This window comes from Diadema antillarum, unplaced genomic scaffold (genome assembly GCF_040938485.1).
Source record: "Diadema antillarum isolate AM-2024a unplaced genomic scaffold, OU_Dant_1.0 scf00000111, whole genome shotgun sequence".
NCBI classification, from domain to species: Eukaryota; Metazoa; Echinodermata; class Echinoidea; order Diadematoida; family Diadematidae; genus Diadema; species Diadema antillarum.
Genome location: NW_027271000.1, coordinates 271,951 through 416,129, shown reverse-complemented (window position 1 = coordinate 416,129; position 144,179 = coordinate 271,951). Strand labels below are relative to the sequence as shown.

General features: G+C 39.4%; 4 protein-coding genes and 1 pseudogene across 4 annotated transcripts in view; 2 read left to right on the top strand and 3 right to left on the bottom strand.

Moving 5' to 3' along the window:
- LOC139719527 (uncharacterized) overlaps positions 1–14,380 on the top strand; it is a 329,065-nt pseudogene extending 314,685 nt beyond the window's left edge.
- Positions 14,381–28,487: 14,107 nt separating this feature from the next.
- Positions 28,488–41,014, bottom strand: LOC139719464 (mitochondrial fission regulator 1-like). Its single transcript, XM_071630877.1, has 9 exons — positions 40,924–41,014; positions 39,018–39,135; positions 38,518–38,610; positions 37,522–37,664; positions 36,868–37,175; positions 35,313–35,557; positions 33,435–33,544; positions 32,679–32,871; positions 28,488–28,571 (listed from the first exon to the last, which is right to left on the bottom strand). Exons 2-9 carry the CDS (start codon positions 39,105–39,107, stop codon positions 28,488–28,490), a joined length of 1,266 nt encoding a protein of 421 aa, XP_071486978.1. The 5' UTR covers positions 39,108–39,135; positions 40,924–41,014.
- A 441-nt stretch (positions 41,015–41,455) lies between these two features.
- On the top strand, positions 41,456–47,570 carry LOC139719463 (armadillo repeat-containing protein 1-like). Its single transcript, XM_071630876.1, has 7 exons — positions 41,456–41,541; positions 42,697–42,771; positions 43,916–44,007; positions 44,800–45,013; positions 45,298–45,414; positions 46,537–46,611; positions 47,382–47,570. Exons 1-7 carry the CDS (start codon positions 41,467–41,469, stop codon positions 47,568–47,570), a joined length of 837 nt encoding a protein of 278 aa, XP_071486977.1. The 5' UTR covers positions 41,456–41,466.
- Positions 47,571–61,210: 13,640 nt separating this feature from the next.
- Positions 61,211–118,285, bottom strand: LOC139719462 (vesicular inhibitory amino acid transporter-like). The gene is made up of 2 exons (XM_071630875.1): positions 118,206–118,285; positions 61,211–62,386 (listed from the first exon to the last, which is right to left on the bottom strand). The coding sequence occupies exons 1-2, from the start codon at positions 118,251–118,253 to the stop codon at positions 61,211–61,213; spliced, it is 1,224 nt and encodes a 407-aa protein (XP_071486976.1). The 5' UTR covers positions 118,254–118,285.
- Positions 118,286–130,657: 12,372 nt separating this feature from the next.
- LOC139719460 (CDK5 and ABL1 enzyme substrate 2-like) overlaps positions 130,658–144,179 on the bottom strand; it is a 13,745-nt gene continuing 223 nt past the window's right edge. The window contains exons 1-10 of the mRNA XM_071630874.1: positions 143,993–144,179; positions 142,458–142,682; positions 141,234–141,320; positions 138,366–138,489; positions 137,391–137,553; positions 136,512–136,633; positions 134,637–134,743; positions 132,709–132,845; positions 132,056–132,123; positions 130,658–130,815 (exon numbers count right to left, since the gene is read on the bottom strand). The exon at positions 143,993–144,179 is cut by the window's right edge and continues 223 nt beyond it. Of these exons, the coding sequence (XP_071486975.1) occupies positions 130,675–130,815; positions 132,056–132,123; positions 132,709–132,845; positions 134,637–134,743; positions 136,512–136,633; positions 137,391–137,553; positions 138,366–138,489; positions 141,234–141,320; positions 142,458–142,682; positions 143,993–144,179 (1,361 nt within the window). The 3' untranslated portion in view covers positions 130,658–130,674. The remainder of the gene's footprint in view (positions 130,816–132,055; positions 132,124–132,708; positions 132,846–134,636; positions 134,744–136,511; positions 136,634–137,390; positions 137,554–138,365; positions 138,490–141,233; positions 141,321–142,457; positions 142,683–143,992) is intronic.

Here is a 144,179-nt window from a genome sequence, read left to right as displayed (position 1 = left end):
TTGGGGGCTATATGCAGAAATATCAACTCTGCTCTCGCCATGAATGCGATGTGCAGGTTTACATTTCTCCCTTCACTTACTCTACTCAGAGATGACAAATTCAAGAAAATAGTTCTTATCAACCACTTACAAAATTGTAGGGGAGTCCTGATTCGCCAATAATTACCGTCCCTATTCAAAATATATGTCTTACACATGGCCAAAATCTGACAACTCAGAATTTCATTTGTTTCCTTTTTTTTAAAAGTCAAGAAAGTCTGTGTTTCTTCTTCGTACGTTCTTCATGATCCTACCTTTTGACGAAATGATGACAATCATTCAAGTGCTTATAAGATTGAGTGTCTTAACCTGTTGAGGACGGACTGATTTTGCTACAACACACATTGCCCATAGATGCTCGCCCGAGTATACTCTGGACTCGTCCTCAACGGGTTAAACCAGAAGAATGTTTCAGGCAGTGGCAGCTATGTGTCTTTGCAGTAATTGGGTACGCGCAGGCATCATGTACGCAGACCAATGTTTTCGCATCAGTCATTGAGATAGTTGCCGAAAGACATCTTGACACCTTGAAAGAGACACCCGGACAAGGTGATGATGGAGGAAAGCTAAGGTCGTGACCTCGTGAATGATTTCGCTCATCTTCATCCTCCGAGGCAGATTGTACGTGGGAGTGAGTAGCATCGAGGTAGACGTGCTGTATACCTTTCCGGTGTGATGATCTCATTATGTGGCATCAAATCTAGACCAACCAATTTCCAAATGTGCCTTGGGGTATTATTGTCCTTCTGCTTAGTGCTTGCAACTTCATCTTCTTTTCCTTGATGTTTCCCGTACCCACCCCCCCCCCCCCCTTGTGGTTCTCATCTGTATGTCTCTGTTGCTTTCATCTTTTGCGGCTTTTCGTGTCTGTTTTTCCTGCCGAACGTTACCGTGACAGCACGGTTGTGAATCAGAGGGGGGGGTGATGGTCGTGCACGTGGTGTGGAGCGTCCTGAGTCACATCCACGATTTTGTTTTATCTTCGAAACCGGGCTGTCATCGTGGCTCTCGCCTTGCAGCCCCCCAAAAAGAAGCAGACCCTCGAACCGACAGGCAGCATCATGATTGCGATAACCCCATCCCCCCCCCCCCCCCCAAGGGATATGTCAGCTCCAAGTTGATGTTTAGGCCATGAATGACTGTCACTGATTTGTTGCCACATTGTGTAGAAAAGATACAGATCATACACTGGTCACATATTAACCCGTTGAGGATGAGTCCCGAGTATACTCAAGGAAGCATCTGTGGGAAATAGGTGTTGTAGCAAAATTAAACCGTCCTCAACGGGTTAAACAGATGTCGTCAAATGGCTGGAGCATGAAGAACAGTGGTGATGACGATACAGCTACGGAATTCTTAGAACTTCTATTCTGAGGAATTTCATGAATTGACCTTTCCTGAAACCTCTTATACCACGCTTCTGACACAGTCAAGAAAAGATCTTGTTCACAAGATGTTGAGAAATGTGCTTGCAATTAACTTTATTTTGAATTTCCCATCAAAACCTTCTTTGATCAGGCCAGTAATTGTCACAAAACAGTATGTGGTAGCAGCTATTGTTTGCTTGTCTGTGACACATTGAGAAAGTTCATTGTTTATTGCAAATCGAGGAAAGTAATATTGTGGTTGTTATATCAGCAAAGCAAGTGAAGCATTCTATGCATGTGATGACATGGTTGCTTTATGAAGACTCCATATATCAAGTTTCATATGTCGGGTCGTGTCAAATGTCTTCGCATAGTTCAGAGTGTGACAATGTCTCTCAAACTTCATGCAATTTTAATCAGACTTTGTCTGATTTGCTGCTTTGATTTTGCTAGCTTTGTTCGAGACGACTTTTGTGTTTGAAGAAAATTAGATAATATGTTCTCTCTGCAAAATGCCACATGTGCTGCTGCGTATTTCTGATTTGGAGATGACTGATTTCACCTTTTGAAAAGGGTGACCATTGATGGCAACTATGTGGTTTTGAACTGCTTGACCTTCTCACCTGAAAGTGGGACAAATTTGAGGATGAGAAGGTGACTCAACTCCCTCCCTTATCTGATGAATTTGAGGAGAGCCTGCTCCTCTAACTCTTCCGGTACCGAGCACATATCATGAGTGCCGATGGCTAAAGGGCACATCACTACAGTAAACTAACCATCCAACCAAAGACTGGTACTGGCTGTTGAGTTTGACTGTGAGAATTCCACCTTACCCATCATTATTCCTGGATGTTCCTTATTACATTGATAGCTAGATCAGTAGAGTATATCTCAACTGGAAAAACAAATCAGTTGTTTTATTATCTCTGACTGTGACAATATAACAGCTGGAACTCTCACATGTGTCATATAATTCCCCATAGCTAACCAAGAATAATTGTATAAAGTATCATGTGCTTTGGCAAAAAAAAAAAAAAAAAATCAGTAAAATGCTATGTTCTTGTAGTCACTCACTAAAAAGTGGTAACTTGATCCACTTATGGTTCATATGTTTTTGTTATCAATTCCACTATGACAGTGACTTCACATTTCACGAAACAATGCCCCCCCTCCCCCCCCCCCAAAAAAAAATGAGTAAAGAAAGGGCAGATTAGTACCGAGGGTATAGTTTTTATAGGTAATACCCTTGAGATTAACCTAAGCATATCCTACTGCAGCTGCTTGTACTGCCATCAAAACCTCGCAACTTCCATGTGGTCAAAAGTGTAGACTGACCATGACGAAAGGGGGGGGGGGGGGAAGTTCCGGTGAGGCATTGCAATAATGCTTCCCAACCTCCTGATCAATTACCAGATGCTTTTCAACTCCCCCCCCCCCCCCCCCCCACACACACACTTTCTCCCTACCCCTCCACTTTGACAGACTTTTCATCTTAATCCTCCTTGATCAAATTTCTTTACCGTTGCCAGGTCATTTCCTGGGGCCCCGTGGTATGCACCTCCAGAGGGCTACGGAGAGTATCCTTCTACATCCTTTGCACCCCCTCTGCACACCCCCCTGTTTGGCCAACCACCCTCTTACCACTTAACTCTTACCCTGTGCTTCAGTAGCATCCCCAGTGACCCTTCTCTCTAGCCCCATACATCGCTAAATCTCTCCCCCCCCCCCCCCCCATACCCTCACTATCACTAACTCCAACAATTCTGCCTTCTCCCCCCCTATATCATCAACCCTTCCCCTTTCCATATATCCAGACTTCATAGCCCCCCCCCCCCCCCCCCAATGTTCCCCTGAATTAGCCATGTATTTCGTTGTGGTCCCTCCCTTGCAAACCCCATCACCTTGTTATTTCTTTCCCCTATTTTTTCAAATCCTTCAAACTCCCCTACCCTCCCTCATATTCCCCAACAACGCTAACTTAAACTAAGTGCCCCTACCCCACATATCATGAACCCCCATTACCCCTATCCCCGTACCCCTATTCCTTACTTTCCCCCCTCCCCTAGCCCAGCTCTTCAAAGATACACTCACCTCAAATCTGACAGGTTTTTCCTCTCCCCTCATCCCTCACCTCTCAACCTGCCTCTTCTAGATATGATGCTCTTATTGATGCCAGCAAGAAGGGCCTTGTTGTAGCTCATCTACATGTAGGGTTGCAGCTCCTCTAGCATTGTGCCCCTCTGCTTCTCAACTATCATGCTGTCTGCCAGGACTTCGTAGTTTCTCAAAAGGGACTTAATCCCTTCTGGCAGGTTCATAGTTTTTCACATGATGTTGTTACATTGTCCGCATACAGTTATGCAGTGGCGTTCATTTTAGCCTGTTTCAAGGGTGACTTTTCTGGAGAACAAATAGCTTCTGTCATCTTCAATGTTATGTGGCAAAATACCATCTGAAGACATTATGAGTAAAGTGAAATTTTGTCTTGTATTGTGTTGTCAGTGTTGACGCCAGTTAACCCATTGAGGATGTGCTACAACACGCATTTCCCATCGACCCCTGCCCAAGAATGCTCGGGACTCGTCCTCAACAGGTTAATATTTTGTCAAAATAATATTCTCCCAAATATTCTTTTCCTATCGTATTTGATACCCTCTTTTGTTTTGTTTTAATCTCCCTCTGTATGCAGCTTCGGCAAGCACTGACGCCCCTGGAGGTCATGGGGGCGCTGTTGGGGTCAGCCATGCATGACCTGGATCATCCAGGGGTCAACCAGAAGTACATGGTCAACTCAAAACACCACTTAGCACAACTCTATCAGGTACAGCTTGTTTCCTATTGCGACTCTATCTCTCTTTCTGTATCAATCTTCCTTGCTCAATGTACATTTAATAGACTGTTGTTGTTTTCCACTGAATAGATAAGCATTATTTAGTATCCATGTACCAGTCCATAATTAAACTGTAAATGTTAACACCAACATGCCATTGTTGGATTGAGGTTAGAAAATATTACCTCAGAAGAAAACAAGAAGACAAATACAAAAGGACCTGGCCTCCCAATTCTAGTTGTATTACAATCACACTGCTGCGAGAATATTCCAAGATGTGGGCATAGTGAAGCATACTTAGCAAGATGTTTGATAGTCTTGCAATGGTTACATAACTTTTGACACCATCTTTTTACTAGGATGAAGATCATGCATTTTGTATCTAATCTTATCAGTGAATGTTATGATTGGATTTTAAAACAAAAACAAAACAAAAATCTGCATTCACTCTCAAAATTGACATGGAACCGGAACTATTTGTCAAAATAAGAAATTGTTTGAAGATTCACCTCATTGTTTGAATACATGACAGTATTAATGATGTCCTCCTCTTTCTTTTTTCCTGATTTGGTAGAATTCGTCGGTCCTAGAAAACCACCACTGGAGAGTTGGTATCTCGATACTCCACGAGACCGGGCTGCTGGACCACCTTCCTCCCAGTCAATGGTATGCCTCCTTTTATATTTTAAGTTAAAACTTTCTGTAGGCGTGGCTAGTTGCCGTGAAGCTCGCTGCAGTGGTGTTGAAAGTCTTTAAGTAGAGATGTTTTAAAAAGTTGGAGGGTGTTTTGGGGTTAATTCTGCTCCGAGAAAAGTAGAATGTAAGAGTGGAAGTAGCTTGAAGGGGAAGGAAGAAGAGGAAAGAGGAGAAGGAAAAGGAGAAGGGCAAAGAACATGAAAGAAGAAATAAGATGATTAGGATTCTTGATATATTCAGTTTGTCAAAAGTATTGTGATTCTCATCAACTGTGAATCAGCGGTTAAAGGGAGATGAAAGAACAGGATGAAAAGAAATACAAATACAGTGTATCCGGGGTCTTCTTGCTTTTAATGAACTGTTACGGTCAGATATTGTGTAGGAATCCCACGAAAGTGTGTTTGATCACAATGTGCTGTTGAACCAAGAACATACCCATCTCAAGCATTATAAAGAATACTTTTTGTATTGTCTTTTTGTTATTGTTGTTGTTCTATCTGTCATTGCTGTCATGTTCTTCACACAATTCGTCATATCCATGGTGATGTCGTTTTTCCTCACAGGAAAAAGTTTGTGGACCATATACGATCGCTCATCCTGGCGACAGACATTGCTAGGCAACAGGAATTTCTTTCAGAGTTTCAGGTGAGTTTCTTGGGACAGAGCCTCCAAAGTGGCAATAGAAACTCTGTTGTCTGTCAGACCAGTGTGGGGGTGTGGGGGGGGGGGGGTGTTCAGGGGAGGGGCCAGGATTGCCTTCATTTGTAGTGAAAGGATGCAGGCTAAATGCCCAGAGATACTACCAAGTCCTGACCAAACAATCATGTTGCATTGTGTAACTGAAATAAAGTATTTGTAATACAAGGAGCAAACACTAACTTATGATGAGGAGTTCCATGGAATCACAACAGGGATGGACATTTGAAGACATGTATGATTTTTGTCCTGTGCAATTTATTTCAAAATATGTTTGATCTTCCCTTACTTTAATCCTTCATACTACAACTGCCAAACAGATGGGATAACACAGTCCCCTCAATCATTAAATCCTTTGCTTTCTTTTAGTTGCTGAATGGCACACTAAACCACAAAACGTTGTTCACGTTGTCCAAATCCTGACACGGAGAAGGCTCAATTGCTATCAAGATGTGTAGTAATAGTTACGTCTGGCTGCTGCCATAAGAGAGGTGGTTATTTCTCAACGGTTACTGGTTCCTGAAAGTGACTCACGTGTTGTTAAAGATGTCTCTCACAAGTCGCTGCTGTTTTTTGGTCTTTTTTTTTTCCCCCTCGTTGTGTATCCACAGAAGAAAGATGTCAGTCTAGACAAGGCTTTAGTGTGCTGTCAGTAAAACCTCATTGGAGGGGTGAAAACTGTGAAGTGCTAAGCCCTGGGTGCAATTGCAAACATCCTGGCCCTGTCTTTGGGTCGGCTGGGGTGGGATGGGGTCTGCTACATCTCAAATGACTCTTGCTTCATTTTTTTTTCTAAATCATGGGGGGGGGGGGGGCTTGGAGGAGGGGAGGTTAGGGGAGGGAGGGAGTGAGGATAACAGGTAACAGGTTAGAGGAACAACAGGCCTAAAGTGGAGGTAATAATACATTTCCTCAATGGGCGGTTCTACTTTCTTGCACAGTTACAGATGCATGCAGTTATACTTCCAAGTGGAAAAAAAAAAAGTTTCAAATGAAACAAGCTGATCATGCGCTGCTTGCTTTCCTGACAAATTATCCTCATTTTGTTAATGGAAGCAGAGTTTAACAATAGACATGTGTCAATGTTGTAGAAATAACAAGTCATGATACTTTTTTTTTTCAGAACATCTCCCAAAACATATTTGTTTGTCAGAATTTATCAGTTCATGAGGCTACTGAATATTTCCAGGAGAGCGCAGTCTTCCTTTTTCATTCAGGTGTCGATGAATGCAGCAGCCAGCTCTGTTTTTTAGAACTTATTGTTTGGGTCGGGAGATTAAGAAGCAAAGGTTGGTGAGGAGGTTTCGGATGGGAGAGAAGTTAAATGTATTTATTTCACCTCTTTTTTTCCACAACGAGCCTGAGAGATTAATGTTCTCAGCAGTGAAGACTTCTTCAAGCATCAGACAATGTTGTAAAAATCCCTTGTGGTGCTGTGTCCATGATTCATCAGGCCTGTTGAAGGAAAGCCGTTCTCAGAATCTGATGTGCCATTTTTCAAAGTTTTTCTTGTTCCGTCTTCTTTCCTTGACCCTTTTCCCGCTTTCGTCGCTCTTTCCGCAGAGGCAACTCGACAAGAAGGACTTCTCTCTCAAGCGTCACGAAACTAGGAAATTCATTATGCAAGTAAGTTTCTCCCCTCAAAATCCCTTGAGATGAGGGTTGACGGTCGTTGTCATGGCGACCCCTCCAGATGACATCACCAAGGATTACGCTAATGGAAGAGGAATAGCGCTCTGTCAATCTCATATTTGTGATGATGTCGATACTTTAATCAAACATCCCGACAGTCGCAACAAGTGTCATTCTAGCACCTTTTGACTATGAAATAAAAGTACAAAAAAAAACCCCCAAAAGATGGCTAACTTTGGTTGAAGGCAATGTCAGTTGACATGACAGTATTAGTGACGTCGTGGGAATTTATCTCCAAACTCATATCAAAATGATGACCATTATTATTTTTTTCCTGCCATTGTAAGTTTAGTGGTTGATACAGTGTACACATTGTAGGTCTCATGTTGCAATTTGGGGTTTTCAGTCTATCGCTTTTACATAATGTAACTGATGATGATATACATTAAAATGACTTTTTATGCCCCAAATTGTAATTCCTTGATGACAGTAACAATGAAAGCAAAAGGAGCAGGGAGATTTCGTATGTGTCTAGGAAAAGAGTTGATGTATGGAAAATGGGTAAAAGACTGTATAATCCATATACAGTGATATGAGTCATGGTTTTGATACTATCAAAGAAGAAATAGTGCATGCAATTATTTTTGCATTCATTTTTAGTGAGATGAATTTTGCATCTTAATTTCATGGTTGATGACTTATTATGTCTGAGAGTTTGAATTTTCCTCCGACAAATACAGTACACAGAATATATGAGAATTTGTGTGTCTGTGTACATTGTACGTGTGTGTTAGCACGCATCATTTTTTTCTTTGTGTGTGTGAAATGCTCATAGAATTTCAACATTAAAGACTGTTGCACTTTTACAATATGCAACAAAGAAGGACATGAGAGGTTTTGATAATTGATTGGATATCGAAAATTGCAGTATCCTAATGTTGTTCGTCTTACCTCCAACCAGATTGCGCTGAAGTGCGCCGATATCTGCAACCCGTGTCGACAGTGGCAGATCACGGAGCAGTGGGGGAACATGGTGTCCGAGGAATTCTTCAGGCAAGGTGAGAGCTCGGATGTAGGGTTGTCATGGCAACGATGCAGATGCACAAACAAGCGTTGGATAAATATGTTGAACTTTTCCTAATATTACTGGAATACGTAAAGTGTGCTTCTCATAACTCTACGTCTTGGGAAAACTAGTAATACTTAGACAACAGTTTTTGTCACTGTTATCAATTTGAAGAGGAACTACCCAATGTGTTAAGAAGCAAAGGTAGGTTGAAGTGCAGTTCTAAAAGATGTTTATGATGTCATGAGATTGGTATGAATGCAGACAGGTGCATAAGCCATGCTGTAGCCAGATACATTGTATATTGTCATTTACTCAGTTCCTATAGGAACTTATTGTGCCCTGTTTAACCCTAACTAGGCCGGGCTATTTAGGTAGATGATAGAGCCGCACATGATAGATTGGCACACACATTGCCTATGACGTAATCTAAAGTACTATGAAGTTAAAGGACAAGTTCACCTTCATAAACATAAGGATTGAGAGAATGTAGCAATATTAGTAGAACACATCATTGAAAGTTTGAGGAAAATCAGACAATCCGTTCAAAAGTTATGAATTTTTGAAGTTTTTGTGCAGTACCCGCTGGATGAGAAGACTACTGCAGTGTATGAATAACTTAGATGTCACATGCGTACAACAATATAAGGAAAATATAAAGAGAATTTCACAAAATTCTATCTTTTGAAAAAAGTACACATTCCCGTGACTCGTTACCGATAAATGTTATGGGTTATATTACTCCCCCTGCCTTTTGAAAGAGGCAAGTCAATTGCTCTTTTATTATGCGAAAAAAGTGAAAATATGTTGAATTTTCTTTTACATTTTCTTCATACTGTTGTACGCATATGACTCACAACCTGTAGTAGTCTCCTCATCCAGCGGTTCCAACACAAAAATTTAAAAAATTAATAACTTTTGCATCGATTGTCCAATTTTCCTCAAACTTTCACTGATGCGTTCTACTAATATTGTTGCATTTTCTCAATCCTTATGTTTATGAAGGTGAACTTGTCCTTTAATTTTTTCTAAAATTGTCATTTGTGCTAAACTATGCTAATTTATGCATAATGATGCATGAAATCAGACAATTTGGTGTAAATCACTAAACAAAGCTCAAAACAGGCACATTTTTGTGTAAATATTCTTTTTAGTGTCCTTAGCAAATGTAAGAGAAAAAAATTGTGCCATCAGAAAAAATTTCTTAAGTATTTTATTGTTTTTTGAATTTCTTATGTATTTCCTTGTTTTTTTGACTTTATGTTTTTCATTGTTTTTTTGATGAAATTTGTCCGCGACATTGTTCCGAACAAGAAAATATGTTATTAATTGATTTTAATCCATAAAACACCCAAATAATCATGCTTTTATGAAATTTGCCTGTAAGCACAGTTTGCATTGAAATTGTACACGAATTCACGTTTTTGAGCAATTTTTGGTCTGACATGCACGTACATATTTATGCGCAACTTCGGAACCGCGCGCCCGGGCATCACAAATTTGGTGTCAAAAGATGCGGGAGACTCGAAAGAAGAAACGTCGCGCCGATAGCTTTTCGCGATAGCAATACATCGCGCGGAACGTCGGGGGGGGGGGGGGGGGGGCCTCGGAGGCCCCCCCCCCCCAGCCTAGTTAGGGTTAAACTATGGAAACTTATCAAATCTTAGGTGTAGGGGGGTTAAAGGGTGTGTAGAACAGTTCTGGTTGAGGTGAGGATTTAGCTGTTGACGTTTTACAAGATACTCAAAAACCACTCTATGAGATGTCAAAGAGCATGCAATTCTAAGGGGTTTCAAAAGTTTATTTGATGAAAATTGTTTTGAAATGGCTGAGATATCCAAAAACAAGGTGAAACAAAGAGATCCTAATAAAAGGCGTGGCCTGTCGCCTTTCATTATTATCACATTTTTGGATATCTCAGCCATTTGAAAACCAATTTTCATCAAATAAATGTTGAATCCTTCTTAAAATTTCATGCTCTTTCATATTTCATAAGAGGTTTCTCATTGTCTCACTTAAGAATGTTCAAAACATGAATCCCCACCTCAACCAGTACTGTACAGTCCCTTTAAGCCAAACTTAAATGATTCTCCTTTGTAATAGCCTTTTTTTTTGTGCTTTGAGTGCTGATTGACACTAAAATCCCCATAGCATTGTACACACTGTCCAAACTCCGTGGCACAGAAAGGGCTGAGTGTGAGATACATCATTAAACCAGTGGGAAGAGAACATGTCTTCACATTTGTTTTAAAAGCTTAGTCCACAGAAAATCTGATGCAGCGTGATAACATTCCATGCACCTTCAAGGATGGGCTTCAGTATGGAGCATGCTATAATACTGTAAAACACGATATTTTCGCAAATTGAAGCCGATGGCCTTTTCCATGGCATGAAATTTTCGTGAGTTGCCTCTAGCATTCAATGCATATAGCGTAGACAAGAACTGTTGCGTGCATTTTAATATCGCGAATCTTGGCTCTCGCGAAATTCGCAAAATTAAAATGCATGCAAACATTCCTCGTTCTACAGTATGTGATTGGTTGCAAAATCAAAATCAGCTCTGTGATTGACTAACTCAAAATCAAATACCTGGAGATGTAATGTCTCTTTTTCACTGCAGTTCCATGCACTTTCACTATTTTATTCAAAGAAATACATAGCTATGCTACAGAGGTGCATTGATTAATTTGTGTGTGTATTTTGTTTGTTATCTGTTGTTGCAGGTGATCAAGAAAAGTTGAAGAGACTTCCCGTTTCTATGAACTGTGACAGGGTGACAACGACGATTCCTCAGATACAATGCGGTAGGTGACCAATCTTTAATAGACTTGTCCGAAATAAATTTAGAGACTTTGAAGCCATGGAGAATTGCAACTGATTGACAAATTGCCCTTCATCAACATAAAAAAGGACCGATTATTCAGTGCTATAGTACTGTAGTTGCCATGATAAAAAAACAACAACAAACAAACAAAAACAAAAATCGTGAGCTTACATTTGTACCTTGTACTCAGGCTGGATTTGAACCAAGAATCTCCTAATTACCAGACAGGTGTCACATCCACTAGACTACTGTACTTTTGCCTGACAACCAGTGCTGCTTCTCATTCTTTTCTTCTTCTTTTTTGATACTCATTAACATTTTTTTATCATTGCTACTAACTAAAATATACTATGAAAGCATGTAATAGTCTATGTTTATACGTCTATGCAGGGTAATTTGTCAATCAGTTGCGATAAAAACAGCTTGATGCAAGAATATATTAATTTGAAAACTTTTCTTTTCACTTTCCCTCCCCCTATTTGCTTCCAACTTTGGTTTGTCTTAATCTTGTGATTGGTTCAGTAATGATTCAGGGATATGATCTGAAGCATTACATTTTTCCCCATCAAGGCAGGGGTCAGGGCATTATGCTTCTTGTTCATATGTAAGGAGATTTCTTGCTGCTTTTTTTTTGCCCAGGGTTCATCGGGTTTGTTGTGGAACCACTTTTCTCGAACTGGGCGCGATTCCTCGCTACCGACCTCTCTCAGGAAATGCTGCACAACATGCACGAGAACAAGAAGGTGTGGACGGAGAGAAGGAATAAGGAGAAACAGAAGGAGGAGGAGGAGGAGAAGGAGGCTGCACAGAAGGAGGCAGCCGTCAGTCAAACCAGTGCAATTCACAGTCCCACCAGCAAAACGGACTCACCGAGTCAGCCCGAGGAAAGCCTCGAGCCCTCTCCAAAGCCGGCCGAAGAGAGCGCCGCAAAGAGCGCGGAGTTTGTTGAGCCGGAGAGCAAATTGTTGAAGCTTAGTTCGAAGGATGACGCATCGGTCAAGGCAAAGGAGAGCCACGTCCTACCAAGGGCTGATAGACACAAACCTCGTGCAATCAGGGAGACCGGCCATGCCAGGCCTCACCAAGCGCATACCGAAAAAGAGCGCCCTCTGTCGGCGGTGCTCTCCCCCAAGGTACAGCGCGCTCTACATAGGACTATTGATGTAACATTGTCAGATTCCACCGCGATGAGCGCCCACTCTCAAAGTGCCGACAATCTGCGCAGTGCCAGCTCCGTGAGTGCCGTGTCCATGCGGTCTGCTCTCGGGGCGAAAGAGCAGGATATGAGATCGCCAAAGGTCAACAAGCGCGTCAAGAGCGCAACGGAAAATATGCTGCAAGGGAGCTACGTGGGCAAACAGGCAATTGGACTTTAGTCTACGACTGCACCGCTCTCCCAACACATTGAGAAAGAACATCAGGTTTGATGACCCGTGGGAGAAGATTGAGAAATCTCCAAGGAGTCCGACTGTGGATGCCCGGAGTCCCCTGGGTAGTCCCCGCGAGGTCATCGAGTCACCACTACTGCAACGTGCCAACCAGTCTCTAAGGGGCATCCACCCCACTGCGGGTCTCCATGACGGCAGTCTGCGCCAAACGGAACCGCCTAGCGCCGCCATCCCCAAACTCGGCCACGGCATCAACAACAACCTGGACTTTGCCGTGCCGGTGGAGCTAAAGTCCACCTCCCATCTACATCACAACATGTCGCACAACAAGCAACATGATCGGTCAGAAATCCCGCACTGGCCGGAGCGTGGTCTCCACATGTACTCTGAGCACAATAGCATCCTCCAGCGCAACTCGAAGCACTTCATGAAGACGGCTTTGTCGCCGAGCAGCGGGCACCGCGACTTGGCCGGTGTCCTGGAGCAGCGGACCAAGGCCACGCCTACCAGTCTCCTCGTGAGGCCCCAGGAGGGGTGCAGCTCCACCAGGAGATTGGTGTCAGGGCCTACCAGTCCTCCAGCGTCACTCCACGCTAGGAGGGAAGGGTACTCCATCTCGCTCCTGACACCGGGGGAGGGCAAGGACGGAGTGAGGGAGAAGGGATCCCCCTTCATCCAGAAGAAGATGGTGGAGAGAGGGCGAAGAAAGGATCTAGATGTCCCAGGTAAGATAAGAACCCCTCACAGCTGTTTCTTTGTCTCAATAATCATCTGAAAAACTCTTGCGTTTCGTCTGCAAAATAACAAATCATCACTTGATCAAAAGGTTACCACAAGAAAAGGCTCTTCATTCCTGCTTGAAGGTTCATTTCAATCTGCAAAATAGACAAATTTTCGGATAACGAACCCTTCACATGTAGGTATAGGGAATTTACCTGAATTAACGACCCTTGATCAAAATTGCAAAAGATCAAAATTGGGAGTTTCTTATCTTTCATTGTGAGTGACTGGAAGAAATGCTTTGTTGTGTTGATGTGATACAATGTTGAAAGTCAACATGAGGCCAGTGTGTTGTGGAAGAATATGAAATTGAGGCATCCTTTCTTGAGAATTTATCATCAATGACAGAGCATCATAGAAGACTACTCTGTGCCTATGTTTGTAAACATTATCTGCCTTTCATAGTACAATATCAGTTTTATAGTAGAGATATCCATGATTCCTTGATCATGTGGTCGCTGTTCTAGTTTCTTTTCATTAAGGCAAAAATGAATTGAAAGATCACTATTTCTATTTGAGAAGTTTTCGTTTTCTGACCATAGATGTTGTATGTGATATGAGATCAATGTTATCTAGAGAAAAGACAAACACTAAGCCTGATTCACTCCTTTTAAAGTTAAACATCTCATGTTGTTCGTTGTCTGCTTGTCTCCATAGTGATTAGCTCAGGGAGCCTCTCGCCACGTGTTCCACCCAGGGGAGATAGGAGTGTGTACTTCCCCACATCCCCTCCATCAGGCCAGACACCCACCTCGCCCCCCTACTCCGTTCCAGCGGCACTAGGTCCACTCCTCCAGGACTTTACCAGTTCCCAACTGGCTTCCATCGCCCGCAGGCGCCAGCACATGCAAGAGGGGGACAACCCCGCCCCTGCTGGCGGCCCCACGGGGGACAGGAGCCCACGGGTGACCCACCGTGGGGTTAGGGGCGGAGCCTCCACCTCGCACGACGGTAGCGATCTCTCGTGATACATGAGTGGAAAGTGGGGAGGGGGGATGTGATGCGCACACACCCCTGCCGGAGTTTCTCGTAAAGGCGTCTTTGAGTGGAGGAGGAGGAGGAGGAGTGGGTGAATCCCCTCGGTTGCAGCCCCAAAAAACAGATTGTGGAAAATTGTCGCTCTGTCTGAAATATGGATATTTTGTATGTTTGTGAAGAAAAGGGGAGCCTTTCAGTCCTGGGCCATGGAGCCACTTGATGCGAAGTCGACGACGGGTGAAATTCCTCGTCAGTGGACAAAGCTGCCATCAAATCTAGATGCTGGCCTTGGCTGTTTTTATTTTTTCCCTTTTCGTACGGAATGCGAACTCTGTAAGCGTAGGCCACAGTACCTGCAGCATGAACTGGCCATTCATAAAGTGCGATTAGTTGGATGTTTCCAAAAAAAAAGGGTCCTCTTTAAAGCCATTCATGTGCCCTTGTTAGATATGCAATCAACTCCCAAGAGACAAAGAGCCTTGTGAGACCAAATTTTAGCGATGACTTTTGTGTCACATTATCTGTCGAGTTAAGCATTGTATCAGAATTCATTGCACAGAGAGTTTGTGTCTCCCGATTTGCGATGAATTTCTGGGGTGTGTAACATGCCAGACGTATTGTGATACAGACCCTTTCGCATGTTTGATAATTATTACATCATCATTTATGTTACTATGATCATCGGTGTTATTTGTTGTTTTTGTTCCATCATTATGACTGTTATTGTATTTTTTTTTTCGGTATCCTTACAATCTTTTTCTACCGGTTTCTGTTGCAATATGGACACAAGAGCTAATCTCTACAATACGTGGTATATTGGAATGTCAATCTGTTAATTTCTTCTTTGAATTTGTTCCCTTTTAGGGAAACAAACTATGAAAGTGAGATTTTTGTCTCACACTGTATGTCTACTCCCAAGTGGATGTTTTATTGATGTGTAACCTTACCCCGTATTTGTCTGATTTTGAGAGTGTGTGTGCGTAATTGTGTATTTGATTGCGTGTAAATGGGTAATTGTCATCTTTAGCTGAAAGCAGTAGAACCTAAAGGTCAGAAAGGTCTGAAATGTACAAAGCCGCTTCGAAAGAAATTTAGATTGAGAATTGTGTAAGAAGATTAAGAATTGGCAGGTTGTAAAAGGGGGAAGGAGAAGAGAGTGGTCAAACATGTTTTATTGTTGAATAGGGTGAATGATGTAATGGCTTGTGATAGGGATAGAAACGTTAAACAGATTGAAATAACTTTTTTGTTGGTCGAGAAAGTTTGTGCATTTAATTCTCATGTCTCTATGAAGTGGACAAAACAAATTGAGGAGCAGGTCGGAAGTTACAACCTTCAGAATGCAATAATTGACACACTGGATTTGTTCGTGTACCTAGAAAGGACTTGATTTATTTATGATGTATGCTGGCGGTAAGCCATATTCTGTGTGTCTCACTGTTATTCATGTACGACCAAGTCTTACGCAATTTGTATGTTTCATTCTCGTGTGTTTGTCAGGGATTATCAGTTACGCATTTAAAGATGCGTCCTTGAGAGGTAAAGCGAGGAATGCATTTTGGGAGGGAATAAGCGGAGCTTGTGCCATGCCTTTTTACCAAAGTTTGCTGGAAATGTGCTGTGGTATGCCAATAGTTTTCAGAAGTCTGTACGCATGTAGCTACATACTTGTTATTCTCGCTCAAAATTGTTTAAAAGTGTCCGTGTAATCGTGCTGGTCGGGAAAAAAAAAAAGAGTTTAGAGCCTAGTCGTGCCAAAGTATGCCGTGGAATACTCGCATGGGCAGTAAAGAGTTTCCAGTTTGTTAATGCATTGCACGAGAGGCTTTCGGGGGAAAACAATTCTCAGTCAGGACGTTGCAAGGCAGTGAGAATGAGTTGCCATAGCGTTGTTCGTCTTCATGCTCGCAGTTTGCCATAGACTAGCTAGAAGGTTAGCGCTGTAATTCACTGAATGCCGTTACAAATGCTGCTTCTTCCACCTGTACTGTCAAGTTTGTCTCAGTCCTGTCGAGTCTTTTTGCTCTTTTTAAAAAAAATTTATCTCCTTTGCTGACTTATGCCTCAAAACCCATTGAAATATTTCAATTTGGAAGCTCAGTTCATGGACAATATGAAAATATTTTGTATCACATATTTTCTGCTGAAACTTGAGTGTAGAGGCACAACATTAGCTGTCTAGTGACCTGTGCTCTGATTGAATAGTCAAATCAAAAGAAGAAAACAAGATATGAGGAAAAGAAGCCATAAGGAGTACTCTGAAATCATGTCAGGATTTATCATCACCTAAAGAGGCCAGACTTGTCACATCCTAGAGGACTTTGCTTGTGAAAAATAGGACATGTAAAAGGCCACTTTTCATATTCCATCAATGTTATGTTATGGTTCCTTTTTATTCAAAGGCACTAGAGTTTGCTTTTCATGCAAGTGATAAGGGTTATCTGCAAATTTAACTAGAATGAGGACATTCTTGTCTAGTTGATGCTTGTGCAGAATTGTTTTGTTTTTTTTCAAATTTCTGAACACAGCAGTAAATTTAATGGACTTTCTTCAAGGGTTACGGAAACTGTTTCAAAGCTGTTGAGCACAAACATCTTTTTTTCGATTAAAATCAATAGAATTCTCAACAAGTTTGTGGCTGATTGAAGGTGATAGTAATAGCCCATCAGGTCATGATGTAATTTTGGTACAGAAGTCGTCATCTCACCTGGTTGTGAAAATAACGACATCAATTCTTCATGTAGAGCCTCCGTGCCTCACCCCACAGTGTTTAACTCTTTACGTGCCACGGTGTAAACCCCCTGTGTGCCACATTATTCTGAGACTGCGATGTAGTCATGATTGAAATAATATTCTGTTTTTCAAATCTATTTCACTTTTATTGATTTTTGTTACCCTTGACATGAATTTGAGCAAAGTTGTAGAGAAATTACCAAGCTTTGCTTCGATGTAAATTGAATGACAAAACTATGGTTGTTTTTCTTTGAAATGACTAGTAGCTTCATTATTGTGGAGGTATGACTCTCGCACACAAAACGGTGACAGAAACTTAGAATTTACTCGCACATGCAGTACGGAACACCGCTTGATTGTCAATCACCATATAAAATGCAAGCTACATGTGACCAGGATGGAATCGCGAGATAGCTCTCGCCCATCGTACTTTGACATTTAGCGATTTATCGGTCAGTTTGGGTGGGTTTGTGCATTTGAGCAGAATATGCGAACTTGGCACACCGTCGACCGAGTAGGGCTTGCAAACATGGCACATAAAGAGTTAAAGCACATTTTATGATAATTTCACCACACACCATTATCACTCTGTTTATGGGAATCAAACCTGTTTGTATAGGGAGCTTAGTTACTGCCCATCTTAGGGAGTTTCCCAGCACACCTGCCACTAAACAGCACATATCCCATAACAACATCAATTTAGCCTCTTACATATCTTTCCACCAGGTACCAATCTGTACACATGGGTCAAGGGGAGCATTACAGATCACGTCTTTTGCTCAGGGGCAAAAGTGCCACAAAGGGGCTTGAACCTTGGGCCCATGTTTATGAAATACCATGCGCAGTCCACTAGACCTCAATACATCTTCCGTATCATACATTTATCAAACCACAGATGAACTTTCACTTTTTCATCTTACGGCAGCCAACAGACAGCCAAGAGTCCTCCTTGGAAAACTAAGCCAAAAATTTTCCGGGTAAAGAGCATAAATGCCAGAGCTTGCTGGTGCATCCGCTTTGGTTGGTCGTTAGATTCCATAGATAGATTTTGGTTACAAAAATGCCATCTTAAAGTTTGGTAGACATGGAGGCTACCACACTTAACCACAATACTTTAGCAATAGCTCTTTATCATTTGTCTCTCTGCCATGTCTGTGTCATCTTTTTCCTCTTAAGATATGCGATAACATCATATTTTTCATCCTGTTTTCGATATTCTTTTGCTTGCCGTATAAAAGTAAACTACGCCATTGCTGTTCTTCCACTTTGCCTGTGCTCTGCTTCCATAATCTCAGCTTCATCTCAACATTCCTCATTCTCTTCCTCCCTTTCTCTCTCTCTCTCTCTCTGTCTGTACATCTTTCTGTCAGTCTGTCTATCTATCTATCTATCTATCTACCTATCTATCTATCTATCTATCTATCTATCTATCTATCTATCTATCTATCTATCTATCTATTTAATACCTATCTGAGGTTCAGTTACACTCCTGTATTTGTAAAGTGTGTAGGTTTTCTTGTAGTAAGTCTTCTCAAAGTAGTGTAAAGATATATCCTCATTGCATTTCTAGCCATTCATAGCATGTTATAGTACTTTCTTGCTTAATACGATGTGCAGGTTGCCATATTTCATATTGCCATGGCAACCATGAGCTATGTAAGATTAGTGTCGTCTGATGTCGCTTCATTCAGATCCTTTGATGTTATTGTTGTTTTTGTTCAATTTCAGCAGGGCCATATGTCAGATTTTCGAAAGGCACCACATGCAGTGTATAATTGTTTTCGCTGCTCCCAAAAGTCGTAGACTATCAGTATTATGTCAGGGAGAGATGTCTGTTATAACAGCTGTAGTGTTCCAATCTATGTGTGTCTGTAGTAAAAAGAATTATAGTACCGTACGATGGTTGTATTGACTGATGTTTTCTTCTATGCTGTAACCTATAAGGGTACTCCAGATGTTATATTAATCTGACTTGAAATTATCATTATTATTTTTTTAACTATTAACACTTGCTGCAGGCCGGTCTGGTTTAATCAGTGCTATATGGTCACACAAATGCTGAGGTCAGAAATGGCCAGGGAAAAACTGTGACTTGCTCTTAGGATACCATGTGGTGGTCAAAAGTGGTCATTTTTTTTTTTCGTCATCATATTTTCTTTTTTTGGCATGTGTAGTGGTGCAGTATGTGTCACAAAAACTTTCCAGAGGATTTTGAAATGCAGCAGCATCACTGTTCACGTAAGTGAAAGCAGAAGAAATTTGAAAAAAAAAAACACGCAAAAAGTGATTTATAGAGACTGACACACATCCTAAGAAAACGCCCTGAAGTGAACATAAATTTCCTTTGTGCGTGCTATTTGAGGTTTACCTATAAACAATTCTGTAGTCCCACATTATGAAACTGGTGTTTGTAGAGCAAGTCACATTTTGTTTTGATCATTTTCCTGCATTGGGTATGGTATTTTCTTGCCTCAGAACTCTTTGCTTGTAACAACCAGTACATATCTTTTGCCATGTGGTAAGGATTCCCTCTAGCAGTAGGTAATTAGAGTATCAAAATGTGCCGTAATCATAATTTTGTGAGATTTTTGTGCTTCATTCAAGCCTTTTTTTGTCACAGCATTGGTTATCCATTCCAGTCGGCATTTTCACAGGCATTGCAATCTGACGTGTGTCACGATGGTTGATAGTATACAGCTTTACATGCTTGGCACTGTGTGCCAAAGGAGGGTTGTATTATAGTGTTAAGATTGATGGATTTAAGAAGAAAAAAATGCTGTCTCTGCTGTTTAATGGTGGAGAGAGTTTAACTCTCCTTTGCTGTTGTCTGTGCATTGGAATGTATGAGAAAAATGCAAGGCTTGTACAAAATATTGCTCCAAGACAGGGTAAAAATCAAGGTGTTCATAGTTACATTGGTATCATGATTTAAAACCAATGCTGTAACCTTACCTCAGTGAATGATATTGTTAAAGTCTCATTTGCTTCTTGTCTTTTTATATATTATTAAAGCATCTGCTGCAATGCCTTTGTCTGTATGTAATTCAGCACGAATGCTATGTACCGTTATTATTGTGGCAGGGACGTATCTTATGTGTAGCTACATTCTTGAACACTGTGCTTCAGTAACTTTCTTTTATGTCTTATAACGACTTTGTGTATTTTGTCTCTTTTTTTTTTTGTTGGAGAGGGGGGGGGGGGGAAGCAGAAGAATGTAGTCTTGTATCTAAACCCCTATAGTTTCTTCCGTGTGTGTGTTATTCCATGTGGAGGATTTTGTGGTTCTGTATCGTACTAGACTGTATTTCTTTGGGGGCTGCATTGAAACATGTGGTCTGTGTTTCTTGCTGTGCTTTATTTATTTATCTATTTTTTTTTCCATATGGTGATTAATCTCATGATATGAAGTGCTGCATTGTGCCTAGAGACCGTTGCTTGCATAACTTATATTATCTGATCTTCTGGAATAACGTGAAATGCTGGACATACGATTGTAGGATGTTAGTTTGTACAACAGTTCTAGCCGGAGGAAGGAGTTTGCATTCGCACAATTCTGTCTTGTTTTTCTTCTTCTTTTTTTTATTGGGGGGGGGGGGGGGCTTGTCTGTGCTATAGTAGTTATGAAGTGTGTGCAAGTCGTTTCTTTGTCACCATACGTGAAAGCTCGTGCTTTTGGTTAGTATGATCGGAAGACGCGAGAAGGTCTCTATGAATGTCTCGACAAGCAAAAATACCAATAACTTCTCACAAGCATGTTGTGTACACTGAGGATTGGGTTAAGGTGGGATTTGTTCGTTCCTGTTATAAATTTGGAGGTCATGATGTGTGGTTATTGCTTTTTCTGACGAATCTTCTACAACCATATGAAAAGCATCATTAGAAGGATGTACTCTACTTTGCCAAATAAAACATAAAGAGTCTTCTGTGTTGTTGTTGTTGTTGTTGTTTATTTCTTGTTCGCGTTCAAGCAATGTAAACATGCAGCTATCACAAAAAAAAAACAGAAATAATGAGTAGGAATGCTTACCTGGTACCAGTTGTCTTGCATTTTTATTCACATGTATTATTGCTCAAAAATGAATGCCACCCCCCTCCCCCCAGTCAGGTGCGGATGTGTAATGTTTGTATGTGACCCTATGACCTATGACCCAGCAGCAGATAAGTTCAATGATATTCATGTTGATTTTGAAGAAAATTGCTGAGAAGTTCATGCAACCAAAGTCCCAGTCATTCTCGTGCAAACTTTCAGTACCATATGGACATGGAATATTTTGTCAAGTGATTTGCGGAATTGTTTGTAATATTTTTCCAAAACTTTATTTCAATTTAAAACAAAATGGCTGTATCTTACTCTTTCAATGTCTGACCCACAAAACAAAACCCAGGGCCTTTGTGAATGGAAAATAATCATTTAAAAAAGTTATGATAACTATATGTCTCAATTGTATTGATTGCTTGTAATTCTATCAAGAAAAATGAAAGAAAAGCTATTTTTGACAGTGTGTTACATATAAGAGAGAATATTCCACTGAAATCTGAACTTGTTAATTTGTGTATGGTATCGCTCAAGTTAGATGTTGAAGTGGTATTGTTTTGTCTGATTGTTTCCTTGTTTTTTGCCATCATTTTATATATCATTCTTTAATCATGGACATATTGTATTGGGGCATTTCTGGTGTTGATGTAATGTTGTTTGGCAGTAAAAGGTCAATTGAGTATTTTTCTTTTTTAATCCTTGATATGTCCTTTTCAATCTGTCAAACTTTTCAGTGTGCATTTCGGTTTTCCATGACAGTTTGACAGATTTCACGGTCATCCTGTTCACACGTAGCAAAACTATCTCGAGTGTGTTCGTGGTTTGTAGTTCTCTCTGTTGATTCCTAGAGAGAATAGATACACAAAATATCTTCATATATTGAAGGCATTTGTTTATTATTGCGAGAGACCTATGCAGTTTGCCATGGATTTGATATAATGCACCTGTCTTTAAAATGACATTACTTTATACGACTAAAAAATGCAGATCAGCATATCTTATGGGGATCACTTTTTTTTTTCCCCTCACAGATATATATAACAAATATCCCATACAGTAAATGTACCTTACTTTGAGCATGTTTTGATTTTGAAACTCATGTATGTTTCATATAGTGGTGAATTTTGATCATTGTCTCAGAAATAAGGATTTATATATTGATATTGAAGTATAATAAAACCTAAATACATTCCAATTCTAAAAGAAGAATCTTTTTTGCTCATGTACATATATACTGTACATATTGTGGAATGATTGTTTTACTGTTTGTAAGATACTTAGGTAAGAGAATGAGACATATTGTACATACTTATTTAAGATTTTTCACTCTCTCTGCGAGAGTATGCAATTTCTTTCGTGTTTTTTTTTTCTTTTGTTCTGTTTTCTGTCAACCATTTTGAAAGCTATGTTGTTTTGTTCGTCTGTTTATAATAGCAGTCTGACTCATTAAGATGGCGGGTGGTTGAATACTGTCGTAGCATTGAACCTTTTAAAGGAACTAATAAAATACTGTAAAACAAGAGGAAAAGTCTCCGAGTGTCTTCTCTGCGGATGATTATACATCACATCAAATTTATCTGTCATGTGCACCTGAGTGTGATTGCAAAACAGACTAAAGGGATGGTACAGTATTGGTGGAGATGAGAATTGGGCTTTTAACTTTTTGCGAGACACCAAGAAAACTCTTATGAAATAGTACAGAGCATACCAATTTACGAGGAATTCAAAGTTTATTTGATGGAAATCTGGTTTGGAATGACTGAAACATCCCTAAACAAAGTAAAATGAAGCAATCGTAATAAAAGGTGGGTCCCACACTTTATTAGAATTGCTCTGTTTTGGATATCTCCGCCATTTCAAAACCAATTTTCATCAAACAAACGTTGAATTCCTCATGGAATTACATGCTCTTTCATATTTCATGAGAGGTTTCTCATTATCTCACCAAAAAATGTTAGAAACCTGAAATTAGGTGTCAACCAAAACTATACAATCCCTTTTAATCAATTTTTAAGTTCATCATCTGATAAATAAAACATTTCCAGTGATACCTTTCTTGTTACGTAACAAGTACAGTGCACTCCCGTTATAAAAAACATGGTTATAACGCAATTTTGGTTACAGCGAAATAATAATTCAAGCCGCAGTATTATCGGCTCTGTTTTTTATTGTTTATTTGTTCGGTTATAGCGAAATTTTGATATAACGAAAGAATATTGCCGGTCCCGAGGACTTCGTTACAACGGGAGTCCACTGTAGTATGATTATAAATATTCCAGTTTTTAATCTTTTTTTTCAGCAGCTCCAATCTCAAGTTATCAAATTAACGAAAATGGAGTAATCTCATTTTGCGTTCAAACTCTGCACTGGCACATATTCAAGAACTTGCTCTTGAATATGTACAAGTACAGTGGAGAATCAAGTACAGTGGAGAATCAACTACACTCTAGGTTAATTTTGATCGAGAGATAAATCCGACAGCAGGGTAGATGTTTCATCACAATCACACATGAAACGAGACTATCATGGAAGTGAAAAGTTTTGTACAGTTCTATATTTTCTTGAAGTGCTGGTACTGGGCACAATCACATGACGCAAATTTGAAGAGGTGATATCATCATCATTCCTCAAATTGCTCCTTGAGATGAATGTGAATCTTCCCCTAATTTTACCAAAAATGGTGTCCTTGGCATCAAGTGTTTGAGTTGTAAATCTTGGCAATAACTTTTGTGATAGGAGGGATGTATAGATACAAATGTACCTACTGATAATTGAACAAAACATATGATTTTTTGTTTGTTTCTTAACAACATACTTGGGAATTGCAACTGATTGACAAATTGCCCTACATCGACATAAATAAGCACTGAATTGATCAGTGTTTTAGTAGTAGCCATGATGATAAAAGAAATCATGGGCGTATGTACTCGAGCAGGATTCGAAGCTCGGTGGTCTAGTGGAGATGACACCTGTCCGGAGATCAGGTCGTAGATTCGAATTCCTGCTTGAGCACATACTCGTCATGACGTGATCATCACTTAGCATCAGGATTCGGATCATATTGAAAAACTACTCGTGTATTAAAGGGACAGTACAATACTGGTTGAGATGAGGATTCAGGTGTATAAAATATTTTGGTGAGATGAGAAACCTCTCACCAAAAATGAGAGAGCATGTAATTTCAAGATGGATTCAACATTTATTTCATGAAAATTGGCCTTGAAATGGCTCAGATATCTCAAAAAGTGATCCTAATAAAATTGACAGGCCACGACTTTTATCAGAATCTATTTGTTTTTCATTGTTTTATGATATCTGTTATTTCAAAACCGATTTTCATCAAATAAACTTTTGATTCCCTTTAGAATTGTATGCTCTTTAACATTTCATAGAGTGGTTTCTAAATATCTCGCAAAACGTTACAAGCTGAATCCTCACCTCAACCAGTACTGTACAGTCTCTTTAATAAAGTCAGAAAAGGTCACCTTCATTCCTCACTACACAATGCCTCCTGCATAAAGATACATCCACATAGACAAACTAACGAGAGGGTAGACTCAAGTGCCTTATGTACAATAAAATGTGCAATTTTGATCTTTATTTCCTCTGAATATATATACAACGGTAATTTAAAAGAGACACAAACATTGACAACTTTGAAAGCAGCAGCATCCTCCTCATCACCACAAATATTCAACCATATCCCACAAGACCACCTCAAAGTTGTAGAAATCCCTGGGGGGTGTTTCATAAAGCTGTTCGTAAAGTTACGAACAACTTACGAGCGACTGGTGATCAGTTGTGATGTGCTATACTTACCAGAATTTCAATAATTCAGCACAAGAACTGATCACCAGTCACTCACAAGTCGTTCGTATAACTTTACAAACAGCTTTATGAAACAGGGCTCTGGTCTTATTTTGTCTTATCTACTATATATAGAGCAGACTGTGCATTCATGCTGAAGTCCAGTTTCATTTTGGATTCAAAATATCGAAGGGAAATTATATAGAAAACACTACATTATTATCCCTTTTTTTTGGAGTACAATGAACATCATTGATCAATATTTCACTTTATCCCCCCCCCCCCCCCCCCCCCCCCTTGAACCCAAAACAGTCTCTTGAAGTTCTTGGTGGTTTTGTGGCAGCAGCAACATCTTGTAAAGACAAACACCAATCATTTGAATGTTCGTGCAGGCAATACAGCCTTAGCACTGCACTGGGGAAATCAGTTTACAGATACATTGTAGTGGGACATTCAGAAGACAAATACCCGGCAATCTTTCTTTTTCTTTTTCATGACTAAAATCAGAGGTTGGCAAGTCAGTTTACTGAATAAAAAAAGGAAAGTAAAAACTGAGAATCTGGCCTACACTTGTACCTAGAAGAAACTTGATTGCATAAATTTGACAACAGAATACTATACTGCATCTGTTCTGCTAAATGAAATACTATCAGCATGTTTCACAATTACACACTTGATAAACACAATTCTACGATTTGGTCATACCATTGTGTTGCTTGCCCTGGAAGTACACGATGTAGGCCTACGTCATTAGTTCGTACACAGACTATATTGCATTATCATTCTTGTTCACACACTGCGGAAATTTTGCATGATTTTTTTTCTTTTTTAATAAAACACACATAAGGCTAAATTAGATTACCCATGTATAGTGACTCAAATGTATGTAAACTCATCTATGGAAAGCCAATGTTTCATCTAAAGCTCCATGATATAATCTTATCCATATTCAAGTATGAATTTAAAAAGTGTGTACATTGTACTTTAAAAAAAAAAGTATGTATAAACAGATTCTAAAGTGGATAAAAGAGAAAAAATTCAGCTTCTTCAAAAGAGTAGATACTGTATTGTTAAAAAAAGCAAAAAAACAACTATTTCATTGAAAATATAATGGGATGAAATTGATGAGTTTTTATTGTTTAAACATTGTTTTTTTTTTAAGACTTCTTAATGAGTCTCTTTAACAAAACATTTGTTCCAAACAACACTTAGAGACAATGGAAATACATGTAGTGCTTTTCAATTTTCTTTACCAAGAAATGTTGTGCCTTGATCAAAGAATACTTAGAATAATGTTAGATTCAAAGTTCACATGGTATTGTCTCCCATTTAAAAGTTTTATTTTCCCTCTTGCAATAAAAATAATCACATGTAGGCAGACTCTATTAAAAGATAATGTCAATGGCTGGTCCACACTCTGCTTCATTCATGATGAGTATTCATGAATTGTAAAATTGGCTTGCATCCAATAGCACCATAGCTAGTTGACCCAAAGATTGGACTGTATTTGGTCGTCGGGGATTTGTTCCGCAGAGACTGCGTCTGGCTTCACGGATCCCCTCGCCTCACAACACAGGCATTGACAGGAGAGCGATAACGTAAAAAAACATAAAAGACTCCTCCGGACAGATGAATCTTTCTGTCTGCAAAGCTAGAAAAGATAAGATGCTTTTGCCTGAACTCTATTGTTATATTTTCCTCTATATTTCCCCGAGTGCATATTAATTTTGAACTGGCTATGATTAATCTGCCTCATATACCATCTCCCGCAATTCAATACAAAAACACATGAAATATATATATGAACATATTTTTTGAAAAACTAACATATTGCAACATGACTAGGGAACAACGTGTCACCATCTGATATAAAACACACTGCACCATCATGAACCACTTTATTTCACCACAGAACACCTCATCCAAAATAATGGAGATATTTGTCCGGGACTTTCAATACAACAGTGAACAAGACAATACGCCAAACACACTTCCATAATGCATTCGCGCACACACACACACACACACACACACACACACACACACACACAAAATACTCAGTGAGGACCAACATGTTGATGCAAGATAAATCATGATGGGGGAGGTCATGGATGAAGGATGTCATTTGGAGTGATTGTGTTTCACCCCTAGAAACAATTCACTGGAATCTATGCCTTTCCTGGTTCAGTGCTGCTGATGATATGGCTTGAAGCCAAGCAGAGAAAAAAAAATTAATATAACTTGGTCATGAGATTGCCAAATTTGTAAAGCTTACATAATTTTTTTTTTGTCTTTGATAAATACAAATAGCTATAAATTAAGAAAAAAGGTAAATAAAGGAATTAGTTCTATAGATTGAATTAGAACCGCATAAGAGTGTAGTGGTACAATGTACAGTACAACATGTAAGTAACTCCATTATATGCCATCTTACATCAAGTTTTCCTGTATGCTTCAAGTGTACAAAATTTCTGATTACTTTTGGAAGATAAAACTGAGTTGTGTTGAGGACGGGTTGGTCACTTCGTCATTATAGGAAAGGAAGTGTTGAACCATGCAAAAATACATCCAATGGTCATATCTAGTGATTAGCCACCCATGCATACTTAGGGATGTGCTCTGTTCTGTGCACAGGTTAATAAAAGCCTTGTAAGAAAAAGAAAATCAAGTATAACTAGGATGAGCTATAACATGGACTTGTGTAAATATGATCACATATTTTCTGCAACCTTAAATGAAGTGAGGTGGAAGATATCACAATGTGTTTATCACACAACTGGACTTAAAGCCTCGGCACACAGAGCAAGGTAACGACAATGGTCTGTTTTTTTTTGCTATGGTGCACCAAAAGGAACCATGTCTGGTTCTGTTACAATATCACTTCCCTGCTAAATAAATTTGTTACAAAATCAACTGGTGATTTTGTTGCTGTTGATTTTGATGTAATGAAGTTGGGGTGATTTTGTACTGAACTGTTGATTTTTTTCTATAACACAGAACCAAACATAGCAAAAAAAAAGGGGGGGGGGGCTGTTGCCATTACCATGCTCGGTGTTTCTAGGCCTTGAGCAGATGAAATTCTAAAAACTAATTTGTATGATAGGTTTTTTGTCATCTTGCTATTGACAAGGCAGTGAGGTACTTCCACCTTCTTTTATCTTTAAATGATTTCCATGACAACCATCCCTAGACAATCAACCCTGTAGGACAATTATAGCCAGGGAATATTGATGGGGCAAGTTGTCCTAGTGGCAAAGCTTGTCCCATGGGGTAATTACTTATAGTGTGGCCACAGTCTGAGAGTTAGTTGCCCTAAAGTCAGCCCCTGAGGATTGATGATATGTACTGAAGTGACCCAAGGGTTGCTGTCCGTCTCACTGTCTGATGCATATCTTATCCACTCCTCTCAGAAATAACTGGAGTCCGATCTCCAAAGCGATTCCCCTCTCACGCTTTTGATTCGCATCATTTCTTAAGTCTGATGCATCGCAATTTCTCCATCAACCTGCACCATTACTGGTTGACGGCCAAAGCAGGAGTCCCTGTCTCACATAAACATAGGATCAATGAAGTTTGTGGCGCCACTTTGCCATTGGTTCATTCGGCGGCCAATCATCACGCATTGATGTCAGCCAGGGGGCGGGGCTGCCTGATGTTCGGCTTGGCTCTGTTGGTGGGCTTCAGGAGGTGGGGTCCAAACTAACAACAGGAAAACCATTGAAAGACAAAGGAGGATAAGACTAACAAGATATCGTTGGCTGCCTAGCAGAAGGGCGCTAAAGCTTGCGGGTTCAAAAAATGACACAAAAATGATGATCACATCAATACAGTCAAACTCGGATACCTCGAATTCGTCGGGACTGAAGAAAATGGTTCGACGTACGCGAATTTCGAGGTACGCGTACGTCGAATTTTCTTCGACTTGTCCGATGTTTATCGATGTTCAACGTTTATCGATGTTCAACATGGTGTCTGTTATAGTGCCTATAGTGATTGTTTGCATGCTTGTCAATTTGAATTGAATCAACTTTTATATGAATGAATCGAGTGAAAATAGGAAATGAAATCAAAATTTCAGAAATAAAGATTTTGGTGGCCCGATCGCGCCACCAAAAAAAAAAAAGTCGGATGTTTGCCTTCACTTTTCAAAATGAACAGCGGTAACAATCGGTTACGTAAGATGCTAAAATAAATGTCAGAGTTTTGCGTTTAATTGTGGAAATGAATGACGGTAATATTCGACTCGGTATGATACTAAAATAAATGTCGGATGTTTGCTCATACTTTTGGAAATGAATAACGATAAGACTCAGCTCCGTATGGTGCTAGAACTAATGTTAGATATTTGATTTTGCGTTCGGAAATGAATAAGGATAACATTCGGCTCCGGAAGACGCTGAAATAAATGTCGAATTTTTGCTATGACGTTCGGAAATGAAAAACAATAACATTCAACTCCGTACGATGGTTAAATAAATGTCGGATGTTTCCTTATACTTTTGAAAGTAAATAGCAATAGCATTCGGCTCCGGAAGATGCTAAAATAGATGTCAGATGATCGTTTTTATGTTCGGAAGAAAATATCAGTAATATCCTGCTCCATCATGTCCATATGATGCTAAAATAACTGTCTGATGTTTGCTTTTAAATTTCGAAATGAATAACAGTAACATTCAGCTGCGTTTAATGGTAAAGTCAATGTTTGATGTTTGCTTTGACGTTCGGAAAAGAGTAACAATAATATTCAACTCCTGACAATGATGAAATAAATGCTGGATGTTTGCTTCTATGTAAGAAAGTAAATTGCAATAACATTTAGCTCCGAAAGATGCTAAAATAAATGTCGAATGTTTGCTTTGATGTTCTGAAGTGAATAACAATAACATTCAACTCCGTACGCTGATAAAATAAATGCCGGATACGTCCGAAAGTAAATGTCAATAGCATTCAGCTCCGGAAGATGCTAAAATACATGTCGAATGATTGCTTTTACGTTTGGCATGTTTGGAAGTGAACAGCAGTAACATTCTGCCCCATACGATAATAAAAAAAATATATATATATTGGATATTTGCTACGGTACATTTCAAAATAAATATCAGTAACATTCAGCTATACGTTTCATAGTCCAAAAATGAAAAACAGTAACATTCGGCTCCGTGCGATGATAAAATAATTGTCAGATGATTCATTTCACTTTCGGAAGTGGACAGCAGTAACATTCGGCTCCGTTCGATAATGAAATAAATGTCGGATGTTTGAAATGAATAACGGTAATATTCTGCTCCGTACGATGCAAAAATAAATAACAGATTGTTGCTTTAAATTTTGGAAATGATTAATGGTATTAATCCGCTCAGTTAGATGCTAAAACAAATAGCGGATGTTTGCTTTCACGTTTGGAAATGGATTACGATAGTATTCAGCTCCGTAAGATTCTAAAATGAATGTCGGTTGTTTGCTTTTACATTTAGAAATGAATAACGGTAACTTTCGGTTTTTTTACAATGCTAAAACAAATGTCGGATGCTAACAAATGTCAGCAAATGCTCCCATTTTCTCATTTCAAACGTAAGTTTTGACCTCCTCAATATATTGGCATCAACTTTTATAATAATATCTACGCCTATTAACTTGTCAAATCTTTAAACACTAAGTAAGATGATTGAATTTTCTATTCATTTGTTTTAGACATGGACATCTGTATCACTTCAATAATGCTTAATATTAATTTGTCTATGTTTAGTAGGACCGATTTAGTTTTTCTAATGTTTTTCCTGATTTTTTTTTGTCACCAGATTTTACTTTCGACCACCAGAAAATAAAAATCAATGATATTGGTGGCCCGATAAAACTTAGTGCGGAGCCCTGTGTATTCTATTCTTCATTGTGATCGGCCTATACTTCCAGATTTTCATAATCGCATTGCTGGAAAAAAAAAGTTTCAGTGCTTGCGTTCTCGGGGAAGTAAACTTCGTGAAAGGCAAAAAAAAATAGTTTAAAAAAAGGCACTACGAGGTAGATTGATGTTTTGACAGTGGAGCGTGATTAATGGCAAAGATATAACTGTCAACGTAAGCAGGTGCGCCCCGACGGTTGAGAAATCTATGCGCACGGTAGGACTGTCTCGATCAAAAATCAAAACACAGTGGTTAAAGAAGAGCAAATGATGGGGCAGCGCGTAGTGCTCTATCGTAAAGCACTCCATTGGCACGGGTGCTATGTGCATACCATGTACGTGTGGTGTTGGGGATTTTCCTTGTCAGCTGTGTATCGGGTATTTCTTCTTGGGCGCGCGATTGTTCTGGTCTCAGAATATTTACAATCGAGTGTGAAAACATGTGACACGTCTTCGCTGTCCACGCGCGCTTAATCGGAGATGCTGAGTGATGTTTACAATTTCGATTCGAGCAACATGCTGGGAAAAACAATAAGATAATTAAGATCGGGACATTAGATTTCCCTTCGAGGTAACCGAACTTCGAGTTATCTTTTTCGAGCTACGCGAATTTTAATACACGGAAACTCCATAGGAACAATCGGGACTTTCATTTTGCCCCCGAGGTAAGTGATATTCGGCTTATCCGATGTCGAGGTATCTGAGTTTGACTGTATTATGAAAAAGCTTTCAAAACTTTGACAAATTATGGCACAAACAAAAAAGCGATTTTGGGGTGAAATTTCATACCAGGGCCACTTCTGCTGGGCAAGTGATGAAATGTGCCTAAACTTTTTGTCATGCAATAGGGAGACAAATTCATAGTGGATGCTTTTTATAAAATGGGCTCAAGAATGTAGCCAATAGGAAGCGCTGAAATGAGTCACGTGTGCGTTGGTTATTTTAGTCCCATTGCACTGCGTGTTAAATCCTATTGCCGATCGTCTGTGCGCGCGGCGGCTCCCTTGAATTGCATGCATACGCTCTGTCAATCCTGTAATCAACTTCTAGTTCGGGCTGCCGGCCGGCCGGCCTTTCTTGTGCATAACATGTGTGGCGTACGTATACTCTTATACCTACAGTACTTATATGTGCGGGATTTCCGAGTGCGACGTGCGTAAATGTTTGGGACGAACATCTTCGGGCATCTTGACCCACAAAGGTACGTGAAAAATGCTGTTAGTTTTCGACCCATTTTATAAAACAAATGATGCACAGGATTATTTTGTGGCGTTAGTGGAGATGCAGCGCACTCGAGGGTATTAACAATTGTGCAACATGCACTCGGCGAAGCCTCGTGCATGTTTCACTACATTGTAAATACCCTCGAGTGCGCTACATCTCCACTAACGCACTCTATCCTGTGCATCATTTGTATAATATCAACCCATTGAAGATGAGTCCCGAGTATACTCGGGCAGGTGTCTATGGGAAATGTGTGTTGTAGCAAAATCAGTCCATCCTCAACGGGTTAATGAGTTTAAGTACAACAAAGAGGTCGCTGGATAGAGTTTTCCATGAATAGAATGGTTTGCAGTCACATTCAAATTTCAGAATAAATATCACTGGGTGAGCCACAAAAAGTATGGGGGGATTCTATGGTTAAATTTGCTGATCTACAATTACATGTGTAGTACAACTACTGCATGCAAACTAGATTTTCTGTACATAGATGTGTAAGATGAGAACAGGGGACTTAAAAAGTTTGTTCCTAGGAGCTAAGTATCTTTTTAAAGTGGAAGTCGCTTTATAGTCATGTGGTAGAAGCAACCTAGAGGTGTTGCGAGACCCTGGGGTTGATATCAATTCTTAGCTACATGTACATCAATAGCCCTACTTCCATGATCCCAGATTTTAGTAAAATGTACCTTTATAGGGCTGTTGTGCTTTGCAGGACTGGATTTACTGCTAGGCGAGCCCATGTTCTCCTTGTTGGCTGTGGGACTGCAGCTGAGTCGGGCCTGGGCAAACTTCTTCTTGAGGGCCCGAGCGATGATGGACGCCGGGTCCGTGTGGTCAGTCTGCCTGGGTGGCTGGCGGATTGGTGTGCCTCCGGGCGACCTGTGACATGGAAGAGGTCAAAGGTCAAGTCATGCCCAATCAGAGAAATTTAAGGATGGAATGGGGCTGTTCAAGTAATTAATGCCAACAAGATGAAAGAAAAAAGAGCCCCATGAAACTGATTTTTTTTCCCATGTGTCTCCTAGGCTAATTCAAAAAGTACACCATCTCAGAAAGTGTGCACAAAGCAACATTAGAGTATGATACGTTACAATGAACTAAATTTGATCAGAAGATTATACTTAATAATCCTGACCAAGACAAGAGTTAGTCCAGGTAAAGTGAAACTAGTCTTGTTGTTATAGGAAGGAATTGCACTGTACTTTCATTTACAAATACAACACACAAAACAAAGACATTGCATCAGATACAATCGTAAGGAAACTAAGAATCTGATTTGTTGTTGTTGTTTTTTTTTGAAAATCAAACTTGCTGTTTCATTTTCAAGCTCTGAAACTTATAAATTTTGTTACTATGCGTGTGATTCTAATTCGGTACCATACTACAAGGGAGAGAGCCTTCAACGAACACAAGAAAAACCCACAGGTTAGAGGTCAGCTTACCTCGCAACAGATTTCAGTTTGACGGTCCCAAGTCCCTTGAGAACGTCGGCCATGTTGGGCATCCCACTCCCGGCCTGGGCCTTGGGTTTGTTCTTGTTCTTATCGCGGTTCTGTGATCATGGAAAGGAAAGCGAGCCAAAAGACTGCGTGTAAATACAGTAGCTAGTGCAGCATGAGCCACTTTTATTTCACAGATAGCCAATGCTATATATTTAGGAAATGTGCAACTCTTGCTGAAACACTCGTCATGATTCGACCACACAGTCACAGGAATCACGAACTCCGCAGGGTCTATACCCATTCCACGCTAACGTTAGATCGAGTTAGGCCTGACTGTTAGGTCGATCTGAGATGTCGGTAGATCTAGTAGTAGGTCTAGACTTTGTCTATTTCCGAAAATGATTTTGTATAAAAACACAGAAAAATAATCAAATTACGGTTTCTCAATTTGAAATGAAGTCTTGATGTTGGGATCACTGTGGTCCACGTAGCAGATCAGAGTCAAAAGTTACCGCTAGGTGTTACAGATACATGCAACTAGCTAGGTAAAGTAACTGCGCGTACACGTTAACGTTGCAGTACTCCGCCGCGCCTGGTCTGTGAGACTTACCGGCAGCGCAGCGCAGCCGGCCAGCACGTACACTGTACAATGTAGTTTGCTGGCGCTTTGCTACGGGTGTGAGCCACAGAACTCTGTGAGCGGCCATGCATTAGTAGCTGCTATAGTACCTTCGAGCCGTGCTATAGGCCCATGCCAGGGGCCTATTGTATGGCTGTCACTCTCAATGAGTTTGATAGGTATTTTCTAAATGTCATGTGACATGTTCTTGGCCAATCACAATGAAGTTGGGGCAGTGTCCATGTAGCATCGTGATATTCAAAAAATACATTTCAGCATAACTCAAGATTAATTATGCTATACATTTATTGTTTGTAGGCTTTACATTTGCATTGAGGCCACACATTTTCCTGGAAATTTTGTGCCATTCAGACTCAATTTTGATGAAGTTATTAAACAATATGTAACAGTGTCCTGTAGCATTGTGATGTGTCCATGTAGCATCGTGATATTTTAAAATTTGGTCCTTGAAGAGAAATTATGGCAATTAGCTTGACCAAAATTTGATGCAATATGCATATTTACAAGATATGAATGAGATAGCTAAATATCTCAAATTTCCTGTACACAGTTTTAATTTTAAAAGAAAATTACAAAATGTATCACGATGCAATGCGCCGTCCTTTTTTGTGACATTTGGTGGACACCGCGTAGCATAGTGACACATTGTGTAATTTTCTTGTAAAAGTAAAACTGTGGAAAGGAGAGTTTGAATAAGATATTTAGCTATCTGACTAATCTAGTAATTATGCATATCATATCAAATTTTGGTCAAGCTAATTGCATTAATTTGTCTTTTAGGACCAGATTTTAACTATTACGATGCTACATGGACACGTCACGATGCTACAGGACACCGTTACATATCGTTTTAATAACTTCATCAAAATTGAGTCTGAATGGCACAAAATTTCCAGGAAAATGTATGGTCTCAATACAAATGTAAACAATATATGTATAGCATAATTAGTATTGAGTTATGCTAAAATGTCACACTTTGTGCCCCAACGGAATTACCCACATAGTTGAAATATGTGTGGTAATATCAGACACACAGATTCATAAACATTAAGGTATATATGACAAGGTAATGGGCTTGAAATGAACTCCACCTACATGTACATGTTTTTGTTCAGCTGTTTTAGAAATGGGAAACAATGGTTGTAATGTGGACTGTATTTGGAAGATTTTGCAAAAACAATTGATCATAGCAAGACTTATTCATGATTGTATTATCAGCCTCCCTTCCCTTTGCTCACCTGCTTGATGAGCTCGATGGCATTCAGCTTTGGAGTTGAAACAGGTGGTGGTGGGGGTGGGGGAGGGGGAGGTGCCCCACAAGGGGGTGGGGGTGGAGGGGGTGCCCCAGAGGGGAAAGGAGGTGGGGGAGGAGGGGGAGGTGTGGCCATGACAGGGGCTAGGCTCATGCGGCTGGCTGGTGTTGAGAAACCCGACTCTGCGACATAAAGAAGAAAACAGTCTATGCAAGTATGTCCTTTCATTTCTACCAACATCTGGAAGTAAAATTCTACTTACAGATGAAACCTGGGATAATTTTAATTGAATTACCATCTTATTCCCATGGCAGCTACTTCATGATTGCTGCTACAAAATAGTTATTCCCTCATAATTGGCATTAGGTCTCACTTTTTCTACTCCATTCAACGAACAGAGATATTGATAAACTTGCTTGTGAATTGGTCATTTGTTTTGTGATGTTTGCTTCTTTTATCTTTGCTCCAACCCAATAAGAATTTTCTTATCAATGAAAAAAAAAATCAACTGATACAACACATGGTAGCCAAAATTCTACAGAGCTTTGATGCACAAGGCTCTGTTGCATATCTTTAATTTCTTGTTAAACAACAAATAAACTGAGCACTAGAGATCGTCATGTCCAAAAACGATACACTGACATCCTCCTAACAGAAATACTTTGCACTTTAGAGCTTTGTTATAGTATTGGGTGAGCTGGGGCTTCAGGTTTTGAAAATTTTTTGGATAATATTTTGAGATAATGAGAAACCTCTTATGAAATATGAAAGAACATATAATTCTAAGAGGAATTCAAAATTTATTTGATGAACATTGGTTTTGAAATGGCTGAGATATATCCAAAACAAAGCTTTCCTAATAAAAGGCAGGACCAATCTTTTATAAAAGGATTGCTTTGAGTTACTTTGTTTTTGAACATCTCAGCCATTTCAACACCCGTTTTCATCAAATGAGATTTGAATTCCTCTTTGGATCATTTGCTCTTTAACATGTCATATCACTAAAAATTGGTTCCTAAGTTACAAATTACCAAGTCATCATAGGGCCATCACATGTACTCACACTTTCCTCAAGTCCTTAAAAACATATTTGTTCCGTTATTAAATGATTATGATATGTTGTATTTTGTATGTTTAATTATATTGTTTTGTTAAAATTATGTAAGTTGTAGTTTATGGTATTCTACTCAATTATGTAAAGTGCATAGAGATTCCAGGAATATTATGCGCTATACAAGCAGCTATTATTATTATTATTATTATTATTATTACTAAGTATCTCATAAAAAGTTAAAAGCTGAATCCTCATCTCAACCAATACTATACCATCCCTTTAAGTTACAACACACAATGATCAAGCTACGAAAATATTGTGGAAGAGCTCACCATGGTTACGAACATCTCATTGGCTAGTCAACATGTAATGGTTGATGGTATTTCAGCAAACCAAGTGCCATTGTGCAATAAAGTGGCATATTTCATACATTAGTAGGACAACAAGTCTATTTTTATTTAAGAAACTATAGTACAAGAAAGTCACCTGCTGATGTCGATTGTAATGTGACAATCATGGCAATCTGCGCTCTTAGCTTCTCCAGTTCATCCTCCAACGCACTGATCTTCTTCATAGCAACGGGGTCATCCACCTTGGTGGGACTACTCTCTGAGAGGTCCACGCCCCTCAACGTGGGCGTGGCAGCAAAGCTGGAGTTGGAGCTGCTAGGGAGGGAGTTGTGCCGAGACACCGGTGTCTGGGGGCTGGAGGAGTGTCGGGGTGGGGTGTGGTTCAGGGGGCGCACCGCGATGGTCTTCCGCCTCTTCTTTCTGCCAATGGTTCTGCATTCTGACCTACGTTTCATATACATGTGTATGCAGGACAAGTACAAATATTGTGAGTGAGAATACATGTACATGGCTGCCAACCTGTGAAAATTACAAGAAAAAAAAAAACCAACAACATACAGTAAATGACCCTCCCCCCCCCCCTCAAAAAAAAAAAATCATATTTTGGTTTAAAAATGTGAAACTTGCACATACATGTACTAGTATACAGCATACTACATCAAGTTTACGCAGTATAATCATTGCAAAGAATGATTTCACTTTTGTTCACTGACAGACTAATCTCCACACGATTAAAATTGCAAAAAAATTCCTTCTAATACTGTGGATCTCCCGTTGGTCTTGCGCTCACCTTGATCGGATTTCCTTGTCTGGCGTGGCCATGAGCAGCCAGGGGAGATCTGAGAGGGATGGGATCCGGACTGGGGCGCAGTCCTCCTCGTAGAACTGGGGCTGGCGGTGCAGCCAGGGCGGCGGCTCAGATCGGCGCACAATCTGCAGAGACATATTCCACACATATAGATTGATTCAACCATGCATGATAGAAATAGAGGACAGTCCTCCTCTTTCTGTCCATTGAGGGCTTATTTTGCTACAACATGCATTTCCCATAGACACTTGCCCGAGTATACTTGGGACTCACCCTTAACGGCTTAAAGCTTGAACAGGACTTCTAATTTCAAAATTGCATGCATTTTTTTTTTTAAATATAACTGCAAGAATGTCTGAAGGATCAAAGCTATCAGGTACCTGTAACATTTCTGGAATTTCATACCACAAAGATGCATTTTCAATGTTAAGCTCTGCTGGCCAGAGCTGCTTTACATTATAAAATTCAGCTGAATGAAAAATGAAGAAAATTTTGTGAACACCAGGATTCAGTGTTACACTGAAAAGGGTTGACACAAGAAATTACTTCAAACAAACCGCTTTACTCAATAACCCAACCCCCCCCCCCAAAAAAAAAAAGAAAGAAAAAAAAAAGAAAGAAAGCCCAGCCGCACCCTTCGGCATAAAAGCTGAGATCGAACATAAGTTAGGATATCTAACATAAGTCACTGAATACTCAATTCTGATTGGATGATCCCTGACTTACATTTGATTGTTTGACTTATCTTTGACTGTATATATATTTTTTGCAACAGGGTCCACGTCTAGTGCAATATTGAGTGCTAGGTGTATTTACATTGAATTTTAATGTAGAGTTTTGCAATTCCTATCTAGAAGTTGGCTCACAAGATCAGAATATAATACAATGTACATAAAAATCTGATGCTCAGATTTGTGCAATTTGATTCTGTTTCACAGGCACAGATCTTAGCCCCTTGAATGCCATCATTCAACCTACCTGAAAGTGGACACGGTGGATGGGGGCAAGGGGCAGCCTTGATCCTATGGCTCGCACCAGGCTGCGACGTCGCCTCCTCTGCCGTTTCTGACACTGAGAAGAACCCATAGTGATCTACATGCAGTTTAATAGGGAAGAGGGAAAAGAAAGAAAGAAAAAAAAGGAGCAAAGCTATCATCATCAGACATATACTTTGTTTATAGGAGTTATCTAAAATCTAAAAATAAACATGTATTAAGTGAACTTTAACACATTGCTTAATCACCTCCAGGATGGAGGTTATGTTTTTGCCTGTGTTGGCTAGTTAGCCTAAAATCTGTTTATGATTAAATTATGAATACAAAATTATGATTATCATTTTGTCTTTGTTTTGAGGAACAACATATTTACAAACATAAGTAATAAAGAGTTGGGAGCCATTGTTGTCAAGCCATCCTTAATTGCCACACTACTGTCAAGTCTCATGGTCATTACAAGTTGTGTTTGATCCAGATGAAGACGTTGTGTCTAATTACCTCCTGGGGCTCATCAGCCAACCGCAGCAGCTGAAGAACCATTCTGATGACGTGGACGAGGGCCGCATCCAACATTGGCCCACACTTGGTGTCAGCAATTTACCTGCGTGGTTGTAATAAACAAGATGAGAAACTAAATGGTTGTAGACAATCTCTCATAAGTATGTAACACACCAAATCTACAGTATGATTTACAATGTCAATAGACAGAAAGATTTATTTATTTATTTATTTATATGTTTTATTTTCACAGGGTGGCTCCATCAGTGGGTTAAACACTGTTGTTCTTGGAGGCCCTGCATGAACACATACATACAAATAAACACATGATAATGACAGATCCGTCTGTCTGGAGGAGTCTTTTATTATTATTATTCTTTTCTACTTTATCGCTCTCTTCTGTATAGGAGGGGATCTGAGCCCGATCTGTGAAGCTAGACGCAGTCTGAACGTATCCCTGACGACCAGATACAGCAGACCGATCTTTGGGTCAAGATTTTACAAACAAAACAAGCCCCCAAAATTACAAAAATAATAAAATAATGTGATTAATCAATAATGAATTTCACAATTCTCAAAAGAACTTCTTCAATCCCCCAACTAGCCCTATCAAATTGAAATCAGATTATCAGAATCAAATCAGATGAGAATAATGAAGAAATGATGGACGGATAAAGACTAGCACAGTGTCAGTGCCACTGCCACTCACTGCCAGTCAGTCCTACTAAATCAGTCCGGGAAACCCGCTCATGAGGACCGCTCCCGCGTACGAGGACTGCCCCACCTCATGAGGACCGCCCCCACGCCTCATGAGGCCTGGGGGGGGGGGAACGCCTCATGAGGCCCCCTATTCACTTCTATTCATCTCACATCTGACGTATAAATTGTCACAACTTTGCACGGTGATTTTTTGTTACATACACATGTCCACTATCCATGATGAAAAGAAGAAAAAATCCTATCTGTTTTTTCTTCTTCAAAAATCGAGTTTTAATCAACCGATGCAGAGCGCCCATTAAAACACAGGTATTGTGATGGGCGCTCTGCATCGGTTGATTAAAACTCGATTTTTGAAAAAAAACAAACAGATAGGATTTTTTCTTCTTTTCATCATGGATAGTGGACATGTGTGTGTAACAAAAAATCACCGTGCAAAGTTGCGACAATTTATACTTCAGATGTGAGATGAATAGAAGTGAATAGGGGGCCTCATGAGGCGTTCCCCCTCCCCCCCCCCCCCCACCCCCCCCCCCCCCCCCCGGGCCTCATGAGGCGTGGGGGCGGTCCTCATGAGCGGGTTTCCCGGACTGAAATAGAATCCAGACTAGCTAGAGAGATTCCTATCACGATCTTTTGACTTTTGTCATGATCCGATGTTCGATGTGGTAGTACTGGTAGAGATGACTCATGTCATGTCTCAGTCATGCCTTATTATTTCTAAAATTATTTACAATTGCCATTGTTATCGCGAAATAGGTCCCCACTCGACACTCCATCCATTCACCAGTGCACCGCCATTTATTTCGTCATAGCCGCTAGCCAGGGCAGAGACTTCTTTCAACCTCCATAGACCTTGCATAATTATGCAGAACGAGAGGGGACCGATATCACGATTTGGTCAAATTATTTTCCCGAAGTCTTGGAATTGATAGAACCTTTCACAAATAGACCTAGAGGTTCTCTAATATGTTCAAACTTCAAACAAGATTGTCTGTAATCTTTACCTCACGAATGTAAGTGTATGGGACCATACAAGTGGGCGCCGCACACACATCCTCTGTGCGTCTATGCAGTGACAGTGTCATGTATGCTACGAGATTGCAGTGTTTCCAAAGTCCTCATCAAATAGACTAATTTACATGTAAAATGATGAATTTTCACTTAAACTTACCAAATTACCCTTCAGATTTCGATGGATATTCGATTCAGAGTTTTCCTTCGGTACGCAGAAGAAATCTTGCCACGATTTTGATACGCCAATGCAAGGCAGCTAGCTGTAGCATTTCACCGCGGTATTGTTAGATTTAAAGAGCCGCGTCGAGGTAAACCAATGAGGACGTACCTCTCGAACGCTTTATCCAATCAGCGTAGAGAATAACAATACTCCGCCATTTTTAAATGGCTGCACGGTATATGGCCGGCTTCTCGTGATCTCGATCTCGCACACATTATACACATTTGTACGTATTTTGCATACAGTAGCAGTGAATCACACGACTGTAGACTGTCGTTACATCTGAATCGGGCTTCACCATCGCACAATTTTGAAGTATTTTGCCATATCTAGGAACTCCTTTTTGACTGGTTTGAAACTGCAGATCCAGCAGAACACGCGTCGTAGGGACCTTGAGCAGAGAAACAGAGAGATCCCTGCCTTACCGCCGCTTTTTCTTTCAAATCTCAAGCCCAACCTGACTGATTCTCTGTTCCAAGCATGGCCGTTCAGGATGTGGTGAAACAGCTGCGGGATTTAGCAAGAGACCCGATAAACAGGGAGAAAATTGTCAAGGTACAGTATGCATGGTCATTCAAATCCTTGCACTGTCAGCTGATAAAAATAATAGGTGTCTATGTATACAGTTATCAAGGGGAATTACAATTGTATAGACGGTCTACCCCTCTTTCCCAGAGATAACAGCAATGTGATTTCAACAATTTAACTTAAATTCATTTTGATTGGATTGGGGATTTTAACCATCTCTCCAAATTTCTAAAGTGGGAGTGATACCTGCTTTAAAGGCGAATAATACTTACGACTACAATAAACGCCAGTGGCCCGATGTGCTTGATATCCATGGATTTTCAGGAGTTTGAGAAAGTGTACCGTAGTTATGGGTAAACTCGGCCTAGCGGGTAAAGTCGGCCGCCAGCGCGCACAGTACATAAAAATTAAAATTGTACTGTGCGCGCTGGCGGCCGACTTTACCCGCTAGGCCGAGTTTACCCATAACTACGGTACGTCTGTGGAAACCATCAGTCAAGTCATCAAGCGTCAAGTCAAGTGTGACCAAGCGTTGTGTGTCCGGACAGGTTGTGGGACCGGACGCGTATTGTAAGTGCGTGTAAGTGCGTCTGGAATGAAAATGACGCAGTGAAAGTCTCACAAGATGTTACGAGTTATTAATACACTATTTATACACACATGATGTTCGATCGAATGTTCGTTTGCGTTGATCATACGGCGAGAATGTAAACACCGTGCACGCTCGCTCCCCATATGTATTTCCCGTACAAAATCAACGTGTGCATAAACAATTCTTACATGGGGTCACTTTGAAGGGGAAAATCCAACGATTTAGCAGGTTAATTCTCACGCTGTTTTCAGAGTATGTTGTCTAGTATATGAGGAGTCTATATCAAGTCTTTGAGGTAAAGAAAGTTGCATATTCTATGTAAAATAGGTAAGTTTTCACGCGCGAACTTAAAGTTAAGTGTCCGGAAACCTAACCCCCCATCATACAAGGTCATGGGGGTCAATTGTCAACTGACAGGGTCGAATGTGTCGGTCATATGACCCCCCCCCCCCCCCCCCCCCCCCCCCCAGTCCAGTTAAAGTTGCAGTCCGGGTCTGGTACGGTTGGTCGGTGAGAGAAGGGGAGAGTCGAAGCCGACTCCCAAAACCCAATCCCACTACATTTCTTTTATTTTTCCTTCTCCCTCTTAGGACCAGGGGTGCCTGCCTGGGTTGGTGCTATTTTTAGACAATGATGACCCAACGGTTGTATCCACTGCCCTGGAGGTGAGTACCTTTAATATAACAAAATATACAGTAAGAAAAAAAAATTCTTTGCAAAAAGATAGATAGGCGATAGGCCTAACGTTAAATGAATATTGATCGAGATGGAGAGAGAAAGAGAGACTTTAGAGAGATGAGCTTAACCCATTGAGGACGAGTCCCGAGTATACTCGGGCAGGTGTCTATGGGAAATGCGTCCTGTACAATAGCAAAATCAAACCGTCCTCAACGGGTTAAGTTGTACTCTTCTTGTCTCCATAGCTGACAAAATGTGTCACTGTATACATGATTGAAACATTTGGAACCAAGAAACTATGCTCGGACCAAATTTGTCACAAATTGGTCTAATTTTATTATTTAATTCAGCGGCTAAATCAAAATCATGTAGAGCTCTATACAGGTGTACTAACGTGTAACATTACATCCATGCAGAAATGCTGAGTCTCCCTGATACTGTTTGAAACTATCAAAAAAATAAAATTCATTTTCAATATCCTAAAAATACAAACATCTCTCTGATTAATTAAGTATTCAGATTTGGCCTGTTGAGTTGCATGTGCACAAGTATAAAGCCTACATGTATAGGCCCTTCATATTTCTGATTAGGCCCTTCTTTCATTTTTGGAATCTCCCTGACATTTGGTGAGAATGTTGGCAGCTCTGTTAAAGTGAAAAATACAGAAATAATAAATGTAACATTAAAAAAAAAAAATAATGTCACAAAACTCACCAACGGGCCAGTATCAATGAATAGCCACTAGCCTGGTCAAAAGATGGACCCCTTGCCCAAACATCCATTCGGGCAAATGGAAGAAATATTTTCTGTAATGCCCTTATTGTCTTTACATAGGATCAGTAATAATGTGTGTGCCACTAAACCAGCAGTTACAAGGATTTTGAACCTTGTTGTAATGAGATGCTTGGGACCACTAAAAATTTCCTCATCATATTGGGCATCTTAGTTATTATATATAGGGGATAGAAATAAAGGAGTATAAAATTTTAGAGACCAGCAGAAGTGTCTCACATAGTGAGGTATCTGACTATAACTCCTGACCTTCTTAAAATGAGGTTTGAGGTGATTAAACTTCACCTCACTCATCCTTCTAATTTGCATAATATGGAAATCACTGAAATGTCCACTCAGGCCCTCCACTACTTGGCAGAGAGCTCCATCAACCGGCCCATCATGAAGAGAGAGCTGGGTATGCTGGTCAGTCTGGAAGCAGTAGCCAACAGGTGAGTGGACAGAAGTAGCAAGTATGAAAGTCTTCTACCCTTGAAGGATTGAGTAACTTTACAGTTGTTGGGCTAAATATGAAACTACAAAATGTGAGCAAAAATTTCTCAATTAAAAAGCTAAGGAATAAGTATGCATCAGGTATGAGACAGTTCTGTCCTAATTCTTTTCAGAAGTCAATGCAACATGTGACTGTAATGGCTGTGCTCTGTTGGCGTGTAGTCGCCCTCATTGCTTTCTTCAATGATTTTCCCTTGAGCTTGAATCAGGGAATCCACGTCTCGTGGCAAATGTCCAAAAATGGAATATCTGTGATGAATTTGAAGGACTGTCATGCTGAAGTAAATTTGTCTTTTGGGGAGAGTCAACTTTGCAATGGATGCATATAGGATTGTTACAGAAAACCTTGTGTTCCTTGATCCTTTTTGTATTTCTTTCCTTTTGTTTTGTCTTTTATTTTGGGGGATTGTGTTATCATTTGTTTGACTGTCTTGTTTGTGAATATTTTCATATCATGCCACATTTTGAAGAATGCTCCCCTAACGGGTACTAACTAGTTAAATGTATAGAGGCTGATTCTTCTCCAGTGCACTCCTGTTATAACAAACTCGGTTACAATGAAATTCCGGTCACAATGAAGTGAAAATTCAGACCGCAACATTATCTGCTCTATAGATGCTTTTTATTGTTGATTTGTTTGGTTATAATGACATTTTGATATAACAAAAGAAAACTGCTGGTCCCGAGGACTTCATTATAATGGAAGTCCATTGTATTATCCCATTATGAAGCCCTCACAGTGATACTAAGAGCAGGAATCTAGCGAAGAGCATTCACAAGCGTCTCCTGGCCCCACCATCCCCAAGCCCCCTGAAGGAGAGTCAGAACACGGCCCGAGCAGCTGGCGGCCGACTCAACCCAAAACACCCCAACAAGTTCTTTGTGGGCACCCACAACAAGAAATGGAAGACCATGACGTTTCAGATCGACGGCCTCAATGACATTGTGAGTGTAGATCTTTTTCTCTCTTTATTTATTCTTCGCTCTTCTCATTGTGCAGTTTGTAGGCTGTATCTTCCTCCTCCTCTTCTGCTTTTTCTTCCTTCTTTCTCTAGATCCTCATTGTCTCCAATCTTGAGAAAGTGATACATGAGAAGTATTTAATTTATTCAAGTCAGAAGTATGATTATGATGTTTTTAGTTTCACACTGTCCCATTTTCCAAGCAACTACATGGATTCAGAGTGATAGCACCAGTGACCTAATATACATTTTCTTGTATTCTTCCAGGAATGTCGGAGGACCTGTGAGGAGGCTTTACTACAGGTCAAAGGTATTGTCAGCTTCACCTTTGACCTCATCAAGAAGCGATGCATGGTGAGGACCAGGACGGACCTGAAGCCAGAGGTCAGTTTATTTAAAGGGACCATATAGGTTTGGTTGAGACCTAATTTCAGGTTTCTAACATTTTTTGGTGAGATAATGAGAAACCTCTTATCAAATATGAAAGAGCATATGATTCCATGAGGAATTCAACGTTTATGTGATGAAAATTGGTTTTGAAATGGCTGAGATATCCAAAACAGAGCAATTTAATAAAATAACGTGTGGGACCCACACTTTCTTACGATCGCTTTGTTTTACTTTGTTTTTGGATGTTTCAGTCATTCCAAACCCGATTTTCATCAAATAAACTTTGAATTCCTCTTAAAATGCTATGCCCTGTACTATTTCATAAGTGTTTTCTTGGTATCTTGCAAAAATTTAAAAGCCCAATTCTCATCTCCACCAATACTGTACCATCCCTTTAAATACCAATTCTATTCTCACTTCTGTGATTGTATAAAACTTGACATTGCTTTTGTATTGCACCCGCTGCTGTGTTTAAATAATTGATTTACAGAAGGAACGACAATGATGTAATAACTAATACAATGTCACCTCAATAGACGAGTTGCCCAGAGGATGCAGAGTTCAATAATTTTCTGGCACTTATAATTCTTTTGTCTTCTTTTGTACTTATCCATTAACACCTTCACTTTGTTGTTGCATTGTATTGTTCTTAATTGCAGTTATATTCAGTAACTTTGTTTTCATTTCTGTGCATCAAATGAAATCTCAAGTGTAACACTGAATAAAAAAAAAAGAAGAATAAGTTCTAGTAAGCAAAAAAAAAGAAATGAGGATATATCTCATATTTATGGGTAACAGTAATGTACAAATTATGCTTGTTACTGTATATGCCAAATATTTCACGAGGTTTTTATTTTCACAAATTTTGCGAGTCAGTGGCTCTTCGCGAAACTAAAGACACGCAAAAATAATGACTCTGATCCTGATATGAATGTGACAGCACTCCATGATCGTCGCGAATTTAACCACTCGCGAAATCGTTGGGAAGTCCCGATTCGCGAAAAATCCAGACTCGCTAAATATATGGCGTATACAGTATTGGCACACACATTGAGAATACAAAGGATGAGGCTGTCAAACTAATTCACAAATTCCTATTTTCTTGACTGTCTACAGGTGCTAGTCGTTGCAATTGCCAAAACAGAGACGATGTCGGCTGAACAGGTCATCAAAAATGAACATGGAGAAGAGGTAAGAATGTCAAAGTTGAGTGTAGAAGTTATTCATAACCAACCCCCTGCCCCGTCCATGGCAATATTTCATAGTATGCCACAGTTACATTTTTAGATCAAGTGGAAAGTGGCACCATGACGAAAATTACAACAAGCGCATCAGAATCTGATGATGCTATTAGAATTCAAAGAAAAATTTCTGGCCTTGGCACTGAAACAAAGTTTGTAAGAATATAATTTCCTGTTGCCAATCGTGGAGGCAGTTTAAGGCAAATCTGTAAATTGCAATTCAGCTTCCCGTTTCTCGAATGACAGCAATAGAGAACATGCATGATGGAGAGATGACTATTAGCAGCAGTTGCCAAAAGTTGTCAGACTTGAACCTTTACTGATAAATAGCTCAATAGATGTGTTTCATAGTGCAGTAATGATTTAATGCTTGAATTCCAATGTGAATAATGCAGCACTCTATTAGTAACCTAACTGCTCTTTTCCAAAAGTTGAAGAAAATTACCTTTGTAATTCAAGGGAAGCAGTTTCTAATTTCAACATCATTGAGACTAATACTCAGATCAACTTGCAAAGCACATCAACATTGCACACCATACCATCCCTACCCCCGCCCCCCCCCCCCCCCCCACCACAAAAAGAGAGGAGTTTTCAGACCAAATAGAAGCTTTCCACTGTGATGGAAGAAAGCTTCCTGTCAACCAGCCAGTGTTTGCATGAAGGAAAAAAAAATTCAAAGCCTGCATTACATGGTATTCCTCCGTCCCTTCTTTTTGGCAGGTGATTCTGTCTTTCGGTGCCAACCCCGCCCTTGCCAACAAGGAGAACGACGTCCTCCCTGACTACCTCCCGGAAGAGGACAGCCCCATCAAGGACAAGGCGGTCAAGCGCATCGGTCAGCCGGACAAGAACTCCGGAGGATGGCTCAGCGCGGCTGCTTCTTTCATCTCCACAAACTTCTACTGGTGATGGGAGATGAGGATTGACCGTTCTCACCTTTTTTCTTAAGATTGACTCAGCAAAGTTATGTGTCTATGGAGACACCTACTGAAGAGCCTGATGATAGAAAGGAGGCGGGGGGGGGGGGGCTGGGAGGGGGGAAGCATGGGAATTGAGGGGCACTTGGTGATGGGATATTTGTATTGCATTACTATCATGTGAATTGTACTGCCAAAATCATGATGACGGGTGTGGAGAAAGCACATTTGGAGCTCGTCCAGCATTGTTTCCTTCTTTCAGGTAAAGATTTTTTTGATACCCATTTATAAGTGAGATTGAATGAAAATAGCCGCGGTTACACCAGCAAAACTTTGGAAAGGTTAACTTTGAGAACACTTCGCGAAGTTTGTTCATCCATTCACACTGACGGCCAAGATTTTCGAAGTTTCAGTTCTCAATAAGTTTTCAGAGTTTTGGTCACTGGTGCACATGTGTTATACCAAAGAAAGTGCATGCCATCTTACAGCTCTGGAGGCACAACAAACAGGTTCCGGTTGACTTGTCACGTGATGTACACTATGGTTTGCAAAGTTTAAGCTGTATGTGTTCAGACTGCACAAACTTTGTGAAGATTTTAGGGGGTTCAGGAAATATCCCTGGTTTTCACAAGAAGTTTTGAAAGAGGTTTTCAGGAAGTTGCGTTCAGACTTGCTAAACTTTTAGAACTTAAACTTGAAGAACTTGAACATACACTAAGTTCTGCCAGTGTAACCACGACTTATTTGTGGCAAGATGCTCATTTGGTAATCCCAAATTTCTATGAGGAACTTTGAAGAAAAGGATGGAGCCTGTATTCAATAGATGCTATTCAGTTTTGCTGGCTAAGCCGTCATCTTTTTTTGGCTTTTCAAAATCCGCTTCAGGAACATTGTGTCAAACAGCAGTGGAACTCTAGTGCTAATCTTGAGTCCTTTACACTTGTGCCACGAGAAATTCATAGCAGGTTTATTCATTACCCAAACTAGATCTTGAGTCGTATTAACTAGAGATGATTCTGCAATTAATGGCAAGATTACAATAACATATTGACTGCTCAAATCACCAGGGGTGGTATTCTGAAAATCTTCCTAAGTTTCTTCCTGAGTTTCTTCCTTAGTCAGAAACTTAGGAAGTGCCTAGGAAAGACAAAATTGGTATTCTGAAATTTCTTCCTAGGCACTTCTTAATGCAAATTAGACCATCCTTATCCCCGCCCACGTCCTTTCCTAAGCCAATACAAAATGCCGTATCATAAGGGACCAACCAATGACAATCGCATATTACTATGACGTAGGGTCAAATACACGAGTGCGCGGCATGTCCCCTTTCTCACGCTCATTTCGCGCATCAAAGTACATGTGCGCGCAATGACTGACAAGCGCGCCTATCATGATGCTTGCAGTTTGCTATTCTTAACAACGTGCTTAGGACAGGGGTGGAGCTTTCCTAAATATTTTCCTAAAATTCTTTCCTAAGTGCATTCTAGAATACCAACTTCTTCCTAAGTCAGAAATTTGCATATTCCCGCCCCCTTCCTAAGTTTCTTCCTTAGTCTACTTAGGAAGAAACTTAGGAAGATTTTCAGAATACCACTTAGGAAAAAATCCTGACTTGGGAAGAAATTTCTTCCTAGGAAGGATTTCAGAATACCACCCCAGAGGTCTAGTATGGTAAGCCATTTACATAAATTCATGATCTTTAATGTAGCGAAATCAATCTTCATACTGACATGCTTCAGGCTAATTACCTGGCGTTGAAGTTGATTGCAAATCACCTTTAACCCGTTGAGGATGGGCTGATTTTGCTACAACAAGCATTTCCCATAGACACTTGCCTGAGTATACCCAGGACTAGTCGTCAATGGGTTAAAGACCCGAACCTGGGGAGCAGGCCTCGAATTTCGCCAGTTTTAGGGACAGGCAATTTTTGGTTTTAGGGGCACTCTCTCTCAAAATTTTTTAAGGGCAGCGAGGAAAAGTTGCAGTAAGCATGGTAATTTTGAGAGAGGCATTGCGGCAAGTAGATAGGGCATTGCGGCAAATTGCCTTTTGCCTCCCGGGTAATTCGAGGCCTGCTGGGGAGACATGGGTGGCCCAATTGAATCGATTTTCATCCCCTGCCCACCAGGGTTCATTCAAGAATCACAGCTATAGCGCACCTCAGCGAATATGTGTGTCAAAGCATAGTATATGCTTATGGGCAACGGTCAATTCCAGTGGAGTTCCTTCGGGTATATGTGTACTTCCATAGAGATCAGTGATTTAAAGCTGCACACACATCCGAGCAAACCATCTTTCCAACTCCGGAGTGGTATTCCTACGCTGCCCAGGTCTTCACCATTACTTGTAATATACACACAGCTAGACTTGCCATAGTGGTCACCTGTCTTTAGCAGCCCCCTCCTAATGGTACCCTGTCCAGTGCGACCAGCAGTTCCACTTTCAATATCTCAAAAAGGGGGCACTCATTTGATCTGAAGATACAATATGTCCCCCACCCCACCAACCTTTAAAATGATATAAAAAAGAAAAAAACATTTAGTCTCTCCTGCATAGCACATGAACTCAATATATTGGAATGACTGTTATTATAATCCCATTTCCAAATTGTAGACAGATTTTTAATCTCCATCTAGAAGTCATTATTTATCCCCCCCCCCTTGTTTTTTTTTCACCCGAAATCATTTGACCTTCCTATGGAGTGCTACTTCTGAACAAAAACATTTAATTTATCACTTTGAGTAACTGCCTCCCTCTTCCTCAGTGGAACCTTGTTCAAATTAGGTCAAATATAGCGAGATATATGTACCTGATTTTATGGAATAGGGCCTAATTTTGTAGGTCCCATTCCTGTTTTATCATTTTGTTGTTTTTTCAGCTCTTATTTTACATGTAACAAGCTACGAGCTATGAGGCCTTTCAATGGTCCCAAGGAGCTCATTAAAATGAGGTTCATCTGTGAAAATATTGTCATGTACCTGGTATTTGGGAGGGGTGGGGGAGAGATTGTATACTGTATGTCCCAAAAAAATTACAACAGGACCCTCTGCAATGATAACTTTAAAAGTAGTGAATCAATCCAAATGCAATGTCAGGGTATGAAACTATAACTTATTACTCACGTCTTCCAGAAAACCCCTTTCGATTTGCGTCAGTGGTCAAAGAGAAATGAGAATTTTGTAGAGCATGTCAGGAATCCTTTCCCTCCAAGTTCTGTCCATTGTGTTCATTCAAGTGCTAAACGTGCAGAATCAGACCCATGACATGCTTTACATTTCCCTATGACCACTTAACCAAATTGAATGGGGTTTTCTGCAAATTATAGCAAAGATGTTATATTTCAAAACCCTAAAATTGCATTCAGACAGTTTAATCATATTGGAAGTTATCAATGCAAAAGTCTGGTTGTAATTTTTTTAAGGAACATACTGTACTTTACAAATTCTTAAAAGGACAGGTTCACCTTCATATACATGTGGATTGAGTGAAGGCAACGATGTTAGTAAAACACATCAGTGAAAGTTTGGGGAAAATCCGACAATCCGTTCAAAAGTTATGAATTTTTAAAATATCTGTGCAATCACTGCTGGAGGAGAAGACTACTTCAGTGTATGATGTCACATGCGTATAACGATATAAGGAAAATAAAAAGAGAATTTCACAAAACTTGACTTTTTGAATAAAGTGCACATTTCCTCGACTTGTAATAGGGGTAATATTATTCCCCCTGACTTCTGAAAGAGAGAAGTTGAGTGTTCTTTTATTATGTGAGAAAAGTGAGAATATCTTGAATTATCTTTATACTTTCTTTATATAGTTGTACTCATATGACATCACAAGCTATAGTAGTCTTCTCATTCAGCCGTGACTGAGCAGAAACTTCAAAAATTCATAACTTTTGAACGGATTGTCAGATTTTCCTCAAACTCTCATTGATGTGTTCTACTAATATTGCTGCATTCACTCAACCCACATGTCTATGAAGGTGAACTTGTCCTTTAAAGGTATGGCCAGACAGAAAGCAATTGAAATGAGATTTAATTTGAAATAATTTAACAATAGTATTACATACATGGTCATCAGGTAGTATAGCGACCTGAAGATAGATATGTCAAAATTATGGACAAATGATAAATGATGTAATGTAAGATGGTGCTTGTGTACATGTATATACAAAATCAATGATAGTGTTGGCCCTTGTATGTGCATAAGTTGTGTTCATTGATGATAGTGTATATTTTGTAAATATGATGATTCCTTTTTCAATTACGTTGTAAATAAAATCCATGTAACAAAGGAAAACAAATGTCTCATGTTGGCTTGTTCTTTGAGTTCTCTCCCCTTAAAGGTATTGTTTACCATTGGGAGCAGTAATTTAAAAAATGTTCGAGTTATCACATTTTATGCATATGAAGAGTTTGTTCGCAAAAACCGATAAGTCCATTTTTGAAGATTTTGAAGTACGGTCTCTGTCATGAAGTAAAAAATAATACCTTTTAAATGATATATTGGTCACTACTTATAAAGGTACATTTTTGAAGTAATTGTCAAAAGAAACAAACATTTTCTTATTATTCTCTTTATTTTTCTTGACCTTAAATCGCAAATACATGTATCTCCATTTGGCAAATAGGACTTAGCGGTTTTTGCGAACAAACTCTTCATATATTATGTGTAGGTCAGTTGTATCACAAAACATCCTACCGCATAAAAACTTTGCAATAATGCCACAAATATAAGGAGATATTACTAATTTTCTCAATAAACCATAATTATATCTTTGTAGATGGTTTAGTCTAGAAACAATTCTGTTATAACTATATTGTTCACATTTTGTATATTAACAATATTGGACTTACCATTGATTATACTGACTCACATTTTTACACTGTTTTTATTCTATACATGTACACTGTACTTGCATTTTTGAAGCACTAAAGCTAAGTTTTGTTTCATCTGCAAATGGTAAATAATTTAGGACTACAATACATGAACTCATGTTGTTGTGCATCCTGCATTGCACTTGCATAGGAAAAACCCTAATACTGTTCAATGTATCACCATTTGATTTACAAGTATGATTCTTTCATTCTTCACAAAAATACAATGAACTGCTGTTAGCAATCATGACTTTCATTGTAAAAGCCTATGCAAAGATCCCCCACCTATATCTTCAGCCACACAACATGGAGCATACAAACGCATATGAGCATGTGGGGGGGGGGGGGGAGGTCCTGATTTCTTCATGTGCAGTCGGGGGCATTCAAAGAGGTTATAATATTGACCTATTCGGTTTTCAACCATTGTAAGTTATTTCGGTCAAGGGGGGGGGGGCTTCCATAAGAAGACAATAAGAATCAATTATAAGGGTTATGCAATGATGTCGGGTGCATTGCTGTCAACTGTGTCAGAGCATAAATGTACAATATTATTGTTAGGCATGCTGAAGCCCCACAGTGGTGGCTGAATGTTTAAAAAAAATGAAAATAAGAATAAACAGCATCTAAACCTACTCGCGACCTCTTTTGGCGCCGCGCATGACACCCACAACCCACATGACTACCCACAAAAGATACAGAAGGAGAAGAAGAAGAAGAAGAAGAAGAAGAAGAAGAAGAAGAAGAAGAAGAAGAAGAAGAAGAAGAAGAAGAAGAAGAAGAAGATGAGAGCAAACTACAATGTATGAATAATCCATATCATGCATTTGACAATAGATGGCGCTCTAAGGTGATCTCTGGTTTATGTCTGGTTTATGTATCGCTCGCTTTGTCAAGTCTCTGCAGCTCTGCAGCTGTCGGGCTCACACGGCCCTGACACGGGGAATTATTTACCCGTAGAGACGTGTGTTAAAATTCGAAATTCAAAAAGTTCGGTAAAATAGCTGGGAGAAATTAGATTTTTATCTTCACTAACCTGGATAAGTGAGATATACCCTTTCATTCCTCAATTTATTTCCAAGGTGGGTTCTTCAGCTCAAACTCTGTCCAAGGGTCCGCAAAGCCAGACTACTAGTTCTTTTCACTCAAAAAAAAATCACCTATTTTCTGTACATGCACCCAATGAAATTATAGTCTCTTCAAATTCCATGAGAAAAGCTTTCCTCTTCCAACCAAAATACAGTTTGTAGAGGAATTCATACTCAATATCTGCCAAACTTTTTTTTTTTTTTTTGCCAAACTGCATTATTAATTTATTCATTTATTTTGGTATCTTTGGGACGATTTTGTGAAGGGGTCAGGGACATTCCATTTTATTTACAGGTGTGAGCCCTGTATGTTGTTTCATTTCCTATTGTGTCGGAAAAAACGAAAACACTAAGTTGTTTAAGCACTTTGAGAGAGGGAGAGAGGGAGAGAGAGGGAGAGAATCTATGGGCATGCATGCATGTGTGTGTGTGTCTGTCTGTCTGTCTATGTCTGTAGCTGTAAGCGGGGCCATGTGTCTGTGTGTACACTTTCAGGTTTCTCTTCTTAGGATGCCGAGATGAAATACATACTAGTAGTAAAATGAAACGAATGAGACTCTAAAAGTGACAAGAGTGTTCAAACAAAACTGCCTGAGATAGGGATTTAATGATGCCCTTTTATCTTAATTTCATCGCGGAAGAGAAATGAAAATTGACGAATGTCATTATTCATACGTAGAGGTGAACAGGTTCAAGACAAAAACCCTAACTTCAGACATTAAACCCGAATGCTGCATATACTGGATACTGAAATGCCCATAGACTTAATACACAGGCCACCAGGTCTCGTGGGGAACGGGTTAATTTTGCAATGTTATTGCAAAATTCAGGAAACAAGAATAACTATTACATGTAGTTGTTTGTGTTTTATTTATTTGTTCTATAAACATTCATTATTGCAACATGCTGCAATTGCACACATCCTTATGATGGGCTCCCAAGAAGGATTTTTTTTTTTTTTTTAAAGCAGTCATTGCCTATCAACCGGTATTGTGAGGTATTCTATATGGACGGTATATAGTCAAGCGACAAGCGACAGTGTCGCCCTTTTATTACTGCTTCCATTGCATAAAATCTATATATCTCTCTCCCCATCTCTCCCTCTCTTCCCCCCTCTCTCTCTCGTGCTTTGTTCTACGTAATCATATACATAATTATTATAGATAATATATACATAATTATGTATGACGGGTCTCTCTCCCTTTCTTCTCTTCTTTCTTCTCTAGATTTAAGTCTCCTGTCCAATTTGAGTCGCCATGGCAGCCAGCGGCGTCTCGTTTCCATGGTTTCGATAAATTTAGAGGACAATATACTCGCTGATCACTGCGATCATTCGAAATCCCCCTGACCGTCAATACTAATTATTGGTCAACTGGTGATTTAATTTCATCGTTTCTGCGAGTGATCAATCCGAAAGACATTGTTGATTGATTGGAATGAAAATCGCGGTTTTTATAACTTGTTGATTTTCACAGAACAAGAAGGAAACCATCAAATTAATAGATGGGAAATTTCACTATCGCTAAAGATTATCTTATCCTCGGTTGTACTCAATCTCTTTAAAAAAAAAAAAGAATGGTTATTACAGGTGGCTAAAATGATGAGTGAAGTATTGTTCGAGCCTCATCCTTTCATATCACATTCTATTACACATTATTCAGCTGAAGTATAGCCTACTTACCCACAAATCTTCAAATATTATCTTATTGAATCATAAAGAGAAGAATTAATATTTATAGCCTGATATCATTTTTGAGTAATGTTAAAATTATGATTACTGATGTGTAGTGTGTGACAGTTTGTGATAACATGTATATCTTACTGCGTTTACCATACGAATCAATGAAGGAGCTGTCAGACATAGATACCTCGGCTAATTTGTATCAATTTTTGTAATAATCTCATTCCATTTAACTATTATTGACTTTTATGTGATAGACGTTCCTTGATGTTTTAAGATAGTTGATATCAATTGAATGCAGTTTTAATCTAAGATTATCAGAAAGCAAACAATGATTAGAAAACCATGCAACTGATAAACTCCACTGGTAATTCTTGTTCTAACACACTCTCTACCGGGAAGAGCGTCCCATGCACAGCCATGACGGCTGCGGTGTCAAACGCTGAAGATGTTCAGAGAGAACTATGATCGATATATACGTGATGTGATGTGATGTGATGTGGTGTGGTGTGGTGTGGTGTGGTGTGGTGTGGTGTGGTGTGGTGTGGTGTGGTGTGGTGTGGTGTGATGTGATGTGATGTGGTGTGATGTGAGGTGGTGTGGTGTGGTGTGGTGTGGTGTGGTGTGATGTGATGTGATGTGATGTGATGTGACGTGACGTGACGTGACGTGGTGTGATGTGATGTGATGTGATGTGATGTGATGTGATGTGATGTGATGTGATGTGATGTGATGTGATGTGATGTGATGTGATGTGATGTGATGTGATGTGATGTGATGTGTTGTGATGTGATGTGATGTGATGTGATGTGATGTGATGTGATGTGATGTGATGTGATGTGATGTGATGTGATGTGATGTGATGTGATGTGATGTGATGTGATGTGATGTGATGTGATGGGATGTGATGTGATGTGATGTGATGTGATGTGAGGTGGTGTGATATGATATGTTATAATGATGATAATAATTATGATATTTTTCTCTGTTATTACATTCGGTTATATTGTAATGCGACATATTATATCATATGTTATTATTTATTATCATTAATTATCATCTATTAGGTTACATTCACTTCAACATTGGAAATTATCATGTATATACATGTATTATATATATACATATATATATATATATATATATATATATATATATATATACATACATGTGTGTGTGTGTGTGTGTGTACATGCATAGATAATATTTAAGTTGTGTTGTGTTGTGTTGTGTTGTGTGTGTATGTAGAAAAAGAGCTAATTAAAAAGGAAAGTAAAGCGAAAGAAGAAAAAAGTGTATGAAGATTATCCATGATATTTTCCATTAGCCTACACTCAGTCCAGCTCAATATTTTGAATCAAAACAAAGTAGATGAAGTCTATAATAAACTAATGACCACATAACGTTTCTTTGTTTACCACACAGAAGTTTAATTTCTGTACATTGCTTAATGACACAAGCTTATCATTAAGAAAGGAAATGGTACAGAAGAAATAACATTCCACTGAATCAACAGATTCCGCTATTCATTGCACCACAGGCAAATATATTACTATGACAAATATATAAATAACCATATCTACTTTGCTTTGATTATCATTCCAATAAACACATTTATTCCGCATGCCTCATCTTCGAGGTCATTGCAGAGAATGGTAAGAACAACACCTGTTCTTCATAAAATTAAAGTGCAACATTAGATCAATAAGGTGGAGGGATTATGAAATAGTTATATGTATGACCAAAGAAAAGAAAATCCTTTTCTAACCCCATGCAGAAGCTGTCATACGGAATAATATCGTGATGTCTCCTTGTTGGTGTAGTCGGAAAGTGACACAATAGTCCAACCAACCAATTCAAAATCCTTTAACAGGTAAGAATTAAAAAAAAACACAATAAAAACACCGTGTCATGGTAGCATCCATTTCAAACTTAACAAAAGTGTCGAGAACACGGAAGTTACTATCTAAGACGTATAATAATCTCATAAGGTTTCATGTAATCGTCTTAAGATTAAGTGCAAAATAAACTTGCACGCAATTTTTTAAGGGGTGGTACAGTTTCGGTTGAGATGGCGCTTCAGGCTTCCAACGTTTTTTGATGATGACTTTTTTAAAAGTAATGAGAAAGCGCTTATGAAATATGAAAGAGCATATAATTCTAAATATAATTCAAAGTTTATTTGATGAAAAGTGGTTTAATGATGACTGAGATATCCAAACCAAAGCCATCGTGATAAAAGATGGGACCCTTTGCACCTTTTATTAGGATTACTTTGTTTTACTTTGTTTTTTAGTATCTAAGCCAGTCCAAAACAGATTTTGATCAAATAAACTTTGAATTCCTCCTAAAATTGTATGCTGTTTAACATTTTTCATAAAGTGGTTTCTATGTATATCTTGCAGAAAGTTAAAAGCTGAATCCTCACCTCAACCAATACATCCCTTTAACTAGATAGCAACAAAATATGATATGTGGCAAAACATTTAACGTTTGACCCTAAGACAGACATCGCAAAGTTATCACATTGATAATTAGTCGACAACAATGGCAGAACGTGGCTGATGAGATATCACAAAGATGCACATTTCGTTTTAAGACTACAATCTTAAATTTGAATTCTAGCTGATTTGACCTACATTATGTATATCCAGCATGCTTTTACAGCTTCTGAAACTCTCGGAATAATAATCATTACATCATGGTGAGTGACGTCATCGTTTCCTTGACCACGCATCGCACAAAAGCGTAGTGATACAGTTGTGACGTCATGCTCTGCTCCAACCAATGCTAATGAAGAACATGACTCAAGCAACTATTCATCCAGTTCAGTTTTAAGATCGAACTTATCCCCATGCAGTATCCACAAACAAGGCGACTGACTAGTCATGAATAATTGCCAATTGTAATAATATCCCTTTATCTGGAAAATAGTCGCATACTGAACAAGTCGTAAACATGCAGATATCTGCAATGTGTTATGGCTAATTCGAATGACACGAACTGACGAAGCTCCTCGGCTCCTACGTTATAAACACGATCTAGTCCCACTGGTTAGTTCGGCTAGTTTGCAGTAGGCCTATACACGTTTACGTTTCGTGACATCATTTTCCTGTCAAAAGAATTCGTTATTGCCTAGAATACACGTTGCATTCTTAGTCTGGCTGAAATCACCAGCTAAGCCAAAAATATTGATAGAGTAATATAAACAGCAACACTGAGACTACAACAATGATATCAACAATGATTCAACAACTACAAAGCTTCGGACTAAAGAAGAAACTTAAACAAAGGCGAAAGCGTTCCTGAATACACTTGCTAGCCCGGGTGAAATGTGAAAAGTAATTGTGGGTGTAACATTTTATTCCGTCTGCCTTCAAATGACAAGGTTTTTTAAAAAAAAATATAATAGTCAATGATTTACGTCAAATCTTTGACACTAACTTTTTTCTATATCATGTTATCTAAAAATTGAGTGAGGACTGTAATCTGTTTTTCTTCTGTTAATATTAATTATTACTTATTAATAAGACTGTTTTGGTACTGGATTGTGGTGATACAGCAAATTCTTCAGATGCATATAATTTTTACTAAGTATAGGATGCGTTTGTGTCTTCTACTTTTTCTTTGCCGCCAACAATCATGGTAAACAATTCAAAAAAGGAGGCAGTAATGGAGCTAAAATCAGTACACGAAAAACAATCAAACAAACAGAATTTGTCATTGAACAGAAAATCTGAAGTAAGTAATGCCAAAGCACATTTGGCATGAACTCTGGTTACACGACTTTCTTCCAATTATAAATTTCAGTCGTACGCCGGAAGGCGGGGATGAGGATGGGTGGGTGGTATGTCTTCTAACCCATTATTACCTTTCTGACATTATTTGCGGCATCTTTGATTTCAAATCGAAAGATGCATTATTCTGTAATTTCATGTAACTCCTTCCAGCTATAATTACATTGTACTAACAAACCTGTTTCAAATCCCTCTTGCACATCGCTTTACACTGGCAATCTTTTCTGAGTAAATTTGTTAATAACATTTCTCTTCCCAACCCCACCCCACAGCGCCATGTTTGGAAGAATTTGTGCGAATGTTTCATATACCATGGGGCGTGTGTTTTACACCTACCTCCATTTTGCAGTTGGTTTGTCTGTTTGGGAGTTCCTTCTTGCAAATGTTAATTGAGTAACAGCTCAAGATGACAGTATGCCAAATTTCCAATATACGCAAGTCATCATCATACAGTATGTCAATAATGAATCAATAATACTCTGTAACATACTCAATAAATGAAATCAAACCCACAAATGAAAATTAATCGTTCCCCATTCCTAAAAAAACGAGCAAGCGCATTTCAGAACAGAAAGCTGTGCAAGGCAGGGACTTATCAAGGGTCAGTTTCATAAGGTTACATTAATAAAAATAAAAGATAACGAACACAACGACAGTGATGATGAAACAATCAGAATAAACTGATGATAGCATTACCAATATTGTTATTGTTATTATTATCATTATCATAATGATCACACTTTTCTTAAACTCAACCTTGATAATAAATCAATAAAGATGATAACTAAGTTGATATTATGATAACAATGATTATGTCAAAACAAAGGGATGATATCTGTAACGCCTGAATGAAGTAGAACCAAATTCAATAAAAAACGAAAACTAAATAAACTGCTATTTCTTACGACCAAAATGAGAGCTATATAGGCATACACTTTTATCTAAAATCTAGCACGTGAAGATGCATAGGGCCTACCGAATGCGGGAGAAAATTTTTGGGAAAAAACCTAACAACTTGATGAGAAAGAGGATATTGGAGGGCAAGAGAGAGATTAAAAAAAACAAAAGAAAGAGTAAGAAACAAAAAGATGGAAAAGGAGGGCTGCTAATTGCTGCTTTCAGATGACTTCATGAAGGACGAACAATGCGTTAATATAACACTGACATCTGTTTTTGAAATCTCAGCGACAGAAGTCTATAACAAAATTACTCAGATCAAGGGAGCTAAGGTATATAAAGTTCCATGTTAAGACCAAGCTATTGGCCTAAAGTTTACATTACAGAGCATGAATTATAAAGATAAGATAAGAATTTCATTAATTGATCAGTATCTATGTAATTGCACTCCATTCTTAAGATAAACCTATCGTTCGAAACTTAGTACTTTTTGGATTTTTTTTTTCTCTGCTGACGTCTATTTTTTTTTTTGATGTGTTATGTTGGTTTGTTTTGTTTCGTTATTAATTCTCGTGTCAATTTCTAAAGACCTCTTCATTCTGTTTCCGAACCTGCTTCAGTAATCAAATAACGGTCGCATGGAGTGAATTTTCAAAAAGCCTGCAAGGATGTGTGTGTGTGTGTGTGTGTGTGTGTGTGTGTGTGTTTGTCGAGTCATTTGATTTGGAAGTATTGTGTACTCTGACAGAGTAACCTATCTCTATCTAAATTTAAAGGCATGAATAGATTGAAAGAAAAAAATGTGTCTTTAACAGTTTTTCTTACTGCTTCGATTTCCCGTCTCAAGTTAGAGTGTAAGGTTATCTGAATGGTTCGGGAACATCCAATTTTGATGAATAATACCTAATTTGAAAGCAAAGAATCCCTTCTTTTAAAAGGTAATCTTATCTCAAAGTCCTAGCTGACGGTTGCTATATCAATTGTGATGAAGGGTCAAAGCTGAGGAATGAGGTGACTGCAAAAAAAAAATGTAGTCTTAAGAATCAATTTGATCCATCGATAAATTCAGAGCATTTTACACATCAGCATTGTCAAAGATATTTGCTTAAACATTATCCCACAACGCTTTGGTCAGTCTTTGCCACTTTGTTCCGTCTCACAATATAAGAGTTAGAAATCAAGCAATGTGAAGTTTACACATAACAAATGTAGACTCATATGATATTTTTTTTCCTCAAAAGAACACATTCGACAGTTTTTTAATGAAATTTTTGTCATTCTAGCAGACGCAATTATGAATCAAGGTATGTTTTTACGAGTGCCTCGAATGAATAAATAATTCCTATACATCCACAGCCACAGCCGGACATCATTATGACAATATCCAAAGCTTTTCTCCACCATTTTAGTTCATGCCACTTTAGCTTTAGATGGAACCAACAGGGCCAAACAAACGACAGCATCGTCCCCGTGAAACTTCCTATAAGCCCCATCAGAATGGCAAAATGCGGGATAAAAACGGCTAAGAGGAGACTAGCGCAGATGACGAGAATACGCAGAGGGATGGCCCAAATATTGAGCATTCCATCCTGCGCGTAGCAGGACGGTAGGACGGTCGCAGGACGGCCTTGGAAAAACGCCCTCTCAAGAAGTTCCACGGCTGCGAAATATGGAAGAGGGAAAGAGAGAAGGGCCTTCGCTACTAGGACGATGTTCACAACCATACGAAACGACTGGGTCGGGAGGTTATCCGTGATGACCTCCTCCGTGCTGTGTCCAAAGGTCAGGTAGCACACGTAGGCAAAGAAGGCCTTGAAGAAGCCAGCAAGCCCGTGAGTCCAGTACATCATGATTTTGAACCTCGAGCGATCAACCATGCTTCCCTCCAGACTGGGCAGGAAGATGTGAGACGTGTAGCTGAAGACAACGATGCCGAGAGACACGGGGAAGTAATGGATGTGGATCCGGACGCTGGTGTCACTCCAGTGCCAGTGCTTGACCTGGACGAAACAAAAGCCGATGATGATGACGTTGATGATGATGTGGGCGATGGTGTTGCCGAAGCTGGAGCGGGAGACGGCCTTAAGGTTGCGCAGGAAAGCGCAGGGCAGGGCAAAGAAGCACGCCAGGATGGTCCAGGCGCTCTCCCGGAAGGGCGTGTGCCGGAAGGTATTGGAGAGAAGATCACCGCAGAGCACCAGGTACAGGATACACGTCATAATGAGTTCAATGAACTGAGCCGTGTGCACGATCCTGGAGGCGAAACGTTTCCCCCACACCTCCTCCGCGATGGACACGTACGTCGCTCGCACCCGAACCTTCTCCCCAGTGATGGCGTTGGTGTCGTAGAGACACTGGACCAGGATTAAACCTGTGTAGCAGGTGATGACGGCAGTGAGGATCAGGGACAGGATACTCCAGTAACCACCGTGGAGGACTGCGTACGGGAGTGCGACGAGGAACATTCCCTGTAGGAAGATAAGAAGAAGAAAGTATAGTACCCTCTAGTATTCAGACATAATCACTGTTCATCCCTCCCCATTTAAACACGAAACGGAAGCCCCCACAAACATACATGCACCAGGCAAGGCTTAACACAACATCGTAGGGTACATGAAACAATTCAATGAAATGGATGGTCCCCATGATCTCTGCAACTTTAAGGAAACATGAACCAACTTTTGGTTTACACACGACGCCTCGAGCATGTAAAGTTCTACCCATCACGCGGGTCGAAAAACCAGTAGAAACCAGTAGAAACCAGCTGACATTTTTAACTGGTCTTTAGTGGTTCTACCTGGTTTTAACTGGTTTCAACTAGTACCAGTTGAAGTTATACTGGTACCAGTTGCACAGATCTTTGTGTCAAAGCAGGGAGGTGAGAGCTCACATCCCTGGTCAAAGTTGCATAGGCACACACACACACACACACACACACACACACACACACACACACACACACACACACACAATTACACCCACACACTTTGTAACAAAGAAACACTTACCCCTCCCAGGTCCTCCCCTCACCCCATCCCCCTTCCTACTCACACACAGACACATAGACCAAGAAATCCCACAATTCCTCCACTCTCGGTAACTTAAAGGAAACCAAAACCCAAAGAGAAATGTGAATTGAGTGAGAGCAGCAACATTAGTAGAACATATCAGTGAAAGTTTGAGGAAAATCGGACAATCGATGCAAAAGTTATGAATTTTTAAAGTTTTGGTGTTGGAACAGCTGGATGAGGAGACTACTAGAGGTTATGGCGTCATGTGTGGACAACTATATAAAGAAAATATAAAAGGAATTCCAAAAAAATTCACTTTTCTAGCATAATGAAAGAGCGGGTCTAGGACATTTTACTACCCCCTGTATAGAAAACCACCCTCCGGATAACTGCAACCCGGAAAATTACCCCCAGGACAATTCCCCCTTAGGGCAACTACCCCCCCCCCCCCCCCGACAACTACCCTCCTAGGGCAATTACCCTCCATGGCAATTTGAGGGGGTTTCTCCAACCAACAGTGGGACAACCAAAGGTCCATCAATGTTAACCCTTTATGTGAAAGAGACTTTACACATCAGTGTGCACAACGCCAAGGGATTCTTGTACCAAGCGGTACTCGAAGCACGCATAAAATTCAACATTTTTCTTGAGAAGGATCCCTAGATTTCACTTATTTTTCCACGATAACATCCTATTGCAATTAAAAAGAAAAAAAAATCAACAGCAACTACTACCTTTTGTGAGAAGAAAGCCTGAGTTTTTACATTCCCAATGAGGCTATCAGCCCAGTCAAGCCATGCTAAATCAATAATGTACTGCCTTTTAAAAAAAAATGATTATGATAAATGTTTTATAATGATTATGTTAACATGCAGGCCTAGACAGAACTTTTGTATTGCTCCTTTATTATTTGGTTGTGTTTTGTTTAAAAATTTCAAAACCATGTAATTTATTTTGATTTGATTTGAGAAGCAGAATAAATGCGAACAAATGAACGAAATAGTGTCAGGTTACTCTGTGGCTTTGTCTGCCCATCATCCACCTGTCTCTTCCGTTTGATTGGATGTCCCTCTGTCTATTAGATGGCATCATACTCTTTCTGGTATAAGGTGTGGCTGGTTTCACCAGGTGACCTTCTTGCGGCATGGAGTTATCATCAGTATAATGTGAATGAATTAGAGTGATGGCAGAATAATAATGTTCCCACATTACGGTAGATCGACGTTTTTGGAAGAGTCTTTACTTTCAGCAATTTTCCATGTTCGTTAAATCATTAAAATCATTAAAAAGAAAAGATACTGGCTAATATCTATAGATGTGACATACAACTTTGTCTATATAACCATGAATATATTTATAATAATGTATAATTGTATATCTGTGGGTGTGCGTGTGGGTGTGTATGTTTGTGTTCGTGTGTGTTTGCATAGTCAGTAGAAGCAGGAACCCCTTTGAAAATAACAGTCTTTACCAGATTATTTTACTAACGCAAAATAGGATGATTAAGGCACTGAATGTGTAAAGAGCCTGTGCTTGTCTATAACTTTTTAAGACTGGTGAACATTCGATTTTACTGTGTACGAGCAATGTTGACCGTGTCTTGCAGCACTCGAGAACTCGATACCATGTCGGTCGGTGGAAACAGGAATGTTTTTGCGTGACGTCACGCGGTCAAAGCTGAGAAAACAACAATCCACTGCGGGCAATGATTGGACCAACTCTTCGTAACCCAACTTCGACTATCAGCTTTGCTTGTTAAGGAGAATTTGACATGGCTCGAACGACAGAGCTTTGTGCGCGAGGCATATTCTCCTTTTACATCCTGTCTGCAATGCCTATGAGGACAAAAACACTTTCAATTTAAACGACCTAATGATGCACTGTTGCCCCCCCCCCCCCAACCATCTAAAGAACATTTCGAGTTATTGATGAGTCTCGCTGCTCAGTTTGCTATTATTCTTTCAATAAGAACTACAGTGAAAACAAAAAATCCCTTAAGTCATTTATATGTTTTACTCCTTTAACTCTGTGGAAACTAATCATTAAAAAGTGCTTAGCCTTGAGTAAGGTGGATTCAAACTATAGCTGTAATTCTTACAGAGGTAATAGGTCTCCAATTTAATTGAGTTTAAACGCACGATGTAAAAACGTTCAAAGAACAAGATCATGGCGCAAATATACAAGAGAAGGCACAAAATGGAGTTCATTTTGAAGCCTACGCTCTGATCATCAATAAACGGGTTATGATTACATTGTACTAGAAAGGAACATTGTACAAGTAAGGTACATTGTAAACGTAAGGTACAATATTGTACATGCAAAACAGAATCCGCAGCCTTTCAGAAGGTTCTCCCACGACAATGTGCCAAGGAACTTACAAATGCATGGATATATTGATTTCTGTTACCCTACTTGACTTTTATGTTTGCCCTCTTCTACTGTTCCTTGAAAACCGTAAATGCCACTCTGCATGTAAAGTTATTTTAAACTGCAGTTGTACCCATGCTGTTGGAATCACTATAAGTTTGTTTCATATAGCCCTTATTCAATTTCAATCTCTTCTCATATTTCTCAAGAATAGTCATTGAGAAATACAGAAATACACAATCACCGAAAGTGAGAAAATTAAATGAGAGGATGGAGGATAACAGATGGACACCATGGTTATTCCCGACAAAGAAAGTCCCGACGAGAAGATTCCCGAAAAGAAGTGCAAGCAGCTTGGCGGGAACGCGGGCAGTGGACTCACGCACTTTTTTGCTGCCTGTATGAATTGATCGATTGGCGGGAAAGGTCTGCGTAGCGTGGTGATCGAGCGACAAACAGGCAGACTAAACGACTGTGATTGGACGCCAAGGTAAGAGTAAGAGAGGCCGAAATATCGCGTTCCGTGACTCCACGACATGATAGATATGGTGCAGGTCACCCTATGCATTTCCCGGCTCAATGTTCTTCTGACAAGGGGACTCGACTTCTCATTCCAAATGCAGTCAGTATCATATTGAACTGCATTTGATATAACTAAATCCCACTGGGATGAACTGCGTGGGATTGATTTGATTGTTACGAATTGACATCGTCGTCAATTAGAGAACTTCCAATTGCTATAAAGCATTTGAAGGTAACAGTATTTCAGTCCTTTCTTGTGTTTGTTAAACTGCTCATTTGTGTTCATTGTTATCTCTTCGAACGATGTCAGTTGTATTACCTTTATACTAGCGATCTATTCATTTTTTGTTGTTATTGATGAATCTGTGATACATAATAATACAGTTTCAATGTTTGTGATATCTATTTAGTATATTCATATTGTATCTGAGTCTCCAGTTTCCATAAAGCTTATACGCAATTTTGGTCTAAAGTGTACAATATATGTTGAACGTATGCACATCTTGACACAGTGACCCCCCCCCCCCCAAAAAAAAAAAGAAAAGAAAAGAGAAGTAGAAATTAACAAAACTTCAAAAAACTGCACACTTCTTTCTTTCTTTCTTTCTTTCTTTCTTTCTTTCTTTCTTTCTTTCTTTCTTTCTTTCTTTCATTCATTCATTGTTTCCTTTTTTTTTTGGTCGTTCCGATAACCACGAGTCGTTTCCACCATTTGTTGAAAGGGTAAATTATATTGGGTAGAGTTATGGGTATCACCTGTGGTCTTCAAACTTTATTGTCTCAGGGAAAGTCGGTCACATTTCTACAAGTTAAGACAACTTCTATACCAAACTATATCACACCTCAAGATGACCAGATCTGCACTTCGAGGAAGGCTGATAATATAGGAAGTCAGTAGATAAGGTGCGAAGCGGTATCTTAAAAAAAATCAAGCAAATTGGTTACAAAAAACTACCCATACGTCATTTTCAGGCTGAGGTGTCCATGGCGTATACAAGAAAACAACTTATTCCTTACTGACTAACGTGCATTCTGTCATTGATGCTTGCAATGATCGACTATCATTGATATCCGACAGTTCATAATGCAATAGTCTTCTTTTTCCAGGATAGCCTCGTCAGTGTTGCCACTGCTCTACCAGAGGGCCCTGTCATTATCATTACCCTAGTGTTGCCAGGTACACATATATACACTCTGGTCGAGAGGGACATGTTGGGTAAAAACATCTTGTCTAAGGACAAAAGCACTGGACGGGATTCGAACTCATGTCCTCCGATTTGAATTTGGAGATCCACTATGCCACAGTGCCCCCAAAACATAGGCACCTACTATACACAGAGGTCATGTGCTATACACGCAAAATTATTGTCATATATTTCGGTCACCATTGGTTGATTAACCTCTGTTGCTAGGTTGCTGGGAGAATGAATTATATTATCAGGATGCATAAGTAGGCTAACATGATGGCATGAGTCAGATTCTTCGCATCCTCTGACATAATGCGTATATATATCATCGGTCTGGCTCTGCTCCAACAAACGAGCAACGCCGGCAGGGAAATTACAATACAGTGTATGACAATTTTTCAACGCTTCTAAAGTTAACGGAAACGCTTCTAAGTTAACAGCAACGCATAAATCAACTTCTTTGCATGAATTAACTCTGGATTATATGACTGGTCTGTACCCACTGATACAGCTCACCACATGAGCTCCTTCACCGTATAACCGTTACTGTAAAGTTGGGCAAGCCGGGGCAGTGGGCGTCACGGTGCAGCTGACAGAACAGGGTTTTTAGAACCGGAATTAGGTTGCGATCAGTTGGATAATCGTTCGACATACTGCCGTTATCCGACAGGCAAAGAAACAGAATTGAAAGATAAAGAACGAAACGGAGACATTGTAGATAGAATGCTGTGTCGGGCGCACACGAGAACATACAAAGGGAGAGAGAAAAGAGAAAGAGAAAAAAAGTATATATACAGGGAGGGAGAGATCGAGAGAAAGAAAAATAGAGAGATAAGGGGGGAGGAGAGAGAGAGAGAGAGGGAGAGAGAGAGAGAGAGAGAGATAGAGAGGGGGGGGGGGGGGGAGAGAGAGAAAGGAGTGGGAAGATAACAAGGACAAGCAAAAAAAGCCGGAAGAAATTTTGTTTCACTTACAGTGCGAGGGTAGGAGCAGGAGCTCCAGCATTCAGGAAGGGCGCGAAAATTAAGAGATCGAGACAGAAAGATAGATAAATAGACAGATAGATTGATAGATAGATAGATAGATAGATAGATAGATAGATAAATAGAAAGGGAGGGGGCGGAGAAGACTAGAGAGATTACAATAAAGATAACAAAAGACCTTAAGCAGTATTATTTCGTTTATAGGCCTACATATGCGACTTTGAATGCTTTTTTTTCTCTTCATGACGATTCCAACCTTATACTCACATGTTCGGTGGGATTGATACTAAGACTTATAACCTTGGGCGATAAAGTTGCACTGAACTGCATGTGTGTGTGTGTGTGCTTGTTCATATGTAGGAAGGGGTGGCGAGGGAGAGAGAGAGAGAGAGAGGGTGTATGTGTGTGCTGTACTATTTTCATTTCATTTGTTTCAATGAAAAGTGACATGTGTGTTTCAGTTATTACGCTATTAAAGGGATGGTAAAGATTTGGTTGAGACTGGAAATCAGGTTTTACCTTTTTGTAAGAAAATTAGAAACCACCTATATGAAATATAAAAGAGCATATCATTCTAAGAGGACTAAAAGTTTATTTGATAAAAATCGGGTTTGAATTGGCTGAGATATCCGAGAAACAAAGAGATTCAAATAAAAGGTGGAACCAACCTTTTATTAGAACCACTTTGTTTTGCTTTGTTCTTGGATGTCTCAGCCATTTTAAAACCGATTTTCATCAAATAAACTTTAATTCCTCTTCGAATTGTATGCCCTTTATATTTCTTATGGTGTTTTTCATTTATCTTACAAAAAGTTAAAACCTGAATTCCCAACTCAACCAAAACTATACTATCACTTTTTATTTCCAAGTACATATAAAAGGAACTTGGTTTTGTTGCGATGTACAGTAATACCAAATTGAATGCTACTTTTATATTATTGGAATGTAATGAGTAAATAATGTTTTAAAAAAGCAAAAACATTATATTGTAATGTGCAAAGTATGGTGAAACGAAGCTCAAGCGAAAAAAGAATAAATTGATTTTTGTTGTTTTTCCTTTCAGAAAAAAAAAATCAAAACATGGAAATAAAAGTATTATGGACGTGAAAATTCTAAGATTCGAGTATTTCAACTCTTCTCACACGAACCGAGTTTGGGGGAGGGGTCGCAAGAGAGGATGAGTGGAGATAAGATTCTTCAGGGTTTCTGTAAATTTGTTACGTGTTCTGTTACTGTCGTCGTACTTACACAACCCCTGGGAAAGAAAACAAGAGAGAGAGAAAGAGAGTGAAAGAGACAATAAGAGAGGATGAGGGGGGGGGGGGTTGGAGGGAGAAAATGGGGGCTTCGAGAGGGAGAGAGGGAAGAATAAGAAGAGACAATAAAAGGGAAGAGAGAAAGATGGACAGTAGAGAGTGATCCGAGTGACTGGGGGAGAGATTTGAAACATATAAAGAAAGAGATAGGGAGAGACAGAGAGAGATGAAGAGACAAGGAAAGAGAGAGTAGGAGAGAAGGGGTGGGGGAGGGAGAGAGAAAGAAAAAAATGGAGAAAAAAAAGTAGGGGAAGAGCCAGGCAAGAAACAGATTAAGGGTAGACGCTGGCCCTTGCGATGATTTCCAGAATCTGTTGTTTTCCCTCGCTGTCGCCGTGATTACACAACTGCGCAAAGTACATAGTGCGGCTTTCATCGCTTCGCGCTCGCGCGTTTTTCCCCGCCTGACAACACCATCTATCACGACCGAGATCAGATATGGCTGCTTGGGTTGCCAGCTGCCTCGTCGGGGCTACACTAGTAACAAGCTTTGGCGTCGGATGAATCAAAGTGTGGTATGAATGAGGAAAAGTTTGTTACAAAATGTTTATGCGTTGGTATGTGTGCGTATATACACATATCAGTATTAGGGCTTCTACTGATGATTATGAATAGTGTGTAGATCTTAATCTTAACACGTGCACTAATACATAGTATGTCTTACATACACGGGTTATATCTTTGTATGCATATTGAAATATTTGTGTTTGTGCGTGTGCGAGCATGATGATACTCAATCCTATCAAGTAGGCGTCATATGCATTTTCTTTTTTAATAAGAGAACACGTCGGAACATTGCGCAAGAGAATAATTTTCAAAATTTCTAAAAACTTATTGTATGAGATTTTGATGTCGTTTTCAGGGGGGGGGGGATTTTTTGCACAAAACATAGGAATACATAGGGTGCAACCACGTTGGGGCAACCACTTTGGCCACCCCTTTTTTACCCCGGAAGTGGCATCAGAAGATGCGCTGAAGGCTTTTTTTTTTTTCTTGTTAGCTGATGAAACCCAGAAGTGGCCTCCAGAAATATAAACTGGGCCTCCCACTTTTAAAACATGGCGCCAACCGTAGTCTTAGCTAAAGAGGGAAAGATGCAACTAATCCGGAGAAAATTTAAAAGGAAATATAATGTGGATCCCTCACGATTGCCAGGGGTAATGTACAAAGAGGAGCTTCGCAATAATGGGGCAAAGAAGTCTACGTGGGGTATGTCTTGGTAGTAGATCTTGAAAGCAGGTGGGCGTGGTGACAGGGAGCTGGAAGACAAGAAACAGGGTCTCGAAGTGGATGTAAAGATGTAGATATGGATTTAGAGATGGCTTATAGCTATAGTTGCAAGCAAAGTGCATGATTGACGGAAGATGTGTGCGGTGACCGTCACAGATCTAACGTCAGCGTTCTTGAGGCGCATAATAGTGAGCTTTAGAACTTCGACGGTAACCTACTACGCACTGTAATTTGGATAAGTGTGTGTGTGTGTGTGTGTGTGTGTGTGCTTTAACTGGACAGTGCATGTTCAACGGAAGTAGCTGATCCTCAAAGATTCACTAGTGGTTGATTACCCCTACCTAACCTCACACACACACACACACACACACACACACGGAACCCTAATCACAATCAACAATAATAACAACAACGCACAGATAAACTCGGCAAGAGGGACGATTTCTGATGTCTAAATGCACGTGCTGCACAACTGTCCAAATCCACGTCCGCTAAGTCTACAAAGCAGTTGTTCCTCATCATCATTTGCTTTCAACCAGGTTCCTGTCTTTCCATTCGATTCCGAAAATCATCTACAAGTCAGAAAATGTAAGATCGGGAGACCACCTGCCAGCCCCAACTGCAATGCTTCTTGGAAGATTACATCAGAGATCGAAAAATCAGACATTTCATGGTCCATATCAGGTGGTATCAGTGTGTAAGACCAGCTGTCCCGTGGTCTTTATTCCTCTCGCACCCCATCGATCAGTCCGTCTTGAGGTTGTGCCATCTTTACCTCGTGTATTCCAGAAATTGTGCTACTTCTTGAGCATTGCTCGCTGTTTGAGGATATGATATGAAATAATGAATAGAAGAAGATGTGATGGGTGCTTCCCAGTGTTCCATGCTTGTACTGATTTCCCTTTTCCACTCGTGTACAAAACAAAAGACAAAAATGTTGAAACAGTTACTTTTTGGGAGCATCTTCATATCTTCAGTAGATAACTGAGGAGTTTAGCATTTCGGATCATCTCCTCTGTAAAATTCTGAACATTAATAAACTTAAAATTTGGTATTCCCTTAAATCGTTTAATGAGCACATATTTCTGAATGCATGTGTATGTGCTTTTCCGTGTGTGTGTGTGTGTGTGTGTGTGTGTGTGTGTGTTAGTGTGTCCTCCAAAAGCAGAAAAGGAATTAAAATAAATGAGATTTGATCCAGAAAAATGCAGGTTTTCTGCGTTAGTGTAAGTAGCATGACACTCACCAACGGCAACAATATGAGTTCAACGGTAAAAATGAGAGGTTAATCATTCACGCATAGTCTTACACACACACACAAACACACACACACAAACACACACACACACACACACACATATATATATATATTTTTTTTTATATAGATGTAAATATATACATACATATAATTAATTGATATATATGTATCTATACATTTATGATTTGCTTGATTACTGTATAAGTTTGTTGCTTGTAATAAATATCATTTCATCGAGATACAATAATCTTAAACAATAGTGTATGAAAAGATATAGTACGGCTCTATGACGCAAACTCTACATAGAAAAGTTAAATGTAAACATTAATGTGTGCATATATTCTATGTACAACTTGTATGTGCGCATCACGATCCACGTATCCTGGTATTTTAGAGAAGAAAGATAATGTTTCGAGCTGAAAAGAAAGTTAGATGATATGTGAATCTTGGCGTGTAGGGCTCTCCAAATTGGGCGCAAACAACCCCTTGCACATAATTGATCACTTTCCCCCCATGATCGGATTGAGAAGACCCCTCTTGTCCTCCCTCGGAATGTCTAGGTGTATGTTCCCCCGTGCGATTTGCATATTGACATATGCTCAAGAGCTAGAAGAGGTTAACCTCACTGGTTTATGCACCTGTCGTTAATCCAATCAGGAGAGCCGAACAGCATACAGCACGACAGTAAGAGAGAGGAGAGGGGTGGGGTGGGGGATAGGCTTAAGAGAGGAGGCTGGTTGAGTGGTGTATGTGTCTGGCATGTCTTTGCGGTGCAATGGTTTTCAAGAATACCCCACTCGGAGAATGCAATTTGTAACAAACAGGCGAACCTTATAAAAGAACATTGCAGAGGTTTTCAGCACTTCCATACAAGGATGCGCGTATTGATAGGTGTGAAACCGCCATTACCACATGGTGTATTCTGGGGTGCTTAAAGAGTTAATTTTAGATTCCCTATACTGAATATTACTTGCTATTCACATCACCACAGTGATAAATAGTAACGAAATGACAGCAATCGTGTATTCAATAATTTATGCACGGTTCATTTTTTCAATCTGCCCCTTTAGATTTAGAAGTCTGGACATAATTATTGGTGTCCAATTTCTTATCTGTTTCTATTGGAATGTATTTTGTGTTTCTATTTCCAACAAGAATTGCTTTTCTTCGAGGTTACCATGGGTAAACTTTCTCACGAGATATTCCTGTACTGAATCAACGCGTGAATGGTTGCAAATTATAATTCATTGTACCCTTTTCGCGAAGAGCGTTTGGACCTACCATTTGTATCCTGGGTTGTTGTTTTTGTTTCATTTGATTTGATTTATTTCTTCAATCAATCAGATACAATTTGAATAAAATTTCAAAAGTACAAAGACAAAGGATAGCAAGTGCAGTGAGATAAATCGATAACAGTACACAAATAGATACACATAGGTGATTGCATTGAGCAGTGCACATACACAAAAACACATATAATAAAATATACAGTATTTTTCAGTAAATGACACAGATAATTGAATGCAGGAGACCACCATCGTAAGCGATTAAGCTTGAAATGGGTAGGGGCCTCATAGTTTTGCATAGATCACTTTACTGACACATTCATTTCACAGAGCAGGTTGTTTAGCAACAAATAATGCGGAAAATGAGATGCCAACTATTGTACTAGAAATAGAAGGAACAGGAATATTGAAGAGATTGTCATTTGATTTTCATGGAGGAAAAGCTAGGTATTTGAAAATATCAGTCAACCACGGCAATCAAGTTGAATATTCTGGAACTTTATCTTAGATCAGGCGAGCACGCGTTAATAAAGATAACACATCTGTGAGGACTATAATGATTGCAGTGAATTTCATATCATTAGTAGGATACCAGACAGTTTTCTTAGTCTTTCTGTTTTGTTTTGCTTTGTAGTTGTTTTTTTTTTTCTAGCCAGTCTGTTATTATCTCTCAATTTGTATACCTCGCTAGCTGAAACTTATCTTACGGGATGGAAGTGTGGGGGCACGTAGAGAATGGGGTTGATCTGTTTGGGTGGATATAAGCTTCCTTTTGAGTCATTGATCCCCATTTCATTTCGTTTTCAAAATTGGAGACCACAGGAAAATTGGAAGATTCCCTATTATCCGTAATGGAATCAAATACTCTCCAAACGCCTGCCATGCATCATTATGACAATAGGCGGCTTTCACCAGCCCACCTACCTGCGGCTTTAATAGTTCCAGGCAAAATTAGCTTTCAAATCGGTAGTTTTGATTGATTGACGCGTAACCCCTCTAATGGGTTCGTTGGACTGAGGTAAAACCCTCTTCCTTTCGAAATGAAACTCCCCTGATACTTTTTCCTCTTATTTATATTCAGGAATAATACAAGGGCAAAGAAGCCGTTATAGCATCGCTCTTATACATTACGTTGCTCATTTTTTTTTCCACCGCTTTCCTTTATTGTTCTTGCTGACTTGTCTTTACGAAGTATGATTCATAACTTTCAATCAAAGCAGAGCGAAAACAAAGCAAAACAAAAAAGACATTTGACTTTTATGTACCCCATTTCAAAAGGATATTTTTTAATGCTGCTTTTCTGTCATTTCCGGCGAACATGTCGAAAATTCTTATAATTCAAATTTTGCTGCAGATCAAGTGCAGACTGATTTCAAACTTCATTCGTATGCAGCGTTGTGAAGGGTTTGCCTTATATTATTGATAAGTGCTGGACACCTTAAAGCCAATCACTGGCAACTTCTTTATCTTTGGCATCCAGTAGATTCCACTTTCTTGGAATTACAAAACATTTAGTCCGTCTCATTACTCTTTCAGTGATGAAACTTACGTAATATTTTTAAGATACAGATCACAATTCACATGGTTTATAACTGGGAACATTCATTTCCATTATGACTGTGTAACACACGTATGTTACAAATAAAGACAGAATAAACTGACCAGAAAGAATATAAATTATTAGTGGAAAAGTGAGCAAAGAAAATGGGATTCCATCGGGATTCGAACCCGATACCTCCGGATTGCTAGACCGGTGCTCTACCGACTGAGCTATAGAAAGCCCTAGTACAGTGTTCGTCCCAGAAACCCTTAATTCTCAATGCTCGGGTGGTCAGAAGCTATAGCAGTGTGTTTGTGTGTAACACACACGCACACACTTGAACCTGGCATAAACCCGAAGGATAATACAACTTGGGGATAAATGCGAGGGATCACCGAAGTGATGCAGCTTTTTGAGTTTGTAACAAATAAAGACAGAATAAACTGACCAGAAAGAATATAAATTATTAGTGGAAAAGTGAGCAAAGAAAATGGGATTCCATCGGGATTCGAACCCGAGACCTCCGGATTGCTAGACCGGTGCTCTACCGACTGAGCTATAGAAAGCCCTAGTACAGTGTTCGTCCCAGAAACCCTTAATTCTCAATGCTCGGGTGGTCAGAAGCTATAGCAGTGTGTTTGTGTGTAACACACACGCACACACTTGAACCTGGCATATTTTCTTTGCTCACTTTTCCACACGTATGTTAGATAAATAAATGTAAACTCAATAGCTTTCCTACAGTATGAGGGCTGATCAAGAAGGCATTACGTGTATGGGATGGGCTTGTGTACGACTTTGTTACGACTCAGTGACGGAGACTGTATACATGGACATGTTTGCCAAGAGGGGAAAAACGCCCCTAAAAGATGTGTTGTTATTCGGGGTCATTTTTTGACAGATTGTAACTACGAACAGACGTTTCCAGAGACACTTTGTCTTCTAGTGCGTGTCTTAACAGGGTTACCCGTTACGACCCGGCGTGCCCGCAGGTTTCTAACAGTCGCGTCAATCGCCCGTTTTGTTTGCCCCGCACCTGTTCCGCACTACCGCGCAAACAACCTCCATCAAATGCCAACCACGTTAGTAAAGCGGAGCAGTTGAGCCTAGAGAGAACTTGAGACGTAAAAGGTGCCTAGAACGCAAATGCCTCCAGAGGACTATTGTTTCAGCTAAAACGGCGGATTAATCATGACGATTTGCGATTCACCCGACACTGTTTTTGGAAGCATACATCTGAGCGCGTGGGAGGAGGTTTAAAGAAATAAGGAATGTGAAGAAAAATGGTGGTGGAGGGAGAGGGGCGGATGGGGGGGGGGGGGGGGGGGGAGAGACCGGAGAACGGGTTTCGCTCTTCAGGAACTTAAAAATTAAAAATGAGCTGGGCATTCTTCGCAAGGAAAAAACAATTATGACAGACTTAAACATTTTTTTTTTGGCGCCATATCTCTCTAAATCAAACAGAGACAAAGGTATCAGCGTACAGCGACAGAAATTATCAATCTTCTCGAAGCTCACACCTCCACCTTCAAGAATAAAGCCGTGCCACTTTGAACTATTCGAGCTCTGTTAACAGCAAAGATCAGAAATGATTGGTTGCGGAACAAGGCCTGTTCAATGCAGATGGAGGGACACATCTAAAAAGCGCGAGACACACTCCCGTGTACTAATAGCCTGGTCAAACATTGTCCAAAGCCTTGCCACAGAGAAGGTTAGACCCTATTGCCCAAATTCATGAAGGTGGTGCAATTGAAACCACGGTTTAAATCATGGACAATTTGTATGGAGCGCCAAGTGTCGCATGGCCTATTTCGTTACGAAATTAGTCATTTCGTCGACGAAATTGTCATTTCGTTACGAAATGATCAGTTCATGGACGAAATGACTGATTTCGTAACGAAATAGGCCATGCGACACTTGGCGCTCCATACAAATTGTTCATGGTTTAAACCGTGGTTTCAATATTGCACCACCTTCGTGAATTCGGGCCAAGAAGGAGAAGCAACGATTGTCCTAGCGAATATATTTGAACAGTTAAGGAGCCCCCGCCTGCAAGTTTAGCTGATAGGTACAAGGTGTTTTAGACTAATAATATGTCACAATATCTCTACCCAGGGGAAATTGAATAAGATATTGAATTGTTCTGATCAGCTTGTGGGAAAGAAGACACTTTTGATTCCGGTAACCATGGTAACAGTATCACCAGCTTCGATGCTTGAGGATGCAGTCCTTTTGGGAGCTGTCTCAATACCAAATTTCCACAAAACTGTATCGCAATTTGCCATTTCGCTGCTTTAATATAAGAACATACTTCTGGACAGTTTAAGTCTCATTTTTCATTTCGTTTCGTGTTCTTTTCGAGCTGCTTTAATTCATCAAATCCCAGTGGAATTTCGTTGCAGATATATGATCATTTTAGCCTCATTATATCGGTATAGCTCTGAAATTAACTGCGCATCCGGTATTGGAGAAAGATTAGATTGAACTGGTTAAAATCTAATAAATCTATACAAAATCAGAAAAGAATGAAAATATCATTTTGAGATGGCAAACGTGATTCTGGTCTTCTAAATTAATTTGCCGATCTCAGGATCTGTTAAAAATTCAGGGACGTGGAAGCTTTTAATAATTCTGCAACTGCAATGAATATTAGATGTCCAGAATAGGGCTCAAAAGAAACACATTTCTTTTTCTTATCGTACTTAAATGAAATACTATATAGTAATGAATGTGAAAAGTTAAGTAGGGTGATCTCACCGCTGAAGTCTACCTTCTTGGGCTTGATGGTTTAACGCTATACAGCCTGATATTCGGGAAACAATAAGGATTACAACAGTATTGGTGAGGAAAATGTAGTTGGAGAAGAAGAAGGAGCGGAAGAAGAAGAAAGAAGAAGGAAGCAGAAATAGAAGAAGGACAAGGAGGAAGAGAAGAGGATGAGAATAAGAAGGAAGACGGTGTTACAAGTCATTTCTCCCCTGATTTTCTTATTGCTATTGTTATGCCCTACTCAAGAATCTGGGCTACTACCGACAGACAAAAGGGAGTTATGAACACCTGGACAGAACATTCCTGTGTATAGAAATCTGGCCTAGCAACAATACATTGCTGAAATCATACAGTGTTTGGCTGCCAGTGTGGAGCAGCACTGTGCTGGGGAAGCTACATGTGTTTGCACAGAACAATGCTAGTTGATTTAATACATAGGGGCAATACAACCACATGTCATAGTGGCTTGATAGAAGCAACCTCAGTGGCTATGCAGCAGTTGCAGGGGCAGCAGTAAGACGGCAAGGTCTGCTGGAAAAGGCTTGAGCAGACAATATGAGGTCGGATACCGGCAGTTTTTAGTCACCAAACTGTAAGTTAATAGTTTTATTACGATATCCTCTTTTTTCCAAATATCAGTTATTATTTGAAGTTGTATTCTACAAAGGAAAAGTGGTTTTGGTAAACCGACCACGTGTTATATTATGTGCACAGCTTTTTGTAGTCTCTGGTATAGAGCAAGCTAGTTGAAAGCAGGTTGAATTATATACCGTCTGTGATAATATGTTGATGAAAGTTATTGTCTGTGATAATGTGTAATGCAGAGAAGTTACCCCCCCCCCCCCCCCTGTTTAATAACACCGTTGCTTGTGTAAGAGGATAATAGATTATACATGGTGGTTACTGGCGTAATGATTACTTTCAAGCAGAGTGCTGAAGTGCTTATGTTGATATTTGATATACGGAAAGGAGCATTATGAAGCAAGATAGATGCCCAACCGAAGTCAAAATGGTTGTGTTCATACCATGTAGACTATAGACATGAGAAAATGTTTAACTCTTTTCTGTAGGCACCGAAGTGATAGCTGCGGTGTTAAATCCGTGTGGATAGGTGTTTACTGGTATAAAATGGTAAGAGAGTAAGTAGTTGTTATGTTGTGGTAATTTCGTTACTGTACTCTGTAGATGGCGTTAACTTGGGTCATTCGGGTGTACGTAGACAACCCGTGCACGCCGTGCAAAGATAACCCCAGTTCGTGACAATGTGTTCGGGCCACTTCGGACAAGGAAGGAACCCGCCGTGTACTACACGTCCAGTTGGAAACCGTCCCTTCGACGAGGTCTTGCACTCCGTCTTCGCAGCGAACTGTTTCACGTTCGACTTCGACGATCACGGAGACAACTTCAGCATGACAATACCAGGTTTTGTTTATCCCGAAAGAAACACTTTGGACTATTAATATTCAAACCCCTAATTGTAAACTGTGCGCACAGGTAGTATAAACTGACGAGTTATCGCAAGTGTTGAGTTTAATCAAAGAAGCTTAATGCAAAACCATATCAGTAACCGGAGTAAAGTTTAGGCAATATTCATGGCCATATTGCGAAGCATTTGTTAAGTTTTCTCTATGCTATGAATAGTTAGGAGATTGATATGAAGCCGGCGTTTAAGCATTACGTCGCTAGAGTGAGGTTTGAGGTGTCATAAGCATTGACTGAACTGTGTGCATGGGTGTATGTGACGTGTCTGTGTGCTGTTTTGTTTCTTGTACCACCACCTTATTTGTATCTAGATTGAAAGACCGGAAATAAAGCTTATAATTTCCGGAATTATGGTGTTTTGTGCTTACTTTGTCTGAGTTCTGTATTCAAGGAGTCACACTGGACCAACAAGCAATCACACGCTCTCACCGGCTGTGACAGACGGAAAGAAAACACATTACAGGGCATCTTGTCGTTTAACAGCGGAAAAAGAAAACAGAAATTACGAAATGAAATGTTCGCTACCATAGCAGTGGAATAGAGCTCTGTCGTCTTGTGGTGAAATGGAGGGATCGTTTCACCAAGAGAGTTGCGTTGATTCAATCTCAGGAAAGCGATAATCACACTACAATTACATGAGTAAGTTCACTAACAACAGACGGACATAAATCGTTTCCATGGTAACCGCACGGTTTTCGCCTGGACAGTAGTTTGCGCGGGCGAACTCGATTTAAACAGGACTAGAGAGGGACTATCGTAACAGTATAACAGCTATTGTACAAGCCATTACCGGCGTGTATGGGTGCTTGTTACGATTTTAGCGAGAAATTCCCCCACATTTGATTAGTTCACTTCGCTTGTCAGCAAAATATCGATACATGAGCTGTGCTTTTCGGACAATTAAATCATACCATTTTAACTGCACTTTCACTGCCTATTATATAGCGTTAGAGCATACCCTTGTCTGTGGGTCACAGTGTTGATGGTAGCACACACACGCGCACATTATACAAGATACACCTACACACAAATTCACATACACACACAGACACAATCACACATTAACACGCACAAACGCACCCAAACATATACATACGCACACGGTTACACGTGTAATTTGAATTAACTTGTATCTTAAAAGCTATATTGATGCTCTCATAAACGGTGCTTTGTGTCAAACGTGTTTTGAATACTCTTCCGCAATCTGCATGGATTGGAATTCATAGTCTTGTCTTTGGGCTTGGTACGTACATCGACGTAACCCGTTCCATACTGAATTCTGAATCCCCCATAGGCTTAATACACATGCCACCAGGTTCCCGTATGGAACGGGTCAATACCCTATAGATACCATTTGAATATATCAGCGAAATTAAAAGGGAGAATGGATTGCTTTTAATTGAATAAACAGAGACGCCTAACCGCGTCAATGAAATTGAATAAAATCAAACTGAAACTAAAAATGAAATTGAATAAAATCAAACTGAAACTAAAACTGAAAACTGAAACTGAAATGTGAGAAAATAATTTCCCATACCTTAAAATTTCCATTCAGCAATCCCTTGCTCTTTATATTCATGACAAAAGATCGTAATAGATCTTCGATTTCTATGCAGTAATTTCCTTTACTGATTTATAACATTGGTTAACGCAAACTGTATTTGATATTTCCTTGGGTAAGACTTATATGTTTAATAAATGATAGTAAGAAAAACCCTAAGAAAATACACAGTAGCTGAACTAAAATATAAATTTTCAAGAAAATGAACTTGTATAAAGAGGGAAATCGTCTCATCAAAGACTTAGCCACGTGATTAATTTCCTTCAGGCAACCAAACTAAGTCCCCCAAATGTGGTCAAATTCTGTGACGACAATTTCATTTCAGCGCCCCTCTTCTCATTAAGGTCGGGTCTTCCAATAGAATCCTTGCTTAGTGTAGACATTGGCACTTGATTACAAGTTGATATTTATCCGAAGGTATGAGATGCTTGGCGAGATTCGAAAAGTTGACTTCGGGAATGAAAAAAGAATTGGAAGTATTTCCCTGACCCAAAACGTGTTGACTGCATGCGACTCCTGGCAGACGTTCCTTCCACTGAACCCTCCCAACCCGCCCCCACCCCCAGAGTATGTTTGTCGACAAAATTGTCCAGTAAGTAGATCGATTTCTGCTGATTGATTGATTGATCGCGATATAATCGTAATCGTCTGACATCAAACGCTTCACCGCGACCCTCCTATGTATAGTGAGCGAGAGCCAATCTGATTGGCCAGTAGGAAGTCGTCTTCTCCCATTGGTCTCTGCAGTCGATCAAGGAGTTTGCGCATACTAGTCTTAGATCAGACTAATGAAGGTTTTTTTTTCTTTTTTCTGTTCTGCTTATTTCTGTATCTCATTGCATTTTTGTCTTGCGGCGGCTGCTTTCGTTCAGCTGAAGGAAAACTTTGTATTGTTGCTTGGTATTGAGATCCATTTTCTTGAGAAACAATGGTGTGAGTAGCTCGCGCTTTATTTGAGCCACGCCTACATTTGTTATCGGTTATTCGCCTTACGCTTTGTATAAACTCTTTTCCAATCAATATACAGGAGAGGCCTAGACATCTATCACAGAAAACGTTTCTGACAACCTGAAAGCTCGCCGATGGCTTGCCCAATATAGCAACGACTAGTGCATTATGCATATCTTCCATTGTATTATGAACGGACAATCACTTGGTATGCTGTTGTCGGCGCTCTAGAAACCAGTTTGGAGAACCTTTGGCAAATTGAATACAAGTATCATGAACTGGAAAGCTTCAACGTACGGGACCTATCGATCAAGTTGAAAATATAGAATATGATAATCGACAAAAGTAAGATTTTTGTAACTTTAATAAAGGCGATATTTTGAAATGAAGAATTCGTTCGGTTTTCTTGAATAACCGTTCTGTCATTATCATCCCGCGGATTGTAGCGGATCCGGAACTTTGATTGGATGGGAATCGAACTTGATTACGGAGATTTTCGAAGAAGAAATAAAAAAAGAACAATTCAGGAAGCTATATTATAAAGTTCATAATAAGAACCCTCCCCCTCTCCGCCCCCTCCCCCCCCCCCAAAAAAAAAAAAAAATCAGGGTCAGGATACGTTTATCACACAAATCCTGAAAGAAGAGATAAATGTCAGTGGTTGATTTTTGTAATACTATCATAAAAATACGAAATTTGGCTTTGATTAATGGGTTCTAAAAGTAGCCTCAATAGATGAAGTCATCAATATTGAACATGCTATACGACAAATAACTACGTTGAATAACCACAAAGATATTATCCATTAAATCAATTTCCTATGCTATATCAGGAGATTTAAGCAATCAGTGTTCTTTGGGGTATTTGTAAAAATAATTCATCATACTTACATCGATTTCTACTGAAACCATTTATATGGCTGATGCATTTCTGCTTCAAGTAGTAACAATGAAAAACATCAATCAAGAAACATGAATTTCTAAAGCTAAACCAACCAAACCAAACCAAACAAAGCTAAGTAAAACCAAAACCAAACCAAATCAAACCAAGAGAAACCAAACTAAACCAAACGAAACTAAGTCAAACCAAAACCAAACCAAAACAGACTCGAATATACAAAATGAGGTTATACTACAAGTGTATGGTTCTATATGGCAGGGTAGCTGCTGGTTGTACTGATGATTGTTATCCTTATCATTTATGACTGGATTAAACCAAGAAATAGAGATAGAAGGAATGGCAGCATAGGAAAAGTTAGATGAGTGAGTAGTCGTGGCATTTTAGTCTTAATAGCCGCAGCAGCAGTGCTTTCAGTTATAGTTACTTTTTCGTAACTATGCTATTTTGAAAGAAAAATATTAAAGGTCCAGTTTACCTTTGGGAGCAGTGATTTTTAATGTTCAAGATATCACATTTGATGCATATGTGTAGGTCTGTTGTATCACAAAACATCCTACTATAATACAATTTTCACAATAAAGCCTAAAGTATAAGGAGATATCAGTATTTTCCACAATAAACTATAACTGTAGACGGTTTAGTCTGGAAGCATTTTTATTATAACTATTGTTCACATTTCGGATATTTAAGAATACTTAACATCGATTATACGGATTCAAATTTTTACAGTGGTTGTTGCTATCCCTAACTCACATTTTATAGATATTTCAAAAAAACTAATGCTGGGTTTTTGTTTCATCTGCAAATGGTAAATTATGCATTTAATTATAGCTGCAGAAGCTGATAATAAATGATTTTGTCCTGTTGCATGAACGTAGTATTAAGGTGAAATTCAATTAAAGCAAGTATTCTAAATTTCATGGCACTATAAGCGTAGGGGTGTTACTCTACTAAAGTTTTAATGTCACAGATATAATTACGCCGTCTGAAAGAAAAGCCCTGCAAATTATGCAAAGTTTGGCAACTAAAAAAAAGAAATGAAATAACAAAGGAGCATAGGGGCGCCACCAAGAGACAAAACAGGTGGATGAAATACTTATAGTTAATAGAATGGAATGGAATGATATAGATCACCACTATAGGTTTGTATCTTGGCGTCCTTTTCAAATCAGCTGAAGATGTGAATTCACACTGAGAGCTAGCAAACAGAAAGATGGACAAACAGACTATGTGACAACAGACAGACGACCACGCCGACTGACAGAGAGCGAGCATATTATGGAGAAACGAAGAGATGTGATAAGAGAAAAATGATACCCACGTGATCTAAAACATCGTGGGAACTGAAAGCACAATAATAACCAGATAGAAAGCGAACTACACAAGAATGGCAACTTCTCGTTGATTATGTTAGTTTCTCCGAAACGTCCACACATGCTTACTTGGATAACACATATGAATGTATTCATCATGCATTTAACAGCAGATCACAAACGCTTTTCCGCATCCTGTATCAAATGCCATGCAAATCACAGATCGAATACCCTATACTTCAAGCATCGTATAATATGATGATGTGTTCATTTCCGGCTATTGCGCTATGGATGGCGAGTGTTATTCTTAGCAAGCTGCGCTTCTTCGCCTCGCTACCTCCGTTCGGGGGTAATTTTATTGGCTGGCATAATAACGCCAATTCGATTAGAGGTTCCCCTGATTGCATTAAGACATATGATGAGTTGTGTATTTCATAGTCTTATCGCAAGATATCTATCTAGTTTGGGCGGCTGGGAAATATTTTGATTTGTCTAGGCCAGTTGATAAACGAAATATTCAGTGCCATTATACGATTCGCCTATCCTGCCTGTATCCAGAGTAATTTTGCTGTGTGGGGAGAGACGGCGAGATATATTTGAGCCAGGAGGCGAAGAGAAAGGGGAACAGCGTAGGGAAATGTATTTACGTCAGGAATAAAGACAGAAGTATGATTCATAAGATGGGTAATATACAACCGGAAATATAAACAATAATCTAGACACTGACCCGGTACCCATTGAAGGACATTTTCTTGAAGTGAGACTACGTTTTATAAAAGAATGGTACTCAACCAGTAAAGTCCTAGGAGATGATTAAGACAAGAGGAAGCCACAGAAACGAAAACAAACACGATGAAATGGGAAAACAAAGTGGTAGGAGAGATAAAAAGATAGTTAAACAAAACAGATTTAAGAAATGGAGATATTTTGAGAGGCGGAGTGAGTTAGATATGGAAGTAGATAGGGAAGTAGAGAGATATATCATCTCTCTCTATCTCTCTTTCTGTCATATGTATGTACATAACATTTAAGTACGTATAATATAGCGATATATGATATTATATATGTATACATATACATACACACACATATATGTATATATATACATATATATATATATATATATATATAAAGAGAGAGAGAGATAGACAGAGGGAAATATGGAACGAGAGAGAATGAGGAGAGATGCTGAAGAGACAGAGAAGTAAATAGATAGACATAGAGAGATAAATAGATAAAGAGAGAGAAACAGATAGATAGATAGACGGAACAAGATAAAAACATAGGAAGAGATGGGAAGAGAGAGAGAGAGAGAGAGAGAGTTGGAGAGTTGGGGAGAGAGATATGGAGAGAAAGAAAACTAGAGGAGAGAGATAGATGAGAGATAGAGAGATAGAAAGAGATGAGGGAGAGAAAAAAATAAAAGCAATGGGTGAGTATGATACGTGGGGGTCAATGGAGGATTGATGGTCCGTATAATCTCGGCAATTCCTTGCACCTTGCATCAGAGTAAACGGGATGCCCTGGCGATCAATTCGAAAGCAAACAGGCATAAAGGTTGCTAGCAACGGGAGGGAAATCGAATCAACGTGAAGAGCTCGATGCATCATCAACATCATCATCAGCATCGTTATCATTGACTTAAAGATGCAGACTGATGGGGTGCGGGTGGAGGATTGATAGGGTGTTGTGATGAAGGAGCGAAGGGGAGGGGGTAAGCACTTTGTGGGTTTGATTTGGAGCGTGGAAAGATTGGAAAATCTCACCGCCAGTTCCGCTATATTTCATACTAGTAGTGTGACTATTGAGCATTATCTCTGTCTTTTTGCTATCACTTCACAGCCCTTGGAAGTCAAAATTGTATCCCTTTCTATTGACACCGAAAAAAGACAAACAGAGACCTCATGGGGGTGAAAATCAAACTTTCTCCAATGGAAACAATTTTGAAAATTATGTATTATGAAGGGGGAGAGGAGAATGGAAGAGGGAAAGCTGGATTTTAAACTCACCCCCATTAGAATCCTCCCCTCACACACGAACTAACGCACACACACTAACACACTCACATACACGCCAAAACAGGCATATACCTTTTTATTTTTTAACACACATAAAATCACACGCACACACACACGCGCGCGCGCACACACATACACAAATTTCCATTTCAGTGTGTTCCTGCCTTAGAATAACCCACACTATCACTAAATGATAATGTCAATGTGCATCCGAATGAATGACTGATTACGTAATTCAAGAAGGCTTGCGCATGCTCACATTTATAGGCCTACGTTGTTTTATAAAATGTGGCTAGCTTCTTGGTTTTTTTTTATTTTGTGAAGTAGTACTGCTTATAGGGAAGCGGGAAAAGCATTTGAGGAATAATCTTGACCTAGAACTGAGACTCGTACTATTTCAGTCCATACTACGTGGGAGAACTTTGCAAGAACAAGGGTAAGGTCCGGGGGCGGGGGGGGGGGGGGGGGTATCAAATGAGGGATGACCCTGTAAGGTATGATGGAGTGCGAGGCAAACAGTTATAGACATCAGCACTTTCACCAACATCTACTACTTGGCAGACGACAGATTCTAGCATTCGGCGGGAAAAACACATGACACTTTCCCCCTTCGCCATCCCGTTTTTCCCACCCTGTTCAAACATCCGAAATGTCAAGGACGCCATGTTGGTTTGTTTCAGTGGTGTTTTGAGAAGGACACAATGATGTATGTATGTATGAAACTTTCAATGCATATGTATGAACGATGAACGTATGTGTCTAAATGGGCACATTGTGTGTGTGCGCGCGCGTGCTTGTGAGTGTGTGTGAGGAGATATAGGTATAGTAGTTTTCTAGGCTTATATGCATTTCTATCGGGAGATTATGGGTATTTATGTATGCATGTTTACGTATGTGTGTGTCTGAGTGACTGTTTCTTATCATGAACAAAAATTCAGAACCGTTGCTAATACTGCAAACCAAAAAAATTTGCGTGCATTTTAATTACGCGAATTTCCTCTAGTTCTCGTCAAGTTCTTGTCTACACTAAAATGAATTGAATGAAAGCGGTAATTCTGGTTTTACAGTAGTCAAACAGCAAAAATCAAGAGCTATTGTTTTCATCACTTACGAAGAGGAACTGGAGAAAAAAAAGATAATTGTTTACAGCAAATCGACAATAACATCAGCAAAAACTGGATAAAATGAAAATTGTACGTAAGTGCTGAATGGGGTGTATTAACGAATGGTACACAGCTCCTAATGTGCAGAAAGTCCTTTGTGATTTCACCAGACTACAATCAAATCTGAACCCTTTTATTGCGATCTATTTTGGGACACTCCATCGAAATGCTTCCTTTGTCACGTTTATAATGAAACAACGTAATGTGTTCACAACTAAACGTGTGTATTCGCATATTTTAACGTTTCTTGAGCTCAGCAGAAAGATTCTGATGTTTAAAGCAAAAAGGCACACGTACTATGCCCTGCTGAATTTAAATATTTGAATATAATACGCCAAAAAGTCGATGAAAAAAAAAGATAATATAATCATATACCATCAATACCGTCTCTTTCTACCATAAAGCTTTTACATTATCATATCAAGCTTATATGAAACTGCGAATTATCAAGGCTGACTCAAAATCACTTCAAAAGAAAAGTGTAGGAAGTATATATACAGACATATTACATGCCTACACACACACGCACACACATCATGCATACACACACATAATTTATATATTTTTATATATGTTGATAATTATATCTCTCTGTGTGTGTACACATGTATTTACGTTTTTGTTCGCCTAAAGACGTAGTAACGAGATAATCAATCTACTTGTATCGACTTATCATAGGAAACTGTTCCATCCTCTGGTACATTCTCACCACATATTATTACAAATCCAAGTTGAACTAGATCTGTCGTCTTTGGGACACGATACATAGATGGTATAAGTTTGACATTGATAGGCAATGCACTTTCTGAGCTAACCTCTGCACAACTTTTGTCCAGAAATAAAGAAAGAAAGAAAGAAAGAAAGAAAGAAAGAAAGAAAGAAAGAAAGAAAGAAAGAAAGAAAGAAAGAATCCGTACAGATACAATAGGTGATCCGAGAGGATTCTCGGATCACCTAATTCTATAAAGTAGGACTAGACATACAAGACATTATGATTAATAGGCATAATCGAATTCTAGTCATCCTTTGATATTGGGGATGTGTCGTTCTGAACAGTCTCAACCTCAATCATTATGACTTAGTAGACCTTGCAAGAAAGTCGAGTTCCTATCAATTGCAAAATATCAATTGCAACTTTTGCAATTGATAGATCAAATGCATCTTGAAATGAATTGCAAGATTTGCAATTGATAACAAATTTCTTGCAACGCACCTTATGTCTGCCACACTCCACTGCCAGCGCTCACGGAAAACATCGCATCATGCATCGATTTGCATACGTGTTAAATGGTTTAGGAGGAGTTTCTTATCCAAACCAGCTCTCGGGAACAAACCAGAAAGAGAAAGAGAGGAAAAAATGAAGAAAAACAGCCTGCGATGCGCGCTAAATGCTTGAAGGGGCAGAGCGGGCTGGAAAATTAGGCGCTTCTGATTCAATTTTTGGCTTCAAATGTAGCAATAACGCGCCCATCACCCGTCCGCCTTGATTCGATTATACGCCGATCGAAGACGTAAATACTGAAGGAGGCTTCGTGAAACCGCAGCATGTTTATGAGTGAGAGGGTGTTGAACATTGAATAAAGAGGAGACGTATCGTCATATTAAGACGGTGGTTAAATCTACCACCCTATATGGTATGAGGTTGAAAGAGTGTCAGTGTGTAAGGCGCCACGACTTAGGTTTACCCTTCCCCTCCCATGCCTCCCCTCTCCCCTCATGCTAACCAGTGCTAACCCATGCTGATTACATGCATACAATTAGAGGGGGGGGGGGGGGGGAAACGGTCTCTACGATGTCATATTTAGCGGTAAAATAAAACATTTCAAGTTTCAAGTTTCTTTATTTCACCAAAGCAAGGAACATATTAAAAACAATTTCATATATCAATATTCGGATATGATTACAAACATATCAGTAAGACAGTGAAAAGGAACAAAAATACGTAAATAGATTGACAATTACACGTACATAGGTTAACAGTTATGCTATGGTAGGTAGCATGTCCCTTATATTTAGCTGACCTAGAATGATTCATTCAATTTCAATTATATATAGTGTGTTCCAATGAAAGTAAAAACGTTAGAACAGGACAAGACAAGACAAAGCAAAACATAAAATGACAATAACAAAATACAGGATGTCTCGAAACATATATTAGGGGATAAAGAATATACTCCTGACCTTAATAAATTTGGCTGTAATTATGGAGAACAGCATTTTTGTAACCAGATTTAAACATATTCAAAGAGTTAGCATTACGAATTGCACAGGGGAGAGAATTCCACAGGGTAGGACCAATGTAAATGATAGATCTTTGATAAAAAGAAGTCCGAGATAGAGGTAGGTGAAAATCATTGGCGGATCGCGTGCTATGATTATAAATTTGATTATTAAAAGTGAACAAATCTAAGAGAGTCTTTGATTATTTGACATTCACAAGCATAACAGCAACAACAAACAACAACAACATGAAGTTGCTGAAATTATTGGGTCGAGTTGTTTTTATTGTCCTTGATTGACAAATTGCCCTACATCGACGTAAATAAGCACGGATTTGATCAATGTTTTACTGGTAGCCATGATAAAAGAAATCATGGGCGTACGTACTCGAGCAGGATTCGAACCGATAACCTCGTCTTATTCACTAGACCACCGAGTTTCCTGATTTCTTTTGTCATGGCTACTACCAAAACACTGATCAATTCATTTCTTATTGACGTCGATGTAGGGCAGTTTGTCAATAAGCATGATAAGTTGCAATAACAACACCAATTTTTATCTATTTCATTTACTGAGATTGGATCATGCCCTATAGCTGGATTGGCAATGACACCAAACGTTGACAGAGAAATGCAAAATCTTAATCGGCTGACTTAGATTGATTTTCTAATCTACTAAGTATCCGTCCATAGGAAATTATGATGATTTTATACTGTGTATTTCTAACTTCCATATTTCAAATTCGCCCTTTCTTTTCTTTTTTTTTATCTGGTTGCATTTCCCAGACATACTAAAATGTCTCGTAAAGAGAGAGGTATGGATGAGTTGCTGTTACGAGGATCAAACGCATCCATCTCTGAGGAATGTATACAAAATTTGATTTTAAACCAGTGCATTCCTCTCCAAAGGATAAACAAAATGCTTTGTTAAAGGATCTATGCAATGCAAATGCGTATTGAATTGTATTGATTTACAATACCTTAATCATCATTTATGTGACCAAGGAGAATATCCGATTATTATGTGTCATACAACATTTCGACGATTTTTCTACAGATTACTTGAATACGTCAACACATAAAACCTTTAAATCCAACACTGTAAAAACATCGGTGTTAGATTTAACACCACGGGTGTTAAATCTAACACCGATCAAACTTCAATAGAGGACCACACCCACAGGTGTTAAAAATGCACTGTGATGGTGTTGAAAAGTGTTCACCTGACACTTCGTGGTGTTAATTTGACACTGTACCTGGTGTTATTTTGACACTGTACTGGTGTTAATTCAAAAATGACACCACATGGTGTTGATTTGATATTTGTTGGTGTTAATATCAATGGTTTAACACCCGTCCAGCTTCAATAAGAGACCACACCAGCTGGTGTTACTTTGGTGTAAATTTATTTTCACATTTTTTCAAAAATCTAGTATTTTAATGTAAAATTCTTGATCGTCTTGTTTAAATTAAAAATCAACAAGAAGTGCAGTTACTAAGAAACTCTTCAAAAAACAGTTTAGAATTTGGAAATGACACCCTGAGGTGTTAATTTAACACATAAACGAGCACCGAAAACTTAACACCAGCTCGGTGTTCACTATTTAACACCGGACTTTTTGCAGTGAAGATTCTGCTAGTGACATCATCTGTCAATCATTGCTATTCCCAATAATCTTATGATTAACAAAATACATTGACTTGTATATTCCATTAGACGGAGCATAATCTACATGTTTTCCTTTAGTGTGTTATGTTAATCTTATCAGTACCGTCAAAACATAGAAGTTATATGCTCAGACTATATAATTTCTTTTGTTAATCATTGCATTCTTTATCAGTGATTCACAGAAAATGTCACCCACAGAATCTTGGTTTGGATTTTTTTTTTTAATTCTTATAGGCGTATAGTAATTTGAAGACAAACTTTGCAATAGTCATGAATAGTAATAACATTATCATAACATATATGGTTTGTATTTAGATATTCATTAAGTAATAAATAAGTAATGTGAGGGTATCATGAATCAACGCAAGTCAACATACGTTGGCATTGCGTAGTTCTTTTGGAGTCAAAGAAATGGAGGAGGCGTTGTTGCGTGCGTGTGACATAGCAATGTTATCCTTTACCAGTAACAAGTTAGATAAAGACGGAAAATCTTATAAACGACCTGTAACCAGCCGCCGTACTTGAAAGACTTGGTCCTCTCACTCAGGTGGATTCCTATTGCTTGCTTATATTACAATTCACCTGCACTTGAGAGTTTTTAGTTTAAAGACAAATGTTGTTTACTTCAGGTGTATCATAACCGCTCCGTTTGCATATACCCTTACATGCAATACATTTAGGCATGAATTTACAAAGAAGACAAGTCCCCCCCCCCCCCGTTAAGTCTAAGTCCTTTTGTCGAAAAAAGAACGTACTCTGACGGTAGCAAACCATCACGTGTGACTTCAAATTTGCTCTGAAATTAGGATGTCGATGTGTATGATTTATCTAAGAGAATCTTTCTTTTTCCGTTGAATTGTGAGTAGTGCCAGATAATGTTTTTTGTTCTTTTTTTTTCTGGCCAGAATTCTCGTTAATGTCCTGATATGGGGAAAAAAGGCTCTTACAATTTCCGCTTCTCTTTCACACACAGACAGAGAGGGTGGACAGACAGTTAAAAAGACAGACAGATGCACAAACATTATCATTTAACTCTGTTTCTTTTTATTTCATATTATATGGTAAGCACATGCAAGACTTATATTATGTACTAAAAAATCTATAAAAAAGCAAAGCAAAAAAAAAAAAAAGAAGATAAACAACGAACTTAATTGGGATGCTGTCTTCCGCTGTCAATTATCACGTTTGCACATGCGTACTGCAATTGGAATGTATCTAAAATGGCGTCTCCCTTGTTAACTGATGTCGTCAAACAGACTGGGTTGGAAGAAGATCTCCAAGGTTGGTGAAGACATGGTGATATAACGAAGGGCGCTGCGTCTTCGCCCATACTTCCCTCGATGTACCCGGTCAGATATGTATTTTGAACACTTACGACGTTTTGTCTCCCCCCCCCCCCACACACACACAAATGACTATAGGATTTTGGTATATCTGCGTGACAGGTGGCACTAAAATCCCTCACAAAGGCTGAGCGCATCATGTCGTTGACCCTCTTTCTAAGAGAGTTTATATCTTTTTGAAGGACCTCTGCAGCATTCATTTAATAGCCCGAGGGATCCGGAGGCGTTCTGTCTCCCCCTTCCTATATACCCTTTCTTTTTTGTTCATAGGATGAAGTGCACGGTTGGTATCATACACAAGAAATCGAGTATGTGCTTTTGAAGACCTGAACACAAGGTTTTCAGCCTCAATTTTGCCACAGAATACTGATGAACCCCAAATGTCAACGAACAGCTCGCATGTTCGCATATTTTCAAGAAACGATAATACTATCTACAAAGTGTTATTGAAATGATTTGAACTGATAATTTTGTTACAGTCTCCTTTTGGATTTGAAAAAAGACCCCCCCCCAAAAAAAAAAATAAATAAATAAATAAAACCCAAACAAAACAATAACAAAAACAAACAAAAAAACAAACAAACAACAAAAACAAAAACAAAAAACACACACACAAAAACAAAACAAAAATCCGAATTCCTTTTGGAAAAACTGTACTCTTCTTGTCAACTTTGATCCTTTTTGTTTTGTTTTGTTCAGAACAGAATTGTAATGAAGACTTTGCCAAAAAGAAAATACAGTCTTCAATTCGAGTCATTTCCTTTCAAATCATTTGACTTCATTATCATGTCATTATTCTGGAAATGTTAGGAAAGATACATTTAATCCCCCCCCCCCCCAAAAAAAAAAATGATAGAGAAAAACCATAGACGATAAATCATGATCAATAAAATGGTAATAGAGTAGATAGTACACAATCATACGAAGGAGTTGCAGACTGTTGCGAAGTGAACTATACTCTATATGTGCTAGATGTTATTACTTTAATACTTTAAAAGTTTGTACGCATTTTTCTCACCCCCCCCCCCCCCCCTCCCCCTCTTTGGTTAGAAAGACTGTGTCTCGTATAGATGACGGTATACCATTTTGAGATAACGTACTGTGTTGAAGCCAGTCCGTCGTCCTTCTGAATTTGGGTATTTACATTGTGAGTCGGGTCAAAAACAGGTTACGAGCCCACTGACTGGAAAATAGGCTAAGATGCTCCCATCCTTCCAAATCTCCTCCCATTCTCAACAAAGATGGAGCGAATTGAAATGACAGAAACCACTTACACGCCCATCTAGGCGGTCGTCATTAACCGCCATAGCAGCCGCGGGGCGCTCTCTCTCTCCGTGGCGCGCCGTCCATATCATGCCAGCTCGCTGGCTGCTCACTGATCGTTTGTTTGGATGCGTGAGAGGAGTGGTAAAAGGCAGAACATACACTATGAGTTCTCTAGACCTCGACTTGTGACTCTTTATATCAATTGCATATATGCTTACATATTCATATATATGAATGTATGATTATGTGTTTGTTTGTATATAGGCCTATGAATATATAACTATGATAATGTAAAACATAACAAGCCAATTATAATAACATTGCGTGACAACAGGGAGCTCAATCTCATGAACATTATATAGGGATGGTGTTATATCAATATAACATATATAATGTATATATATATACATTGTATAATAATATATGTAATGTGTGTATTCATATTCTATGATTGTATGGATGTATATAAAGTAATATGAATTAACTTAATGTCTCTCTCATACTCATAATGGTATATGTCTCCATAGACGATCTCATCACAGGAAAGAAGAATGAAAAAGAAAAGAAAAGAAAAATAAAGTATAATTATACAAGTCACATATCTTACAAATATATACGCATATACACATCACGCATATATGTTTATATGCGCAAATATTCTATCATTTCTTTTTCAGAATATAAAGGGTAATAGAGCAAATTTCATCACGGAACTCTAAGACTAGTATATCATGAATAGTCCACCGGGCCATTGCTTCTAGTACCGAGCTCATCTGGCGTACGCCGCAATATTTTATTCTATAATTACAGCCGTTTTTTGGTGTGTTATATACGACAAGGGTGTGCAAATATTTCTTCTCATTATAGCAGGAGGAAATAGATATTTGGCGCCCATCAGTACGTCCTTTTTATTTGATAAAGAAACGCCCAAAAAACACGAGCGAAAAAAAGAACACGCAGGGATAAATGGATGCGAAGTGCAATCATCACCTTGATTTCTCCCTAATAAGCCTCAACCTACCCCCTACCCTAACCCTACCCACTGTTAGTTTCCACTTTCATTCAAAGGGGTTTTCCTTCCTTTCCAACCAATCAGAATGTGCTAGACAGGCAATCATATTTGGCACACACACACTGATGGCGTCCACAGCTTCGACTTAGAAACTCAATTCGTTTTTTTTTTCTTCTTCTTCCATGTGCTATTCTTCTTGTCAGTGGCAATGGTGCTAGTATACCTCTGTCAAGCACTATAATGAGTATGTTACCGAGATGACTTTGTCAATGAATATAGCAACATTCTATTAACATTCATTTCTTGAAACACAAGATATCCATCCAGATGTAATGATTCTTTTAGGATACTTACCTTCACAAAAGCCTCGATACGTAATGATGTAGTTTATTACATATCGAGTTTCTTAATTTAAAAGAGGCATTGTAAAGTTCATAGAGAATTTTCTGTAATCACCATACAAGATTTTAACCATTTGAATATTATCGTTGATATTGTTACACTAAAACATTCACCTAATTCATATCCTCCTGCATGGCTACAGATAAACATTTAATCATAAGATTGAAATACTAACGAATATAAGTGTATAATCAATTACACACGCACCCTCACACACACACACACAGACACACACATACTAGCATACATAGCATATACGTGTGATTCTATGACTCGTGTACACATTATTCAGTGCAAGATAAAGTATGTGTTCAAAAGCAACGAATATTGGGAATGAGACAGCCTTAGCTAAAGATTCGGTGGAAAGCAATGGTGTTTACTTTTTCAGGAGAAGGTCCAGCCCTAGAATTCAGAATCCGTGAAATCATTCTTTGTGTCACAGATCAGCCGTGTAGACGTTTATAGAATAAGATATTACAAATCTACTGATTTCTTTCAATTAATAGTCTTCTCTGATTGCGTGCGAATATAACTGTTGGTCAGTGCAAGTCCACCCAGATACTGGAATTTCGAGTCGCGCCATGTCCATTATGCAACAGCGGACGGAAACAAAACTAGCAGAATTGCAGCTAAAATCACTCCAAGAAGATTCACTCCGAGGCATACATTTCTCGAAGGTGAGGAAGATGTACAGTACGTTTTATGCTGATGGAAAGCTTGACTCATTTCTAAGGAGACAGTTTTTATCCCCGCACGGCTTTTAGGAAATACCAATCGCTAAACTAAAAAGCTGTCTTGTTATATGTAACATACATAAAATAACAAACTTTCATCTATGATTGAAAGGCAGCCAATTTACCGCCAGATTAATAAATTTCCTGCCTTAAGACATTCGCTCTAATCATGCACTCGCCAAATTTTCTATATTATTTTGTTTTTCGTCTTCATGCAGTCAGCTGAGGTATGACATAGCATGAGGACACATTATCTTAATAATGAATGATACAAAATTTAACACAACACCACGAACCTTTCAAATTCATGAAATTCTTCCGTCGAGATGCTTTCATTGCAACTGATTGACAACCACGAACCTTTCTATATATACTTCAGAAAAAACACAGGAAGAACATTTTCAACGTATGTTGATAATAAGTTTACGTCTATCAAAACTTTAGGTGTCAATCTACATTAAAGAAGAAGTTTCTCATTCTCTTCTTTCCCTGTTTGTGTCCCTTATCGTTTGATAGTAAATTGAATCAAGAGTCCATAAGAAATTGTAATGACGTTTATATTTGACTATAATGTGAGATGTACAAAGGGAAGTGACATAGTGTACAACACAGTATGTATGTGATTCTGTCTGTTTGGTATATAATATCATGTTATTGCCACTACTAAAGCTATAGAAAAAAGCGGCAAACACCAAGCAAGCTCGGTATCAAACATAAAATCAATGATATACGTAGAAAATTCTTATTCGCCCAACTTCAAGACGACATTATACCACGCATATCCTTTTGCAGGTTAGGAATGATCATAGGGAGCTGTGTGTGTGTGTGTGGGGGGGGGGGGGGGGGGGTGAGGAACTGGGTGGCTGCAGCTACCCCCTCCCCCTTCCCCTACCTCCCCCCCCCCCCCCCTCCCTCCCTGTACACACTTTTGGCTAAAAGTGGCACCAGTGCTGACACAATTCGTTGTACTATCATGCTATAGATAATACATGATTCGCTTTCTGGTCAATAAGGCCCCCACCGTCGGCAGAAATCCAACCCCCTTCCTATCGGTAATCTAGATCTACTGATCTTATCGTTACCCTGGTAACCAGATCACTCTGTAGAAATCAATACCAGGTATGGCGGAAGGACAAAGGGCTTAAAAAAAGAAGGAGATAGAAGGATATAACGATATGAAAAAGTGCAACAAAGTGAAGCATGAAGGAAAGGAAAATAAGGAAAGAGAGAAAGTGAGAAAGAAATTTAAGGGCGAGAGAGAGAGGAGTAGCGATGAGGTTAAGCGCAATGGATAGAAACAGAAATGTAATTATTTGACTGTCATGGACTGGAGAAAGAAGAAGAAGTTGGATGCTAAAACGGAATAATCAGGTTTCGAGATCGCACAGAAGGACTTGATTGTGTGTTCGAGTGACATAATTGGTACGAAGGTTCGTCAAGATGTAATCCTGGCCAATGGAGCGGAGATTAGGTGCGAAATTTAAAAATAATTATCGTCTTCGAGGCATGAGGGGGAAAAACACAGCAGTGAGTTGGTACTCCGCAATACAGAGCGCGTGCTTTTCACATCGACATGCAAAGCGCTGTGACCCTAAAGTCGTATTTCTTTTTTAAACTACAGTTTAAACTACAGTTGTTGTTTTTTCTAGTTAAGACTTCAATTGTTTATCTATCAATTTCACCCATCTCCATCAAGATATCAATGCATATGAAACTTATAGCACTGAGTAGTTTGCATCTTTGGACTGCAGACGAGCAGATAAATGCAAATACATGCGGTACATGTACAAGAGAAAAAAATACATACAAACATACATAATCATACAATCTGACAATTGCATTCGTATTTGGATGCTAACACGTATAAACACCTATACACAAAATACAATAATACAAATCTATATAAGTATTGTATGCTGTTACATACGTGCACGCATCGTTAAGTTGGTAAGCTACATACATCTGATACATGCATGCCTGATATTTATCTCTGCGCAGGGATAGTCAGAAAACAAAGAAAAATCAAAATTGACTTTGATAATAACCTGAAATTAGATATAATAGAAGGGTGCAAGACTTCGTTAAAGGTAAACATAGAATGTATACATTTTTAAAAAAGAGTTGTGAAATTTTGAATCTTTTAATTGTTTCATCAAAATAATGATACCGTGTATTAGTTAAAGCGCATCGTGATGCGAAAGATATGAGGTGGCATATGGTGTCTTGAGTTTTCACAAAATCGTACAGAAATCTTTTTGTTCCCTTGTTTTTCTTCTTTATTTGAGTAATAGAATGGTCTTATCATTTCATACAAAAGATGTTTTGTTTAATGATAATGATAATGATAATTAAGAATGCTTACATAGGCATATTCCATAGTGCATATTACACTATGTCCCTATGTATTCGATTATTTCTTGTTTATTTCACGCCATTATGAAATCAGAAGCGTGTTTGGACGTCAGTTATGTTAGTAGGAAACTAGTGAAATAATGATGTTAACACCTAATCTATTGCAACGTAATGAATACCATTGATGTCACCGTGTTCGATCTGCTCTATAAGTAACTGCAAGGTGTAAAAAAAAAAACAGTTGTACTTTAAGAAGTAAAGAATACTGACAACGATGACCTTTGAATTACAGGAGAATGAAACCCAAACATATCTTTTGATTTGAGTGAATGCTACACTTTTAGAAGAACACATAAGTAAAATTTGAGATAGATTAAAAAATCAGTTCAAAATTTATGAATTTTAATTTCATTTTATCAATTTTAAAGTTTTGATGCCGCCATGTCTGGATAAGAAGATTATAAAACAACAATTCGTGACGTCAGCGCAGGACAACCATATTAAGAAAATTTGAAAAAAAATTCAACTTTTTTATTAGCATAATAAAAGAGCACTTGACCTACCTCTTTCAAAAAGCTGGAGATATGATAATATCTTTAACGCAATAGTCAGCACAGGATATGTGTACTTTAATTTAAACAATGCTATTTAGTGGAATTCTTTTTCTATTTCTTTATTTTGTTGTATTTTTTTTCATAGTCCGATTTTCCGTAAACTTCACCTATGTGTTCTTTACTGAAATTACTTAATGCACGCAGTCTCGTATTGGGTTTCATTCTCTTTAACTCTTTCATTACCAGTGGCAACTTGCTGTATACTGTGTCAGTAGCAATTTCATATGGTGATTGTGAAAGGGTAAAGGGGCAAAAACAGATTACACGATCGCAAAAATATTGTGGGAATTTTATTAAAAGGACATTACGATGGAAAAACAAACATGCAAAAACGTGCCTGTTTTTGACTAAATTAGATATATAATACATCTACCTTGACAATAATCTTCTTTAGATGTGGACAGCATTGAACAGACCCTTCCCATATACATGCAGGTAATAATTATATGCCATCGCCGATAGATAGATAGACAAACAAAAGAAAGGCAAACATATTATAGGGGAGCGGAGACGGGAAAGCGAAAGAAATAGATAGATGGACAGACAGACAGACAGATAGATAGATAGATAGACAGACAGATAGATAGATAGATAGATAGATAGATAGATAGATAGATAGATAGATACTAGATATAGAAAGATAGACAGATAGATAGATAGATAGATAGACAGATAGATAGATAGATAGATAGATAGACAGACAGATAGATAGATAGATAGATAGATAGAGAGATAGATAGATAGATAGATAGAGAGATAGAGAGATAGAGAGATAGATAGATAGATAGATAGATAGATAGATAGATAGACAGATAGATAGATAGATACTAGATATAGATAGATAGATGGAGAGATAGATAGATAGATAGATAGATAGATAGATAGATAGATACTAGATATAGATAGATAGATAGATAGATAGATAGATAGATAGATAGATAGATAGATAGATAGATGGATAGATAGGGATAGAAAGAGGGAAGAAAATAGAAGACGTAGGTATTCTGGACAGCCACGTGTACAAGCAACCGCGTAAAGTGGCAGTCCTTCTGCATAATTTTTCAGTTAACTATTTGCTAATCTGGTAATATAATATAACTTTCTTAAGATAATCTATGAACTACTATACATTTATTCACTTTCTTCGAATCATATACATTGTGTATTGTGGATTTCTTTTATATTACTGAAAAGAATTTTGATTTATATGTGACATTATGTTGAAACAAAATTAATGAAACAAATCAATCAAGAAAAGAAATTGAGGGAGAGAAAGAGAGGGAGAGAAAGAGAGGGAGAGAGAGAAAGAGATGGAGAGAAAATTGTGGAGAGACAAGAAGAGGGAGGGAGAGAGAGAAACATATTCGCCTCTCTGAGTTGACACCTGTTCATAAATCCTCCTTCATCCCTCCAAAGTAAAATATCTCTATTGTGGCAGCTTATTGTCTCTAAACACTGGCGACATCCACCCCCTGGAAAGAAAAGAAAAGGGAGAAAAGAAATAAGTGTATATGCATTCAAATGTCAAAGGGGGTTCGCGTGTTTGATTACATGCAAATTGTCTGACCGCATTCCACTTATCCACCTTGTTTTCCATTCCTTCAATTGTTACAATTCAATAAATCCATTGCCGCCCGTGCAGTGTGGCTGTGCGAACGCAAAACCGGAGGCTTTAGATTATGAGCGATGGAAAAACAGAGCCAGCGAGAGGGGCAGGTCTTCGATCTGGGATGATCCAGAGGAAAAAACATCATTTTCGGTTTGAGTCGTCATCCTTCGTCCTACGGCACGGTCGTCTGACAACATTGCGTACGACATGGAGTGTCATACTTTAGGGACGGCTGTTAGGATTTTTCCCTCTCGAAAGACTTATAGGTCTTTGAGTTCCCAACGTTTATGTTCGGCAGGTTCAAATTGAAAAGCTTATCGAGTATTTTGACATCGCATGGATTACAAAACAAGATAATAGCGTATTGCGTCCGGATTTTTGCCCCTGGTAGAAATCATTATTCTGCAGGGAGTTGGGTTGCTTCAGGGGTTGAGCTTATCCGACATTCATGTCTGAATCCGGACCCAAAATTGCAACTTACTTCCCACTTTCATAATCGACTGGTCCACGAATCATAACTATACAAATCATCCTCTCCGCAGTGCTCTTATTATGTGCTCTTATTAAGCTGCAGTCACATACACATGCCGGATTACCCCGGGGTGATCCTGGAAGAAATCCATGTAGACGTCTTGGGCATCCTTGGGCATCCTTGGAGGTTTGTCACATCAAGGATCATCAAGGCAGCTACACGGACCTACACGGCAGCCACACGGCAACCGTACGGACCATTACATTAAAACACGGTATTGCGGGGATGAACACGGATCTACACGGTCCCTCCGTGACGAGGACGAGAGCAGGATTGATAAAAATCCAAAATCAGTTCGCTTTTTATGGTAGAGTTTCGACTGCCATGTGTAGCTGCCGTGTTTGTCCGTGTACTAGTATACGCCGTGCTCTTCCGGCATGGACCGTGTATAGTTGCCGGGTGGGTCTGGAATGGTCCTTGTAAGCGCCGTGTAGATGCCGTGCTATTCCGGCCTAATCCGTGTAGCTGCCGTGTTGATATCGTGTATACAGTCATCAACGCTCGTCGACGCTCCATCCAGGGCAAAACTATCCCGGAACTCCCCGGATCATCGTCGGCATGATCCGGGGATCACCGTGTAGATCATTGAGGATCCGTGTTTACATGTGACTGGGGCTTTAAAACAGTGCATGATCCTTGAGTGTTAGGGTCGGATTAATGCGGTTCAGGCCTCGGATCGCCGCATCCAAATTACACCGCATCCAAATTATGTTGTCAACCCAGAATGGCGCTTTAAGTATTATCGTCCAGGAAAGCTATATAGAAACAAGGAAACGGGGTCTCGGTGTCCCACTGTGAGATAGGTAGATGTTCATAAAGGACTTGCGTAAAGAAAATGCATGTTGACTTGCGCTGATTTGGAATACCCTGATCATCACTTACATGACCACTGTACTAATATGATTGAATAATAACTCTATGGAAACATGCAAGTCATGCTCATTGCAACAGAAGGTGCATTCCAATGTTTTTTTTTTTTCATTGATCAATGTCATAATAATGCACCATTGATTGGCAGATGATGTCATCGGCAGAATCTTGTTTTTCTGTTTGTTTGCTGTGGCATAGTGGATAAGACTCCCGACTCCCGATCGGAGGACCCGAGTTTGAATCCCGCCCAGCGCTTACTTTCTTGGGCAAGATGTTTCACCCACCTTGTCCCTCTCGACCCAGGTGTATAAATGGGTACCTGGCCACGCTAGGGTAATAATAATGGCAGGGCCCTCTGGTAGAGCAGTGCCAACACTAAAGAGGCAACCCTATCATTATTATCATATTGCTTTGGGGGGATCAAAATGACCTTAAAGATAAAAGCAGAAAAGTTGTTAACAAAATAAACTGAATATAGTAGGCTTAAATCATATTTATATTATTCTTTCTGACATACACGTACGTGATGATCAAGATATCATATTAAACACAAGACAAAATGCTTTTGCATTCCGAATGTCCTTTAGGTAAACGAAAGAATGTTTTGTCCATTTGTTGCATTCAGCCTGGCATTAGATCATTCTTTCGGCATTTGGGTTTTCCGAGGGTAGTTTATCGTTATGTGAAAAGTGTTTTGTTCTCCTGTCGATGAAATGCAATTATTTTGTCTGATCCCTATGAAAACAGCTCTGCATGCTGATCAGGGTGTCCCACCCCATGAAGTGGCAATAAATTCAATTCAATTCAATCAACACTCGTTCAGACTGCTTGGATACTGGAACTTATAAGTTTCGCGATGATATTTTGACGTGTCTAAGTTACCTTGTTCTTAAAAGTGTTCTGTACTTTTCTGGATAGATCTGCAATATTCAGCAAACAATGACAGATGACGTTTAGTCCTCCCACAAAACGAGATTTAATAAGCCCACTTTATCTCCGCAAATCGAGACATCATGCGGCTGGGAAGCCCCCCTCTAGGCGCGGCTTGAGCGGTTATCTGTCACCGGAGATCATTTTTGCCAGCGGAGTTTGTTAACATGCTCCCCCTCCTCTTCAGCTCTAACCAAATTGACCCAAATACACCGAAACGAGGTGCTCCTCTCGCATATTTACATGCCTTTCCTCTTCGATATGGAGTCTCCCAGATGACCTGCATTATTCTGATAGATCACCAGTCATTCTCCGACACAAGCACCAAGCCTCATCGGATGGCCGTATTCACATATGTCTCCGTTCTCATTCTTCTTCGTTTTATTTCAGTCACCTGACCTAAAGACATCTAAACCCAACCAGGTCATTTGTTACGATCATTTCTAAAACAGAAACATCAATATCATTATCACCGATATAGGGAGCACAAGTAGGTAGCGGAGATTAAGGAGGAGGAGATGAAAAACAAAAAACCCTCAGAAAAGGCGAAATTGAAGACGATGAAGGAAGCAGAGGAGGTAAAATTGTGTTTCTGCTGAATGACGGAAATTTACGAATAATTAAACCGTCTCTGGTCTGGGCGGGGAAATATCCTGAACGGTAGCGAAAAATAAACTGTTGATTCGTTTGTCTGTCCTCGTCGGATGGATTCCCAGAGCGACTGCATTATGACGTCAGACTGGTACTACTACTTGCATTGATGAGATGAATATTTTGTCATGCATATAATGCGTCTCTTTGGGACGCATCACTAATGTGTGTAAATATTGACTTGTAGAATATCGAGGGTTTTCATGAGCCTTGTTAAACTACTGTATAATTCCACGTTGTCATATTTATGTATGTATGTATTACGATGTATTACATAGTAATACATATACATGCATATATATGTATATAGTCAGTGATAGTATATGTATATATATATATATATATATATATATATATATATATATATAATTTGCCTATAACAATGCATTTCCTTAAATTGTGTTTTGTTTTGTTTTTTTAAAATGAGCTGCATCAATTTCGCTTGAATATACAAAAGTCACATTGTACTCTTAATTTTGTATGTGCATATATCATAATTATATTGTACTCTATACTTCTGTCGGAAATGAGATAAAATGAATGAAATGAAATATGATCTGTCTTGATATCTTTCTACGTACCAATGTATGAATGTATGACAGAATATATGTATGTATGATAAATATGTATGAATACATATGAATACATCTATCTGTCTATCTATCTATTTATCTATCTATCTATATATCTATACCTATCTATCTATCTATATATCTATACCTATCTATCTATCTATCTCTCTATCTATCTATCTATAGGAAATAGATAGATATAGAAATAAACATACATATATACCAAGGGCGGATCCAGGAATTCCGTAAAGAGGGGGCGCCTTTACAAGATTAAGGGGGGGGGGGGCACACACACCCCTCCCTATTTTCCTTTTTATTTCTTTTGTTTTAGCAGAAAATAAGGGGTGGGGGGTGGCGCGCGTCCGGTGCGCTCCCGCTGGATCCGCCACTGCATACATACATTAATACATAAGATAATTTATTTACATTTTACAATTACAAATAATTACGATGGTTAATGATGGTGATGTTGATAATGATGACATGCAGTGTGATAATAACATTTCCATTTCAGCCACTATGATTTTGATTAAAAAAAGTGCCAATGAAATTATTCATACAGACGTATAGACATTTCAATACAAGGTGATGCTCCAATATCACGCTCGTTGGGAAGCGTCTAGTTCGTCAACGCCATTGATCTATACCAAAGGTATTCTAAATGGACAATAGCTGTTCTCAGCCAGGGATTTCGCGGAGTTTCGGGGTAACGGATGAAGGGCTTAATTCCCCATCCCGTTGCCATAGTGACAAGTCAAATCTTGGATACTAGGGCGCGAAGGGATAACACTTTATAAAAGAGCGATGGGGGGGGGGGGGTAATCCTTCTGAAGAGCACAAGGGTACGAATGGACACAGTCTGGGAAAAGTCAGATCTATGGACTTGGGAAACCAAATCAAACGGAGAGACGTAGAGACTGAAGAGGACAAGACGCGAAAGGTCTGTGAGACAAACTGATCGTATACATTATCAGATGATGCCTACCAATAACATTAGTTCGTCGAAAGACTATATGCATGAGAAATGACTCAAGGAAATGATAGTGGAAACATTCAGCTTGTTGGTAGAAATATACAAGTACATTCGGGTGCACGTCGTGAGCACGTCGTGAGTTCGACACCCACGAATCAAACATCCCACGAGTTATACAGTCCACGAGTTATACAGGCACGAGTCATGCAGCCCACGAGTCATACAGCCCATGAGTTCGACACTAAAAGCAAACAAGGCTCGCGAGGTCGACACACTATAAGCCCCGTGATGTAATGTCGGTCTCATGGGCCGTATTCGCCTAGTATCGTGTCGAACTCGCGGGCCTTGTTTGCCTTGTGTCGGAGTCATGGGCCTAATTTGGCTAGAGTCGAACTCATGGGCTGTATGACTCGTGGATGTCGGTCTCGTGGGATTACCTCGTACATTCACCACAAGATTGATCGTTGCTAACATACCCTATACAGATGGATTGACCCAATTATTGGTAGTTTGGATTTGAGTGGATAAAAATCTGCACTGACACACATTAGAGGATGAATACATCGACATTGCATTCGATTTGTATATTTTTACTGATATATCGAAATACAGAATGAAGAATAGTATGGAAATACTGATTGAGGAGTTGATAGATGAATTGCCGAATCGACTGTTAGAAAGCTGAATGGTTGTCTAGAAGAAGAAAAATAAAACTAAACTAAATCCTGATATATCAGGAAAAAAAAGCACATGCAGCATGTACGTCCTCGCTGTTGCGATGGAATATGTAGAAGATGAAATCATTATATTATGAAGACATTTGTCTGTTGTTGTTTTTTCCATGTTAGCCAAAATCCGCAATAAATAAAACAAACGAAAAAAAAGACAAACAACAACCAAAAAAAAAAAACCAAACACCCAAAACAAAAAAGGTATTCCATTAACCCATGGTCCAACTTCTCATCATTCAATAACTCAAAAGGAAAAGCTGACAAGACATTGAGAATAGTAAGAATAGATGCATATATATATATATATATATATATATATATATATATATATATATGTTGATAAGGTAGTCCACGTGTTGGCAAGATAAAAAGATAAGTAACAAAGCTGCAACAAAGTTCATGCTGTATTCACCAACGGTTTTATATATATATATATATATATATATATATATATATATATATATATATCAAAGAATAGATTAAAAGAAATAGGTATCAGAGAATAGATTCAAAGATATAGATATCAAAGAATAGATTAAAACATATAGATATCAAAGAATAGATCCAAAGATATAGATATAGATTTTAAAGAATAGATTCAGTGATATAGATATGAAAAAATCGATGAAATGATATAAATATCAAAGAATAGATTCAAAGAAAAGATTCAATGATATATGTATCAAAGAATAGATTCAAAGATATAGATATCAAAGATAGATTTAAATGATAATAGATATCAAAGAATACTTTCAAGGATACAGATATGAAGAATAGATTCAAAGAGTAGATTCACATTCGAAAAAATGGATACTTGCCCATGTGAACGAGGAGAGAGAGAAATATACCGAGAACACATGTGACAATAGTGGAAGTGCGCTAAGTAGCGAAATTTACAAGGTCAAAAGAAATCAAGCTGACCTTTTGAATCACCATTTTTTTCTTTTCGTGGCGTCGCCTTGCGAACTTACAGCAGAAGAAACCAGAAAGAAAGAAAGAAAGGGGGCTGAGGGCGGGAGAGAGAGAGATAGAGAAGGAGGAGAGAGGGAGAGAAATAGATAGAGAGAGAGAAAGAGAAATAGAGGGATAGAGAGACAGAGACATACTGAAGGAGAGAGAGAGGGAAGAAGATGGGGAGGATGGGGGGGGGGGGGGGGGGTTAGGAGGGATAGAATGCACATCACCACGGGCCCCTACCCCTCCAATCCCTCTTCTATTCAGGAGCGCCGGAGAATAAAACCGTGCTCAGCGAGCGTCATGTTCGGCAAACGAATAATGGACAATCTCCGAAATGCAAAGATGCTTTTCTACCCCAATCAGCTTGGCCGCAGTCTGTTCACTTACTGTTTCATTTCTAAAGAAACAAGACACAGAAGGAAAGAGAAAAAAGAAAGGGAGACTATGGGGGGGGGGGGGAGGAAAGAGAAGGGAGGGAGAGGAGAGAGAGAGGAAGGGGGAAAGGAAGATAACGAAACCACATCTTCTTCAACTAGTCCACAGAAGATGAAATTCAAACAAGTGGGAGATACGACAGAGTATCTGTTGTTGACTTGGATATTATGTGGAAATGACTCAAACAGAAAACCGAGAGGAGACTGACTGCGATCGGAAAGAAAATAATGTCTCCACGTTTTGGGGGATTTCTTTTTTAACTTTCTTGTCTCTCACTGTCAGTCGACCGATCTCTATTTCTTATCACTCTTCTTACATGTGCTCAGAAATTGTCTCTGAGAGAAGTTGTGCAAATTATAGCGGATGATTTCTCTGCGGAATGTTCGCATTCAAGAAAAAAAAACAGAGAAGGAAGAAGGAGACGAAATATACCAGAGCGATTCCAGTTAAGTTGTGATCAGTAAATAAATATCTGCGTTTAATTTCATTCGTGTTTTACAGTGGGAGTAATGAAATCCTGACAGAAACATGAGCCTCTATTATTCACACGAGGAGAAACCTGAATCTTGTCTGTCATTTACACGTGTATGTATATGAGTCGCCGGAAAGAGATTAATCATATTATCTTCTCCCCCCCCACCCCCCCCCCTCTCCTCTATCTCATAAAGAAAAAAAAAACAGAAACAGAAACGAAACAACAAACATTCCCACATGTTTAATAGGCAATCATTTCTTGGAAAGTTTAAGAACCTCCTAAACTCATCATTACATCGATCCTTAAAACATGCAAGAAGGATAAGTTGTGATTTTTTTTTTAAACTGAAAATCTCCCATTAAAGAAGTCGTCCTTATCTTACAAATCTTATCTGTAAACTGTCTGTTTGTAAATTTGCCCTTGAACACGATAATGAATTTGAAATTTTACTCGAACTGAGCAAAATATCATGACACGATAGTATTGTTAAATTTGGCTCTCAATGAATTTTCCGAGAGGAGGGAGGAGACGGGAGGAGTCGTGATAGTTTCCCAAACAATATTGTTTTGGTGCAACAGTAAAGCATGACGTCCTCCAAGGTTCAGCAGCACTTGTGCAAATAATATCAGGACACAAAATAAATTAGAAAAATGTCGAATTAGATGAAGCAATGAGATGGGTAGGGATGTATACTGTTCTTCGTACGCGACACCTCTAAATGGCGGGCAAATTACCGCGACGCACTGCGCTGCTCATTTTCGAATAATTTGATATCGGGACAAAAGGCGTCAGGCAACAAGCCCTGGATTCTAAATGCCTCTGCACTGTGCTTTAAAGTGATTAAGTGATATTACGCACACGGACGGACAGAGGTAGGAGAAAATGAAGAAGTCGTGGAGACAACCCTTCGAACGAACCCATCATACGACGATACATGAAATGATAAGTAGCCAACAGACTTTAAATCGGGGTGTTTACTTTTCATGAATACTACGGAAGGACTTGTCTGTCGTTCACAGCTATTGTTATGCGAAAGATATTCCTAATAATCATTCTCGTTAAAGGAAATCCAAACCTAAAGAGAATTGTGGATTGAGTGAAAGCAGCAACAGTAGCAGAACACATCATTGAAAATTTTAGGAAAATCAGACAATCGACGCAAAAATTATGAATTTTTAAAGTTTTGGTGTTGGAACTGCTGGATGAGGAGATTATGGCGTCAATATGTGGACAACAATATAAAGAGAATGTAAAAGGAATTCCACTCGTTACAGGAAACCCAAACCCAAAGAGAAATGTGGATTGAGTGAAAGCAGCAACAGTAGCAGAATACATAAGTGAAAATTTGAGGAAAATCAGACAATCGATACAAAAGTTGTAAAATTTTAAAGTTTTGGTGTTGGAACCGCTAGATGAGGAGACTACTATAGAGGTTATGAAGTTATATGTGAGTATTATAAAGAAAATGTAAAGGGATTCTACAAAAAAAAAATCTTAAAAAAAAAAAATGAAACTTACACATTCCATCAACTTGATTGTGACATATGTTAAGGGTAGCAATTATTCCCCCGGCTTTCTGAAAGCGGTTAATCAAGTGCTCTCTCAGTAAACTAGAAAGCGGTTAATCAAGTGCTCTCTCAGTAAACTAGAAAAGTGAATTTTTTGTGGAATTTTCTTTATATTTTCTTTATTGTTGTCCACGCATACGTCATAACCTCTAGTAGTCTCCTCATCCAGCAGTTCCGACACTATAATTTTTAAAATTCCTTACATTTCGATTGTCCAAATTACCTCCAAGACATACCTGATCACATTAATCTACAAAGAGAAAGTTGTAGAAAAACTGCTGAAAATACAATTTCCCATTCATCGATGATCCCCAACTTAGGAATAAAGTAGAATAAGAATTAAGCTCTTTCAGAAAATTTGAAAAAGTCGAGATTGACTTGGCTGACTCGTTTCACCTTTTTGAGTCCTCACGTAAAATCAAGAGGTGCGACTTTTCATTGGTTTTGTGATGCACGGTCAAATTTGATGGCTATCACTAATGTTTCAAAGACCCCGATCCCTGTATCGAATTGTATTCAGCTTCATTACTAATCTCTATGTAAGCATATACATTGTATATATATATATACATATATATATACACGCACACACACACACACCCGAAGAATCTCGACTACAGAATCTGACGTTATACCGATGACAGTATATACGCTTTGATTCACACACGACGACGCTAAATAGGAAAAAACTGGCGTTCTGCGTATGCGTGAGACAGCTGTTTCCCTTGTCCAACCCGGGAGGCTGCGTCGTGTTAGCGTTCGCGTCGCAGATCTAAGCTCAATACTGATTCGCTGATGGGCAACTCTATTCTATCACGCCTGGGCTACAGTCATGGTTTTCGAATATACTATAGTATTCCCCAATTCCGAGATTGAAGATAGATTCAATCGGCCCACACTTCTCTCCTCATTAGGGCAATTACAATGATAGGATTTGGGGTAGGGTCAGGGGAAGGGTCTGGGGTAATTGTCCAGGGGGCAATTGCCCAAGAACCTTCTCTCCTAACTCCAGGGGCGTCACCAGCTTTTTTTCAAGGGGGGGTGCGTTTTGACCCTAATGTAACGAGATTTTTTTTTTTTTTTTTTGGACAGACATTTGGAATATAGGAAGCTCTCAATCCCTAGACTTTTACTGTTGTTGAGGGAAACCAAGCAGGGAAAGGGCACCGGCGTAGCTAGAATTTCATCTTTTACAGTTAAAAAAAAACTACCATTTGGGGCTATATTTTTTCGCTTTGGAAATAAAGGGGGGAGGGCGCACCGGGAGCAGCTGCCGGCAATTACTGGCAGCAACATCAGGAGAAAGGCAAAACAATTAAATGCGAGCGAGCGGAGCGAGCGAGCTTGAATATTTTGAAATTTTACAGTAAAACAAAAACCTGCCGTTTGTTGCTATATTTTTTCGCTTTGGAAATAAAGGGAGGGGGCGCATCGGGCGGAACTGCTGGCAATTACTGGCAGCAACATCAGGTGAATTGCATAACGATTAAATGTGAGCGAGCGAAGAGAGCGAGCTTGAAAATTTTACATTTTACAGTCCAAAAACTGCCGTTTTTAGCCATAATTTTTCGCTTTGGAAATTAAGGGAGGGGGGCGCACCGGGCGGAACTGCTGGCAATTACTGGCAGCAACATCAGGTGAATTGCATAACGATTAAATGCGAGCGAGCTTGAAAATTTTACATTTTACAGTCCAAAAACTGCCGTTCTTAGCCATATTTTTTCGCTTTGGAAATTAAGGGGGGGGGGGGGATGGAGCGCATGCCACCGGGCGCAACTGCTGGCAATTACTGGCAGTAACATCAGGGGAATTGCATAAAGATTAAATGCGAGCGAGCGAAGAGAGCGAGCTTGAAAATTTTACATTTTACAGTCCAAAAACTGCCGTTCTTAGCCATATTTTTTGGCTTTGGAAATTAAGGGGGGGGGAGCGCATGCCACCGGGCGCAACTGCTGGCAATTACTGGCAGCAACATCAGGTAAATTGCATAACGATTCAATGCGAGCGAGCGAAGAGAGCGAGCTTGAAAATGTTGACATCTTACAGTCCAAAAACTGCCGTTCTTAGCCATTATTTTTTCGCTTTGGAAATTAAGGGGGGGGGGGGGGGAGCGCATGCCACCGGGCGCAACTGCTGGCAATTACTGGCAGCAACATCAGGTAAATTGCATAACGATTCAATGCGAGCGAGCGAAGAGAGCGAGCTTGAAAATGTTGACATCTTACAGTCCAAAAACTGCCGTTCTTAGCCATTATTTTTTCGCTTTGGAAATTAAGGGGGGGGGGGGAGAGCGCATGCCACCGGGCGCAACTGCTGGCAATTTACTGGCACTGGCAGCAACATCAGGTGAATTGCATAACGATTCAATGCGAGCGAGCGAAGAGAGCGAGCTTGAAAATTTTGACATTTTACAGTAGAAAAAACTGCCGTTTGTAGCTATATTTTTTCGCTTTGGAAATTAAGGGGGGGGGCGCACCGGGCGCAACTGCAGACAATTACTGGCAATAACATCAGGGGAATTGCATAAAGATTAAATGCGAGCGAGCGAAGAGAGCGAGCTTGAAAATTTTACATTTTACAGTCCAAAAACTGCCGTTCTTAGCCATATTTTTTGGCTTTGGAAATTAAGGGGGGGGGGGGGAAGCGCATGCCACCGGGCGCAACTGCTGGCAATTACTGGCAGCAACATCAGGTGAATTGCATAACGATTCAATGCGAGCGAGCGAAGAGAGCGAGCTTGAAAATTTTGACATCTTACAGTAGAAAAACTGCCGTTTGTAGCTATATTTTTTCGCTTTGGAAATTAAGGGCGGGGGGCGCACCGGTCGCAACTGCAGACAATTACTAGCAGTAACATCAGGGGAATTGTATAAAGATTAAATGCGAGCGAGCGAAGAGAGCGAGCTTGAAAAGTTTACATTTTACAGTCCAAAAACTGCCGTTCTTAGCCATATTTTTTCGCTTTGGAAATCAAGGGGGGGGCGCACCGGGCGCAACTGCAGACAATTACTGGCAGTAACATCAGGGGAATTGCATAAAGATTAAATGCGAGCGAGCGAAGAGAGCGAGCTTGAAAATTTTACATTTTACAGTCCAAAAACTGCCGTTCTTAGCCATATTTTTTGGCTTTGGAAATTAAGGGGGGGGGGGGAAGGAGCGCATGCCACCGGGCACAACTGCTGGCAATTACTGGCAGCAACATCAGGTGAATTGCATAACGATTAAATGCGAGCGAGCTTGAAAATTTTACATTTTACAGTCCAAAAACTGCCGTTCTTAGCCATATTTTTTCGCTTTGGAAATTAAGGGGGGGGGGGGGAGCGCATGCCACCGGGCGCAACTGCTGGCAATTACTGGCACTGGCAGCAACATCAGGTGAATTGCATAACGATTCAATGCGAGCGAGCGAAGAGAGCGAGCTTGAAAATTTTGACATTATACAGTAGAAAAAAACTGCCGTTTGTAGCTATATTTTTTCGCTTTGGAAATTAAGGGGGGGGGGGGGCGCACCGGGCGCAACTGCAGACAATTACTGGCAGTAACATCAGGGGAATTGCATAAAGATTAAATGCGAGCGAGCGAAGAGAGTGAGCTTGAAAATTTTACATTTTACAGTCCAAAAACTGCCGTTCTTAGCCATATTTTTTCGCTTTGGAAATTAAGGGAGGGGGCGCACCGGGCGGAACTGCTGGCAATTACTGGCAGCAACATCAGGTGAATTGCATAACGATTAAATGCGAGCGAGCTTGAAAATTTTACATTGTACAGTCCAAAAACTGCCGTTCCTAGTCATATTTTTTCGCTTTGGAAATTAAGGGGGGGGGGGGGTGGAGCGCATGCCACCGGGCGCAACTGCTGGCAATTACTGGCAGTAACATCAGGTGAATTGCATAACGATTCAATGCGAGCGAGCGAAGAGAGCGAGCTTGAAAATTTTGACATTTTACAGTAGCAAAACTGCCGTTTGTAGCTATATTTTTTCGCTTTGGAAATTAAGGGGGGGGGGGGCGCACCGGGCGCAACTGGACGATTACTGGCAGTAACATCAGGGGAATTGCATAAAGATTAAATGCGAGCGAGCTTGAAAATTTTGACATTTTACAGTCCAAAAACTGCCGTTTGATGCTATATCTTTTTTTGCTTTCGAAATTGAGGGAGCGCACCGGGCGCAACTGCTGGCAATTACTGGCAGCAATATTAGAATTCAAATGCGAGCGAGCGGAGCGAGCGAGCTTGAAAATTGTGACATTTTACAGTCCCAAAGTGCCGTTTGTAGCTATGCAGTAAGGGGGGGGGGGTGCGCACCGGGTGGAACTGCCGGCAATTACTGGCAGCAACTTCAGGAGAATGGCATTACGACTAAATGCCAGCGAGCGAGCTTGAAAATTTTGACATTTTACAGTCCACAAACTGCCGTTTGTAGCTGTACTTTTTCGCTTTGGAAATTAAGAGGGGGCGGGGGGGGGGGGGACGCCCGGTTCGCCCCTCCCCCTGGATCCGCCACTGGTAGTCAAGGGTGTCGGTTTATGTTCATGAATGGGGGAGGTATGACCAGCGAGGTGGCGTCGAAGTGACCAAGTATGGGAAGGATGTCCAAAATCTATGTATATAGTCAACACTGTATAGAATACACTTGCACTAGTAGATAATTATGTATAAAATCAGTGCTGCCAGAACCAGGCAGGGGTGCGAATTGCTTTTGCCCACGATTTTTTTCTTCTTTTTTTTTGGATTTTGTCCCCGATGCAAAATTAAAAAAAAATAAATAAATAGATAAAAAATAATAATCATTTAGTGTCCGGCGTTGAGGTCGCTCGCAGACTGAAGTTTTTTTTTTTTTTTTTTTTTTTTTTTTTAGGGTCTGAAGGGGGGTGCGTTCGCACCCAACGCACCCCCCCTGGTGACGCCCATGAACTCTTGAAGGGTCTTTCGGAAGAATCAAGACCAAACAGTTCTGCTCAGACTCGTATGCATCGTTAGAAATCCATAGTTACTATCATCTCTTTATGAATTACCTTACACCTAAGATATGCGCATTAGAATTCACACTGTCCTATTTAGATTCTGGGTCTCTCTAAGCTCGCAGCCTCTATTCTCTAAGAACATGTGTACTGTATAACACTTAATTTATTATGCGTGTAGGTTTATTTGCTTTGTAATGTAATTATTGCAGTTGATAGGGCCTCATCCACGTCAAGCTCTGCTTGTGATGTTGCTCCCCCAGTGTTGATTTCTCTTTGTTTCACATACGACTACAATACAAATTATATGGTTTTTTTGAATTCATATGTACTAGGGAAGATGTTGTTATGAGATTGACAATTCCTGTATTGATTTGTATGTTTTTGCTTCTTCTTTTTGCATACTCTGAATCAATTTGTATTGATTTGTCATTTTACTTGGGAAAAAATAGTGCGGAATAAACTAAACCAAACTGAACAAGACCGATTATTCTTTCTCCTTTCTTCTGTCCTATCTCTTGATTATACAAGTCATCCCTCCCCTATTTTTCCTATATGCTTTGTAATATACGAGGGCTGCATGCAAATTAAGGGACGCTTAATCTGTACATAGTCCTTCTGTATTATTCAGTGTATCGCTGATATGTTTTGTTGGACATTGTAAAGGCAATGAAAAAAATAAATTTGTTATCAACTAAAGTTTATGTATATATGCATGGCACCAACAATATATAAATACATGTGTACGTATCTGCATGCGCAATGATAATGCAGGATATAATCAATACGACCAATACAACCAACCAATAAATCAATTTAAATACAATCACATCAAATTACAAATTCATTTTGTTTTTGTTTTTGTTTTGGGGGTTGTGTGATTGTTGTTGTTGTTGGTTTTTTTTTTTTTTTTTTTGCTTTGCTCGGAGGCACCAAGGGATGACGTATGAGTAAGAATGAGGCATCTCCTGCTGCTGTGGGGAAAGGTTTTAAAAGGGGATGGGGGGGGTGGTTGTCAGTAGGGTGGACAGGAGACGGGTCCGGATCATTTCGCAAGGGCGGATCCAGTAATTCCGTAAAGGGGAGGCGTCTTTGCAAAATTAAAGGGGGGGGGGCCCACGCACTCCCCATTTTTTTTCTTTTCACTTCTTTTGTTTTAACCAAAAATAAAGAGGGGCGCACGCCCGGTGCGCCCCCCTCTGGATCTGCCAGTGATTTGCTTGTGTGACGCTCCATGCACGAGCCGATAGAATGATGACGGCCCCACTTCGGACCACTTGATGTCCATTATCTCGCTCATCTGGTCGCGCAAGATTTGCAGAACCTCTAGCTTAAGATATGGCATACATGACAGAAAGCAAAAAACGACGTCAGCAGCAAATTGGGATGAGCTCTTATTGCTATAGTTGACATCTCGCTGCAAACACATCATCATAAATTTTTCCTACTTCCATTGGAGGCGTCCATGTGACTTTTTTCCTTTGATATGACCGTATATTTTTTCTATCTCTCTTTCCGCAGATATATATATATATATATATATACATATACATATACATATACATACATATATATATGTATATGTATATATGTAAATATGTATATAATATTATAGTAACAAAAATAAAGATATGTCTTCGACTTTATAAATAAGGTGCTGATTATACAAGTTTTAAACCAAAGATCTATATATCAGCATGATCAACTTGTATAGAAAACGTGGTCAGAAAGGATTATGTAAGTTTTATATCTTCCTTTCTCTCTCTGCTTCTCTCTCTCTTTATCTCTACCTATCTATCTACCTATCTATCTATCTATCTATCTATCTATCTATCTATCTATCTGTCTATCTATTTATCTATCTATCTATCTGTCTATCTATCTATCTATCTATCTGTCTGTCTTTCTATCTATCTATCTATCTATCTATCTATCTATCTCTTTGACCGTGCTGTTGTTTGCATGGGGTTTGGAGGGCATAATTGGGTAAAATGAAGATCAAGCATGTTGTAAAAAAAGTCAAACTTGTGTCATCAGCCGTATTTGATATTATAACTAATGTTTTGAATTCTATGAACAAAATTCTACATCACCAGACAAATTAATATATCATATATGATCGGCCTCGTCACTTCGTGTAAAATTGAGTTTGGCCAGTTTATTTACGAACAGAGATATCTGACCATGGTGACAAGCACATTATATTATTTGAAATGTGTCAAAAAATGAGAAGGAAATGCCTGAAAAGCATACAGAGCATGAAATAATATGAAAAGAGGACGCTGACTGGCAGCATAGCAGGTATCAGCATTGATGGTTCAGGTGTGCGCGCTTGAATGTTAGCTTTGGCGTTGCAAGGTAGAACCGGCAGAATTAGCATAAACTGCCGATAAATTATGAATCAGGAATTTCGATTTACGGTTACTGTCAGAAAACAGTCGGATGATCTTTCCCGTATACCGTTTCTTTTGTTAATTTGTTTTCTTTTCATTCCTGTCTTCCTCTCCATCTCTTTCTCTCTCTCTCTTTCCATACCCCGCTCTCTCTTCTAACTCGTTCCTTCCTTCCCTCTTGATTTCTGACTTCAATTACACAATTTTCCGAAAGTGTAAATGCACACCGTCGCTTGTGCATTGTGAATATTATGTCTGCCCGTCTAGGTTTCTACTTTTTTGCTTCACCGTGTTTGTGCAAAATATTGTGCTTAATTTACAACATCCCTTGATAACTTAACAAAGATCAAGTGGAAAAGAAAACCAAACAATTATTTATAGGTGAATAGAAAAATAACGATCTGAGACCCCAAAAGCAATAAAATCAATAAGCAACTCTCATTCGGGAGTAGGTGTACTTCAATTGGGTGCATGTCACGAGACCGACACCCACGAGTCATACAGCCCACGAGTTATAAAGCCCACGAGTCATACGGCCTATGAGTGCGACACTAAGCTAATAAGGCCCACGAGACCGACACATTAAACCCCGTGTTGTATCTGTCGAACTCATGGGCTGTTTTTACCTAGGTAAGTGTCGAACTCATGGGTTTTATTTGCCTAGTGTCGAACTCGTGGGCTGTATAACTCATGGGTGTCGGTTTCGTGGGATGACCCCTTCAATTGACGCTCTTGATTAGACATTTCCTTCCAGCTCTGTCTTCCAGTACCTACGAGATTCCAATAGGAGATCGGGCAAACATAGGTGTCACAGTTGGAAGAAGGGGTGTGTACGAACACCCATGTTGGATGCGCAAGGGGGACAGTGCGATGCGTGGTGATGGAAATGGGTTCGATTACCCCTTTGGCACGGGCGCGCCGTAACGCGCGCTCGATCCCATCCGTCTTAAATCGCCGTGCCGAATGCGTGAAGTTAGTGTTTGATTGGATTTTCAATCACCAAAGGCGGGGTGTATTGTGACCTCTGATTGTATCACATAGCAAGCGGGGCGGGGCTGTACTCAACTTTGACCCCCTGATCACGTGTTCCCGATATTTTTCCAACTCAGGCATCTCTCAATTTAATGTTAAGGAAAGTAGTGGTGCGAAAATAATTCACAAAGTATAAAAAGTAAGTATGTAATTTCACTCGACCCATTCCTCCCCAAACCGAATCCCTCAAATATAATTATTAATAAATAAAACAGCCATTGAAAGATAGATAGCTATCCGTACAAAAATAAGAAAAGACTAGCTTACATTACCTCATTTGCTTGACTACTGGTGTATGGATTGATGAAATTTGAATATATAAAAGAATGAATCGATTGAGCGATGAATAAGCAATAAGACAAATTCAAATTCGTGAAATTCTTCCGTCGAGATCTTACGTCGATGTAGGGCAATAATTATGTCAATCAGTTGCAATAAGACAAATTACTGCTAAATTCATAACTTGAAGGTGAATATGAAGCTCGGATTTGTATGTGCAAATGCAAGTTTATCAAAAAAGTTTATCAGACCTTATGCCGTTTTGCAGATATGTGTGCGTGTGTGTGTGTGTGTGTCTGTCTATCTGTCTGTCTGTCTGTGTAATGAGTGTGTACGTGGGAGGGGAGAGCACTGTAAGTCTGAGGAACCAATTCACCTCTTCGCCACCCTTCCCCCCGATTTAGCTATCTTGTGAAGTTTGACACACACATACTCACACACACAAGCGTTATACACATGCATGCACACACGCATGCACACACACGCACAAACGCACACACACGTATTATTTACATTTGATAGAGTGAAGTAAACTAATGCAATTCAGTCATTCGACAAACTTATCACGCTGGATAGTTTCTTAATGAGACTGAAACTACGGGGAATAGTTTCAGTGAATTATGGAAACAACAATAATTAATTATTCATGTCATTGAAGGAGGTTGCATAAAGGGAGTGGTTTCAAAGATAAACAAGTGATCCTTAACATTTGATCAAGTATGAGGGGAAAAAAGAGCAAAGCATACCCTTTAACATAAGAATCCCTGCGGGTTGTAAGTAAAAGTGCTCTTAAGACCGCCCGGGAAAGTTTGTTACTCCTCTCGAACGCTTTAGAGTGGTGTCGTCTTTCTTACCTGTATGGCGTTAGTGACATTCCATCCCGCGTCCCAAGCCGTGATCATTTTCCTGGCGATGTTCGAGTTGTCCCCTTCTGCCCCTGGCGATGTCACCAGTCCCTTTTGAGACTCGAGCACGTTTCCGTTGCCCCTTGCCCCGCGGCCAGGCCCCGGTAGCTTCCCGTTCTTCACCGGCGTTGAGTCGTCGCTGTCGCCGCTGCTGTCGGGACTCGGAACGACGGTAAGCTCGGTTGCATCTTGGCGAGCGAACGGCACGCGTTCCTCGCCCCCCGACAATCGCAACAGATCCAGCACCCGGTGAAAAAGTTGCCCTTTCAGCATGATGGCAATCGCAAAACTACCCGGGACTGCTCCAAACCAAAAAATCACGGCAATGAGCCGACGTCAATCCATATATTTTATGCCTTGGAAAGCCAAGAAATTGCCATAAATCGAGCCGCAAATATGAGATGAACCAGATGACCACTGCGAAAATGTGTCTGAAGCAGACGACGGGAAATCGTCGGACAAAAATGCGCGCGGGCAATTCTAAGTGATGGTCGTCTGCAAAAGGCGTTTTCCGTATCATGGTATTGCGCGGTGAAGAGGGGGTGAAGGCAGTATGTGTGTGTGTGCGTGTGTGTGTGTGTGTGTGTGTGTGTGTGTGTGTGTGTGTGTGCTTGTATATACTTGTATGACGAATTGTGTAGAGTTGTGCTAGAGTTTGTTTTTGTGTGAGTTAGGTACAAGTGATTGTTGTGTTTTTGTGTATGGATATGTGTGAAGGGAGGAATGGAATGAGAAAAGATGTGTAAATATAGGCTACATGAAGGGGGAGGGGGACAAAAAGCTTTCAATCCAGACTGCTTTCAATCTGTAAAATATTACATCACGTTGGCATAACAAATGAAAATTACATAACTCATATGAGGGAAACGATATTTTCTTAAGACATGTATACACACAAGCACAGACACACACGAACACGCCATGTTATATACACGTCAGCCTTTACACAAAGAGAGGGATGGGGGGGGGGGACTGTTCTGGTGGGCTTATATGAACATGATATACTTAACTTTGATTGTTATTTGCATATCTTCATAATATCTATACCAATCTCATTGAAATGCAATCGTTTCTGAATATAATTCATTTTCCAATCAAACTGACGTAGCCAAGCACTAAAGTGGTTAGTTATACCTTAAATGGACAACTAAAATTGGATATGGCCGTAAGGTATACATCCAATTACATTATATCAATCCTCTGCCCTGCTTTGTTCTCATTGTTGTTCGTGAAAAAAAAAAGAAAACCAGCCTTATGTTTTTTTTTCCTCGAGAATACCCGAAAGAAAAAGTAGGATAATGATAAATCTGCCGACCATTATGTTGACACACTATTAATTGACGAAATGTAAAACATCAATAGAAGCTCTTTGTTAATTCATCACCATACGGGCGTATTATAAACATGAACACCTACTACACAGCTTTGAACCTTACGCTCGATATAACAGGAGAACGGCAAAAGAGCAACCAACATGTCCAGGATACAATTAGTATTGAGTATAGTTTGACTAAGTTCACAGGAAAACTTGTAAGCTTAAGTAGTCCAAACAAAGAAACAAAGACAGCCAAAATATATATATATATATAAATACAACGTTGTTATATGACTTTAAAGTCTGTGCCATTCTCATTCTAGCGTATATTTGTGCACTTTCACTTAATTTCCATTTGCTGGAGCAGCTAATTAAATACCTTCTTTTGCTGTACCATGTCTTGTACCGTTGTATCATTCTTGTCTCGTACTGGTTCTGAACAGAAGATATAAATGATAATTTGGTTGTCATTGCGCGTTTTGTCCCATTAAATTTGAGGCTCTCTACGAATTGAAATAATATTGTGTCTGAACTACTAATATTACTCTGAACAATTAAATGCGGAGTGCAATTGTCGACTCGACTTTAAAAGGGCATTCCAGACGATTTTCATAATTTCACATCATGTAGAACACAAATCGACAACTCCATCTCTAATAGATTTGTGAAATTTATTGTGGTCCTTGAGCAAAGAAACCAATACTCTGAAATATCTTAAACATATTACACTGAACAGTGTTGATGACATAGGAGCCTCACATATTTCAGAACAAGTTCACCTGTGTATAATCTATGCATGCCTTCTTCTTTTGGTCTGCTTCCTTGAGCCCCAACTCATGCATTCTTATGGTGGGGCTGCCGTGTCATCATTCTTGTTCACTGCAATTTGTTATAAATTATAAAAACATTCTTATTCCTCATCCAAGTAGCTATAAATTCTCAAACTGTGTGCTCAGTATAACTATTTTATTGTTGCAACTGATTGACAAATTGCCCTACATCGACGTAAATAAGCACTGAATTGATCAGTGTTTAGTAGTAGCCATGATAAAAAATCAAGGGCGTGCGTACATACTCGAGCAGGATTCGAACCCGTGACCTCCTGATCTCCGGACAGGCGTCATCTCCACTAGACCACCGAGCTTCCGCCCGACAGCAAGTGTTGGTTCTAATCCTTATAGCATGCAGCAGGTACTGCGTAATTATTCAAATTCATGAAATTTTTCCGTCCAGATGTTTTCATTGCAACTGATCGACAATAATTGCCCTACATCGACATAAATAAGCACTGAATTGATCAAGCGGAAGGTCAGTGCTTATTTACTTCGATGAAGGGCAATTTCTCAATCAGTTGCAATGCAACTATCTGGATGGAAAAATTTCATGAATTTGAACAATTATTGTTGTTTAAATGTAAAAGTTTGAAAATCATCCGGAGGTCTCCTTTAATGCTTAATTTAAAAAAAGGTATCAAAATGACGTTAACGAGGAACCAAAGTGCTACATTTGATAGTTTAGGATATTCAACACAAAATTATACCGTGCTCTGAGACCCTTTTAAAATTAATTACAAGTGATGAAATAATAATATTAAACTGTGCAGATGAGCTAACTATCAGTGTTACTTTAATCCATTAATCCCCAGAAACTACGAGGTCATCCCACAAGACCGACACCCACGAGTCATACAGCCCACGAGTTCGACAATGAAAACAGGTGCTTGAGTCATACCGCCCACGAGTCATACAGCCCACGAGTTCGACATTGAAAACAGGTCCTCGAGTCATACAGCTCCAGAGTCATACAGCCCACTAGTTCGACATTGAAAACAGGTACTTAAGTCATACAGCTCATGAGTTCGACACTAGGCAAATAAAGCCCATGAGTTCGACACTAGGTATAAACAGCCGACGAGTTCGACAGATAAAATACGGGGTTTAATATTTCGGTCTCGTGGGCCTTCTTAGCTTAGTGTCCAACTCATGGGCTGTATCATGGCTCGTGAGCTGTATAACTCATGGGCTGTATGACTCGTGAGCTGTATGACTTGTGGGCTGTATGACTCCTGGGTGTCGATCTCATGACGTGCGCCCGAAACTACAATTCGCTGGCTTGGTGATGAATCTTTCTTACTTTAGTTGTTACCACTTTCATTTGTTTGTTTTGTTTATTTGTTTTCATTTTTCATCTGCCGAGATGACTGGATAGCCCGTACATAATATTCAGCTGTCCTATAATTGGTCTTCCCGATATTGCATTTCTTTTGGACGAACCGCTTTACTGGGTTATGCTCTTTGTGATAAATGGATGAAGCGGGATCTTTTACCTGCGTGCAAGCCAGCAACCATGGGACACACAGCTCGTTGTTATGATGTTATCCATTACTCACTCTAAAATCTTAAATCTTAATTCATTTTGCCGCGAAGTTACATAATGTTGTCAATGACGACCGTTTATATAGATATGTGAATTGGGGTGTAAGCTTGAAAGATGATACTTCTTTAAAAGGACTTTAAGTATCTTAAGTAGAGGTGGTAGAAGCATAGTGTGGCCATCCATGATAAAAGCGTGCAATTCATGTATGGCACCTAATAATGACTCGAACGTCGAAACTGCAGATTGAAGTAGGCCCTACTTGCCATGCATTATAGACGTCCTTCGTTATCTTCAAACTCTACCATCATAATACAGTAATGGCTGAAGACTGGCCAGAAATAATGTTACTACCTTTAAAACCAGCCATCATCCGCTTGTTAATCCCTCTTAGATTGTCGATGGCTACGCATCGGCTTGGCCCCGGCCATCGCTCGGGTTTGGCGCAGCTGTGCATGCAGACGATCGAGAGCGGAGCGCGCTGAATCGATAATATTCATTTGATTGTGACGCAAATGCGCTAAACTGCTTTCGCGCTGCGTGCGGCAATTGGCCAAGACGGATGACGAAGCGCTCAGAAGCCGATAATACGGCGTAGAGTCTTCCGATTCACCATGAATTACTGCTTGCTATATCCTTCTATTTTCTATCTCTTTCTGTCTCCTCTAATCTCATTCATATCACTTAAACATCTCATTCTGTTTGTCTCTTTCTCTTCCTAACTCTTCCCCTATTTCCCCCTCATACCTTCTCATTCGTTTTGTCAGTCAGAATAAAATTCATAGTGGCTCTAAAACTTTTACATATACATTTATATACTTAGGCCTATTTTACATGTTATATAAACTTTTATATACATATCTACATACAAACAAAAACATAAAAACATACATACATAAAAACATACATTTACATACAAACACAAAAAGTATAAACGTATATAAGTGTAACAATAACATGCGTTGACATTTTTTCTTTCTCTTCAGGGCGATATAATTATGTACATAAGATATTATGATATAATGAGAAATAGAACAGACCTGAATCTCATGCTGTCAATACCAAAAGTAATTGGCAACCAAATTTCGGGCGACTCGCCCTTTATCAAATAACACTTGATAAATAAATTGTTGGCATTCAATTCAATTCAATTCAATTCAATTTAATTCAATAGTTTCATTGACAACATGATCTTGAGTTCTGTTCTATTTTTTATGTTATTGCACCAACACGTGGGCTAGTTACTCAATATATATCAAATAGGCCTATGCCTTTGTTTTGTGTGCTTGTTTGTTTGTTTATTCATTTTCAAGATGTTGCATGTACTTGGGGCTCCCCACTTAACCGGGCTGCGCACCCTGCTCTTTGCAACGAATGAATGAGCTGGAATATCTTTTACGTGCCAGCTTAGGGACTTTCTCGCACACGGGAGACCTTTTTCAGCCTATGTCCTGTCAGACGGACACAGTACTTTGCCACTACTATAGAGGCTACAGCGTGATAACACACAACATTGGTCAGCAAGAATCACTGTAAGATTCGTACCCGTGCCCGAGCCTGAGCCTCTCGATTGCAGGGCAGACACGCTACCAAACGAGTCACCTCGTTGCCCTTTTCATCAACTTAAAGTAGAAGGAAGAAGGTTCGGCAGATCTTAGCAAACAGCTTGTAATCATCATTTCAGGGCTTACTGTAGGCCAGTTCATTTGTTTAAAAAAAAAATCTTCCAAAAACATTCTGATATGACCAATCCAAACCTCCAAGTAGGGGAATCCTAATAAGACTTGTACGTGGAACTAAAATGACCGTATGCGTCACTCTGTTACGTCACCCACGACATGACCATGTTGTCTGCAGAGCGCTCTTCTCTGATGACGGGTTCGTATAATGCAGAATTGCCAAAGGCTTAACTTTGAGAAATGACTGTTTTTATTTGTTTCACTACCTGCTGAAGGCCATGGAACTCATGTTCAAATGATTTAATCAAGATATAAGGGACGGACTTGAAATGGAATAGGATAATCGTGCAAGTAATTTTGCAGTTAGGAAGAAATTATGGGTATTTTCATCAAACATTACGACCAACAAGGTCATACGATGCCTTATTTTTTTTCTTACTCTCCTTCTCCTACCGTTCCTCTTTCTTCTTCTTAATTTTTCTTGTTTCCCAAGAACTTTACGCGGGCTTTAAGGATACCCTTATTCACTATTTTTGACAGTATGAGAATAATAAAGGAAAAAAAAACTTACAAAGCGTTTTGCTTCTACTCACCACAAAGTAGTGTTTACTGAAAAAGGGCGGGAAAATTGTTTTCCTGCCTTTAAAAGACAGTACCAGTCACGTCTGCTATGGGTTGTACAGTTGTAAGAGCTCTTGACGGCAGTCACGAAGCATACATTATTGCAAGTTATCGAGACAGTGTTTTGATAGTTACAGTGTATCATAACAGAGTTATACCAATACAAGGGTATACAGAAATGAACGTAATAATTGTCTCCCCTTTGAAGATACCATCTAGGGATTTAAGTACTAGCATATGATGGCAATCATTCCACTAGATCGCAGACAAATATGTGAGGCTCCTATGACATCATTATTGTTTGGTGTAATTTGTATTAGGTGTAATTTGTATTAGGTTTTTCGGAGTATTCATTTCTCTGCTCAAGGACCACAATAAATTCCACAAATCTATACATGGAGCTGTTGATTTATGTACTAGAGGATGTGAAATTATGAAAATCGTCTGGAATGTCCCTTTAATGACACTCAACTATTATAAGAAAATGTTTTACTCAAAATCGAAACTGCTATTCAAACAGTTTGGTGTTTTGAGCAATAGTTTTCAAGAGGGCAGAATTTTGTTTTACCCCGTGTATCCTAAAGGACAAACAGTGTCACGTTTTCGTCCGATGCCAGTCTGGAATATCGACAAGGACCCCGTTTACAGTGGATGAAAAGGCCGGGCTGAGCCCGGTGTTCCTTTCACTGTAAACGCTCAAAAGACCAACTGCGGTACCAAAAACGGCCGCGCATTTGGCCAAGCTCTGGAAGTAGTTTCGGCCTGCATGGCCTTTTCTCAAAGTGGGCCAAATGCGGTACCAAATTGCGACCGCTGCGCTCCCCAATATTCGTTTGTTTACAAGCAGAGCGCCACTACGAGAAATATTGAAAGGTTTGAATTACTAGTAAAAGCCTGGGCCACGAGCCCTTCACTGTAAACGGACAGAATTGCGGGGCCCCGAGTACCGCAATCGAGGCCGTGCTCGGCATGAGCTCGGCCCCGCGGGCTTGGCCCAGCCCTGCACTGTCATTTGCATGCCACGCAGGGTGCATTTTCCCCAAAAGTTTCCTCGTTTTTCATGTTTCTGCCTCTCCTAGATCTCTCTCACTCTCTCTCTCCTTACTTTGTTTTATCTTTAGTTTTGTAACATTGATATCAACACAAACGTGGATGTATCGTCCATAGCCCTTTTCAGAAAGACAATGTTGTACAGTGGACTCCCGTTATACTGAAGTCCTCGGGACCGGCAATTTTCTTTCGTTATGTATCGAAATTTCGTTATAACCGAACATATAAACAATACAAATACATGGAATAGATAACGTTGCGGCCTGAATTTTTACTTCGTAGTAACCGTAATTTCGTTATAACCGTGTTCGTTATAACAGGAGTGCACTGTATGTCTTATTGATGTTATTTATTTGATTGCCGATGGTTTCATACGCGTCTGAACTGGTATCAATTCAATAAGAAACATGGGGCTTCCATATAGGCATAAACATATATAGGCCAGTGATACACAGGCTGTGTGGAATCGTACACAAGTAGCCTACATGTATGTGTAAACAAAGTGTTCATAGCGTACTCTCTAAAAAAATCGAGTGAAAATATTCACTCTTAAAGGAGTGAATACAAAAAAAGAGTGAATTTAGAGTGAAATTGGAGTGAATTTTGGGTGAAAATTTTCATTTTCACTCATTTTGGAGTGACCTCAAGGATCACACGAAGATTTTGGAGTGATCCTTAAGGTCACTCTGAAACGAGTGAAAATGAACATTTTCACTCAAAATTCACTCCAATTTCATTCTAAATTCACTCTCTTTTTTATTATAGGAGTGAATATTTTCACTCGATTTTTTTTTTTTTTTTTTTTTTTTTTTTTTTTTTTTTTTTTAGAGAGAGTACATTTGCTGAATAAAGAATGTACTGCACATCAAAGTACATGTATTCCACAAAGAAAATCACCCACTCCTTACTTCACATAGAATGAAGACAAATTGTACAAGGCATCATATTGTTTTATAACAAAAGATATATATTGCACATACATACATTATACAATGACTGGCGATAGGGATACTGTGTATAATGTACATTATATACATCGGTTACTTTCAAGGGCAAAATCAGCTGAAATCAAAGATATGCTCATTACCACAAAGTTTTCTCTTTGAGAAAGAAGATAGTCCAGTTTACCACATTGATACCATAGCTGTAATAAACTATAATAATCTTCCCCTTTTTTTTAATGGTCAGACATTATCTACAACACAGGTCATAATCTGCATTCATCCCCTTTCCAACATAAAATATGTTATCGTTAGAAGTCCCTGGAATGTTGAAAAGTCAATCTTTGCATTTGGTTCTTCTGAGAGGTGCTTTACTTTCTGCTACATGTCAATTTCACTTGAATTACGCAAAAACAAAAAACCTACACAAACGCAAAAGCAAAGTCAAACAGAAAAACAGAGAAAGTGAGTGGGCCCTACATAAGTGTATACTCATGCCAAGCTTACAATGCACAACTATTGTGTAAAAAAAAAAAAAGCCTGTTCAAGTTTTATTGAAGTCTCATCAACCCTTCCACAAAGTAATTAACCTGGATTCACAACACCACAAAATTATCATAAAATAAATGGAGAAAATTTAAGTATACATTCATGCCAAGAGACAGCAAATGATATTTTGTATTGCTACACAAATAAATAAAGCTGTGTGAAAAGAACTTACTCATAGACTGGGAGATACCAAACGAGATAGTAAAAACCATTCTACAGCAGCCACCTAAGGGAAACAACAAAAGTGGCCACTATAGACAGGTGGCCAGTATAGACAGGTCAATGGCCATTTCAAATTTCAACACTTGCATTGCATAATGGCAAGAAATACCCCACGTTGTTCTGAAAAAAACAAGCAAACAAATAAATACTAAATAAGTTTGCATGAGCAGCTGTAACAAGGGGATTTTTTTGTGTTGGTACAATTTACTTCATTTTGAATTTTCTTCTAGCCTACTTCTGTTCTTTTGATTTTTTAAAATAAAATTTCTCGCCTGAATAACTGGTTTGTACCGGTTTTGCATGAATGGGGTTCATGTGCGAGTTTGAGGGGATGAATAATGTTTGAAGCTAGCTGACGTAAACAACAAATAATACCCTGACAAGTATCCCATTGTCCTAATCCAGAGAATTTAAATCACTAATTAGTTGGCATTTTGGTGAAATTCTAAGATGTTACTAGGAGCTGTCTGTGCCTCTGAAGCACCTATTCAGGGCGGAATTACTGAAGACTGGATCTAGTCAAGTCAGTGGTAAGACGGCTTTTCACGGTGAAGAGCTGTGCTTTTTTAATCATGTCTGTGTGATTGTGACTGACCTAGGAGTAGGAAGCAGGAGAATTCACACAATGAACATAAAAGCCAACATATTCATGGCTGATTTAACAGTTCTGCTAATTTTTTTTTTTCCCCCGCTATACGCAGTTATGCGTAGATATTCACCACGGGATACAAAATGAGTGGCCACTGGCCACATTAGGCAGGTGACCACTACATAAAGGCTCTAATTATACAGCAATTTCGTATAGGGGATTTTTCAGTAGCTGCTACATGTATAAACAGGTGGCCGTTATAGGCAGGTGGCTGGTAAGACAGGCTTGACTGTAGTGTAAAGTGCATATAGCAGCCCCACTCTAAGTACAGTAACAGAACAGACATTTGCAGGTACATTGTACATGTACATTTGTACATGTATTTCACCACTGATAATCCTTGAACAGAGAAAGAAGGGAGGGGTGGGGGAGGGGGGGGGGGGAGGGGAAGGGGAGGGGGGGGGGGGAAGGAGAGAAAGCCACATATAAAGATAATATATAGATACATGTACATATGACAAACATATACACACACATATTTAATATGTGTGTATGCACACTGCACCTGTATATGTATACACATACGTTCTGTACATGCATACATTTGTAAAGGTTCAACGCTTAATTTTTGATCTGGTGGCCCTGTTTGGGCCAACAAAATCTTAAAGATTGGAAATTTTGGTGGCTCAAAACAAAAGGAAACAAAACAATGCATTTTGAAACATATATTGCCAGTTCACAATGAAATATCAATAAGTATCCTATTTTGAAATTTCACAAATGGATTGCTTGACAGAGAGATGTCATAATAATATAGAGAGACAGACTGAGATTGGTTGATGTATAAGATAAAGAATGAAAAAAAAAAGAGCGTGGGAGAGTTCTAAATGTACCAGGTGTGTCATGCATGTGGACCAAATGATACAAGAATGACTTGTTAACCAAAGATTACCTACTATAACCATTGTACTAGTTTGAATACTCTCGTCATGGTCAACATCCTTGGTAAGGATCATAAGTGATCACAATAAACAACCAAAACAAAATAGCCTACAGTATGTGAGAAATACTGCTAGGAGCTGAAATTTTTTTTCTGCTTCTCAAGATCCTTCACATGCATCAATGTATGCGTCTTATCTAAAACTCTAGAACACTGCTTTATGCATACAAAATTTAAGGAAACGGTTACATATACTGACATGTGAACAGATTAGTAAAGAAGAAGATACGTATCTTCTAATGCCCACATTGGGAAACACATTTATATGCATGTAGTAGAGATTTGGCGCAACTTGCTTGGTCAGTGTACAATTCTTGAGCTAGACTTGCTACAGTGAAAGGTCTACCGTTAGATACAAATTGTAGTAACCTTAAAAGGCATCAACCATGAAGGACATCTATTTGAGTCACTATGGATACAAAATTCCATCAACAGTTTTACAAACCATACAATCACTGATCAGGAATAATGTGAAATACAAATGTCCCTAAATCCAGGGATCCTTGGGGATTCCAACCTTGTTGATAGCACTGCAGCATTCTGAGGGCGAAAGAGACATATTTTAAGTGGAAAAACAGTATATTTACCTTTCCTGCAATAGACATTAGAAGGAATACAATTTGGCCATAACAGTATTTTGTCATAGGTCCTGGATTGATTTTGGCAAAAAAGGGTACAAAATACAGGGAAAAAAAGGAAAAAAAAAAAAGAAGAAAAAAGTTTCAGGTGGCATCTCTGCTAAACCATATAGTAGAATTGACTAGCTTGCTAAATGTATGATTCACATTACAATATGAATCATCTATGAATCCACTAAAGTGTTGTTCATGTCAGACATTTCAGAAAACCAGGGCAGGGAAAAGATGAGGTGTTACTGACCATATCACACAATGCCGCTTGTATTTACTACAGTTTAACAGTCTACACAAATTGAGTGGGCAAACTAATCTTGGAGTATGAAAACTGCAATGTGCATTGAACTCTTCAACCACCATATGACTACTAGTCCTTTAAAGGTTCTCTGACATACCAATGCATGTTGATTTGTGCTACCTTCAACATCACTTTTGCCGTGAGACGAATATCTAGAAACATTCCATATATTTTTAACTAATTTTCCTTCTATTTTTCTTCAGATTACTTGGATATGCAAACAAAAACACCTTCCAAACCAATATTCCTGTTGTGACCTCATCTGTCAATCATTGCTTAAGTACTAATATGATTAACACGACATTGGAATGCACCCTCCCTAAGACTAAGCATAAGTTGCATGTTCCCTCCCCATATCTTTTGTTAGTCACATTAATACCACAGAAACATGCAAGTTATGCTGAGTCGAAGGGAAGGTGCATTCCAATGTCTTTTGTTAAACATATCTATACTTTAGCAATGATTGACAGATGAGGTCACAACAGGAATATTGGTTTGGAAGGATTTTTGTGGGCATATCCAAGTAATCTGAAGAAAAACAGAAGAAAAATAAGTTAAAAATATATGGAATGTTTCTAGATATTCGTTCAACCGCAATAGTGATGCTGAGGGTATCATAAAGCAACACAAATCAACATGCATTTGTATGTCAGAGAACCTTTAACTCTGTTTTAAATGAGCAGTGGTAATCTTTTTTTTTTTTTTTCCCAAGCTGTACAGTCATGGTGATAATTGAACTTACAGAGAAGCATGCAATCAACAGGATTTTATTGGTGAGACGGTGTATGTTTTGAGTTAGCTGAGAGTCAATGTAAAATATTATGCTTGTGACATCACAAGCACGTCAGTTTTCTGTAAACCTAGAACAAATTTGGGATACTAGCAAATTAACACTATCTACAATGATAGCAGGACATACTTTACTCTTACTATGGTTTGCTCATTTGTTTCAAGCAAAAGAATCAGTTTCAGACTCTAATCAGGAGTATTTTACTTTCTTTCACACTCGCCTACAATTGAAGTGAACCTTGCACAAGGGAAAACGAGAAAAGCTTGAAAAGCAAAAGTATTGCCCCATACTTAAGGATTGATAATCAAAGAAAGAAATAGGGGTCGGGGGTCGGAGAATCTCATATGTTCCATACGTCAGGACTGCTGAATGATGCGTTTGTAGTGCGGCAAGACCTCATGCTCTGGTACATGGAGCGAGAATTCCAGCGCCACCAGGATCGGGAACTCAAAGGCAATCAGCGTCTTGCGACTCTCACGGAATGTAGATTCAATTTCCTAAAGATTAACCAACAAAAAAATCAGATCAGGCAATTAAAAAAACAACAACAAATAAATGGACTTCTTTAGCGAGATGGTGAAGGTACATAGGCTACAGTAAGGAAAATATATCGAAACCTAGACATTGACAAAGTTTTTCGGAGATGACAAAAAAAAATCTACAAATGAATTCAATAAATTCTACAATGTTGAGAAAGTAATATATACATGAACTTAGTGGAAATTTGTATATGGAAGATGTGCTATGTAATGGCATCATTATCTCATGTAAATTGCAAAATCATGTAGTTAAGTTTAGTTTCAATCCATTTCATTTTTCTCATATAATGTTACATCATGAATGATAGCAAGATTTATTGTACCTTTGAATAATAAACAACGGTGGAAATTTTTGCTGTGTTGAAATTACTGCTCATTTCGCAAAACCTGAGACTAGCACGAAAAAATGAAAGCATGCAAACATTTTTGCTTGCCATATGTTCCAGTACATGATGTCTTGATTCCACAGAATTGAAAATGAGTTGAACTCAACTTGGCAGACCGAGCGCCAAAAATTACCTGCTCAAAAATATCCACTTTTTCAGTACATACATAATATATATAATATACATAACAATTATAATGACAACTTATAATGTTAAAGGGTGTGTACAGTTCTGGTTGAGGTGAGGATTTAGCTTTTAACGTTTTGATAGATATTCAGAAACCACTCTATAAGATGTCAAAGAGCATGCAATTCTAAGGGGTATCAAAAGTTTATTTGATGAAAATCGGTTTTGAAATGGCTGAGATATCCAAAAACAAGGTGAAACAAAGAGATCCCAATAAAAGGCGTGGCCTGTCGCCTTTTATTATTATCACTTTTTGGGATATCTCGCCCATTTGAAAACCAATTTTCATCAAATAAATGTTGAATCCTTAAAATTACATGCTCTTTCATATTTCACACAAATAAGAGGTTTCTCATTATCTCACTTAGGAATGTTCAAAACATGAATCCCCACCTCAACCAGTACTGTACAGTCCCTTTAACATTTACTACTAATATCAGCTACTAATATCAGCATTTTGTGAAAAACTGTGACACTAACAGTTTTAAGAAGTTTCTAATTTTACGTCTAGGCTTGATGAAGCATCTTTCATTTTGTTTGTCCGACTTTACACTAATTTTCTTTTTTTTTAAACACCTGAACATGGTTTAGAAGCATACTGTAAGTCTGTGACTCAGCGTACGAACCTTGAACACAGTCTGTAGGTCAGTCCCCTTGACGTCGTTCAGCTTGGCAGCTAGCAGGAGACATGTTCCTGAATGAACACAAAATTAATCCGATGATATTTGGCGAGGTTGATATAATTCATCTCTACCCATGTCCATGGCTCGCCAAATTAGAGTGTGAACACATTGATATGGCATGCAACATAACACATGCATATATAAGGCAATGAAAAAACATAAGACTTTACTAATATCTTTATGTAGCTCAAATCGACACTTATCGAACTTCCCCATTTTCATTTGAAATTTTTTAACCCCATCCATATTGTCAACTTCTACTTCAACCTTACGGAATATTTGCGTTTTTATCATGACAATTACCTCCCGACGGAAATTAAAGCCCCCCCCCCCCCCAAGGTTTGCATAAAGATTAGGGTTAGGGTTAGGTTTAGGGTTAGAGTTAGGGTAAGGGTTAGGATTAGGTTCAGGATTAGGATTAGGGTTAGGGTAAGGGGAAGGGGAAGGGGTAATTGCCCTTCACCTGAATATTTGTTATAAGCGTAAACTTCAATTGTCCAGTTTTCTTCTTCTTTTTTTATAACTATTTTCCTAGTGTCACAAGATAATTTCCTAGAATATTAAAGGTATCAGTCAGTCAGTGCGCTCTGTCTCACCAGCACAAGACTTCCGGTTCTCCTTGTTGATCTTCCGGTGGATGACAAGCTTCTCGTAGTAGACATAGGATGCGGCAAGGATCCAGGGGTCAAGGGAGCACACATCCAGGGCAAGTTTCCTCATCTCACGCTTGATGCTGCTCAGAAGAAGAAAGGATGGTGGACAGCAAAATTTTGGCTTTTGGGTAATTTCACAAAATTTATTCATGCATCGTCAAATATGTGATGATTGTTCTAATCACTTTTGTTCGACTACTACACTTTTGAAGATGTAATGTAAGTGTCTGGGTTTTTCTTTTTTTCAGAATTTCCTCTTTGATACCTCCAAAATTTATTTCATTGCACAAATCAAAGTCAAATACTTGATGCTGCTCAGAAAATGAATGCATGGTGGACAGGGAAAAATTTGGCCTTTCGATAATTTCATAAGAGATATCCACACATCCCCCAAATACGCGACAATTGTCCCAATTAAATATCTGTTCAACTACTGCACACTTTTTAACCCTAACCAGGCCGGGCTTTTTTGGGTGTTCTGTGGCCGGGGAGGGGTTGATTCAACCCCCCCCCCCCCCCCGAGATCTCGGCCATCGATCGCGCAATCGCCATGAAATTTGGCACGTGCATTGCCTGTGGCGTATTCTACCACGCTATACAAAAAGAAATGGAAATTTTCGTCATAATAATTAATTATGTTAATATATGCATAAAATCATACATTTTGCTCTAAATCAGAAATTAAAGCTCCTAGAATTTTCATTTTTGGTGAAAACATTCTTTGTAGCATTCCTAACAATGTACTTGAAAAAAAAAATTGGTATCATAATAAATTTCTTAAGTATTTTATTGTTTTATGAATTTCTTATGTATTTCTCTGTTTTTTCGACCTTCTGTTTTATCATTTTTTTTCCGCAAAATTTATGACAGAACCTATTTCGAGCATAATTATGCTAAAATTAATTAGTTTCAGCCTATAAAAGTGAAAATAATCATATCTTTATGAATAAGAAGAGAAAACTCCATTTGCATAGACTTTATACACAAAATCACGTTTTTGAGCCATTTTTGGCCTGACAGGCATGTATAAAACGTCATGCAGCGTCGTAACGGTATGCGCGATTTTCGCGAAAATGGTGTCAAAAGATGCGCAAGACTTGAAAGTAAAAAGTCAGTGAACGGCGCGGTCAAAAAATTTCGCGCGGCGGAGAAGTCGCGAAAAATGTCGAGGGTGGGGGTTGATTCAACCCCCCCGGCCTTTTTAGGGTTAAGATGTAATATACAAAAGTAAGTGTCTGGGGTTTTCTTTTTCTTTTAGAATTTCCTCTTTTATACCTCCATTATTTATTTCATTGCACAAGTCAAAATAAAATACTAGTACATGAATTTAATAAGAATAAAATATTTGAGACAGGAAAAAGGTGGTCGTTCACCTGCTCATCTTACGGACTGATTTTGCTATATCATTCTCAGTACTTATCCTTAATGGGTTAAGAAACACAAATTTAACCAAACCTTTGAAAATGTGTAACTTTTGAATGAATTTTTGAACTTCCCTAATGTGTACTACCAATATTTCTGCATTCACTGAATATACATAATCATATCTGGGGTAAATTCAATTCTAGTAAGAACCACTATGCAGCATAAGAAAGTCTGGGGTAAAACACAATATTTTTGCAGCATATAATTATTGCTAATTGGATCCGACGGTCTTTTCCGCAGGATGAAATTTTTACGAGTCGCCCCTAACATTCAATGCATATAGTGTAGACAAGAACTTTCGCCTTTGAATGCTTCTATAACAGATATATGGCGCTATACAAATGCTGTGGATCATCATCATCATCATTATCTTGGCTCTTGCGAAATTCACAAAATTATATGCACGTGAACTTTCCTCATTTGACAGTAATCAAGGAGTGTCTTACCTTCTCAGTTTACTGAGGGTGAGGTCAATGTTGGGGAAGCGCTCCTTAAATTTGTTGTTCAGCTCTTTCTTCAGCTCAGACGGCTTGGTGTAGTCCACTACAGAGACCTGGCAGTGTAGTTAAATCCCAAATACAACTTAAAATGGGCACAATGCTACACAAAATGAATATGACATACATGTAATGCTGACTCCTTTTTTTTGGAGTCAGATGAAAGAGTGTCAGTTTCTTTCTACATTCTCTCAATCCTTATGTTTATGAAGGTGAACTTGTCCTTTAACCCTAGGCCGGGCTATTTAGGTAGTTGATAGAGCCGGGGGGGGGGGGGGCCTCCCAGGCCCCCCCCTTCCAGATCTCAGCTGTCGACCGCGCGATCGCGACGAAAATTGGCACACACATTGCCTATGATGTAATCTAAAATACCTTGAAGTTAATTCTTAAAAAAATTATAGTTTATGCTAAATTATGCTAATTTATGCATAATGATACATGAAATCAGACTATTTGGTATAAATCACAAAATAAAGCTCAAAACAGGCACATTTTTTGTGCAAATATTCTTTTTAGTGTCCTTAGCAAATGTAATTAAAAAAAATTGTGATATCAAAAAAAATTCTTAAGTATTTTATTGTTTTTTGAATTTCTTATGTATTTCCTTGTTTTTTCAACTTTTATGTTTTTCATTGTTTTTTCGATGAAATTTGTCCGCGACATCGCTCCGAACAAGAAAATATGTTATTCATTGATTTTAATCAATGAAACACCAAAATAATCATGCTTTTATGAAATTTGCCTGTAAGCACAGTTTGCATTTAAATTGTACACGAATTCATGTTTCTGAGCAATATTTGGTCTGACATGCATGTACATATTTATGCGTAACTTCGGAACCGCACGCCCGGGCGTCGCAAATTTGGTGTCAAAAGATGCGGGAGACTCGAAAGAAAAAAGTCATTAAGCGTCGCGGCGATAGCTTTTTGCGATTGCGATACATCGCGCGGAACGTTGAGGGGGGAGGGGGCTCGGAGGCCCCCCCCCTCCTATATCACAAGGATGTTGTGAAATGAATTGAAATGGATAGTTATGAAGAATTATTCGCTGTCAAAATTCAGGTGACTCATGAAATATTTCCTTTGTAGCTTTTTCACATTATACGTGAAGATTATAATCCCTCTATTTCTAAAATCACACAACAAAATCTTTTCAATTTTAAATTCATGTGATTGAACAAGACTGGACACAAAGTGCTGTAAAATAGCACATAGTTTTGTTGTCACAAAAGTTATAGCCTTGAATTGATATTCCAATCTTTACATTGTACCACTCCCCCTCCTCTCCCTTAAAGGGGCATTCCGGATGACTTTCATAATTTCACATCATGTAGTACATAAATCAACAGCTTCATGTATAGATTTGTGGAGTTTATTGTCATTCTTGAGCAGAGAAACAGTACTCTGAAAAACCTTAAGCAAATTACACTGAACAAAGATGATGACATAGAAGCCTCACATATTTCAGAAATGTAGTAGTGTCATTCCATTACAATACTGCTTGCTTGCAAGTTCACCTGTGTATAACCTATGCATGCCTTCTTCCTTTTGTTCTGCTTCCTTGAGCCCCAGCTCATGCATTCCTATGATGAGGCTGCCATGTCATCATCCTTGTTCATTGCAATTTGTTATAAATTTCGAAAACATTATTCTTCATCTAAATCATTCTAAATTCTGAAACTCTGTACCCAGTATAACTAATTTATATTTGTTCAAATGTAAAAATCTGAAAATCATTCTGAGGTCTCCTTTAACTTGTTCCAAAACCTCTCCCACTAAACTGCTGCCACTGTTCTGAACTGTGAAAATTCCCTTGAAAACTCACAATGTACGAAGAGAAAGTGAGAAGCTTCCGGTGTTTGCCCAGACTCAGCTCCGGGTCATCCAGTTCGTCCGGGTCGTAGATCTTCTGACTGAGATGGTCCATGAGATGATGGTCAATTTCAGCTGGGGTCAAGGAGATAAATCAGGATCAAATCAAATCATGTCAAATTTAGAACAAATTCCTGGAACAATACAGAAAACAATACAAAGAAAACATGAGTGTGTAGGGAATGACTTGACATGTTCAGAACCCCAAGTTTGGTATATACCTGCAGTTTGTAGATCGAATTAATCCTTTTCATTTTAGTTGCATTTCATGCTCAATTCAAAATGCACATCTTTCTTTGCTATGCTTTTCATTCTCTTCAAAATTCTGGATCAGCTGCATGTGAACTTCTACAAAGCATGGTAACAAATATTAAGGTATGTCAACACTTTTGGTCACAGCTTTGTGAACATCGACAAGTGCCACCAGTTCAAATTCAGTCAGTGGTAGATATCTTGATGTGCACAGCCACCTGTACAAGTAGTTCTAATTTGATAGAAATTTGATTCAGCTATTTCTCATCAAAGCTTTGAATACTCAACGAAACATTAAAACATTAAAGTCAAAACACCATTCACTCCTTTATCATTATTCCCTGACAAATACGTTTACATTTATTCCTTCATTCATTCATACTTTATTCAGCTACCAATTCATTTTATACTAAATTGTCTAGTTATCCATTCATTCACCCAACCACTAATTCATTCAATCGTTAATTGTTTCATTCATACAACACAATGTGATTGGTATGAAGTGACTTGAAAACTACAGAAAAATCTAGTCTCCTGGGACTACCATCAATGGGTTGACATTTCAGAAAATAATACCCACTTTTATCCCACTGCAAAGGGGAGACATTGCTCATGGTCATTTTGCGAATGGCAGGAGAGTGCGGCGATGCAGACGATAGCTGCTCCATGTCCTGGATGTGTTTGCGGTAGAGGACCAGACTCAGATCTCGCGTTGGCACCAGAAAGTGGCTGAAGGAGACCGTCTGAGGAGAGCAACAATAAAAGTCTTAAAAATATAAACAACTTTGTAAAAAAGAGGGCATGAATTATCACTCATAATATCTATTAACTTTCTTTTTTCATTCCCAAGATTTATTAATGCATCCCTCTTTCCATTAGTTTCTCTCTTACTGCCTTTGCTTTCTTAAAGCCCGCCGCACACTACACGATTTTGCCCCGATTCACCGGTCTTAAGACCTTAAGACTAAAAGTGTGACGTCACAGTCTTGCCAGTTTCTAGTCGTACGACTGGGTCTTAACGCCAGTCATAGAGATTTGACATGTTGAATTTCTATGACTGGTCGTAAGCTTTCAGCCTTTCACAATGCAGTAAAATGCAAGCGCACACAGTGCGCACTGCGCGCGCTTTAAAGTCGGGTCGTATAGTGTGCGGTGTCCGGTCGGTACGACTGGTCTTAAGACCCAGCTTGGCTTAAGACTTTAAGACCAGTCTGATCGTGTAGTGTGCGGTGGCCTTAACACAGCTATCCAGTCATATAAGGCCAGTCTATTCTTAATGGCTTTTACACATGCTGCTATCAGAGCCATGATGAATTCTGAATTCTTAACACTGTACTCACCTAAATTAGTGGGAAACCGCTACCTCCATGCCCTTACTATGAATGAATTCATTGCCACATACATGTGATTATTCATGAAAAACTAAGACTCCAGTGCGGTTAAAACAGCAGAAGGAACAATGGCAAAAATAACAACAGCAGACAGATAACAGAAAATGTGCAGCATCAACAGTCACAGGCATCAATTGGTGGTAGGTAATGACAGATCTACTTACCGTCCCCTCATCTCCTAACTCCACCCCATCCAGTCTGGCTAGGAAGTCATCACTCTGCACCCTCAGCGGCTTGCTACCAGACGTCCGCCTCGACCGGGCAAATGACGAAGACTCAGAATTGCGCCTAAATAAAAGATAGAAGACACTTTATGAGCTCAAAATAGTGCCTTCCTATAAACCTACGTATTTCGAAGTGCCCATGGAGAATGAAAAATATCTTTAACCTGTGGTGCACTTCTGCCGATTTGTTACTGCATCATGAAATATGAAAATCTACTCACGATGATGACTGAATACATGTATGAGGTGGAAGAGCAATTAATCTTTATGAATGCCAGTGTACAGTGTGCTACTAAATCATCAAAGTTGTGACATAAGTATTGAAGAGGAGAAACAAGTGATGGACCAATATCAGAGCAAAATAAATATTTTTTCTACTTTTGCAACCTCACATCTGACGTGAAAAGTTGTAGTAACCAAAGTTGTGGAATACACCCATATCTGAGAGGCATGTATTTTGCTAGTTGGTAAGAAACTTATTTAAGGTGTAGCTTTAACATCATCTTGGGCAATCTATTATGTGGAAACTGTAAAACTCTTACAACTTTCCAGACAGTTCTATATTTTGTTATGTCATATATTTTCCATATTTTCTCTGATACTCTATTCATAAAGTAATTTCTTCTTATATCAGACAGCAAGCAACAACAAGAAGACCAAACAAGAGACCCGCGGGTCTAGCGCTCACCTGAGTATCGCAAGTTCACCTTTCACGCAGTCACTAATCTAAATTATTCACAGCTCTACCAAAATTTGACGAGGCATTCTCAAGTGGAAGATGAAAATGTACAATAAGGGCCCAATTTTTTCAAGATTCCTTAATTTGGGGGAATTGGGGCCCCCTGGGGCCCTCTGGGTGGGGCATGGTGCCCAGTTTGATAAATTGAGATCCTGACCACCTAGGGATGCTACCTGCCAAGTTTGACAAAAATCCATCATGAGGTTTTCAGGAAGAAGATGAAAATGTACAATTCAGGCCCCCATTTGGACCCTTCCAACCACCCCCCTCCCCCCTACCCCCAAGAGGGGCACCCCTGGATCTCCTATGAACAAACTTGAAACTACAGTCATTAATGTACTCACTCATAGTATTATCTCAGCTCTATAACTTCTGATTCTAGAGAAGATTTTTAAAGATTCCTTCATTTGGGGGGTTTGGGCCCCCTGGGGGCCCCCTGGGCGGGGCATGGTGCCCATTTTAACAAATTGAGATCCTAACCCCCTAGGAATGCTACCTGCCAAGTTTGGTGAAAATGGGTCATGGGGTTCTCAAGAAGAAGATAAAAATGTACAATTTAGGCCCCATTAGGACCCCTCCTCACCCCCCCCCCCCCCCTGGGTCCCAAGGGGGGGCACCCCTGATTCTGCCATGAACAAACTTGAAACTACAGTCATCAATGTGCTAACTCATAGTATTAACCTAGCTCTATCACTTCTGGTTCTAGAGAAGAAGGTTTTTGCGGATTCCTTAATTTTGGGGGGTTTGGGCCCCCGGGGGCCCCCTGGGTGGGTCATGGTGCCCATTTTAACAAATGGAGTTCCTAACCCCCTAGGGATGCTACCTGCCAAGTTTGGTGAAAATGGGTCATGGAGTTCTCAAGAAGAAGATGAAAATGTACAATTTAGGCCCCATTAGAACCCTTCCCCACCCCCCTCCCCTGGGTCCCAAGGGGGGCACCCCTGATTCTGCCATGAACAAACTTGAAACTACAGTCATCAATGTACTAACTCATAGTATTAACTTCGCTCTATCACTTCTGGTTCTAGAGAAGAAGATTTTTACAGATTCCTTAATTTTGGGGGGTTTGGGCCCCCCTGGGGGCCCCCTGGGTGGGGCATGGTGCCCATTTTAAGAAATTGAGTTCCTAACCCCCTAGGGATGCTACCTGCCAAGTTTGATGAAAATCGGTCATGGGGTTTTCAAGAAGAAGATGAAAATGTAAAAAGTTTACGCACGACGCACGACGGACGACGCACGACGGACGACGGACGACGGACGACGGACGACGGACGACGCACGACGCACGACGGACGCCGGACGAAGGGCGATCGCAATAGCTCACTTGAGCCTTTGGCTCAGGTGAGCTAAAAACATACAGAAATATTTTATTAGAAATTGAAATTCCACATTATAACCTTTGGAAATAAATCTGGTGATACAAAAATTCAACACATGTCAAAGCAGTTCTGAACTTTGTTTGTTCTTATTTAGCAGTAGAATGATCCCCTCTTCACCTTTATCATAGTAACAATGAAACATACCTGCCATAGTGTATAGTTCATAAGATAAAAAGGTGTCCCAGTTTGGAATCCGAGTACCCTTTAAATGTGACCATTCACTTACAATATAAGAGATTCATCAACTTCTTAACCTTTGCTGTGCTTTGTTTGTCTTCTGGCAAGCAGGATGGAGTGTTTTCATTACGAATCGGCACAAATTGGCACTAATTGCCCATGAAGAGAGATTACCCAAAAGCCCTAATCCCATTCAATCCCAATATTTTTGCGCGACTAATTTTTTGCACTTGGACAGTTAAGAAGAGTTTTGCGTGTTTTTAATTCCGCGGAATGAAGACAGTAAGTATTGGAGCATATGGCAAGCAATAATATTCACATGCTTTTATTTTCACGCTAGTTTCTGGTTGGCGAAATGCACGAAAATTTCCACACCACCAAAATTTCCACTTTTACAGTAAGTCAAGTTTTGATGGATTACTTTATACTGATTAAAAAAAGCTTGGCACGTTAAACTTAGTGCCTGGGTGCATTAAGGGTCAATGTTGGTAGGAGGCCAGTTTTCAAATTCACCTGTATATTCCAAGCTGGCTTCGTCTTGTGTATGGCAAGAGAGAATACATCACAAACGGAGAATGGCGAGGTGTGACGAGCAGCATCCTGGATGGGAAAGAAAGCACAAAATGTGAGCAGGAAAGAAAAAAACTATTCCCATTAACCTGTGTAAGACCATGGCCGGCGCAGCCGTGGGGGCCGTGGGGGCTCAGGCCCCCACACTTTTTGTGCACCATACAAAGGAATACATAAGGTGTCATCACTTTGGGCCCCCACACTTTTGTTAACCCGGAAGTATGTAAGTGGCACTAAAATAGAAATAGATAGGGATCTTGAAGTATGGCGGCGGTACGGTTATGTTTTTTCTCTGAAGACCTTTCTATTAATTTTTTTTTTTTGCTTGTTAGCTGAAGAAACCCGGAAGTGGCCGGATAGAGATGAGCTGAGGACCTTTTTTTTTTTTTTTTGCTTGTCAGCTGAAGAAACACGGAAGTGGACGGGGAGAAGAGATGTGCCTTTTTTTTTTTTTTTTTTTTTGCTTGTTAGCTCCTGAAACCCGGAAGTGGGCTCCCACACTTTTGAAAACACTGCGCCGGCCCTGAAGACTACCTAGTCCCACGAATACTTGGGCAGGTGTCTATGGGGAAACATGTGGTATACATGTACTGTACGAGCTGAAATTTTCGTGTACAGATATTTTCGCGAATTGCTACTTGGAGGACTTTTTCGCGTGTTGTTAATTTCGCGGTTGCGAGGGTCTATCACTGAACTTACTTATTTGCACGTTGTTATTTTTGCGTGTTGTTATTTTCGCGGTTCAAAGGTGATTCGCGAAATTTGCGAAAATAAAACCACTGCGAAAATTTCAGCTCGTACAGTAATACATGTAGTAAAATCAGATCTTCCTCAGTGGGTTAAAATTGACGGTTTGCATGCATCATTTGTCATTTCATGAACTTTCATTTTTCCTACTTCTTTCTTTTTTTTTGATGAAAAACAAAACAAAACAAAACAAAACATACTTTGAATCTAAAATACAACATGACAAGAAACTCTACTATTTCTTTAGCAGATGTGATTGCTCATCTCGCCTGCACTCCTGTGCATTATTTCGGCTTCACAGAATCATGCACAGGAAATTTACCAGGTAATTATAGTTGGACAACAGCCACCATACATTGTATGATGGGTCCTTACTGGCATAGTTCACTGACACACCATGCATTACAAGAAAGTGGCTACCTTTCGTTTCGACACACACGCAGGCGGTAAGACCTCGCCACTGGAATCATGAAGCCCACGGGAGGCGTTCGCTCCTTTGGCGACTCTACATGACACATGGCATGCGAGGGCAGCATACAGGTTTCACTCTCCGTCACCTGGGACAGTGACCCAGAGAAATCTGCCGACTGCTGGTGGTGAAACAGGCGCCGTTTGGAGTGTTCGCTGTATGACCCCGAGAAACTCCTGTGGTTGTTTTCCATAAAAGTAAAAAAATAATGAAGGGTGTAAACTTATTACATCCGTGCCATAAAAAATGAAACAAAACATAACTCACAACAAGCATAAGTTCCAATTCACTTGTCTAAGTAATGAAGGCATTTCCATGATATCAAGTGTTTTAGTAAAAGGTGGTTCTTAGCATATTGTTTCTATGCTACCATCCAATTTCTCGTAAGAGGAAAGTTTTGAAAGTTAGATCTATACACATCAGTATTATCTTGCTTTGAATATTGTTGCAAGACAAACGTGTACCGTGGATAACATCCAGAATAGAAAAGTTTTGGAGGGGTGGTTGTTTGAGCAGAGGTTAAAATAACAATGAAAGATTTGTGTGGTTTTTCAGAAATGAACAATATGCCATCCACAAAAATTGCCTCTTGGAACACTTTGTATGCATTTTTTTTTTTTTTATGTAGGGCCCTAGAGGTTATTCTTCTAAAGACTTACTGAAAACTATTATTGTCTCTATGCGTTAGAGGGCAGGACATGGCTAATTGCTTACAAAAAATGAAAAGGTATCAATCAATGCACATCTTTCTTATTCCATCAAGGTGGCAGATCAAGGTACCAAGGTCGCAAATCTGCTTTAGTGCCATACTGTACTCCTGTATGGCTCTACTGTAGACATTGGAGATGAGTTCTATCAGTATCATTCTATTATTCCATCAAGCAGGTTCTGGGGGCATTATAATGGCCAGGGGCTGAAGAATAACCTTTTTTTTTTTTTTTTTTTTTTCCAGGGCCAGGTGGGTAGGGGCTATAAAACAGCTAGCGTGTAGGGCTGTGGACAGAAGGCATGGGTCATGGGCAGGGTTCGAAATTGGCGATGGTCCGCTGGCCATTGGCCACCCAAAATCACGTCGGACTAGCTAAAAATCGTAAAATTCTGAAGTTACTATACTAGTCTAGTCCGTCTGGCTAGCCAAAATATTGCTTCAGTGTCAAAATTGATTCTAAGTAGTCCGCCTGGCTAGTTAAAAAAAAAGTTAAGTGCGACCCCTGATGGGTATTGAGATTTCCCCCCAATTGCCCCCGCTTTTTTTTTTCAATCTTTCTTTCATTTTTTTTTTTTTTTTTGAGAGCCTAAAAGTCAAGGAACTGCAGCCTCCCCAGCTAGCAGCTCAGCTCTCTCCCCCTCCCACCCCCCCCCCCATTCATTCTTTATCAATTGTCAAGAATGAAGTTAAATTACTTCAGTCACACAAGAAATAAAGGACTGAAATCTACGCAATGGCTGATTTAGCTTTTTACTTTCCAGTTAGCGATCTGCTTACCCGGAGTGGTAGAAAGGCGAGTCATATCTGTGGGACGAAACGGGTGGACTTTTCTCGCCCGAAGTTCGACGGCTTCTGGTACGAGCGACCCGCGTGCTACACTGCATGCTGCTGTTGGGCGTATCAACAGTGGACCTCCCCTGACCCGTCGCCTGAACTCCTCCGATGAATGTCCCTCCCCCGTCGG

Excerpts from the sequence above, each read along its gene's own strand:
- LOC139719464 (XM_071630877.1), bottom strand. The coding sequence starts at position 39,107 with ATGTTGGATGCGGCCCTCGTCCACGTCATCAGAATGGTTCTTCAGCTG. Across the intron at positions 35,558-36,867 it reads ATTACAATCGACATCAGCAG|AAATGAAAGGACATACTTGC; the intron begins GTGACTTTCTTG and ends AGATGTTGGTAG. Across the intron at positions 32,872-33,434 it reads AAACTGAAATCTGTTGCGAG|GTCGCCCGGAGGCACACCAA; the intron begins GTAAGCTGACCT and ends TCCATGTCACAG.
- LOC139719462 (XM_071630875.1), bottom strand. The coding sequence starts at position 118,253 with ATGATCACGGCTTGGGACGCGGGATGGAATGTCACTAACGCCATACAG. Across the intron at positions 62,387-118,205 it reads ATGTCACTAACGCCATACAG|GGAATGTTCCTCGTCGCACT; the intron begins GTAAGAAAGACG and ends ATCTTCCTACAG.
- LOC139719463 (XM_071630876.1), top strand. The coding sequence starts at position 41,467 with ATGGCCGTTCAGGATGTGGTGAAACAGCTGCGGGATTTAGCAAGAGAC. Across the intron at positions 41,542-42,696 it reads ACAGGGAGAAAATTGTCAAG|GACCAGGGGTGCCTGCCTGG; the intron begins GTACAGTATGCA and ends TCTCCCTCTTAG. Across the intron at positions 46,612-47,381 it reads AAAATGAACATGGAGAAGAG|GTGATTCTGTCTTTCGGTGC; the intron begins GTAAGAATGTCA and ends TCTTTTTGGCAG.